Source organism: Akebia trifoliata, chromosome 16 (assembly GCF_017979445.1).
Source record: "Akebia trifoliata isolate Shusen 1 chromosome 16, ASM1797944v1, whole genome shotgun sequence".
Lineage (NCBI taxonomy): Eukaryota > Viridiplantae > Streptophyta > Magnoliopsida > Ranunculales > Lardizabalaceae > Akebia > Akebia trifoliata.
This window is the reverse complement of record NC_141390.1, coordinates 26,435,604-26,579,782: the sequence shown is the minus strand read 5'-3', so window position 1 is coordinate 26,579,782 and position 144,179 is coordinate 26,435,604. Positions and strand designations below refer to the sequence as shown.

Sequence of the window (144,179 nt, the reverse complement as noted above, 5' to 3'; positions counted from 1 at the left end):
CCTTTTTGACTCCCCAAAAAATAAATCTCCAGGACCGGATGGATTTGGGTGTGAATTTTAATCAAGTTCTGGGATATTGTTGGAGATGATGTTTGTATAGCAGTGTTGGATTTCTTCAAGAAGGGAAACTTGCTGAAAGAAATCAATGCCACATTAATTTGTTTAATCCCAAAAGAAGAGAATGCCAAGCGTCTCGAAAAGTTTAGACCAATAGCCCTTTGCAATTTTATTTATAAGGTAATCTCCAAATTATTAGCAAATAGGCTAGCTGTCTGTCTTCCTAATATCATCTTTCAAATCAGTCGACTTTTGTTAAAGGGAGAAAAATCCAAGATAATATTCTCATTGCCCATGAAATGGTCCATAATTTTCGTAGTCCAAAATCTCTAGAGTCTTTTTGTGCCAAAATTGATATTAGAAAAGCCTATGATTGTGTTAATTAGGGCTTTCTGAAATCAATTCTTATCCAACTTGAAGGCCCTACAAGTTGGATAGACAGAGTTATGGCATGTGTGTCCACTCCAAGTTTTCTATCCTTATTAATGGCATTTCTTATGGTTTTTTTAGAAGTGAACGGGGCTTGAGACAAGGAGATCCCTTATCTCCTTATTTATTTACTTTGGTTATGGAAGTTTTTTCCTGTATTTTAACTCAAATTTTTATCTCAAATAAACTGGGTATCCCTACTATTTTTGGTGTTCCAGGAAAGTCTCATCTAATTTTTGCAAATGATGTTCTAATTTTTTTCAAACAATGATACTTCCTCAGCTTCGTCTATTCGAGATGTTCTGAATCTATTCTACAATATCTCTGGTGTTCAAGTTAATGAATCTAAGAGTCAAATATTTTTTAGTGAATCGTGCAAAAATCAAAATAATATTCTTTTTATATTGGAATTTTCAAAAGGTAATCTTCCTATCAAGTATCTGGGTCTTCCGCTATTCTCGTCTAGATTAACCCACACTCTTTATCAACCTTTGATTGATAGAGTAATTAGGAGGGTTGAGGGGTGGAAAGCAAATGTGTTATCTTATGTGGGAAGACTAGAATTGATTAAATCAGTGTTATCTAGCTTCCAAGTATATTGGTCTGCTTCTTTTAACATCCCGATGAATATCTTGAAAAAAATTGAGAATATCCTTAATAAATTCTTGTGGGGAGGTCCTTCCCTTGATCGGTCTATTCATCCAACTAGTTGGGCTAGAGTTTATAAACCTTATGATAAAGGAGGTCTTGGCATTCGACGTCTAAGGGATGTAAACAAAATTGCTATGACAAAATTATTCTGAAAGTTGGTGGAGAACAAAACATTTTAGGCGTATTGGATGAGGAAGTGATATGTGGGGGAAACAGATATTTGGGGATGTCAAATTCCAAATAATGCCTCTTGGGCATGGAGAAGTATCTTAAGGGAGAGAAATTTTGTGCGGAAACATGTGCATTTTTTAGTTGGTGATGGAGAAGGAATTCATATATGGAGGGACCCTTGGTTAAATGAAGAAAGTATTATCTCTAGATTTGGTAATCGAGTTGTACACCAATTTGACAGTCATGAGAATGCAATGATTAAAGAATTTATTGTTGATAGGAGGTGGAAATTTCCAAGGCCGTACAATGAACGCATACAAGCTATTATTGAGATTATATCTTCCAAAGCGATTCCGAAGATGATTTTAAGGGACAGAATAATATGGAGCTTAACACCGAATGGTCAATTCACCACGAAATCAGCATATGTAATGTTAAATGAAGGACATGATTCTGTGGGATGGAAAAAAAATTTATGGAATAAAAATTGTACTCCGAGATTTTCTTTTATTACTTGGCTAGCAATTCATCGAAAATTATCAATAGTAGAAAATCTGAACAAGAGGGGGGTTCAAATGGGTGTCATGATGTGTATTGTGTTAGAGCTATCAAGAGACTAATGACCACCTATTCTTCCAATGTTCTTATACGTGCTGAATTTGGAAGCAATGTCTGATGAAGTTGGGAATAAGTAGAGAAGGAGTGGGGAGAATAGAGGAGGAAATGCAAGTGATCAAAAGTGTACGATATCAAGAAGAGGAGATAATGTCAATGCTCTATTCTTCCTTTTGTGCAACTGTTTATTATTGCTAGAAAAAAGAAATCAAAGAATCTTTGCTGAAAATAATACTTCTAAGGAAATGTTGCTGAAACAAGTGGAATAGATGGTTAAGAATCGGCATGATGGAGCAAATATTGAAGACGATTCAAATCAAGTTAGTGTCCAGATTTTTAATAATTGGAATTGCTGCTATAGTGTGGTCAAACCAATTACGAAACATCTAAGATGGGTTCGGCCAGCAGAGGACGTGGTGAAGATCAATACATATGGTGCGAGGTCGATGTTTGGGGCGGGATTTGGTTTCATTGGTAGAAACATGGATGGGCAAATGCTATTTGTTGGATGGAGCAAAACGAAGGCAGATGACATTATTCATATAGAGATTCAAGCAATTTCAGAAGCTTTGAAGTATGCAAGAGCAAGAGAAGTTAAAAGAATTCTAATTTCTTCAGATTCTTTATACTCTATGAAGTGCATTAAGAAGGAAATCAAGACTTCATGAAAGTATGAAGAAGTGTTGCTAGAAATTGCAGAGCAAAGCCAATGGTTTGATGAATGCTCCTTTGAATTTCAGTGGAGAGAAACAAACAGGACAGCTGATTTTCTTGCAAAGTTGGGTTCCTTTTCAAATGGTTTTTACGTTATGGAAGACACGACTAATGCTCCTCAAGAACTTGTGAGAATTGTAGAGGAAGATTTAACGTGTATTTACACTCGATATTAGTGGTTTTGGGAGGGGCCCCATCAACCCCAACTTATCAATAATAAAAAAAAAGATTATTGATAAGGATAGACATAAAAATATCATGGAGGGTGTAGACACCCCATTTTTGTATCCGCCTAAATCGACAATTCGTCACCGAGTTACCGTGAATTCCTAATCATGATCGCAAAGAACTCAAAGGCATGTAAGTACTATCCCTGTTTCCTCCCATTTCCAATCTTTTCATCTCCCATACTCGTTACGATTCGACATAGAAATTTACGCACGCAAAGGATCGATAGACCTTACACTCGATTTAGCAAACACGTACGATTTAGGTTCGATACACAGTTCGATAACTTAGAAACCTCGCTACGCTAAAAAAATATAACTTTAAAACATAGAAATAATCACGTTGAGACTGAAAGAAACCTCACGCTAAAATTCGTAAAAGTCTGTAAAAATTGACAAAATGACAAAAATACCCCTCATAAATTTCGGACTTCCGAAAGATCTCGAAAGTACCTCCATTGCACTCATAACATAATTTCTAATCTAACGGGACCCAAATCAATGAAAACGGAGAAATTTAGGAAAAATAATGATCAAAATGCCCCTCAACATCAAAATTTAACTTAGAGACCTCGGTCTTGAGGAAAACGCAATAAAAACCAAAACCCAGTCCAATCCAACAATTGAAAAATAAAACTTAAATTAAAAATTAAGAAAAAGAATCAAACAATTAAAATTCAAATTCAAATTAAAAATTAAACAATCAAAATTAAAATTAAAAACCAAACAATGAAAATAAAATCGAAATCTAATCAACAAAGTTAAAATTCAAAATCGAACCCAATCAAAAAATTTAAAAATCGATCAACCAATGGAACCAAATTTAAAATTCAAAATTGAATCCAATCAAAATCAATCGATCAAACGAAACCTAACCAATTAACCAACGAAAAGGAAATTGACCAATCAAACAATCGGAAAAAATTAAATCAACCAAAATAAAAATAATTTTTTAAATCCCATCGACAAAATCAAAATGAACCAATCAAATAAAAAATAATAACAAAAAAATTTATAATCAAACATTAAAAATCTAATTGATTATAGGAGAACCGCCGTACTACAAGTAGCGTGGAATCCCCACCTACATTCTCCTAAACAGAAATGAGCCAAAGACGAAAGTAAAGAGACGTGTAAAGAAAAAAAAAAGGAAGAGAAACAAAAAAAATTAGAAAGAGAAGAACCAAAAAGGAAACATGTTTCCTATAAAAGAGAGAAAGTTTTCTCTCTTAAAGGAAGCTGGCTGGAACGTCCTTGGGCTGGAGATCTCTTCTCTCCTTCGACTCTCTCTCTTGGTCTCTCTCTTGTCTCCTTGGACTCTCCTCTTGGGGCTGCTCCTTCAGCTGGACAGGTCTTCTTCTCTTCTTCTTCAACATCCCTCTCTCTCTTCTCTCCCTCTACTCTCTCCCTGCTACATTCTTTCTTTGCGACCCAACCCCCAGCAACTTTCCTCTCTTTCTCTACACAAAAAAAAAGGGGACCTCTCTCTGCTTGCAATGCCTCAGCCCTCCTCTCTCTGTTACGTCCTCTACACCAGCCAATCCTCTTCAACAACATCCCCACACAGCCTGACTCTCTCAATCCACCTCTCCAACAATATCCCAGCACAACCACGCCTTGCTGCCACCTATCTTTTTCAGTTTTCATCTTCAAACAGCCCCCACTTGCAACATCTCTCTTGGTCTCCATCTTCAGTAACGTCCCAGTCCTGCTGCACAAGTCCCTCCTCATCTCCTTATCCCTACACACACCCCCCTGCTATATTCACGTCCTTAATACACAGCCCCTTGCTGTCCAGCCCTACTCTTCAATTTGTTGCTGCCACAAGGTCCATTCTAGTCCCATTTGCTACCTTCATCTTCCTCGGCAGATACTCGAGAGCTATTGGGGTCGTACCCGAAGGAATTAACCACTATCACCTCTCTATAGATTTTTATCTCGGACTTATGTCGACCTCATGTTGATTCAAGTTTAGTCTCACGCACGCTCTCGAACTCTGAAGGAAATTCAACAATCATCATTGTCTAAAGGTAAGATTTTTTTTTGGTATTTGTTTGATGATACTGATTATCTTGTTATCATAGCAAGTTAAATAAAAGTGGGTGGCGGCATATATTCTGTGGAAAAAATAGGACTCGGGAAGTATACATATGATATCAAGGCATGGACATTTGAATTAAGAGATGATTTGTAATTTTTTTTAACCTTTTTTTTTTGCTAAGCAAGCAAGAAGATGTATTAGATTATAAACAAATATACAAAGATAGAACCCTAACGAGTTACATATCTAAATTGCGGAAGATCTAGCTTATCTCCCATATAAGCATTTTTTACATTTAAAGGTAAATTGCAAGCTCTTTTGAATGTCGACGACTGAAGGCTCTGGATAGCAGCAGCAGCAAGTGCATCTGCCATTGCATTAGCTTCTCTCCAAACATGGCACACTTGAGCATCTATTTTTGAAATCAATGATCTTGCCTTAAATACCCACTCATCCAATTTCCACGAGACCACATGATGTGCAAGACCCTTGACTATAATAGTTGAATCCATTTCAACGATGATATTCCTACCTTGTAAATCAAAACTCTCCAGCGCAGCTACCAACGCACGGACTTCTGCCATATTGTTTGTCGCCATTCCGAAGTTCCAATGACCTGCTTCTACCAATTCACCATGTTCATTACGTAAAATAGCACCACCACTTGATAAACTTGGATTACAGATTGCTGATCCATCAGTGTTTAACTTAAACCAACCATGGGGCGGTCTCTTCCAGCAGATTTTAAGTAGAAAACGTTGAGGGATCTGTTTTCGATGAATTCCAATATCTGATAATTTTTGGAGAGCATCATCTGCAGATGGGAGCTTGAAAAATAAATGTTCCTCCAATTCCTTTACCCATTTCAAACAATTATTAATGACCGCTTGAATTGAAGGTTTCAAGTCTTCAAAAATACATCTGTTTCTAGTTATCCATATGTTCCAACAGATTACCCACGGAACCATACCACTGACACTTCCAAATTGGAATTTTTTTGAAAAACCCCATTTAAGTAAAGACCCAGGCGTCATAACTCTGGTTGTCTCCTCAAGCAAATGACAGCTGAAGTAGTTCCACACCTCTATCGTAAACGGACATTGGAAAAAAAGGTGCTCAATAGTTTCTTCATTACCTTTACAACAAGAACATCTTGAAGCCATAGGTATACCCCATTTTTTTCGAACAATGTCCACTGGGCACGCTTTATGATAGATTTTCTACGCTAGAGTCTTCATCTTTGTCGGCACCTTTGCATTCCAAATTGCTTTGCAGATTAGAGAGACATTTCCCTTAGTTCTCAAAGATTTCCATGCCGATCGAGAAGAAAACAATCCTGAATTAGAGGCCATCCAAATTGATCTATCATGATTTCCTTGTTGAACATTTGATGCCAAAATCTCTTCCACTGCTGAATTATTCATGACCAAGGCTCTAAGTTTCGAAACGTTCCAACCCTCTTGATCCCAAACCTCCTTCAACATAATGTTTTTGTTTTCATTCGGATATAGATCTATTAATGAACTTGACCCTCTCCAATTATGTAAGAATAGAGAAGTTTCTGCTCCATCTCCAATCAAGCTCTTTGTCAGCCTAATTGTTGGTTTAATAAAACACCAGAAAGTTCTCCAAAGCTTCGAGCCCCTCGTTTTTGAAGGATTCCAAAGGAATGAACGGAGTGTCTATGCCTTGATAATAAATCAGGCTTGTGGGTTTCCCCTTGAAACCATGTGATTAATCAATTCACCTCCTATCTCTAATTCAAGATAACTCATCCATGCATGATGGTTAATTTAATTTTGATTTTAAAGAGAGATATAAGTGAATCTGGTGTTGTGATTATTCATTCCTAGAGCATTGGCAATTTAATGTTCTCACGTGGATGTGACCTACTTTGGTCAAACTCTCCACTTGAATCATTGAGTTTTATTTTTATCCTTTTACTTCGGACACCTTAGATTAATGATTGTCAAAAAGGATTTTCTTTTAAGATAAGTGGGCTGACCCATGGACTTGAGAGGAAGTGTTGGGTGGATTAAAGTAAATTTTATCCCATGAAAGTCTAATGGGTGATCCCTTAATTATTGTGCATGTGGAGAGGGCCAGGGTAACTTTTATATGAGGGTGCATATGGGTTGATTGGTTGATTTTACAAGGAGAATTGAGAACTGATTTCTTGTAGGATTCGTTAATTCTATGAATCTATGGGGATGAAAATCATGTTTTATGACATTTATTCTTGTGGATTAACTCACTGTTTTTTTGTGCACGTGGCACTAAAAGAAATCTTCATTTTCCAAAACCTTAGTGGATCGACTCACTGATTTTGGGTATTGATGGACTATCCAAATCAAATTATTTTATATACAAGATTGGTGAGTTGACTCATTGACTTTTGGTGCTACGGATTTATCAAATTATTTGTTTCAAAATTAATTCATCGATTTTGGAGTATTGGGAGATTAAAAAAAAATCAAATTTCCTTGATAAAATAAGTGAATGGACTCGCTGATTTTGATGCGAATGCGGACGTAAATTTGATTGTTCTTTTTTTTATCATTCAAGACGTCTTGAGTTCATAAATAGCTAAAGAATGGATTTGAACTAATGTGCCAATCGATTTATGGGTGCGTGTTTTGAGGACTTGCTTGGAAATATGGAAGTTACATGCACTTTTAAAAGTTTCTATGGGTGATTTTCTATTTTATAAAATTATTTTCTATAAATTTCTAATTTGGGAGTCCATCATATTTATAATTTTCTAATTTAGAAACTTTGCAAATTCCCAATTTAGAAATTTTATATTCCTAATTTTCTAATTTGGAAGATTTTCACAAATTCCCATGGTTGTTGATTTGGAGAGTGTTTGCACATATGTATGGCTAATTGATTTTGGATCATGAGACATGTTTAAGGCTTTTTCGCAAATTTTTCCTTTTTGGGCGGAATTCGAGAAATCATGTAATAATTGGGATAATTTTAGTCATAAGATTTTTTTGACAAATCCAACATAAATTGATGATGATGATGATTGGACCATAGTCTTGACCGTAGTCTTTCCTATTGACCATAAGTTCAGTTTTGGATCATAGTAGAGACTGATCATGTTGATCGGGCGGGTTTAGGGGTGTCAATGGATAGCCGAAATCCGAATTCGAATTCGAATTCGAATTCGAAAAATCGGATATTATCCGAAAATTTTGGATATCGGATATCGGATTCGGATGTTATTTTAACATTCGAATAAATTTCGGATACGAATTCGGATATTACGATATCCGATTCGATAATATCCGCTCCGATATTCATGTTACGCAACAAAAATTATTTATATACATATATGCTCTCGTGTATTCGAGTTTCACAACGAAATGGAACTGGAATATTTATCTTCTCTAATCTCTCATCCGTAAACCAGAACGTTTCTAGCAACCGTGGGTTTCCACTGTGTAAGCTTCCAGTCACCCTCTTCTCCGGCCGGCGAAGATCGAGATAGGTATTTCCTCTCTCTCTCTCTCTCTCACAGTAAATCTAAACCCCACTTTTTTTCAATCGTGCGAGCTCCGTAACGGCATAACCGCCATCGTCTCCGGTCGGCGAGCATCAAGCAGTTTCTTCATCTCTCTCTCTCTCTCTCAGTCTCAGTAAAACCCTATGTATTATTCAAAATTTTCATAAATTTTTTTTCAAAAATCAAAGTTTATTTGATTTTAAAACAATTTTTTTTTTCAGAAATCAAAGCTTATTTGATTTTAAGTCTGAAATACGTTGAAGATTAAAACTTATGAACTTGAAAAAATTAGGAAAATCGATTTTTTTACATCGAATTAGGATTTTTATCGAATCGGATATTATCGGATATCCGATATATTTTTCGAATTCGAATTCGAATTCGAATACTGGTTAAAGATATCCGATCGGATTCGGATTCGAATTCGAATTCGGATATCAATATTTTTTTTCGGATTCGAATTCGGATACAGCACTATCCGATTGGATATGTATCCGTTGACAGCCCTAGGCGGGTTCAGTGCTTAACACCTTCCGAAATCCGTAATCTGACCCTTTACCCATATCTCTGATCCGTGGACCGATCCATATTCATTGACAGCTATGTATGAGATAGCTATACATACAAATTAAATAGCAATGTACTGGTTATTCATTATTTTGTTATAGAATCAGTTTCTCTCATTTAGCTAGAGCTCTGAAAGGGGTTAGATATATCCTTGGAATTTAAATCAATGAATGGTTCAACTAATGTTCTGATCTCCTAAAAGGAGTTTCCTGGAATGTTTGTCTTGTCTTTAGAGTAGGGCACTCCGTTGCAGACGCTTTAGCTTGAATTGCAGGGGTAATAGATTATCTCGTTGTTTTCGCACGTTTGAGGAATTACCGCCATTTATTAACGGGGTTACCAGATATCTAAGTTACATGGCATAAGGGTTTCATCCCTTACATACTTTTTGAGTTTTTATTACCTCTTTTTCTGTTTCTAAAATTTTTCATAATGTTTTACTAGCAAAAACAAAGAAAATTACAGTAAAATTATTAAAAAATGCTCCAATATGTTTAAAACAACATGAATTTAATTTAACTTATACAATCTTTCCCAAACTTTTTCTTTCCATTGTCATCTTCCCATCATCACCTTTCTGGTACAATAGCATCCTTGAGTGAAAAAAGACTTGTGACATGAGGAACAGCATTGAAAACCCTTGGAACCCCACGTATTCTGAGTTCCTTAAACCTTTCGCTCTGAGGGTCATATAAGAACAACAATACCCTATTAATACACTTCATTAGAACTTTTCCATCCTTTTGTATGCCCAGGATTTGTTCCATTCTCAACATTGAATTACGCCTGAAAGGCATTTGAATACTGAACTCTTTGGTCCAAGACTCTCTCATGCCATAATCCCTCATAACCCATACTTCAACATGTTCCCTAAAACTTCTATCAACCACATAAAGATACCCTCCAAATGACTCCAAATGAATACTATATTGTTTCTTGCCGACAACAGATGGAGGCGGCTGAATCAACTGAAGCTTTTCATCTCTCAAATTCAAAGAGATTATAGAGTTAACTTCTAATGCATTATCAAAATCCCTGTAAATTTTCCTTTGCTAAAACACCAGAATATTTTAGATACTTAGCATTATTCGGCAGAACACAGATAGTTCTCCAAGAATCAGTGCCAAGGGTATGAATCTCAACCTCCAACGGTCCATTATTGGCAATAGATCTCATTCTTACCACCTTGTACTGTTTCTTGACATGATCGAAACCAAACCCAATTAAAGCACCATTAACCTTGCCAAAGGTACCATTCTCTGGTAGCTTAATGCACTCTCTTGACATAGGGTTACATATGAATATGCTTCGATAAGTATAAGAACTATCTGCTACACATATAAATCCATTACAAGAACCCATTAAATTGAATATGGGTAGCCAAGATTTAAATGGTAGATTACTTAGTTTGATGACTGCATCACAAGTCTCAAAGTCTGGTATAACATACAATTTGTTTTTCCTGGTTTGAAAGATGAGACCAGGGTTTTGGTTTAAAGAAGCTTGAGTGAGGTGCATGTAAGCAAATTGAGGTTCTTTTGTTAAATTTCGCCATGGTTGGCATACACACCTGCTTCCCAGTAGATACTTGATGGGTAGCCTTGATAGGATTTCCTGGATCACTTCAGGTGAGAAGTCTTCCATCGTCCTCACTGGATTGGTAATTAGGGTTAGGGCTTTTTCCATTTTTGTGTTTGTTGTGGTGGGGAGCGGGGTGTTGGTGGTGGAAATAAGAACAAACGAATCACTAAATGGGTGGCACTCAACCTCGATAATTTCGCCTAGCATATTGTGATTGTCCAATCATATTTCACCATTTCCATTGGTATACGTGTATTTAAGAAAAATAGAATAACTAATAAATTGTAAGGTTTTTAAATTCAATAATAAGACAATTTATGAGAATGACGTATTTGTAATTAAGGGTATCTCAATGGTTTTAATATAGGAACTAAAGGTCATTTAATAATGACCAAAAGAAAATTTTAAAAGGTAGGAGAGTGCTATAGTTGGAAAAAAAAATTAAAATCTTCTCTTTCCTTTTGTGATTCTTTTTTAAAATTCAAATTTATCTAGTTGTGTTGATATTTTTAGGTAAGTTTTGATTTCTTTTAAAATATCTTGATCTATTTTAAATAGTTTCCTTTTCTATGAACAAGAGTGGGGGAACCTTAAAAAAAATTGAAAATTAAGAGAAGCTTAGAGAAGGATACATGGAAATCTTAGATTTTTTGTTCATTTTTTTAATTAATGGAAGCTCGTCTAAAGGAGAATCATCCAATCTATCTATTCTATTCACAATTTTCTCTCATTTCTCATCTCCCTCATCATACCTTTCATTTCTCACTGTTTTCATTCAACTTTTGATTGCTAGAAGATAATTAAGAATTGATTTGGATGCATTGGGAGAAATGAGACCTAAAGGGAATCAGTTTACAAATTTTGGTAGGTTATAATTTTTTTCTCATATGACTTATTAATAATAGGAGACGAAATTGTAGCCTCAACGTAAATGAATTAACATAATAAAAGTAAGAGAGTAGGTGATGTAATTGAGTAGATTATGACACTTTTAATTATGATTGTTTAGTATAAGACACAAATAAGTAAATAAATAAATAATGCACAAATTTATAGGAAATATAAAAATGGATACAATTATTGTTCATGTAATAGTGATATATGATATAATTATTATTTTATTAAACATCAAGTGATCGACAATTGATACCATGATAAGGGATTGACTATTGCATGAGTATGAGATGAACGTGTGGCACTACTACATATGATTACGAGAAACTAATGTCATGGAGCAAGGTGGGTATTGGTCCTTGGGTGTAAAATCTATAGCCCTCTGGGAAAACCATGGAATGGGGTGGTTGAGGTTTAGCCAGATCAAGGATACAGATAATGGTTGGATAAGGTGATTGAAAATTGTGGTAAAATTTATCGCATTTCAAAATTAGATAGGTTTTTTTCTTTTTTTTGCTGAGTAAGCAAATGATTGAATTAGAGAAAAGAAAAATTAGTGTACAAGGGGACTCCCCTTAAAAGTTTACAATTTTGAGATAAGGCAAAGAAAGCCTATATCCTTCTAAGGATTTTTTAACAAGAAGCAGCAGGGAATCAACACTTTCAAACATCTTAGAAGCTTGAGTGTGGATCGCCATTGTAGCCAGGCCATCTGCTACCATATTACCTTCTCTCCAAACATGTTGTAATTCAACTCTAAAGTCCTTCAAACGAACTTTAATTTTATGAACCATTAGTTCAAGAGTCCATGAATTATTTGCTCCATTTAGAGAGTTTTTTTTTTTTTTTTTTTTTTGCTAAGCAAGCAAGGAAATATGTAAATAAAAGGAAGAAAGAAATTACAATTTTCTGGTGTTTGGGAGACGCAAGAATTCTCCAACAAACACCATTTTAACCATCAAAGGAAGTTCATTTATAGAATTAAATGTGGAAGAGGATTTTGTGCATAAGAAGCGAATGTGTCTGTTGAATTATTAGCCTCTTGATAAACATGTCTTATGCCCCATTCGATTTGGCAAAGTAGAAACAAACATTTAGCTTTCAACGGCTCAAAGTCCCGCAAACAACACCCACTTCTCATCGCCATAATCAACAAGAAGAATCACATTCAATCTGAATTTTAAGATTCCATTGAAAAAGCATTTGAAGACCGAGAAGAAGGCTTTAAAATTCTGCAAAATTGTTAGACCGACACCCCAAATAGAGGCATCCCGCCTTGATTGCATCACCTAGATTTCCAAGGCTAGAGCCATCAACATTAAGTTTCAACCATTGAATTGGAGGCTTAATCCAATAAACAGGGTTGATGCATATAGGACTAGTTGTCAGATGGTTGTGCATTGATTCTAAATCATTTAACTAACGATTTATCTTGGAAATAACATCTTTCATAGACCAATTTTTAGCCTAAAAATGGCTAAGTTCTTGGTAATCCATAGTTTTAGACCGATTCGCTCGCACCCAAATGAGGTATAAATCCGAGATTTTGCACCCCCCATGTGCACACGTTGTATGCGTGCACATGCATTAAGATTTTCAGACCGGGGCATCCAAATCCTAATTGGTACCTTCAGTTTTCCTCTTGGACTCCCGTGTGCACATATGAGCCTGCCCATTACTTCTATCAGCTTTACAGCTATTAGAAGTACAACTATTTAAGAATTGCAAATCAACTCTTCTCCTAGTCAATGTAGGATTAAAATTACACAAGGTAAAATCAATACTAACAACTAAAGCATAAAACATAAAGCAAAAAAGTTGGGATTGGTTTACCTTATGGTTTAAACCCAATTAATATTAAAGGATTTTCAAATTCAACCTTCTAAATTCCAACAATCTCCTACATGAATATATATATATAAAAAACACTTTTTAAACAACCATGTTTCAGTATAGGTGTCTTTTGGACTTAAACCTTACCTAGTATAAGTCCATCAAATTTATTAGTCGGTCAGTGGACTTTAAGCCTTGAATTACCAATCTTTAGTGCAAACTAAAACAATAGATTATACATACAAGTTACTCAATCAATTATCAAATTCTATCGATGGTGTTCATTTTGGCCTTGAACAAAACCTGGTATCATGAGCATTTTAGAGAACTTAACCTAAACTCTCACATAATCAACCCAATTATACACTCATTTAGGTATGCCTATAAGAAGTACCCTATTATACTTCACTTTTATAAGTATAAGCAATATTAAAAAATTATACTTCGACCTTTCTTCTTTATAGGTAACACCAAACACTATATAGGAATCGACTTGGATCAATATATTCCATTAGTGTTTTATTTAAATCATATTCAACTAATTTTTCCATTGAAAATAGATTTTGTGATCTCCAATCAATTAGGTTGGATTTTCATTGAAGGAATTTTTAATCGATAAGCTTTAGGCCAATTCCCGTTGAAGTCAATGCAACTAACTCTCTAGATAATCCTTTTATTAGAGGATTGGCCAAATTTTCATTATACTTTACAAAGTCAACACTACAAGAAAATTATAATTTAGAAAGGACAAACTAAAACGGTAATTAGCCGTTTCTGACTAAATACGATTTTTAGCCATTTTAATTTTAAAAACTATTTCTAAAAAGGCTTTGTACATGAAAAACTTCAAGAGGAGAGATTTAAGTCTCATGTTTTGACAGGGAGAACAAAATTGTTGATTGGAACGAAAGCTCGACAACGATGTGTTGATTTCTACAATTCCTCTCCTTTTTCTCCTCTCGCTTGAAACCCCAACTCTATTTTGACCTATTCAAAGTGTTCTCAATCGGATTTCAAACCCTACCTATTCTACTTGCAGATCAGCTGAGTCTCAACTTTCCTACAGATCGAATCTCATATACAGTAAGTTTTCCTTTTAGAATTAGAAACCTTCATTGGTTCATTTTTTTCTCTCTAATTCCCTCTAAATCAGTGTTTCTTTTGTGATTTGGCTTAGAACTTTATGGACTCTTTTGCAAATCTGTAAAATTGATGTATTATATCTTCTTTCATCTTCAATATTCTTGATTTTGAGAAAATGAAAGCAAACCTTATTCTTCATCTTGATTTCAGAAGTCATATATTGATTTTTTTCTCTCAAACTCCTCTTCTTTGTTTCGGTTTCATCACATTCAACTTAGACAGTTGTTGGAGTCAAATAGAAGTTCGAAGGAAGGCAAACCAATAAGAACCTAAACAAAATCCTATTTTTTTCAATTAATTTTTGATTTTGTTCAATTTGAACCCGAGAATTTGCCATTTTTTCCAACTTTAACATAAATTTTGTTTCATTATATATTTTGAAAGGATAAGTTAAATTTCTCTCTCTCTCTTGTTGTTTGTGTGTGTGTGTGTGTGTGCATGTGTGTGTGTTTCAATCTCGAATTAATATTTTTATCATTGGTTTCTAGGGATTTTTTTTTTTATCAGTAGAAAATTTATTGTAAAGAGTTTAGATTAGATTTTGTAGCATAGTTATGTGTTTCATGTAATTTGTCTGCAATTTTGTCGGTACCTTCATTTTAGTGGGAAATTCAATGTTTAGGGTATCATCAGAATTATTGGAACTACTTTTGGAGAAAGGTTTGTCAAATAATTTGCATAGTTTTACATGAAAAAGTTTATATAGAAGACTTGTGTAGATGGAGATCAATTGTTGATATGGCTTAGTGGCTTTTACCCACCAAGATGAAGTGCTCTACGATGGAATATATCCCTTATAAACAAATGCACTTGGTTTAATATCAAAAATTAGTTTTGCTATAGTGTAGTTCCAGGTGTTTTTTCTCCAAATGTGTTTGTAGGGGTAGGAGGGCGGGGTGGATGAGGAGTCAAAGAGGGTACACGAAATTCCATCTTTTATAACTATTCAAAGTTATTACTGTCACAATTCACTTGTTCCTTTTCCTACTTCATCCAAAGATAGATGTTTCAGTGTATTTTCTAAGAACAAATACATTGGATACTTGGGTAGGATAGTATTGCTAATTCTCATATAGACAAAAAGATCGCTTGATTCTTAATTTATCATTCAATGCCCTCAGTTAACTTGTTTAGATCACTTGACAACCCTCCTATTTTATTATATTTATGACTTCCAATTTGTACTCCCACTTGGCCCATGTGGATGTCATGTAGGATGATCCAACCACCCAATGCATCATGTTGAATGCGATGATTTTCATTAGCTTCGATGTTGGTTGAGTGCATGGCGAAATCATGGGCAATTGAACCAAGGTCTATGGTATTATAACAGGTTAGATGCATTTCTCCTTTGTCACTATGCCTCATGAGTTCCTTATGTGCATGTGTCTTCTACAAGCTTATTTGCAAATTTGGTATGTACATTGTGATTTTTGCACCTCCTCTATGGTATTATAAGAGGTTAGCTGCATTTCGTCTTGGTCACTATGCCTCGTGAGTTCCTTAAGTGTGTGTGTGTGTGTTCTACAAGCTTATTTGTATATTTGCTATGTACAGTGTGGTTTCTGCACCACTATTCTATTGGTAAATAGTTGATTGGAACCGGAAAAAACCGTAACCATTATATTTTTTCAGTTCTGCTTTCAAAATAAGTGGAACCGGAAAAAACGCAGTTGAACACCTGTTCTGGTTCGCAAGAATCAAATGAGAAAAGAAGTATTTCAAATCATTGGAAATTTGCCAAAAAAAATGGCTCTCAATAGTGGCTCAAGGTTTGTTTTTGTAATTTTGAAAAAATCCTATCTTTTCTTAAAAATAATATTTAATTTAGGTTATTTTTTAATTTTCCCTAATAGAATAACTAATAATATGCAGGGTTTTAAATTTAATCATAAGAATATTTATTAGCATGGAGTATTTGTAATTAAGGTTATCTCAATGTTTTAATATAGGACCTAAGGTCATTTAATAACTACTAAAAGAAAATTTTAGAAGGTGGGAGAAGATTATAGATGGAAAGAAATTAAAGTCACTTCTCTTTCCTTTTATGATTATTCTTTAAAATTCAAATTTGTCTAGTTGCTTTAATCTTTTTAGGTAAGTTTTGATATCTTTTTAAAAAGTCTTTATTTATTTTAAATAGTTTCCCTCTTCTAGGAGCAAGAGTGGTGGAATCTTAAAAAATTTAAATTAAAAATTAAGTGGGAGAAGCTTAGAGAAGGACACATGGTAATCTTAATTTGTTTTTTTTTTTTTTTTCCTTTTGTTCTGATTAAAAGCAGCTCATCTAAAGGAGAAACATACAATCCATCTATTCTCTTCACAATTTTCTCTCATTTCTCATCTCCCTCGCCATGATTTGTATCTCTCATTTCTCTATCTTTTTGTTCAACTTTTGATTCCTAGAGAAGATAATTAAGAATTGATATTGGTGGCATCAGGAGAAATAAGACCTAATTAATGGAACCAATGTAGAAATTACGGTAGGTTATAATTTTTGTCCCACATAATTTATTAATAATAGGAGAAAAATGAATAGCACTAATGTAAATGAATTAATGTAATAAAAGTAAGAGAGTTGGTGATGTGATTGAGTAGATTATGACACTTTTTATTATGATTATTTAAGACAAAAATAAATTAATAATGCGCAAATTGATAGGAAATATAAAAATGGATACGATTATTGTTTCAAAGTGATAATAGTGATATCTGATATAATTATTATCTTCTTAAACGTCAAATGATGGACAATTGATGCCATGATAAGGGATTGACTATTGCATGAGTCTGAGATGAATGTGTGGCGTTACTACATGTGATTATGAGAAACTAGTGTCCTGGAGCAAGGTGGGAGTAGGTCCTTGGGTCTAAAACCTAGAGCACTCTTGGAAAACCATGGAAAAGGGTGGTTGACGTCTAGCCAGATCAAGGATACATATAATGGTTGGATAAGGTGATTGAAAATTGTTGTAAACTTTTATTGCATATCGAAATAAGATAGATTTTTTTCACTAAATGAGCAGACACTCACAACATGAAAAAAGTTCAAATACGATGATAAGTTTTATGTTTTCAAAGCCGTCAAATTTTTTGTAGTTGAATTTGTGGGCTTTAAGCCAAGGAATTGGGCTGCTTTTTTGTTTTTTTTAAATAGAAAATAAAAAATAAATAAAATCAAACTTGTTATTGTGAAAGAGCTGAGAAGAGGGGAAGGTTCTCTTTCTCTTTATCTTTCTTGACCGATTTGAGATATAACAAAAAAAGAAAAGAAAACCCTAACCTACTAAACAAAGGTTTCTCTCTCGATCTCACATCTCTTTCGATTTTGCTTGATCTCTTATTTTCTCTAGTAATTCCTCTCCATCACTCTAGTATTTTCCTTCTCTCTCACTCACATCACTTTGAATCCTTCAATCAATACCTGATTCGAGTTTGAACAACTGGATTAAAGTTACAAGGCCAATGAAGGACACGAAGACCACGTTCAGGTATGAATCTAGGTATTCTTAATCTCCCAAATTTTTTCTGCAGATGTTCTATTTTTAACCCTGAAATTAAATCAATCCTTCATCATGCATGCTGATTTGATTGAGAAACGAATGGATTCTTACCACACAAAACCTAAATCTAAATTAAGAGAAACCATTCCAATTTTAAATCTCTATCTCTTTTCTTATCTTTTTGTGTGAATTATAAATCGAATCACGAGCCACCTTTTGTTTAGTGTTTAACTTGAATTTTAGGATTTTATCCCAAAAAATTGTGGATTTCACATTGTATCCAAAAGCCTACTTATTTTGACACTAAAATATGTGTTAGTTCAGATATTTATGTTGTGATTTTGAATCCCACATATTTCATGAGTGCAGGATCTAGAGCTTTATTTTCAATCAAAAATACTAAAATGGATTATTGGTATGTCAAAATAAATATTTTATAGCTCTTGATATAGTGTAGTTTAGGGTGTATGAGGTGTATTGAATCAAGTCCTTGTAGGGGAAGAATAATTAGAATAGGTGGAGTGCATAGGATCATAATCCTGTTGCAAGAGAAGTTGAGTTACGTGTAGTTCCTTGAATGCGTAAGATAGTAGGTAGTTTAGAATAATGTTATAGGGTATAATTTACGTCTTGTATTTAAAATTTATATTGCTTTTGAGCTTAAATAAATGAAATTATGCGGATAAAATACTTATTGAATCTTTTGTTAGATTTTGGAGATTGACTATCTCTAATTGGTCTATATTCTTCGTCTTTCATTATATTCTATGATCTAATCGAATTATGTATATAACACTTCTCAATTGTATTGAGAGAGAGAACTTGAGTTTAGGTAGGAACCACTCAAATATACCACATTGGTTCTAGGCAATTCTTTAACCCAAATTAGAAGACTATACATGTAAAGGAAAACACTACACAAACTATACAAGTAGGCTTGTAGTTAGAAATTCACTTGTTGGAAAAATTCTAACCATTTTGTGATGACATTCATTCCTTAATCAGGAGCATACAGGAAAAAAGTGATTCTAGATGGGTCAAAATTAACGTGGATAGTTCATCAAAGCATTGTTAGGGTCTTAATTTTGTACACTCTAAATAGTGCAATATTTTACACCATAAGGAATTCACTTTCCTTTTAAGAATGCAACACTTTTGCTTTGTTACATTAGCCCATCGATCCTTAGTTACATTGGTCCATGAATTTTGAAATTTCAAAATTGCCGAAAAATGGTGTTTCTTGTAGTCAATTTCTTATTCTAATTATGGGGAAATTGCCTTTATAACCCTAAGAAAATATATACATTTCTCAGTGTTTTGGGAAAGGGTCCTTTGCAATAACTTGCTATTGGGGTCTCTAAGCATGACTACAATAGCAGTAAGGAACTTATTGCTCAATTCTATATAAGTCTAAATAAATCCCACATGATCTAAAAGAGGAATGACACTAAATAATTTTATTTGGGTGAGATCCAATAGATTTCTATTCATGCCTTTAAGTTTAAAACTAGATAATTTAATTCCACACCATCTAAAAGAGGAAAATCATTTGCATTTAAAGGCCCTAGTCCCAAACTTATTTCTAAAGCTAACACAATGCTCCCGCTGATGAGATTCTTGCTTTCTAATTATAAAATAAGTTATGGTTTAATAAAGCTAGAATTCATAAAGATCTATATGGTTCTTGAATGTGTATTGGTGGATTTATTTGACAGAATTGTGTCAAAGATTTATATAATCATGTCGATGAAAAGGTATATTCATGTTATTTCATTTATTTTTTTATTTGCATATATGATCTTATTCTAATAAAGTTAATATTTGTTGTATAGGTCTGTGGGAAAGATGGAAAAGTAATATTTATTTTTTGGTAGTTTCTTCGTTGGGGCTACCCCTCAGCTCACCTACTGTTTGTTTCTTGAATGTCTTTTAGAAAAGTAAGTAGCTATGAACTTATTTAAAAACATACATGCCATGGTTTTGTATGATCAAGAATTTTGTTTTATATATGATTCATTTGTTCCATATGTCATCCAGATAGTGCCATTTTATTTAAATTTATAGATCACGTGATGCATGATTTTTTTTCAGATTTGTTGGTGTTTTTTGTTGCACATATAAGTGAATTTCATGGGTATCTAGATTTTCACTTTAGAAATAGAAAGCCTAAAGTTTTTAAGGGTTTTTTTTCTCTATTTGAAGAAAGAGTTGCAAAGAACAAATCTTGAGTTAGAATCATCAGTTCTAAGATGGGATTAGCTTTGTTTTCACATATTATATTCGATTTGATTACAGAATAATTGATTTTCAGTAAGTTTTAGAGGAATTATTAGTTTCGAATTGATTTTCCATAAATATTTCAATTTTTTTATTAGTTTCGGAATGGTACGAATTTTGGATTTAATATGGCATTCAGGTTGAGAGCATTGTTCCTGGATCTTCCCCATCATCTATTATAGGACCTGTTATTCTTTTGGTCAATAAGGGTGAAGGGGATGAGGAGGTTGTAATTGTTATTGATTTTGTTATTTTTCCTTATTTTCTAACTTTTAAAAGGCCTGTATGTTTATTATATAGAACTCTCAAGAGTGTAATTACAACATTTTGTAGGTAACAACTGCTAGGATTAACATTGTGAGGGTGGTGCTTCTACAAGAACTGCCTCACTTATCACATCTTGGTGTTAGGGCCCGGCTGGTAAATCTTATGCTAAAAACCAAATAATTAAAAGAATAAATAAAAACATGCATTGCAAGTGTGGATTCTTGAGGGAACAAGGAAAGATTAAGCAACCATGACCTAGTAAAACTATTGAGTGACCTTAATAGTTGTCTTAATTCATATTTATATAAGTTTCCATTCAAGCTTCACTTCAATCTTGTTGCTTTCATAATAAACATGTTTGTTCATGTGCATTGCATGTATGGATTCTTTGGCTTATTTGTAGTAAGTCATGATCTTCAAGTGTCAGATGATTAGCATCTTGACAAACACATTACAAAATACTACCAACTTGAGATTTCTATGACACATAAAGTCCTATGTCACATAAGTAGTGTTATGGTCTGCTTTGGATTTTGCCAACTTCAAAATTTCCCACTAAAAAAAGTTCTTCAAAATTTAGAGAATAAGAACATGCTACATTCATTGAAGTCATTTTATCTATCTAGTTGTAAACAAAGCCCTTAATTGGTCCTCATTGTTTCTCTAATGTGCTTAACTATCTGCATGCTTTCTACATTTTATGTACTAGTTCTATTATAGGTTGTACTTCAATCATTTTCTCTTAAGAAGATAGAGTTTCGGTGTGGAGTTTCTAACTATAAATGGTTAATGTCGATGGAGGTTTTGACTCAATTTCTCATTGTTTTAGTAGGGAGTATTGCCCCCATATTTAGAGGGTTGTTGATATTAAAAGAAATTGACCATGGAATGGAGAATGAAACGAATGTTTTCAGAGTTTTATCAGCTTTGTCAAAGTTCCACATGTTTTCTACTTGGGTTGTATCAATTTTGTTAAAGTTCCGCATTATTTCATTGTTCAAAATCACTATAATGGGTTTCACGATCCTCTTTCAAACCATTGAGAGGAATGTTCTTATGGTATTGTATATATGGCACATGATTCTGTCCATACTGACTTATCTCTTAAATTATAAGTTCTAATGCTTCTCTTACTCTATTGTCTTTGAAAACATTAGTAACATGAAACTACTTTCTGTTTGTAACAACTACCCTCACTTTGGCTCAACTTATGGCTAACATCAATAGGAATGTCTGCTAGTCGATATCCTAACAATTATATATGGAGCTTGTAGATGGCTTATGAGGAAGTAATATTTGCATTGGTTTAAGTTCTCAAGTATTTTTGGCTCCTCTTTGATAACCTTTTTTTTTAACTTTAATTAGGTCCATCTTAATTCTTGTTAATTGATGCATCTTCTATGACATAAATCTATACAAAGTCTATCACATTACAAACTTCTATCAAATAACTTGCAAAAAATGCATCTAAGTGTCTTGGCTTCCTCCTCTGACATAGTGATTGTCCCCTTTAGGCATTTAAGTTTGCTTCGATTATTTTACTTTAACTTCTAAAAGTAACACTATTCACAGGCCACAATTTATTTACAAAAGGCTTTGGATATCAATGAGAGAGGACTAGGACTCAATCATCCAAATACAATGAAGAGTTATGAGGATCTTGCAGTGTTCTATTATAGGCTTCAACACACAGAGTTGGCTCTGAAGTAAGTTCTAGTCCCTATACATATACTAATTCCTCAGTTTGCAATCGATCTTTATATCTTTTGAACTAGGCACTTGAGAAAAATTAATTATATACATATCAATATATGCCATTGTGTTACTTCTTTTCTCTAAATATTTTTCCATATTTACTATTCTTAAATTTAGTATTTTATAAAGAGGAAATTTTCCACATACCATCAATAATGTGTCTAGATGGGTGGGTCCTGGTGCTATGTTGCTTGGTTTGAGTTTGACACTTCATATTCCCATTATTACCATAAGTCTCATAATTCTGGTTTTTCATAGATTTTGATTTTATGTTTTCTAGTTTTGGTTTAGGTCTGTTTAGATGATAGAGACTAAAGAGTATATTTTTGTTTTTCTATGTTTTGTTAAGGTGGTTCAAGAGGTGGTACAAATAGGAATTCTAAAGATTGGCATTGGCACCGGATTCAAGGTTTTCATTTTCTATTGTTTATATGTTTTCTTCATCCATGTGTTAGTTTTAGTGTTTGATGGTGCTAGTTTAATTAGAGATGGAGACAGAAAGTATTGGTCTCTTCTTTACTTACCTGTTTCTCAAGGTTTAGCTTGGTTGGTATTGAGCTTTTCTGCTTTAGATTGTAAAGAAGTTAGTTTTCACTTTTCAAAATCTTCCAAGTATTCAGAATTTCATTTCTGTAGGTTATGGGGCTTATGCAACATTTGAAATTATGTTATTCTGATTACGTGTTAGAATGTTAGATGAGGAATCAAGGTCTTATGCCTCACCATCTTCAGGTCTACCATCCCTCCTTTCTACAATTTCAAAAACCATCTAATTTATGTCGTGTACTTATTCCTTGTATAAGAAAGTTACAACAAAAATTATGTAGGTTATATTCCTGATATTTGACTAAATTCATTACTGATGGCAGGAGATTGAGAGATAGTTAGTTGCAAAAGAAGCTCGTCTTCCTCAAGAACTCGTTTTAGATAACGAAAAATGTTGTAACTCTTCTTGTTCGAATGCCAGATGGCAGTCGTTGCTTTCTGAAGTCTAACAAACTCCAGGTTTATCTTATGAACAATGCATCCTTCTTTCTTTCTATATATATTTTGATCGATAAGCTGAGGCTATAAAGGGCCCCACCCTAATATATTAAAAAAACAAGCTAATGCCGGAAAAAGCAAACATTCAAATCCTCCAAGAGGATATTATACAACTCCACAGGAGCGTTCGAAGAATCAAAGAAATTTAAAATATCATGAGACACACCCCTCCTAGCTAACCAATCGGTTGCTTTGTTTGATTCTCTCCATGAAAACTCCAACTCAACGGAATTGAAGGCACGCATAGCAGCTTTGATCTCTCTGACTATATTTACAACTCTCCACGTCGTATTCCATTCTTCCGTAATCCCTTGGATTGCAATTAGCAAATCTGAATTTACAATTACATCCAAGTAACCTCTCATCCTCAAGTGATTCAATCAATGAAGAATTGCCTCCAGCACTATAGATACAATATTTGTATGCATTGAAGGCTGCTTTCTATATATATATATTTAGAAATTACTATTTACATATTTTATCGACTTAATCTCATTGTGTAGACACCTTATTTTGCATCTGCCTAATTCGATAATTCGTCACCCGGTTACCGTGAATTCCTAATGATGATCGCAAAGAACTCGAAGGCTTGTGAGTACTATCCCTGATTCCTTTCGTTTTCACTCTTTTTATCTCTCCTACTCGTTACGACTTGACATAGAAATTTACGCTCGCTTAGGATCGCTACACGTTACACCTAATTTAGCAAGCACGTACGCTTAGGTTCGCTACACAATTTGATAACCTAGAGACCTCTCTATGCTAGGAAAATACGAATTTTAAAACATAGAAATAATCACGTTGAAACTGAAAGAAACTTCACGTTAAAATTCGTAAAAATCGATAAAATGACGAAAATACCCTTCATGAATTTCGGACCTCCGAAAGATCTCGAAACTACCTCCATTTTACTCAGACTATGATTTCGAGTCTAACGGGACTCAAACCGACGAAAACAGAAAAATTTAGGAAAAATCATAAAAATGACCGAAACGCCTCTCAACCTTCAAATTCAACTTAGAGATCCCGATCCTTAGGAAAATGTAATAAAAATTAAAATTCAGTTAAAAATCCAATCTAATTAAAAATAGAATTCAAATTAAAAATTAAACAATTAAAACAATTAAAACTAAAAATTAAACAATTCAAACAATTAAAACTAAAAATTAAACAATTCAAACAATTAAAATCAAAAATAAAACTCAAATTAAAAAATTCAAACAACTAAAACTAAAAATAAAACTCAAATTAAAAGTTAAACAATAAAAAAAAATTAAAATTAAAATCAAGTAACAATTAAAATTAAAAAATTAAACATTTAAAATTAAAATCAAACAACCGATCAAACTAAAATCAAAACACAATCAAAGCAAGAATTAAACATTTAAAATTAAAATCAAACAACCGATAAAATCAAAATGCAATCAAGAAATTAAATCCAATCAAAAAATTTTAAATTAAATAAAAAATTTTAAAATCGATCAACCAAAATTCCAATTAACCAACCATTACAATTAAACTCAAAATCTAATCAACAAATTCAAAAATCAAATTCAATCGATCAACCAAATAAAATATAAATCAAATGACCGACTAAAGTTCAAAATTAAAATTAAAATTAAATTTAAACTAATAAAATTCAAAACAAAATTAATCAATCCATAAAAATCCAAAACGAAAATAATTAATCAAAACTTATAATCAACCAATCACAACTTGCTAATGAGAGATTACCAACAAAGTGAGGAGCATGGGATCGCTACTCTCATATTCTCAAAACAAGGAAAGAGAAACGTGTGCAAGGAAAATAGAAATAAGCATTTTAAAAAATAGAAACATAGTTTCTATTTAAAAGAAAAAACGTTAGAAAGAGAAGATCGGCTGCTCTCCTTCGTCTCTCCTCTTTGGGCTGACTCACAGAGCCCTCTCCACTCTTCCTTCTCCTCTCCATTCTCTCCATGTTTCTTCTCAACACAGCCCTTTCTCCTCTCATCTTCAACAACGTCTTTACAGCCCTTCTTTACTATTAACAGTCCCAAACAGCACCCCCTTGCTGTCCCATTCACGTCCTCCCTATCCTACAGCCATTACATCACCTAACAACCTCTCCTTCACCTCCCTCTTATCTCGCTGACGTCCTCTTGGACAGAAACAAAGAAAGGAAGAAGAAAGGAACAGTGAGGAAGAAGCAAAAAAAGAGGGGCTGAAAAACGTCTTCCTTTGGTCTTCTTCTCCAACGTCAAAGGGGCTGAATCATCTTCCTCTTTTTCGTTTTGAACAGACTCTCCCGGACGCGCAGCACTCTCTTCGCCCTCTTCTAGTTTTTTTCTTCTCTTCTTCTTCTTCTTTGTGGGAGAACCATCTGTTTCCCATCCATTGCAGCACCTTCAGCTGCAACACACCCATTGCCATAATCCCATTGATGTCTTCTCACCCCTTACAGTCCATTGCAACAGCCCCCATTCCCCTCATCTCTTTCACGTCCCTCTCACCTCTCTCCCATCCCTGCAACATAGACCATTGCAGCCATTGCTGCAGCTACTTTCCTTGCTGCCCAGCCCCCTCTTCGACTCATGGCCGAAATATCCAACATCTAGCAGCCTCTCTTTCTCTCTGTAGGAAAAAGGGGACGTCACTCTCTCTCTGTCCGCAACACCTCTTTGTATCTGCTTATATCTCTACAGTTACAACGCGCACAAGCCATCGAGTTATATCTGAAGGAGCCGACTCTAATGTGTTCATCCTACAGGTAATTTTTTGTTTTTTTTATTCTCTATTCTCCTCCTTTCCTCTCTCTGTTTTGCACACTAAAATTTACCTTCCTGTTGAAATTATGCCGACTTGTGCGTCATGATCATCGTGAAGTTGGTATGAGATGGATTTCTTAGGGATGCTATGTGATGAATTTTGTCACTCTTTTGATATTTTTTGTATTTTTATTTTTTGTATTTTTATTGCATATTGATAAAAAAATATGTTCTAAGGCTAGGAGAATGTTTTTGTTATGATACTTTTTTTTACTTTTGCATCGGAGTAGGATTAGAGATTTCTCTCATTTGTTTTCATATTTTTATAAATAGGATTGGGAGAATGTTTGATGTTTTATTTATATATATATATATATATTTTTTTTTTTTTTTTATGCATAATTTTTGTGTTTTATTTGTTCTTTTACGTATTGATAGGTTTTTTGCATGTCAATAGGTTAGGAAAATCTTTTATTCTTTAGTTTTTTTTATGTAGGTTTCTAGGTGTTTTATTTTATTTTTATTTTATTTTACTTTTTTATTTTATTTTCGCATATTGGTAGGATTATAGGATTTTTTTTTTATCGTGGTTAGTATGATCGAGTTGGATTTGCATGATCTATGATGATGTTCGAGTTATTTGTATTATTTTAAGATTTTTCCATGTGATCGATGTATTCCTTGACTTGACAACTATGCATGTTATTGAATTATAGCTATTTTGGCAAAAATCGAAAATCATGTATGCATGCTCGTTTGGTTATTCTAGGGATTCATGAATATGAGAATTTTCTTGTGGATTGTTCTTTCTAACTTTGAATTTTTTCGCGATAATATTTGTCAATTTCCAATTTGGTGATTTTTGGCAAATTCATAATCTTCTAATTTGGGACTTCATTGTTTATATAATTTTCCTTTTTGGAGATTATTTGTGGATCATTAGAAAACTCTATTTGAAAACTTTCTAATATAGGATTGCATAGTTTCCTATTTTGGGAGAGTATATTTATAGATTTCTGATTCAGAAATTTCATATTTTAGCAATTTTTCAATTTAGAAAATTCTGCATATTTTTATATTTAGGAGGTTCATGTTCATGGAAATTTGGGAGTTTCAAATTTAGAAACTTACATTTTTGGAATGTTCTATTTTAGAAAATGTATTTTTTTTAATTTTTAATTTGGGAATTCAGAATATATCTCATGAATTCTAATTTAGGAAATTTTACGTTCTTAATTTGAAAATATTAAGTCCCAATTTGACAGGTTTCTATTTGTAATCTTCCTATTTAGGATATTCCGATGATTTTCTATTTTGGGCAGTTTGAGGAATACTTGCAGGTGGAATTTCTTAATTGATTTCAGCTCATGGAGTTAATTAGGGCTTTTTCAAACCTTTCCATATTTTGTGGAATTCAAAGGAAGGTCATGTGATAATTGAGATGATTTTTAACCATAGGATTTGGTTGGAAAACCCAACATGAGTTGATAATGATGACTGGACTGTGACCTTGACTGTAATCTTTATATGTTGACCATAGGATAATTTTGGATCGTAGTAGAGACCGATCATATTGATTGGGCGGGTTCGGTGCCTAACACCTTCCGAAACCCGTAATCTGACCCCTTACCCATATCTTTGATCCGTGGACTGATCCATATCCATTTGGAGTTATTTATGGTTCCTAAACCTAAACTAGGTGGCGACTCCCATTTTTCAAAAGTTCTCCATTTACAAATCGGACCCCTATCCACTATTTAGTGAAAAATGGGTCGAGGCGATTTCACATTGTGCCTTGGATTACAGTCTCTTTTTGACTTCATAGATGTCGGTAGAGGAGTTAAGCCTGACACCTATAAATTGATAATTTTTCTTTTACCTACCTTGATTTGCATTTTATTTGTACCATCTTATAGAATTATACTTCTAATTTGATTGATAGTGTTTCTGTTTTTATTTTTTTGTTTCACTGACAAATGATTTTGGGCAATTTAGCTTTCTATTTCCTATTTATGGGTCCACTAAAAAATCCCATGAATTCTTTTTTCTATATATATATTGTTTCCATTCCTCTACATGTTTATCTTGTTCTACAGTAAAGCGTGTCTTGTCGATGATCTTGTGGATCCAATATTTCTGATATGACATGATGATATGATGAAACGTGAAATTTAAAACCCAGTAAAAGCAGGTCCGAGGTTGACGATATGACGAATAGACTTGGTAGGGTGCATCAACAATCGATGACTTTGCATCTTGAGTGAGAAGTGGTTTTGAATTTGGAACCTACGTTTTTGTTTTCCATTCTTAATTTTATTTGAACAATTTATTTTACTAAGTTGTTTGTGAATTAGTCGATATTGCAATGATACGTTTTGTTTTTTTTTTCTAATTAGATTTGATGTGAATTGAGTATTTTGGGTGGTCAAGATTTGATATCTATGGGTGATCTTTGTTTTATGAATTATTTTTTTTCTGATTTTTTTCCAATTACTGTTTCGTTTGTTATGATTGGTGAATTAAAAGACCATCCTATTGCTTGTTAAACCTCCATATTCAACGGCCAAGACTATGGATTTTTTTATATTATTATTTGAAGTAAATCCTCCAATAATTTGATAGTTCAGGACTATCAAAAAAAAAATTCTACAAGAAAATATTTGACAAGCTAAGACCATCAAATATGAGCCTTTTTCACATAGTGACTATGTGAAAATCCCGAATTTTAATTGGGCCTAGCCCGACGAATTTTAATGTTTTTTTTCTTTGGTTGTTTGGTTGTTTTCTCCGGATTTGTAGTTTCTGCTTTGCTTTTGTTTGGGGGCTATCTCAGTCTCCTTTTGTTTTTTTTTCCTTCTTTTTCTTTTGCAGTGAAATTTTATACTTATAAAAAAAAAAGGGTGTGACAACTTTGAATGCAAATAGTGTGACTCCAATCAATTGGATGTCCAGACCAAAGTGATACTCCATTGATTTGATTTCCATGAGATATGCAACTCAGTCCAACATTTCCTCATTTTTGTTCAGTGTCCTATAGTTCAGACTCTTAATAGCCTACTTAGCCCAATTAGCAACTAACCCTATATTTCAGGTCTTTAAAAATTATTCATCCTAGTTCCACAACTTCCAATTATATTGTGCATACTGCATACCACCTAAAACATTAAAAAATAAACAAACACAGAAAACTCAAACCATATCTTGGAAATGAAGCCTTGAAGTTCATCTAACTAGATATTGTACAACATTTGGGGCTTACTAGTAGTTGTCAATCATCTACATTATAATATCCATAGCATCAACTAACCTAAAATAAAGAAAAATATGAGAATCAACAAATTCTTTTCAATGAGAATTTGTATGTTGCCTTCCTCTCATTCAAACTCCCTAATGCTGAAATCCAACACAACTCCAAACTTTCTGACCTTTTCCATTTAACTTACCTAATCCTACAACATTGTTTGTGGTACATTGGTTGCAACTTTATTACCCCCCTAACACCATTAGACCATATTCAAGTTGGATTGAAGGGAGTCTCGGCCTACAAATGCACCCAACTAGAATTTTCAATCACAATTCTTGTCATTAAAAGTACGATCCTAAGAGCAAACTAATAAATACAATGGATTCTATCAAACAATTAGTCCCATAGAACAAAAATTGTGGTCACACATTTTTATTTTTATTTTTTATAAATCAAAAATCTTTATTAATAGTATGGTTGAGGAGACCATGAAACAAAGAGAATAATATAAAGACAAGCAAAGAACAAATAAGGAGAACAAGAAAATGCAAGAAAAGACAAACCCAACTAAAAAACAATGCTACAAATCCAATCCCACTTGGCTTTTAAGTCTTCGAAGTAGACCCCCTTTGACTCATCAAAATGCTTGTTCCACAAAAAGATAGTGATGCAGAATGATAAGGTGAGATAAGAAAATATGGGGCTTAAGGATGAAATCGCCTCGACCCTTCTTCAATAAATAGTGGATAGGGGTCCGATTTATTAAACAGGAGATTTTGAAATATGGGAGTCGCCACCTAGTTTAGGTCTAGGAACCAAAATTAACTCTAAATGGATATGGGTCAATCCATGGATCAGAGAGATGGGTAAGGGGTCAGATTACGAGTTTCGGAAGGTGTTAGGCACCAAACCCGCTCGATCAACATGATCGGTCTCTATTACGATCCAAAACCATCCAATGGTCAACACACAAAAACTACAGTCCAATCATCATCATCAATTTATGTTTGGTTTGTCAAACAAATCGCATAGCTAAAATTGTCCCAATTATTACATGATCATTCTTTGAATTCCATAACATATAGAAGGGTTTGAAAAAAGCCCTAATTAGCTCAACGATCTGAAATCAATTACGGAATTCTACATGCAAGTATTTTCCAAACCGTTTAAGTAGAAACTTCCAAATTGGGAATCTGAAGTTTCCCAAATTAGAATTCAAAAAAATGTACTGAATTCCCAAATTAGAAATTTCAAAAGATACATTTTCCAAAATAGAAAATTCCAAAAATGTAAGTTTCTAAATTTGAGACTCCCAAATTTTCATGAACATGAACCTTTTAAATATGAAAGTGCAGGATCTTATAGATTGAGAAATTGCTAAAAATATGAAATTTCTAAAATAGAAATCTATGAACATATATTCTTCCAAAATAGAAACTACGCAATCCTATATTAAAAAGTTTCCAAGTATGAATTTTCCAATAATCCACAAATAATTTCCAAATTGAAGAATTATATGAATAATGAAGTCCCAAATTAGAAGCTTATGGATTTGCCAAGAATCACCAAATTGGAAATGTACCAAATAGCAAAGAATCTAGGATATCATGCTTACCAAATTGGAGATTGACAAATATCATTATATAAAATTTTTAAATTTGAAAGGAAAATCTACAAGAAAAATTCCATGTTCATCGAATCCTTAAACTAATCAAGACGAGCATGCATACATGATTTTTGATTTTATCGAAATAGTGATCATTCAACGACATGCATGTTTATCAAGTTAAGGGGTACATTAATTCATGGACTAATTCTAAACTCATCACCAACTTATCATAGAAATATATTTTCCATCCACATTGCAAGAAAATTGAATATCATCATGAGTCATACAAATCAAATTCGGGCACAATGATCATAGCATTTTAACAATAACAATCTCCTGATACTAACATGCAAAAATAAAATAGAAAAAGTAATAAAAAAAAATATAACAATATCCCCCTAATCCTATCAATATGCAAAAACAAATAAAACCTAGAAAAATGCCTTAAAAAATTATCCTATCCTATCAATATGCAAAAAGAATAAAATAGAAAATGACACCCACGTAAAACAAACATGTAAAACAAAAAAAAAAAAAAAACGTATAAAACAAAGGCATAAAAAAAATATTCTATCAACCTTATCAATATGCAAAAAACAAATAGAAACGTAAAAAGTAAAGAAATAAAAAATAAATAAATAAATAAAAACATTCTCCTAACGCTATTGAAATGCAAACAAATAAGAACATAAAAAAAAACCTAAAAATGCTTTTCTAATCCTATGAACATGCAATAAATTATGCCATAAAAAAAATGAACCAAAATAAACTTACCTAATAGAGAAAGATGACGAGTTGATTCCTTCAAGGAGGACCCAAAGGCTGTGAATACCCGGTACTAGGATATCAATTGAAGAAAAAAACTGAAAGTGGCAACTAGGCAGAGAGGTAGATTGATGATGAAGTGTTACATGGGCGCTAAAGATGGGTGTGAGGGTAAGGATGATAATCTGAATCCGTCCAAGAAGACCTTGCAGAAGATAACGTGGAGAGAAAAAAGGGGGCAGAGAGCTGTTGTTGTTGGGGTAAATTGGAGAAGAAGGCAAACGATGTGATGGAGAGGAGGACAGAGAAGCTGTATCAGACGTTAATGGCTGCTAGGATAGAATAGAAAATGGGAGACAAGAGGACTGTTACTAGAAGGTTTAAAGAGAGGAGAGGAGCAGCTGTGGGGACGTTAAAAGGAGACTGAAACCATTAGTTAAACATATTAATGGGAGGCTAAACCGTGAGTTTTTATACTGGTTTCAATGGTGGAGAAAAAATGGAGGTATGTGGGTGGTTTTAACGGCAAAAAAACGAAGAGGAGAGGAGGTATTTGGGGCTGTTGCTAGGGCAATAGGTATGCACAAGTAGGTCCTCTTCCTTCTATTCTTCTTCTTCTTCTCTTATTCTTCTGTTTGATCTCTTATCGTTCTTCACTTATTCTGCTGTGTGGGTCGTCCCAGAAATCAGGGAGGGAGATGAAGTGGATGTGTAGCACACAGAGAGGCTGTGAGAAGAAAACGTGGAGATGAGAATATCCAAAATGTCCTCCCTAAATGGAGAAGGCTTTCTCTCTTAAATAGACACTGAGTTCCTATTTCGTTTTTTCTCTTTCACAAATTTTGTTTCTTTTTTTTTTTTACACGTCTTTCTTTCTTGATTTTTTTTTATTCCCTTTCAAAGAATGATGGTGGGGTGATCCCCCGCTACTCGTAGCACGTTAGTGGTCTTTTGTTGTCAAGTTTTGGTTGGTCGATCGATTGGTTTTGTTTCGAATTTTTATTGGTTGATTTTTAATTTTGAGTTTTATTAATTCATTAACTTTGCTTTGGGTTTGGTTAAAAATTTTAATTTGTATTTTATTTCAGATTTTAATTTGATTTGGTTGATTGAGTTCAATTTTGAATTTTAATTAGATTTACATAGAATTTGAGTTCGATAGATTTTAGTTGATGGACAGATTTTTTATTTGATCGGTTGGTCAATGTCGGTCGATTTGATTTTGACTGGTTGAATGATTTTTTATTTTTTTTATTAAGTTTGATTGCTTGATTAAATTTTGATTTTTTTATTTTAATTTTAATTGTTTAGATTTCTTAATTTTAATTGTTTAATTTTAATTGTTTTGGATTTTTTTTATTTGAATTGTTTAATTTTTTAATTTAGATTGGCTTGTTTACTGGATTTGGATTTTTATTAAATTTTCCTAAGGATCGGGACCTCTAAATTGAATTTGAATGTTGAGGGGAATTTTGATCATTTTTATGATTTTTCCTAAATTTCTCTGTTTTCATCAGTTTAGGTCTCGTTAGACTCGAAATCATGTTCTGAGTGCAATGGAGGTACTTTTGTAGTCTTTCGGAGGTCTAAAATTTATGAGGGGTATTTTCGTCATTTTTTTTATTTTTACAAATTTTTACGAATTTTAGCGTGAGGTTTCTTTCAGTCCCAACGTGATTATTTCTAATTTTTAAAGTCATATTTTCCTAATGTAGCAAGGTCTCTGGGTTATCGAACTGTGTAGCGAACTTAAGCGTACGTGCTTGTTAAATCTGGTGTAAGGACTAGGCAGAGAGGTAGATTGATGATGAAGTGCTGCATGGGTACTAGAGATGGGTATGAGGGCAAGGATGATAATCTGAATCCGTCCAAGAAAACCTTGCAGAAGATAACGTGGAGAGAAAAAAGGGGGCAGAGCTGTTGCTGTTGGGGTAAATTAGATAAGAAGGCAAACGATGTGATGGAGAGGAGGATAGAGAGGCTGTATCAGACGTTAATGGCTGCTAGGATAGAATAGAAAATGGGAGACAAGAGGACTGCTACTAGAAGGTTTAAAGAGAGGAGAGCGGCAACTGTGGGGATGTTAAAAGGAGACTGAAACCATTAGTTAAACATATTAATGGGAGGCTAAACTGTGAGTTTTTATGCTGGTTTCAATGGTGGAGAAAAAATGGAGGTATGTGGGTGGTTTTAATGGCAGAAAAACAAAGAGGAGAGGAGGTATTTGGGGCAGTTGCTGGGGCAATAGGTATGCAAAGGTAGGTCCTCTTCCTTCTATTATTCTTCTTCTTCTCTTATTCTTCTGTTTGATCTCTTATCGTTTTTCACTTATTCTACTGTGTGGATCGTCCCAGAAATTAGGGAGGGAGATGAAATGGATGTGCAGCACACAGAGAGGCTGTGAGAAGAAAACATGGAGATGAGAATAGCCAAAACGTCCTCCCTAGATGGAGAGGGCGTTCTCTCTTAAATAGATACTAAGTTTCTATTTCGTTTTTTCTCTATCACAAATTTTGTTTCTTTTTTTTTTTTTTTTTTTTTTACACGTCTTTCTTTCTTGATTTTTTTTATATTCTCTTTTTGAGAATGATGGTGGGGCGTTCCCCCGCTACTCGTAGCACGTTAGTGGTCTTTTGTTGTCGAGTTTTGGTTGGTCGATCGATTGGTTTTGTTTCGAGTTTTTATTGGTTGATTTTTTAATTTTGAGTTTTATTAATTGATTAACTTTGTTTTGGGTTTGGTTAAAAATTTTAATTTGTATTTTATTTCGGATTTTAATTTGATTTGGTTGATTGAGTTCAATTTTGAATTTTAATTAGATTTGGATAGAATTTGAGTTCGATAGATTTTAGTTGATGGAGTGATTTTTTATTTAATCGGTTGGTCAATGTTGGTCAATTTGATTTTGATTGGTTGAATGATTTTTTATTTTTTTTATTAAGTTTGATTGCTTGATTAAATTTTGATTTTTTTATTTTAATTTTAATTGTTTAGATTTCTTAATTTGAATTGTTTAATTTTAATTGTTTTGGAATTTTTTATTTGAATTGTTTAATTTTTTAATTTGAATTTTATTTTTTAGTTTAGGATTTCGATTTTTATTAGATTTTCCTAAGGATCGGGATCTCTAAATTGAATTTGGATGTTGAGAGGCATTTTGATCATTTTTATGATTTTTTATAAATTTCTCTATTTTCGTCAGTTTAGATCCACTTAGACTCGAAATCATGTTCTGAGTGCAATGGAGGTACTTTCGTAGTCTTTCGAAGATTTAAAATTTATGAGGGGTATTTTCGTCATTTTGTCGATTTTTGCAATTTTTTACGAATTTTAACGTGAAGCTTCTTTCAGTCCCAACGTGATTATTTTTAAGTTTTAAAGTCATGTTTTCCTAGCATAGCAAGGTCTATGGGTTATCGAACTGTGTAACGAACTTAAGCGTACGTGCTTGTTAAATCGGGTGTAAGATGTAGCGATCCTAAGTGTGTGTAAATTTCTATATCGAGTCGTAACGAGTAAGGGAGATAAAAAGAGTGGAAATGGAATGAATCAGGGACAGTACTCACAAGCCTTCGAGTTCTTTGCGATCATCATTAGGAATTCACGATAACTGGGTGACGAATTGTCGAATGAAGCAGATGCAAAAATGGGGTGTCTACAGAGGAATTTAGTTTAGGATTGGTTAATCCCAAAAGGTAAAATGAAAACAATGATTGTTGGTATGACCACAATCCCAATAAAAATGATTAAAGATTTGTAGGATAAGAAAATGATTAAAGGTTAAAGATTTGGAAAAGAATTAAAGGTGATGTTTGTAGGTTTTAATAATCAAAAATCAAAAATTCTAAAAAATCAAGAACAAGAAACTAAAAGAAAATCAAGAATTCTAAAAAATCAAGAACAAGAAACTAAAAGAAAATCAAGAAATACAAAAGTATAGAAAAAAAAAATTAAAGATTAGAAGAAAATAATGTTATATTGGACTTACTCCAAAATGGCCTCACACCACACCATTAATAGGAATATCAAAGCTCCAATCTCAATTTTTATCTATCATATTCCATTATTCATTAATAAATAAATAAAAACTAATACAATCTATATAAAGAAAATAAATCAAGAATCCTAGTCACACTATAATACCAACTAAATTAACCTAATTTTTGTAACTTTTTCTCTCCTAATTTTTCAGCCCTAATAAATGTAAATAAAAGATAAACTAAAGTTAATAAACTGCCTCTAAATATTATAGTAAAACCAACTAATAAAACATGAAAATAAGTCTCCAAAACATAAAATTAAAGTCCTAAAATAAAAAATTAAATAATTAATTAATCTAAAATAATTTCAAATGATAAATCTAGATCCAAATAAGTGAAAACCTAAATAATTACAAATTTTTCATTGGAACCCTTAATCGTTGACTTGATTTGTGTTCTGTATTAGATAGACCCCAATATAGAACAAATACTGCCTTCAACCGAGGATTCTTTCCCCTGAAAATTCCTAAGTTTTTTTTCCTTCCAAATTTTCCAGCAAATTGCAAAAGAAGTAATGTTCCAAAGCTTTCTCTTTAAACGCCGAGAAACCCCACCTTATGGCTAGCCATCTTTCCATTAAATTCTGAAATGACCTAGGAACCACATTACTCTAAAAAGCCTTAGAAAATATGACCAAATCTCTAAGGCCACTTGCAATAAATGAGTAGGTGATCTACGGACTCGCCATTCTCCTTGCATAGCCCACAAAAGTTAACCGAAATAACCCTTCTTTTGATAACGTTATCCACAGTCAAGATTTTGCCCAAGGATGCTACCCAAACAAAGCAAGCAATTTTAGAAGAGCAAGCATCCCATGGAAATAATGTTCTTTTCATTGAAACATCTTATCTATTTACGTATTTCCAAAAAAGTTGCTTGCATTCACACGATTGTGGTGTACTTGTAGTAATAACGAAATAGCTGAAAATTTTCTAAGACTTAATTTGCCAAAAGATTTTAATAAAAATGCCATCTTTTTTTGTAGTTGTGTGTGTGTGTGTGTTTTGCATATATATGTAGTGAAATCTACTATTGATGTCTAGCAATCAGTACTCGAGTATTTTTAACCAATTCAAAACACTAGTAAATTATGGAGGCTTCCTCATATCATGAAACAATTGAATGAGGTGGCTTAAACAGGAAACAACTTATTCTTCTAAGCCCAACCCACAGATACTCTGTAGAATAGAGAATGCTTCCCGATTTTAATTCCCCTTACTCCAAAATCGAAGGAGTCCAACAGATTTGTGGAATAGGTGATCCATGACAAGAGATTCACAACATGGCTAACGAGTTCTTTATTTTTAATCTGAATTTCACCTCATTGACTTGTACCAAACAAGTGGCATTGACGAGAAATATGTTCATGTAAGATAACACCATGCACGACCAAATAAATTTTCAAGAAAATGAAATTGAAAAGCTATGCATGTCATGTACTCTCCGATTAGAGGATTACATATAAATATACTTCGATATCTATAACATTGATCTGCTAAGCAGATAAATCCATTACAAGAACCAACTAAGTTGAATCTAGGAAGCCATGATTTAAATGGTAAATTACAGAGTTGAATTGCAACATCACGAGTCTCGCAACCTGTTGAATGGATTTAGAGGTGATCCAGTGTCACCTTCTATTCTTATACACAGTGAGAGTGAGAGTGAGAGTAAAAGCGATAGAGAGAGAGAGAGAGGTGTTGTGTAGCCGAGGGATTCATTCAACTTGTGCTAGTCAACTGATTCAGCAAAAAATAATCGAATTTAATTGACTGCCAACTTTCAACTTGGTAAGCCAAACACGTTTGCTACGTAGAACCAACCTATTTGGCACGTTCAGCGACTTCCCACAGCAAAAAACACAGTACAAAACCAGGTTCATTAGCTAAATTACGCCAGGTTGAGCATACACACCTACTTTCAAGTACAAATTTGAAGTGTAGTCTTGAGAAGATTTCTTGGATCAAACCTGGTGGTAGATCTTCTATCGTCTTCACTGGTTCGAAAATTAAGGTTAGGGTTAGGTTTTTTTCTATCTTTGCGTTGTGTTGGAAGTGTGGCAAGTGACTCTGGCCGTTTAGGAAAGTGGAAATTAATAATAAAGTTTTCATAAGGGTAATTATAAAAGTATCCCATGAATTAATAACAGCAACCCACACTATAAGGGAATTGTTTTGTCTTATATGAGTTAAAAGTTATTGAGCTGATTTTTTTTTTTTTTTTTTTTTTGTGAGGAAGATCTCGTCATCAAAATCTTCATCGCCAAATATCAGCCCATTCCAAAACTTTTAACTCCATCAAAACAAGTTCAAGAATCGTAAATCATCCATTTTTTTTTTTATAAATCAGTTTTGGTGGGGTTAGAAATTTCAAAATGAGATGATTTTTTGTGAAGATAATCTTCAGACCATAAACATCATTCTCGTCAAAAATCAGCTTAATTATTTCGAAACTTTTAACCCATATAAGACAAAATAAAAATAAAAAATTGGCTATGGTGAGGGTTGCCTTTATTAATTTTGCGGGGTGTTTTTATAATTACTCTTTTCACTAGCATATCTGTTTTCGGGTTAGCTACTATTGGCCCAATTAAAATATATATATATAAATGGTTGAGATTAAGTAAAAGTTGGGGTGCTAATAAAAGCAGGATTATATATAAGTCTAATCATAATTGTAAATAACAACTTAAATTGTTTGAATAGTGTTATAATGTTGAGACTATAATTTGAGCCAAAGGATTGTAATGTTGGAAGAGTTTATTTTAATTTATAATTATTTTTCAAAAAAAAATTATTTTAATTTACAATTAGGGTGTGATAAATAGTTGGAATTTTTCCCAAAAATGTGTGCAATTTTTTTTCAAATTCTAGTTTCAATACATTGTTCAGATTAATTCTGAAAACATGCATGAATCATTTTTCAATGAGTTTGCTGGCAGGTATTTTTAATTTAAAGTGACAAATATGAATTCGTTGGTAAAGTTAAAGTCAAAACATCCTTGATTTTAAAGTGATGAATTCGTTGGTATTAAAGAGACGAATTCATTTATAAATTTTAAGACAAAATATCCTTATTTTTTAATGGCAAATTCATTAACAATTTATCAGCGAGTTCTTCACTTTAAATTAAAAATACCTACCAACGAATTTTCTAAAAAATGATTCATGCATGTTTTCAAAATTAATATGAATAATGTATTGACTCGGAATTTTTTGCATATATCGACACACGAAATGATAATTTATCCTAAATAATTCAATAATTGAGGTGAAATAAGTGCCAATGGCAATTCTCATAAATCAAGGATAATTTTTTTTTTTTTTACTATCAAATCCTTGTTAGCAATCTCTTGTTTAATTCTTGAAAAATTCACAAATTTTTCATTTTTTTCAATGAAAGTATTATTCTCCAGATTATTGAATTGTTCTGAATAACTCACAGTGTAGACATGAGATGTTCATCTTTGAACCTTAATGCTACGTTGTTTGGAATCGCCACTATTCTTTTTTAAAAATGGATGTGAATAGGCACTCGAATCAATTTTTCAGAAAATTCATTTTTCATGGCATTTTAGTAACTCTCATTAATGAAAAAGGTATGGTCTACATAAGATCTAGGTAAGGGGATTCGGTTAGAGAATGGGGAAGGTGTTAGGTACTCTATTCTCTCCACCTAAGGTGGTTATCTTTTTAAATTTATTTATTCTTGAATAATTAGCATAACATCAAAAATGCATGAGATGCATGAAGTGGGTGTGTGCACATAATGAGTATGTTCCTCTTTGAAAGGGTTTAATATTAGTATTAACATGGGAATATACTATGGAAGAGGATATCTCATGGCATCATCACATTTTACATGAGTTGAAATGTTGGTTTAGGATTTTAAAAAAATTCATGGATGAAGTTTCCTTAGAGACATGACTTTGATGCATGCATGCTTTGCTAGAAACTTAGTGCTTTAACCTCATTAAGAGAGTTACACATTTCTTCATTATGGCCAAACATGTGTAATATGTGTGCATAGTGTACATTATAATGCATGAAAGGAAAATGTGTTAAAAAATGCTTCAACTTCCATGCTTTCAATTAAACCGCCTCAAGCCTTCCATGCTTTCAATTAAACCGCCTCAAGTATTCCATACTCATGGTTGAGCTTCAATCTACTCAAGATGAAGGAGGATTCTCCATTACATCATAAAGATTTTTAAAAAGAAAAAAAAAAAGGGGGTAAAAGAAGAATATGCAAACTTAAAAATAATTAGATCCTAACCCACCTTGTCCCTTGATGGTCTTAAATGACCTTGAGCATTGAGAGATGAAATTGAGGGTTGAGTAATGAAGTTGAGGGTAAATGGTTAAAGAAAATGAAAGTTGTTGAGTTAAAGGTTAGGATATGAAAGATGGAGTAGAGTTTTAGGTTGAGAGATGGGGGCTTAATAGCATAAATTGCTCATAGAAAGTGAGGGTATTTGTAGAGTTTTTGGAGAATTTTTGGGGATAAAGTGGTCAAACCTTAAAACTAAAAAGAATGGACATGAGATTTAGGTTATTTATTTTTAAAATTTTCATTTGTATGAAGGTAAAAGTGGAATTTATGAAGAAATCTTAAAGCATTTTTTTATTTTTGATTTTTTTTTTTTTGTAAATAGAGATAAGAAAATAAAAAGTACTTTTGAGAGAGTGAGTAGAAGAATGACATGTGTAAAGGTAAAGTAGACCTTGGTTTATTTGTAAATAACTAGTAAAGCAATAGTAGATGTATATTTTTTAAATAGACTAACGGAAATACTCTATATATGTACTTATAGATTCCCATATTTTGAATGTAAGATTGGAAGTTCTCCCAACTTTAGAAATTTTTACCAAAGACTAAAGTACATTTTTTTATCACACTTTTTAAAATGGTATTCTTAGATTTTCACAAAAGGGTGTTAACCCTCCAATTAGATTAGAGCATTGGGTATTGGGGGCTTATGAGAAATCAACATGTATCATCTTTTGAGGAGGTGTAATGGAATAGACTTGGTACTAGACTTGGGTTTGGATTTTGATTATGAACTTTGGGTATTAAGACTAGGTTTGAGAGTGGGTTTAATACGGAGTGGTTAGGAAATTGGGTTGGTCTATGATTAGGAAGGTGGGTGTGAAATTAGGGATAAGGTATGGGCATGCAAAACAATCAAGCTCAAACCCAGCCTTAAACTTGAATTAGATCCTGGTTTGATCTATAGCTTAACAGACCTAACAACACTACCCATACATGGTCCAAACAGGAGCCAATGGATGGGACGTTTTCCCTAATTTTTCCAAAAAACCACTTTCTTTTATCGACCACACATTTTCATTCAGGCCTAAAAGTGTCTTCCGAAGTACCTCATGTTGAAGAAACGCAGGCTACACAAGAAAAAAAAGATCTGGGATGGGATTGGTGCCAGTCTGGTCCAAAACCCAGCCCATTGACAATATACTTGTCAAATTTGAGTTAAGGATCCGACTCAATCAATTGATAATCCCCCATAACATCGTCATGTCCGCATAAAAAAAAATAGTCATGATTATATGACTCACCAGGTAGTATACTCAAATGACTCCATGACGGTGACAAGTTCGAGTATAGTAGATTTGTACGCTGCAGGATATATGATTGCATTTTCCCATAAAAAAGTATATCCCGAGGCATACAAATCAACGATTCCCAAACTTGTCCACTTCATGGAGTCATTTGAGTATGTCACCTAGCGAGTTATATTATTAGGACTCAAAACAATACTATGTGATCTAGATAAAACATGTAGAGGGACATACGATGGTAGATGGTGCAATCAACATAATATATCAAGTCACTCTCTCTTTCTCTCTCTCAAGTCGTAACAGTTAAAAAAGAGTGGGAGGCAACACGCAATGTGGACCTCCTGATCAACAAAAGGTCATGTTAGATGATATATGTATGCATGTATGCGCAAGGAAATGTGCCAAGTAATAATTTTTATGCAATGTGGGCCCATTGAAGGGTTTTAGACTTTTAATTGAAATCCTCTTGAAATTTTCGAAAATTTCTAATAGGTTCATACAAATTGGGGTGTCTACACACGGATTTTAAATTTGAAAAAAATAAAGTATGCTTTTTACAAATTTAGTAGAAAAAAAATACTACTATAACTTATTGTATGTTATAAAGTGTAAACTTGTAAGTTGTGACGTGTATAACACAAATCAACTTTAAAACGGCCATTCTTCAAATTTTTGGAAGAATCCACCTTTTTACATGACAAATGTCTCTTTTATCATTAAAAAAATAATGACATGACCCTCTACATGTATTTGATATTATCGTTTAATTTTTCAAATTGATGATTTGTCCCTTGACTTTGATCTTCTTTTAAAAATCAAGGGAATAATAATCTTAATATTCTCATTATCACCACCATCATTATTACCATCACTATCACATGGTTGAATATTTTGAATGAAATGGATGACACACGTAAGAAGCATATGCTGCTTATTTCCAGTTATCGAATTTTTAACTGAATTTTTGCAATTCAAAATCAAATAGAACTCAAATTTTCAACAATCAAAATTTTGCTCAAATTTTCAACAATCAAAATTTTGCCATATTCCAAACCCCCCCCCCCCCCCCCCCCCCCCCCACACACACACAATAATTAACAATGAAATTTTTTTTTTTTTTTTTTTCAAAACAACATTTTACACTGAAATTGTTAAATCAAAATTTTAGACCGAATTGCGCCAATTTTGTAGGGAGGCTTTACTAAATTACCCCATTAATTGATTCTTAGAATCATGTTAGGATTTTTTTATAATACTGGTTATAAAATACAACATATTAGATTTGCCTCCACATCAAATGACAATTTAGGTTTTTCCAGACTCCAAACTTTAAAAAATATGAAAATTTTAGCAATATCTTGTGCAAAATGGATGATATTAGGACTACTCCCATGCGAAATGCAAGATTAGGTATCTTTTGTTGATGAATTAACGTTGAAATTTTGATTTTATTCAAAATAACCCCCCAAAACTGAAATTTTAAATTTTAATTAAAAAAAAGGAAGTCCATGCCAAATAGTTCGAGGGCCTTTTGAAGAAAGAGGTGGCTCCAATTTGAAAATCGATCCATAATTTCTCATTGAAGCTTGATTGATCAAAATTCGAAGGTGAAAATCCTGAAAGATGGGTCCTTAATGCATAAAAATTTGAAGACTTTCAACACATTCTTGGTGATAAAGTGGTAGGCATAGCAACTAAGCCTTTGATTCTGTAATGTCAAACCTTAGTATAAATGAGTGAAGAAAAGAAAACCATCGGACACATGACTTGGCCTCAATTTAGGAGTAAACTATTCAAATAAACTGAGATGGATGACTCTGATATTCAAGTTACATTAAAAGCAAAATATATATACATATAAATTACAAGTCAAATATATATACAAATTGAGTTGACCTCAATTTGTATATATTTTATATTTAAATATATATACATTATAAGCCAGATTCACAATACGGAACATCTACATATAAATTTCTACATTAGTTCTTCAAAGATTTTCAATGATATTACGTTCTGCACCTGCTACAATCCTTATTCCACATCAACTGCAACCAATTCCTCTGCCATGAGTTAAAGGGTAAGCTTTGGGAAAGCCAAGCACATAATAAGATTTAACAATCAATGAGAACATGCAAAGTTAAAAGAAATCATATTATGTTGGATTTTGGTTAAAACTTGTAAAGTCAAATACAAAACTTCATATTCAAGATGGTGAAATTGAATTCGTAAACAAAAGTGTGAAAATTAGAATTTCAAAATCCAAGTTTCTAAATAGAACTCTTAATCACAATAACCATTAACATGAAGCCAAAATCACTGATAATAATGCACCAACTCCTAGTTGCAATCTGAATTGGTAAACCAACAACAGGCTCTCGGTTAGACAAGTTTGCTAAAAATTTCCAAGTCAAATCACTGATCAATAGTCCAAACGATCATAAAATCATAAGTTTCCAACCAACACTAAACTATTAAAAAGACCTTTTATCGCATCCAGTTCTAACTTTATTAACAGTAACTTCAATTCATAGACAACTATGCCAAGTTCTCAACAGCAAAAACACAATTTCTATCACGTGTAAGTTTGTTAACAATAATTTCAACTTATACATAACCCTTCAAACCTAAAAAACCATCCACAATTCAACCTAACAATACATAATACACTAAAATACATTTCACAAACAACACATCAAATAATTCACCAACTAGTTATTGAAAGATAAGCATAAACCCTAAAGATTAATCATCATTTCTTTGATTAAGTGTCTCATTCACAATTAATTAACCCAAACGAAATTTTAAAAACCTATTACTAGGAAGGATTACTTACTTAAACTCAACAGTTTCAATGACCAGCCTTGAATCAACCTTGAATTCCTCTATTTTCCTTTTTATTTTATTATTTAAGGTGATTAAGCCATATCTCCCCATTTTTTTGGGAATACCCTTGACCTTGATCTTCACTTGAAGACTTAAAAAAGGACAAAGGTGCGCCTCATCTTCAACTCCTAGCCACTAACCTTAATCTTTCTTCCCAAACTCACTAGAGTCTAGATAATCCTTTTTCTTTAAGTTCATATAATATTTTCCTCTACATCTTGTGGCATTGGATCATGTTTTCGGATGCCACAAGGTAAACTTAACAACCCTTAGTATGATTTGAAATCTTACCAAGTTAGTAAGGCTGGACTTACTCTAGAAACATTGCAGTTTTGGAAAATCTCCTTTAATTGACAAGGGACTTATAAATAATGTAATAATTTTTTAAGGTTTATTGGTAAGTATAATAATGTTTTAGAGGCGTATCTCAAGCTTATTTATGTGGCTGCCATTGATTTGACAGCTTAGCACACAAGGTCTAAACAAGAAATCCTGGTTCAATACATGCCATCACACCTCACGTTACTTTCTATTTTTGTACTTGGCTATTGTAATCAATTTTAAATGTCTCGTAATTCCATGGAAGCAGCACAACTAACATATGGCTAACAGAGTTATCATCCAATTTATACTCGAAGTCCTTTCTAAATGCATGACAATCTTAAGCAATGAGCAAGAATCTTTGTCTGATCTAATGATTATCACCAGACATCAACAGTAATTATATATTTCTTTCATGAACCATAACTCCAATTTATGCAAATTCTTTGATATATCTTCCTATTAATGTCATCTATCAATTTTATTTTTTAATATCTTTTTTGCATTTCAGATTCCTCAACATACACCAAATCACTCCTCACTTGTGTGTTCATCATTCGACATACCCAAACCATTTCAGATAGTGTTCTCTTGTTTTATTTTGAGTGATTTAGTCATGCCTCCCTACACCCCACCCCACCCCCAGCACACACATGTTGGAGAATATTATAGATACCCCCCTGTGTTTTGAAACTGAGGACATGCCTCCCTTGACCTAAGTCTTCTTGACAGAGTAATGGAAGAAGACCCAAATGCCCAAATGCACTCGTCTTCAACCTTTAGGCAAAACCCCAAATTTTTCTTCCTAGTACTTGGAAATAAAGCCCAAAAACAAACCTAGTACTCAGGAAAAAATAGATGCTCATCTATGATAATAAAGTGCACAACCAGAAAAAGCACCCAAGAAATGATATTGAAGAGCTATAATAATACAATTATGCATGCAATAGCCATGATATAATGCTCCAATGTATTTAAAACATTTACAAAAATACTATTACGACTATTTTTGCAGTAAATGATTTTGAACAAAAGGATTATTAAACATGTCTAGAAAATGATAGTTCAGTTTTTACCTTTCCAATCGTTCTTCCTTCCATTTTCATCTTCTCTTCACGGCTTCTCCGATACGAAAGCCTCCTTGAATGAAACAAGGCTTCCCACATAAGGCAATGTTACAAAAAAATTTGGAAGCCCAGGAATTCTAAGATCTTTAAGCCTTGAACTTCGAGGGTCATAAGTAAACAATCCCTTATTAGCACACTCCACTAGAATTTTTCCATCCTTTTGTATGCCCAATGTTTGTATTGATCTTCCAAATGAACCACTTTGAATAACAAACTCTTTAGTCCAAGACTCTACCATGCCATAATCCTTCATTACCCATACCTCAGCATGTCTCCTAAAAGTTTCATCAACCATACAAAGACGCCCTCCCAATGATCCAAAATGAATATTACACTGACTCTTCCCAACAATAGAGAGAGGAGGCTGAATCAACCGGATTTTTTCATCTCTCACATTGATAGAGATTATAGATTCAACTCTAAAAGAACCATGAACACTCCACCAATGTAAATGTCCATCAACTAAAACACCCGGTCGTCCCATATACCCACCTGTATTATGTTGTCCAATAGTTCTCCAAGAATCTGTGCCAAGGGTATGCACCTCAATTTCCAACGACATATGCAAGGAATTTCTCGTTCTTACCACCTTGTATTCTTTCCTTTCAGGATCGAAACCGAACCCGAAGAAAATACTATTAACATTACCAAAGCTTGGATTCTCGGGTACCTTCATGTACTCTCTGGTCACAGGATTATATATAATTATGCTTCGATAATAACGATTAACATCCGCTAAGCAAAGAAACCCATTACAAGAACCGATTAATTTGAACACGGGGAGGCAAGATTCAAACGGTAAATTACAGAGTCGGATTGCTACATCACAAGTATCACAGTCTGGTATAACGTACAATTCGGATTTCAAGGTTTGAAGGATGAGACCAGGGTTTTGGTTTTGAGAAACTTGAGAGAAGTGCATGTTAGCAAAACGAGGTTCATTAACTAAATTGCGCCAGGTTGAACATACGCACCTGCTTCCAAGTAGAGATTTGATGGGTAATCTTGAGAGGATTTCTTGGATCACTTCTGGTGAGAGGTCCTCCATCGTTATCACTGGTTTCCTCTTTAGAGTTAGGGTTTCTTCCATGTCTATGTGTTCGTTATTGTGGGGATGGCGTCGTTGGTAATGGAAATAAGAACAATTTCTTCACTAGTGGTGGTGGTGAGGAAACCCTAGTCTGATTTGCTTTCTTGCTGTTTGTCCGGTCTCCATTTCTTGGATACCGAGTTGACTCGCTCCCCATTTTAGAGAGCTACTATTGGCACCCAACGTTTATTTATTACACTCCAAATTAAAATAAAAGGAATAATTGAGAATAAGTAAAAGTTGAGCTGCCAATATATCTCTCTTTTTTTTTTTTTTTTTTTAATTAGATTTCTTTTTTCTTTTAGTTTAGGATTTTTTATGAGCCTAATAGCAATGCTAATGGACTACTGAAATTGTTTTAATGAGTGTTATAATATTTTGTAATGTTTGAATAGAAAATATTAACAAAAACATGCAAGACTTTTGGTCTAATTACCGTTTTGGTACACTGTTTATTTTATTTACGAAAACATACACATACATTTTTCACCTTTATGCATCTATGAACTCATAAGTTTAAAAGTGAGAAACTTACAAATTCTTAGATGCATAAAAAGCGGACAATGCACTCATGTGCATGTTTTGGAAATTAAAATGAACAGTATGTGAAAATCGAAATTTCGGCATATTCAATGCACAATTCGGATATTCACCCTTTGAATATTGTGTTTTAATCTATAATTGGGATGTGATAAATAATTTAAGAAATCAGGGTGTGATAAGTAAAAGTTGGGGTGCCAATAGCAACTCTCATAATTTATGAGTTTGACTCCGATAACTCATGAAGATTGTCTCATGGGAAAGCACATGATTGAAACTGTATAAACAAGAAAGAGAAATTTCCCAAATGCGTGCAACTTGTGACAAAATTTTGGTTCTGGCACACTAGTCATTTTAATTTTCAAAATATGTTTTTTCAGTGGATTTATCACTTTTATAATCAACAAATTCACTGATAAATTACCAACCAGATTGCAAGTAACAACTAGTTCCCTGATATTTTATTAGCAAATTCACTGATTATAAAAGTGACTAAGTCATTGAAAAAACATGTTTTGAAAATTAAAATGAATACTATACCGGACTCAGAATTTCGTCTATTCAACACATTGACCCAACAAGAAATCCAATTGTTGGGATTTACATGTTTCCAAATAAATAAATAAAATCTCGAGGATAATCCTCAACCATTGGATTTTATGCTTATATGGTTAGGATCATGTGTTGCAAGGGCGGGATCCACTTATCACTGTTGTTCTGATAAAAGTGATAACAGTGATGATATTGCCCGCTTTAGGTCGTATGACCTGCACAATTTTGTTTCTATGCTTTTTACACCCAAAAAACCTTGTTACAAGTTAAGTACCAACCCTCACTTATCAACCCGAGACCAAGACAATTCTTAACCAACGTGGGACTAAGTTTTACTCCCCTTCCTGCCATTCCACCCCGAAGTCATGTGCCTCAAACTCACATGCCACACACACATCTGAAGCCACATGTCCAACCAGTGGTGCAATGGCGAGGGTGTGACACTTGCACTACAAAAGTTTTGAAGCGAAGTTTTAAACTGCTGCTGATTAAAGAGAAGCATAGTGGATTCAGCTCCAATAGAGGCTTAATTTATTTTGTCAGCAGCCCATCACACTCAGACTTGAATAAAAATTACCTTCGTTGCTTTTTGTTACTCAATATTTCTTTTGTGGGGGGAGCATAATAGGGATTACATGAGGATAAAAATATGAATCCAAATCAACTAATGGATATAATCAGGTCAGATGTCTATGGAGTATTTGAGCTAATCAGTTCATGTTATCCTTTATCCTTTGCAGTAGTAATCCTTTTTAATTTCTTAATCCTCCTGCAATAGATGCTGCCCATCCAGGACTTCTGGATAAAATTGATCCAAAGTGGCTCATGTCATGTTCAAAAATAAAAGAAAATTGCTGCTATTGTTCTCCATATGGACGCTCATCTAATAAAGCTTCTTCCCTGAATTATCAATGTCAGATCAGGTAAATCGATTCAAACCTAAGACAATCAAAATCAGACAACTCCGGAAGCAAACAAGCCCTGAATTGAGAAATACATTGAAAGCACTCATCGCCATTGTTTCAAACCTATGTGACGATTGATTGTGAATAATCTTGCACGTCGTCTCGTTTGACAACCAAGATTACTCCGACAATATTTTGAAATCCATCACAAAAACAAGAGCTAAACGCAGTCAGATCTGGTAACTAGAAGATATAGCCAATGTATCGACTTCACGGGTTTGTGAATGATACGAAATAGGCTGGGTAGTAGTTGCAGAGAATTTTTTTGACCTATGCCATTGGAATGTAAATCGTGGGCGCATACGCACATATTCCTTTGGATGCACGCCAACACCCACAAATTACATGCATCGGGCCACTGAGTCACCCATGCCGGTTCATTCTTGCCATTCATGCAAGTTCTCTTTTCTTGAGAATTTTGATCTTGCCTTCCTCTCTTTCTTTCAAACACCCTAGTGAAACTCGAGTCCACGACCAGTTATATTCAACTTACTCTGATACTTCAACAGTGTTCATTACATATTGCTTGCAACTATATCAGCCCTACCAATACCTTAAACTCCAATTCAGGTTACATCAAAGGGAGTCTAAGCCTCCTAATGCTCTTGGCTAACGTTCTTAATCACAATTAGAGTTGACTCATCTTTACACCATATCAACTGCCATTTCTTCTATACATGAAAATGGAATAACATTATGACAGAAAAAGATGGGAAAATTAAATAAAATAAAAATGTTGTCACATTGAAACAATATCCTCTATATCGACATCATATCAATTGTGTCATGAAACAGAAGCTGCCTGCATCACATAATCAATGGTTTGTTCTTAGTAATAATGAAATAACTGATTAAACTTTCAAGACTTAATTAAGCTAAAGACGCTAATGTAGATACCATATTTTATGTACCTCTGACTACCATATACATGACAAGGCAATAACTGCAGTCCTATTAAAAAGGTAGTGGAATCTCCTAATGATGTCTCCAGCAATCAAAGTTGCCATTTGTAGCATTTTTCAAAGCCTAGAACAAGGTTATCCAACTGATATCAATATTTTCAAACACTAGGCATGAGGCAAGGTGTTCTACTGGCAAACACATCAAGGTATAAGCCTCACATGCATGATATTTTTAAATAAATAATGCAATATTCAAAATAATTAATTTAAAAAAAATTAAAAAGTAGAATAGCCACTATGTATTTCTTTTTCTTTCTTTGATTTGTGTTGTGTATTTCCAAATTTCAAATCCACGTATTCGAATTATTAGTGTTAATTCATTGCAATAAATAATAATATAAAATATTATTTTATATTTTAGCAAAATAACAATATTTTGTATTTGAAAAGTCAGAAGTTTCTACAATAGATAACTAATTTATATTTATTGCAAAAATACAATTAAATATTACTTTTTTAATAACTTCCTCCATTTTTTTTTATGGGTAAGTTGGACTTGAACCCACAACCTCAGAGTTTTTTAGCAACATGTCAAACCAACTGAGTTATGGGTCTAATGCTAAATAGTACAAAAAATTGTTTACAAATCAATTCTATTCAACTTAATGATTTTCTTTGCATATATTACTATTTTCTATTTGGATTCATTTCTAAGTGCTCCAATTATGTTGCATGCTAGCACAACTAAGAAATAGAAGCAAAGAAGATACATATAAATTTTTACTTAGTTAGCAAAAAATAATGAAAGAAGTAAATCAAGTAAAGAAGAAAAAAATAATAAGAAGAATAGAGAAAGAAACATGTTACTAATAAACAAATTAACATCAGGCGTACACCTTGGTTTGAGGCATAAAACCTTAGCTGCTTTTCTATTTCAACCTTAGGCACGCCTCAAGCATTGTGAATGAGCTTCATCCTGAGGTGTGCCTCAAGGCGTTGTCCTCACATGCTTCTAAAAGCATTGACTGAAGTATCATGGCCAATGGGACCTCTTCTAATCAAATCAAGCACTCCAACACCAGCCTAGCCTTTCAATTGAAAGAAAAAGAAAAAAAAATGGACTCTTAAACATGAAGCAACTAATTTTTCTGGCCCCAACCCACAGATACTCTGCATGATGGAGGCAGCTTCCTCATTTCATATCTAACTCCAAAACCAAAGGGAGTCCAACAGATTTGAGGATTTGGTGATCCATAACAAGGATTCACAACATGGCTAACAAATTCTCTGTTTTCAATCTGAATTTCACCTCACTCACTCATCCCAAACAAGTGGCAATGACAAGAAATATGATAATCTATGATAATGCAGTGCACAACTGGAAAAATCACCAAGAAATGAAATTGAACAGCTATGTAACATACAAGTATGCATGCAAATAGACATGTTAAGGGCCTTTTAGTATAAATAGAATTATTAAGGAAAGATATAATGCTCCAAGGTATTTAAAACATCTATGAAAATACTATAACGGGTTTTGACAGAAAGATAATTTAACCATACCTAGATTTCGTTAGTTCATTTTTTACCTTATCCAATCTTTCGTCCTTTCTTTATATTTCCATCTTAATCTCCTCGTCAATGCCTCTCCGGCACACAAGCATCCTTGAGCGAAACAAGGGTTGGCACATAAGGAAATACTTTGAAAAAATTTGGAAGCCCAGGAATTATAAGATCCTTAATCTCGGTGCTTTGAGGGTCATAAGAAAACAATGCCATATTAGCACATGCGAATAGAATTTTGCCATCTTTTTGCACGCCCACAATTTTAATTACTCTCTCAGTTTTATCGAGTGCAATATGCCTTCTGATGTTGAAAACTTTGTTCCAAGACTCCGTCACACCATAATCCTTCATTACCCATATCTCGAAATGTTCCCAAAAACGATCATCAACCAAAGAAAGACAACCTCCCAATGATCCCAAATGTATATTACCTTTGTTCATTCCAACAACAAAGGGAGGAGGCTGAATCAATCGGAGCTTTTCATCTCTCAAGTTGACGGACACTATAGAACCAACTTTTAATAAACCACGAAAACCCAACCAATGTAAATTTGCTTCAACTAAAACACCATAATATTCTAGATACATACTTGTATTTGACAAAACACCAATACTTCTCCAAGAATCAGTGCCAAGGGTATGTACCTCAACCTCTAACGTTCCACCATTGCCAACAAATCTAACTCCATTGCCAACAAATCTCACTCTTACCACCTTGTGTTGTTTATTTTCAGGATCGAAACCGAATCCGAACAAAACACCATTAACCTTACCAAATGTGGCATTATCGGGTAACTTGATGTACTCTCCAGTTACAGGATTACATATAAATATGCTTCGATATTCACGATTAACATCTACCAAGCAAATAAATCCATTAAAAGAACCAATTAACTTGAAATTGGGGAGCCAAGATTTAAAAGGTAAATTACTGAGTTTAAGGGCTATATCGCAAGTCTCACAGTCTTGTATAGCGTACAATTCGGATTTGAAGGATTGAAGAATGAGACCAGAGTTTTGGTTTTGAGAAGATTGGGCGAAGTGCATGTTAGCAAAAAGAGGTTCATTAGATACATTTCGCCAGGTTGAGCATACGCACCTGCTTTCAAATAGAGAGTTGATGGGTAGTCTTGAGAGGATTTCTTGGATCACTTCTGATGAGAGGTCTTCCATTTTCCTCTCTGGTTTTTTCTTTATGGTTAGGGTTTCTTCCATCTCTCTCTCTCTCTCTCTGTCTCTCTGTATCTACTATCTAGTCGTGTTGAAATAAGAACAAGCTCTAATATATACCCTGAGTTAACTCGCTTGATCCTGAGTCCTGACCTATTTTTAATATAAAATAAAGAGTAATTAGTAGATTATCAGTCAAATATTTCTATTAAAATAAGAGAGCTTCTATTGTCACACTAACTTTTGCTAATGCCACCCAAGATATGTTCTAATTTTTCATGATTTAACAGCAAAATTTGGTGCGGCAATAGTAACCCTCTAAAATAATTTAATCCGATTGACTCAGCAGACATTTATTAACTCGGCCCATTTTGAGATCCAATAAAAAAAAAAACCCATTTCACAGGGTTCTGATCTTATCCTGACAAGATTGGTCAGGCGACATATAAACCAATAAACCAAGGGTAGTGTTAAAGGCACCCAATTATTATCAAGGGCACCCACATCATAAACTTTTTTTATTTTTATTTTTTTTCCGTCTAATTTGTTAAGAATAAGCTGACTTTTGTGTGAGGAAGATCTATATAGTGAGGAGATCATTCTCATCAAAAATCAGTTCATTCCTAAACTTCTAATCCCATCAAATGTAGTTTTTAAAAAAAATGAACGACTTATTATTCAATAATCTTATTTTGATGGGCTAAAAGATTCGAAATAGGTTGATTTTTGGTGAAGTTGATCTCACCAAAAATCAGTTCATTTCGAAATTATTATAACTCATATAAGGCAAAATAATTTGACTATAATGTGGGTTACCCTTGGTAATAATTGGGGTGATTTTAATACTACTCATAAATCAATCCCCTAACAACGTCATTTAGAGATTTTTTTTTTTTTTTTTTTTTTTTAATGATTTAGAAATTTTTATTAAGAAAATGTTGAAATGACATTGATTCACACATTATTGATGTGAAGTTGTATGGAGAATCCTAGAAGCTTTCTCTGCGCACCTCCACATCAACAATGTGTGCATCAAAGTCACTCAAGCACGACTCTTTTTATTAAAGCGTGAGTTAATGATTATAAATGTCTGAATTGTCCATTTTTGTAACCATTCATGTATTTATGACTGTTAATGTCTTTTAAAAAATCCAACTATAATTTCATTCCTCCATTCAAGTTGGTATGTTCCTCCTCACTCACAATAGGTCCAAAAGGGGAGGATATTTTCTTTACCTCAAAGGATAGAATATTTTTAATCTGGATACCAAAACCAAAGCTTTTCGTTGTAGATTTATTTTTATTTATTTATTGAAATGGAATAATATTATTTCATCATTAAATTATTTTTTAATATATATTATGCATAATTCATTATTAAATATAGTATGTTTAGTCCTAACCAACATATTCTTTTTGACAAAAAATGCTAACATAACATTAAAACATATTCTTGTCACATAAGGAAATTCTTGGAAATTTTTAAGAGAAGAGCCCAAGAATTATATCCTTAGAACCTATTACTTTGAGGGCATGGTTTTAAAATTCGTCCGAGATTAAAACATATTGTCTGAGTTAACTCGATATCAGAGCTTAATGAGACTAACTCACAAGTCACTTTTTTGTTCGAGATTTAATACCTCATCTTCAGATTTTTTTTTTTTTTTTTTTTTTTGAACAAGATGTCTCAAACGTATCAGGAAACTCGTCCGAGACGACTTAGTATCAAGCCTAGACAAGACGAGACACGAAACCAAGTTTTAAAACCATGTTTGAGGGTCATCATAGGAAGATAATGCCCTACCAGCGCACTCGATTAAAATTTTTCCATCCTTTTGAATGCCCAATATTTTTATTTCGCTATCCATTGAATTGTTTGTGATATGCCTTTTAGTAGAATTACCCATACCCCGGAATATTTCAAACAATAATCATTAACCAGAGAAAGACATCCTCCCAACAAATACAATATTGATTCTTGCAACAACAATGGGAGGAGGCCGAACCAATCGGAGCTTTTCATCTCTCAAATTGATAGAGATTATAGAATCAATTTCTAATGAATTATGAAAACCCCACCAATGTAAATTTTCCTAAGCCAAATAACCAGGACATCTTACATGCTCACTTATATTCAACAAAACAACAATAAGAATCAGTGCCAAAGGATATGCATCTCAACCTCCATCGATCCATTGCACAAACCGCTCCCTCTCACTTGTGCTATTATCGATCATCATTTTATATGGTCAGGCCATCTTAAAAGACGTCCTCTTATTATATTTTTGTTTCAAATATTCCTTTTTTTTTAGCCATATACTCATTTTATGAATATGTTGCTTACTAAAAAAATTATGCATTGTTGGCCATATTGTTGTCTTATAATTTTTTTTTTTTTACTAGATCCACATTCCCCAAGTACTTATCTATACTATCAACAAGGTAGGGCTGTCAATGGATCAGGTTCTGGTCCAACTTGATAAGGATTGGATTGGGAATTAATCCGATAAGCATCGGATCAGACTTTTAATGGATCGGATTTTTATTGGATTTCAGTATTAAGATCCAAACCCAATCCAATAACAATTGGATCGGGTCTTAATCACTCCAAATCCGATTTAATGTATAAAATCCAAATAAACTTCATATATTTAAACAAATATATAATATAATTTATATGATTTTCTAACATTCTATGGGATCAGATCCTTATCGATCAAGACATAGTCAATCAGGATCCAATCCAATATGATATCAGATTGGACCCTTATCAGAATGTATTTTTCGATCCATTGACAACCCTACAACAAAGCTTTAATTCTATACATAGGTCATATTCTCTCTGATTTCTTCACTTTTCATGCTTGATTAAACCAAAATGGTAGAAATGATCTCTTTAGGAATGTTTGTTTGATAAACATTAATTATTTAGTTCTTCTCTTTAGCATTAATCCATCCACTTTTTAATTGACAAAGCTACAAACTTAATATAGATCCTTGGTACAAACCCATTGGAACAATCGACTCTCTCTGACCTTAAACAATTAATCTAAATCCAAAATAGATCTCCTCAATTATATAAATATACTCATCACATCGTCAACAATTCAAACCTGAGACATTTGAAGTCAGGCAAACCCTAGCATCAGTCACCAAGCATACAAAGTTTCAATTGCATGTCGAGGTAGTGAACAAGTCCTGAATTATTAAGTAATACATTGCTAAACTGCAAATCCTATTACACTAAAGAAAGCCAGTCTTCGATGTACTTCTAGAGGCTTATTAACTCTCCACAGTGCTTGAGACCTCGACACCTCGTTTCTCCTCTTCACTGACCACTAAGGGATTCTCTGCAGGGGGGTCAATTGCAAGTTCAGATTCTCTTTTCAGCTCCGACTCAAACTCCTTGGCTGCCTGTAACATTTGAGATAAAGGAGTCAAATGACTCATGTTTCAGGTAAATTAAAAATAATTATTTAAATATGTAGGATTTGGAATAGAATTAGACCACAACTGTGCCACAAAAAATTAGATCACAGTAACACCTGTAGGGAGCTGAAAATTAAATCACGTCGGGCTATTTGACAAGACAGGAAAACGAGCATGGTTGAGCATTATGGCCAATTTAAATATCTAAGCTTTTTAGAACATTATTTCTAAAATTTAAGGTACCACTTGTCAATTTCTATCTTAAATCGATATCAAACACTTCCCATGACCAAGATTTATTTCCACAATTTGATACTAGAGGCTTTTTCACAAGAAGAACCCTACCTTGCAAACATTTTCTGATTTATATGAAGGCAGTCGGGCAGCGATTAACATTGACTTGCTGCCCACCATTAAGGGCTTTGCCCAGCCACAGTAACAAAGTTTGGATTTAGCAATTATTCGTAGTTCGGTTAATTCGGATAAGTTCCAAGAAATTTCGGGTAGAAATGAATTTTTGGGTCTCTTCCAAAATCCATAATCTTCAACTTCCCTAAGAACCCTATCTTGTTCTTTAAATTTGAAGGTTGACCAAGATAAAATTTTAAGGTTGGAAGGTAAAATTGTTACTCTAGACGACGACAACTCAATAAATCTTCCCTTAATTCATCGCCTACTTAATCAGCTTGTCCCATATCAGATAATTTTACAAATTTTTGGAAAAAGTCAGTTTCTTCCCAAAATCCATAATTTTCAACTTCCCAAAAAATCATATATTGTTCTTGAGATTTGAAGGTCGACCAAGGTAAAATTTTGAGGTTGAAGGGTAAAATTGTTCATCTAGGCAATGATGAATCGATAAATCGTCCATTAATTGCTTGCCAAGTTAATCAGCTGGACCAATATTTACAGAAATTTACAATTTTTTGGAAAATGTCGGAGAACTTTGCAACTATGCTGCTGACATCGTAGATATATCATAGAAATAGGAACAATAAACTCCAAACCCCTAAAACTCAAAAAATCCTAATTTCCTAGTTAATCGTCTGGTCCAATATTTAGAGAAATTTACAATTTTTTGGAAAAATTTATAAAATTTTGTGACTATGCTGCTAACATCATCGATCCATCATAGAAATACAAACAATAAACTATAAACTCCAAACCCCTAAAACTCAAAAAACCCTAATTTCCTAGTTAATCTGCTGGTCAAATATTTAGAGAAATGTACAATGTTTTGGAAAAATTCGCAGAGTTTTGTGACTATGCTGCTAACATTAATAATCCATCATAGAAATACGAACAATGAACTCTAAACTCCAAACCCCTAAACCTCAAAAACCCTAAATAAAAAATTAAAAAAAAAAGGATCCAAAAAAGAATAAACGAAGAACATCAACAACTATCGAACCTTTTGAAAGCTCTTGACAGTTTGTCCAATAGTTCGACCAAATTCGGGTAACTTCTTCGGGCCGAAAAGAAGAGTTGCAACTCCAGCAATGACGGCGATCTCTGGCACGCCTAGACCGAACATGGATCGACAATTCAAACCCCTTTGATCTCTGTTTCTGCACAAGATCAAGCGATTGCTCTTCTTGGACAGATCGGTTCCGCCATTGTTGAAGAAAATAGAGTTGCAGGAAGCCAAAGGTACTGAAGCTGATGCTTTAGGGATCAAAGGTAGAGAAAGAGTTGCAGAGATCTCCATTTTCGACGCCTTTGGTCTCTCTGTCTCTTTGGGTTTGAGAACTGAATTATAGATTTAAATGTTTGACTAAATTAGGTTCTTTTGGGAAGAAAAAGAAAATTTGAAGCAGCCAGCTTCATCAAAATTTTGAAGAACCCTCTCCATTGGATTACACGTGGAATTTCCGAGGAGGTGTTTCAAATTTTGCGGAAATGTAGCCATGAAATAAATTCAAAACGCCACCCGTCTTATAACAAAGAGGGTTGCTTCAAAGTCGGAGAAGGAGAGAGAAGGTCAACAACGGCAAAAAGCGAGGAAAACGTGGGTTCGAAAAAAACAATTATCAAGTTCTCTATTTGCACCTATTATTTCTCTAACCCCAATTTTCAATAGCGGACCAACCTCTACAAAGAGTACAACTCACATTTTTCTTTCTTTCATTGATTCCAATAATCTAAAACTTTCTGAGACCCATATTTTTCCAACTTACATTAACGAAAATTTCAATTTTTTTTTATATTTATAAATTCACCATTAAACTAAATGACCTCCTTACAAAATAAACTCAATGAAATAATGAGATAAATGAATAGAAGACAAGAAAATGATGGAATGAAAATAATTTTTTTTGGGGATTTTTCGTTTGTGCAGCGTCGACATGAAAATAGCTTCAACTTTTTTATGTGTGCCGATTGTATAATGTTGATATTAAGAAAAAAAAAAACTATATCAATAACTTCTTGTGGACATGGTTTGATCCATATTAACATTAAATTATTAGTATGGAACAAATCAAAAATCATTTTGTAAATGTAGAGGGTAAACTCAGTATTAGACACGTGGTGTAAATAAGAATAATATTGATCACATGACAAATTCGATGTGTATCTCGATGCTTGATGATATATTTTAAATTAGATTTTATTTATAATCTTATCCAGAAATAGAAAGTTTTATAATTGACTAAGGAATATCTATTTCTAGATAAAGATATATTTAGTAAAGAATCTTGAATTGTTTATCTTTCCTTTTTTCGATTTGGCTTTTGTATTTATATAAAGAAAGCTAATATGTAAAAGAGAGAGGCTCTTGGAAGGAGGAAAAAAGTAGATGAGACTAGATTTTGTAGATATTGTAATGGGTTCAAGACTAGTGAAACGACTTTTCGAAGCCTATGATGTAGTCTGGATTTAGGATAAATTCCGTGAACATATCTTGTTTTTGTCTTCTCTCCCTTTTCTCCTTTTTTTTTTAAAAAAATTATTTTTCTATGTATTTTTTATCGTTCTATGAAGATTGATTGTTAGGGCTAAATTTCGAAGAATCGACGTCATCCGAGATTTTACCTTTACAACAAACTAATATTGTCACTAAATGATTTGGATTTCTAGGAATGCTTCATTTTTATGATTTTTTACCTATTTCTAACAATCAACTAATCTGCATTGCTTTTGTCTCAATTAAACCCTAAATTTTATTATTTTGCCATTTTTCATAATTTACTATTATAATAGAAAGTTAAAAAAAAAAAAAAAAAAATACAAAAGAAGAGAAAATGAAGAAGATCTAGCATTATCTTGGTCCCTTTGTTATTGATAACAGGGAACTTTTCCTTATTCTTTATTGAAGAATGAATTTGAAAAGTTACAACTAAACTTTCTATGTATAAGAATGTAAAGTTACCATACATAGGTTCTTGCTAATATCTAAGTTTTCAAATAGGTGAGACAAATCTCTACCAAAAGGAAAGTTTTTGTACCAATCACTTGATTGGATGAAGATTGCAATATCCTAAAACACCCCCTCAAGTTGGTGTGTGAAGATCAGAACACCTAACTTACCGATGAGATTGCAATATCCTAAAACTTTTATCATGATTTTGCTTCAGATTTGAATTGCATAAGGTAAGTCCATGTGGCGCGAGTAAAATCATCAACTATTGTTATAAAAAAAAATTAATGAGTCCTAAAGAGGGGGGGTGTAGAATATGGTCCCCAAACATCACAATGGATTAATTCAAATGCTAAATTAGTGCTAATAGTGCTAGAATTAAAAGGTAATCTTGCTTGTTTGGCTTGAGGGCATATATCACAATGATAATCTTTAAAAGGAAAAATTTCAGGGACTAATTGAGCTACTTGCTGAAGGCGATGCGACGAAAGGTGTCCAAGACGTTTGTGCCAGAGGTCATGTGAAGATGATAGTGAGGTAAAAGTGTAAGATATGGTTGTGGGGCAAAAAAGATGTACAGGCCGCCATGCTCTTTACCCAGTTCAATTGTCGTCTTCGAAGCCAAGTCCTGAAATATGCAAAAATCAAGAAAGAATGTGATGGAACAATTTAAGGTAACGGAAAGAACATTGAAGTGAAAAGAAGGTACACACAAGTCTCTTTCGTGTATCTGATCCATCCACAATTGTTACAAGTTGGGCTGGTGCGGGTGCACCAAGGTTTGTTCCGACTATCATGACTATTATGAGAATCAGACTTCGTGTGCAGGAACAAAATCTCTTCCATCTCAAGACCGGATAATGTTTTTAGCAAGTAAAACAGAAGCTTCAGAGGAGTTGTTGCTAGTAGCAGAAACTTCATGTTGTTTCTCTTCTTGAACAAGGAGAGAATAAGCCTTGTCTATTGTGGGAAGAGGATTGTACCCTGATAGAAGAAGAGCTTTCATTCAAACCCATAAGAAATTGCATGAGTTCTTGTTGTTGCCCAGATGATAAAAGGGCTTTAGATGCATCACAAGTGCAAGATGCTAGAAAAGAACAAGAAGAAAGTTCATCATGATATGTGTTTAGTTTGGTGAAATAGGCATCTAGAGTGGACTGTTCTTAGGAACGAGAACAAATGACACGTTGAATTTGAAAGAGCTGAGGTTATTCAACAACCACGACAATGAGAAGAAGATGAAGTCGTAAAAGACGTATGAAAATGGGTGCACTTAATAAAGAGGTTATTTTATTAAAGTGTTATAATCTTTGAGGTATTTTTATCATCGACAACCAATTTTTTTAAGATCATAAAGGCATCACAAATGTTGATCCCACAACCTAAGTTTAAATCTCATTGAATCCACTTTTGCCCTGACAAGTAATCACCTCGCTTGCCTAACAAAATAATAATATGAATAACACTATCCAAAGACTTTACCAATTAAGTTAGCTAGTGTCTGCAAATTTATCAATTACCAGACATCTTAGTAAACCCAAAATGCATTCGGCGTGGGAAATTTAATATCTATACATAGTGTTTGTACGTGCTAACTTTGCATAATTTCTATGTGAGGAGTTTGGTTGGATTTGGATTCTTAAAAATTCATTTTGACATATTTGTGGCCCATTGATCCCATGGACATCTACCAATCTCTTGTTGACTCGCACACCAAAATTAGCTTGTTGGTGTTGGGAACCATAATCCTAGCATTTTTCATGTATAACTTAGTCATCTTTACTATTATAACGAGAGAAGGTAGAGTAGTAGGGGTTGGACACCAAAATTTGGATTCTATAAATGCCCTAATTTTAACATTTAAACTTAGAGTCGTACTGGAATGTCTCAAGCTGGAACCTCATATCGCACTTCTTGATGTGAAAGTGAATCTTTTTCACTCATATATCAATGAAAGCATCTATGGTTCCCATACACTTTCACGTCAAGAAGTTCGATATGAGGTTCTAGCTTGAAGTCACTTCAGCATTATTCTTAAACTTAATATGATCAGGGCTATTTTTGTTCAAAAACTTAGGAAATTACAATCGGACGTCCCTGAAATCAGGGTGGTTAGTTTTCGAAACCATTATTTAATTAATTTTTAAATTACAAATTAGCCCTTTTCAAATGTATGTGCATACATGCCACCTTCTAGTTGAATTTAAACATTTTTTCGGTGCTAAGATACGAAGGATTATAATTAGCCCATTAAACAAATTTTGGAGTGTTGACCCACCAAGACATGAGTCAAATGTTTATGGGACAGCGGGTCTACAAATGGCCCCAAGTCATTTTTAATGGCTGATTAGTGTCTAACAAAGGACATCAAATTCACAATTTGGACTATGGTTCAAAATTGAAAACACTTGCCTTGATTCATGATTGAGGCTCTCCATTAAACAAATAGTGGAAAAATACATATTTTCTAGGGATGTATTCTATATCTTAGTAATCCCTTTTATTTTGAAATTTTTAAGAAATATTCTCCCATCTAAACCATTTATTTGATGGATGGTTTCAAACGTCATTTGATATTAGTATTTTCCTTTAAAGAGTAGTGATGCTTTGTTAAAATTGATAAAACATTATTTTCAAAGATTCGTGATGTTTTGACGTTCTTTTTTTAAATATATCATGTACGCTCCCATCATAGAACCATAGATGCTTTGCTTCGAGATACTCAAGAAAAAGATTTATGATTCTATAATTGCTCGGTCAAGGACTGTATGAGGGGGCGTATGAAAAAAAGAACGTAAGATTATCATTAGATAGTTTCAAAACATTAAAAATATTATGAGTTTTGTTTTATTTTAATAAATACTTAAATAAATCAATTGTATTTGACCAAACATTTCCATTTGTATGAGCCTAGATTTGATTTCTCCTATCCAAAGAAGATACACTATCTAATATATTTCCTAATTTGCACCCAAAACCAACCTCCAATCACCCAAGGCCAATGCATGTGCATTGAGTGGGTGTATCTTACTGAGCCAATAATTTAAAATCATATCTTTTTTCAGATCATAAGCACGTGATGAATGAGATTGAGTTCCAATGGTGATTGGGAGGTTCTCTAATTGATCTGAACCGTCTATTTAAACGGGTGATCTTGACCATCGATTAGTCTCATGTGTTTCCATTATTATTTTTTTATTTTTTTTGGGTCATGCTGGAGTGATCTCAGCGGGGACAGACTTGGTAGTGCAAACATGTTCGTAGATGCATTTTACTCATATCTCGGAAAAAATACATCTATGGGGTCATACGCATGCCACCACGTCATGATGTCCTCCGTGTGTCGCCCACATAGGTCACTCTAGCATTAGTCTTTTTTTTTTTTTTTTCTTTTGGTCGATTATTTAATGATACAATGGTTGAGTTACATCAGCAACCAATCTAAGAAACACCAAATTGGAAGATCACTCCGTAGTATTTTAAGTATACTACAGTGAAAGTACTGAATCATTACTCCTTGTTTATAATATCCTCATTTTTAAACCTCTGGGTTCCCACTTTTCCCAGATACACACCAAGCTTTCTCTTTGGACAACAATGGCGATTGCTCTAAAATCAACCTTCTTTCTTCAGTCCAAGAAATCTCAGAACAATTTTGTTCGTCTCCCTACTCAGAAATCCATTGTTTCCACCAAATATGTCAAACCCATGGCTTCACTCAATGTTACCCCTGCCGTTGGACTCTCTGAAACTTTCACCAAACTCAAACAACAAGGCAAAGTAAGCTCTCTAATATCTCAATTTTTCTTCCATTTTGGATCTTTTCTGTATTTAAATTTCAATATTTTTATTCTATTTCAAATATGGAATAATGGATACTTTGGATTTTGGCAATTTGGGTTCGTTTTACCTATCGAATTCAGTTTGATTTTCATCAAAATTTGAAATGGGTTGTATAGATTTTTTTAATTATCGGTTTGTCTGTTTTTAATGAGATCAGTGACTCGATGCTGTGGGGAATCGAACTCAGGTCTATAGTGTCATCACCAATGTTGAAAGTAAATTTGGACTTTTTGTTTATGCTGATTCTGATTTGCATGTCTTCAATGAATTTTTGTATTTTTGCAATTTGGGTTCGTTTTGTTGATCGAATTCGATTGGGTTTCCATGAAGGTTTGAAGGTGGTAATGATTTAGTGGTTGCCATGTTTATACTTAAATGGTGAAAATAAGCATTCTACCATCTGAATGTTTTTTGAGAAATTTCCCAAAATGTGATCAACTTTTGATGGAATTCCCATTCCGGATCACTATTCATTTTAATTCCCAAAACGCGAAGAGCGATATTGCAGGTTTTTCAAGTGACAATCTCGTTGATATTTATTTGAAAATTGACAATCTCACAGGTTCGCTACTTTTTTGAGAGATCATCAATAAACCAGCAAGATTGTCTCTTTGAAAAAAAAATCAGCACTTTTGCTTCTTTATATCAGCAAGATCGGCACTTTGAAAAACCTATGATCTCAATCTTCATGTTTTGTGAATTAAAACGAACAGTTAGCCAAAATCGGAATTTCGTCATGTTCAGCTCACGAAATGGTAATTTACTGCCCCCCCCTCTTTATTTTTTTCTCATTTGTATCTTTTCTTTATTAAAATTTCAATCGTTTTATTATATTGCAATCGATATCGAATACTGGGTTCTTTTGTATGTTTGCAATTTGGGCTCGTTTTACTAATCGAATTCAGTTGTATTTTCATGAAGATTTGAAATGGGTAGATTGATTTAGTTGGTTGTGTGGTGAAAATAAATCTGGGTTTTTGTTTATGCTGGTACTGATTTTCATGTCTCCAATGGAAAAGGTTGCGTTGATCCCTTACATAACGGCTGGAGATCCTGATCTATCAACAACAGCAGAAGCACTGAAGGTGCTTGATTCTTGTGGGTCGGACATAATTGAATTGGGTTTACCATACTCTGATCCTTTGGCGGATGGCCCAGTTATCCAGGTTTAATTAAATAGTCATCTTCTTCGTCTTATTATATATAGGGTCAGGTTCAACAACCAACATTGGTAGCGAACGTTTTGTCCTATATGGGTTAGAAGTTTCGGAATGGGCTGATTTTTTGTGAGGATGATCTCCTCACCATAGAAATCATCCTCACAAAAAATCAGCCCATTCCGAATCCTCTAACCCATATTGGACAAAATGTATATATATATATATATATATATATATATATATATATCTCTTTTTTTCTTTTTTTCCTTTTATACTTCTCCATCTTAAGGATTCTTTATTTTTTATGTCATTTTCTAGGCTGCATCTACGCGTTCTTTAGCAAGAGGGGCCAACTTTGACGCAATCATTTCCATGTTAAAGGGGGTATACTGCTATACTTATTTCTCTATTTCTCCCAACCCTCCTCTATACAAGGAGAAGCGCATGTTACCTGGTTTATCATTTGCTCTGTTTGAATTCAGGTTCATGTTTCGCAACTCTTGAATGATATAACCAGTTCCTTGGGGTAGGAGGAGATGATTCGTTTCTCAGATTGCTTTGGTTCCCTTATTTGGTTCACTTATATATGATTTAAGTGATTAAGCAAATTACAAGTACAACCAAAATCTTAAAAGATTTTACGCTGTAAACAAACAAATTCGATAGTGATCAAAATTCTAAATATAAAATAGATAAACAATCATTAAAAAAAATATAATGCGAAATAACAAAATGAAACTAAGACATGATATATTCTAAAATCCATTTTCTTATCAAGTTTAAGTGCCATATTAATCAATCTATATCCATCAAGTATTTGTATTCCAAAATGTATGCAAAAGAAGTTAAATGTTCATTTGATGATGGCTAGAAGATGATGAAAAAAAAATCAAGTTGAATTTTCATCGATCACAATTTTAGCACTGAAAGAGAAGCTAAAGTTTATAGGGAGATTGAAGGAGTCTTTGAGAATAAAGGCACAAAGGCATAATAGAAAGTCTTTCAAATAGCTTCTTTGATATATATATATTAAATCAGATTTCTCAAACAAAAATGTTGTATCTTCTCTGGTTTGTCCAATTGTTTCATTGAGTTTGCTTGATCCAATGAAAAAATTCAGTGAATCGCAATGATTGGGTTAGCAAATTTGTTGGTGCATGTTCACTATATTCCACTAATCTAAGATGAACCGTATTGCAAACTGGTTTGTGTTTCAGTATAAGAGGTGTGAATTCAGTAATTAGGGAGATGCACTATCTTCCCATGCTGATAACTCTTTGTATCAAGTACACTAGTTTAGGACAGTAACAGATCCTTTGTTATATGAATAGAGTACTTCTATATGTCAATATGTTACACACATAGATAGACTCACTTCATTTGCTTTAGTTTTTTTTTCTTCCAACTTCGTAATTTTTTTGTTAAAGTTCTTGTTGTACTAAGTTGGAATGGTGTGCCATATAAGTCTAATATCAGGCTTTCATCATGGTCTGAGCAGGTGGTCCCACAACTGTCTTGCCCGATTGCACTATTTACATATTACAACCCAATACTTAGACGTGGCATTGGAAAGTTCATGAATACCGTAAAAGATGTTGGCGTACAAGGTAATGTACAATTCTGATAGATGTAATTATGCTTGGTTGAATGTTAGTTGTAACAGTGATACTTTTTCAACTATATATGCTAATTTCTTCATTGAAACATTAAACTTTTTTTTTTGACTTTGGTGGCATGTAACCAAATGTCTTGAGTTAGTATCTTGAGGACTTTGGTGACAACATAATATGTCCTGTAATTGATAGAAGATGTGAATGAGGCCTCTGGTAGATTATTGTTTTGAGTACGGCATGATTTCAAAGTATTCATGTAACAGTGGTATAATCAGATTAACCAACCCCCACGAAGCAATGAATTCCTGACCCTCGACTCAACCAATTGCATGTAGGAATTTCTGAGGGGGTGGTGCTTGTGACCATGGGATTAGTCTCACCCAAAGGGTGGGGATACCCACGATAAGCAAAAAAATAAATAATAATAATGAGATTAACCAACAGAAAGAGACCACAAGTCCAAGATGTGACTCATACTTAAGCCCAAAATTATGTTGCTTGTATGTTTCTAAGTTGATAACCGTGTCAAATTCCAACAATCCACTGACTCTTGTCGGGCACTTCAAGATATATAGTATTTTCTAACCATACATTATGTGTTCTACCTTTTCTGATTGAAGTGTTTTCTGTAGCTATGGCATTTTATGCATGCATTCTTTTATATTAAGATCAGCCTGATATGATTCTGTGTGAAGCCCTGATTGTTCTATTGCTTAAAATGGCTGGCAAACAAGACAAAAGAAAATTAAATATCTGGCCTTGTATTATAAAGATAGTGTGAGCAGACTATGATTGTTCTATATAATATATCACTTAATTCGTGAACATATATCAACTAGAAAAAATGTGAAATGTGCTTAGCAGTTCAAAACTTATTTTTCTTTCATTTCCTCAGTTCCACGAGTTTGCTATATAACCTTGTTATAGACTTCTATGTTATATCCTATCTTCCTTTCAGGTCTTGTGGTTCCAGATGTTCCTCTAGAGGAGACTGAGATTTTGAGAGACGAAGCTGTTAAGAATAAACTTGAATTAGTAGGTTCTCCCATTTATCTTCTCTTTCCCTTGCTTTGTTTAATTTCTTGTTTTTGATTCAAAGTACAATTTGAAAACTTAATTTTTGGTTAATGAAGAGAGAAGGACAGCTCATCACTTAAATGGATCTCATTCTTTGCTGAATGAATAGCAATTTCTCTCAATATTACTAATGAAAACTGGTGAATTATCTCAAAAGACTAATCATCTGATTCATGATGGGTCAGTATAAATATAGATGCATAGTTCCTTGAATCCACACATCTCGATCTGACAGAATCGATTAAAAAAGAAATAATCTCCGTCAATCATTTCTCAAAAAAGAAGAAGGAAGCCTCCCTTGAATCCAAAGCCTACTTTATTTGAGCTTCACGATATTTGAGGAGTTTCTGATGTTTCTTATCCCATTGCCATACACTATTGGTAGACCTAAAATATCATCTGAAATAACTTTAAATTTGACTATAACATTGTTAATCACCCTATTTTCATCTTTTAGCCTAGCTTTATGAACTCAAACTAGGAATTCAAACATTTAGAGAACCCTTTGCTAGGAACCTTAGCTTTTAGAATCACTTGGACTTTAGAAATTAGGATTTTAAGACTTAGCCTTCTCATTCAGAAGTTATAAGAACATACCTTTCAAAAGGTATTGTTCCCATCAAATTTGAACTTAAAAATGAATTTGCAATGCAAAAAGCATAGTTACTCTAGCTTTGAAATAAGATGATCAGGGCGTTATCCACCTATATTTCACTTGCTTAGCAAAAAGAGAGAAAGAAAAAAAAAAAAACAGAAGGCGTTATCCAGCTAAGGAATGCTTAAATATGAAACTCTATTCACGATATATTTCAGAGACATAACGTCACCAGTTACTTTACATAGAATAAACATATTTTCTTGAAAAAGTCATTTTCCTATTGGGTCGATCTATTTCTGAAACTCTACTTAAGAAAATCCACTGAAACTGGGTAGGGGTAAAAGCCTCGCTGTACCTCCATTGTAGTCTCTGATACATAGGTGGTCTTAGATGATTTACGTACAAAAAGATATCTTCATATAGGTCACAAGTCTTGCATAAAGAAGTTCAAAACATGTGCCGACAAAACAGGAAACTTGACATATTTATTGCTTCTGGTTACTCTTATTTTACTTTCTTGTAATATAATTCTTTATTTGGTCACTTGTTTTCATCTTTATTTATTTATAGGAGTAGATGATGCAATATATATTGAGTATAATATGATAAATTTGAATTATAAACTATTGAATTATTGTGTTGCATGAATGGAGGTGCTGCTCACAACACCCACTACTCCAACAGATCGAATGAAACCCATTGTTGAAGCTTCAGAAGGATTTGTGTACCTTGTAAGTTAGTTTGCTGCAGTAAATCAATATTCCATGTTTCTATGCTTAATGTGTGGGTTCCAACAGTCTAATAGGTAGTTTTGAGCTTTACTTCAACACATTTATTAGTGTTTATTAGAGAGTCCTCACAAGTTACACTTGGAGTTGATAAAAAAAATAAAATACTTCAGATCTTTCTCATGATATCTCCAACACATTGGCTTTGTAGTTTGTGTAGGAGAGTTAGGGATGCTATGATAATTTCTATTTTCTGAATTGCACGTATATCAAGAGAGTCCTAAAATGACTTAGCATAGCGGATAAAACTACTTTAATATCTCTAGGACAGGAAAAAGTATTTAAATCCTTCACTCCTCTCTCTCTCTCTACATTTTTTTTTTTTTTTTTGCGTCAGTCAGCTTGATTTTTCCATGCAATTTCTGCCTCACGTTTTTGTATTTCTTTTCTACTTTATGGCTGTCTTCTCAACTCCTGACTTAGTTTTCTCAGCAGAAGCTATATAATGACTAACTGGTATATCAGCAAATCATCATGAAGAAAACTTGTGATATTAGAAATTTGATTGATATTTACAATTTAGTAAAAATTCAAAAGCACGGTATTTATCAACATATTGGATGGGATACACTTAAATTTTTCCTATATTTTGGGAAATGTAGACTTGTAACCACTTTCCAATCCAATTTCTGTATTTATACCTGTGTTTGGGCATCTTATGTCAGTATTCATTGCCACCCCAGCAAGACAAATTCCTGAAAAGATAAAATGAAGAAGTAAATGGAAGAATAATAGATGCATAAACTGGTCGAAAACCAATGGAATACAATTTGGGAACAAATATCTCTTAGATTGTTGTTAGTTCGGTTGTTCTTATTCAGATTACACTCACTATCTTATGAACATAATTTCCTTTTTTTCAAATTTGGGGTTTATTTTTGTCTAGGTGAATTTATTACTTCAACAGGGTCCTAATCATAGATTCTCTTGAATAGGTGAGCTCAATTGGTGTTACTGGTGCTCGTTCTTCTATAAGCTTACAAGTTCAATCTCTTCTACAAGAAATTAAGGAGGTTTGTATCTCACAATATGTCATAAAATTTCATTTGTTTTATGTGGTAAAGCCATAGAATGAACCCAAACATCCAATTAGTTGCTTTATTTTTGGATGGTCACTGAAGCAAAGGTCCACAAAGAATATGATATGGTCACCAACTTTTTGAATTTTTCGATAGTAATCAACGTGGTGGCTCATTGACCAGATGGTCGAGGTTGGTCGTGTGTGCATCCATTTGAAGACTAATTGTCGAACATTTCCTTTACCAATTGATATAGAAATTGTTGTGTGCTTCCCCAACGCCCTCAGTGCCTAAAGACTGTCTCTACTTCTGTGACAGGCATCAAGTAAACCAGTGGCTGTTGGCTTTGGCATATCGACCCCAGAACATGTGCGACAGGTTAGTTATACAACTTATTACATATATGCTGTGTGTATTGATGGCCAGGCTTCTTGTTTGGGCAGTTAAGATTTCAACCATGGTTCTAGAAGCATTTTCTTATTGATAATGATAAAGCCTTGAATCCTTCCGTGTGTTTTTTTGGAAAGTAAAGATGTTCTGTTATTGGGTCTATTTAGTTTTCACGAAGACTTTTTACAACACTCAATTTACCATTATTTTGTGGGAAAAAAAGGTTTTTGAACTTAAATACCACCCGATATTTTATTTCAAACAAATGCCACTTTGAAATACTTATTATCATTTTTTTCTCAAACTTTTTTTAATACTACCCACCGTTATGTAACGTTGTTCAATAATGGTAACTGAAATTTCTCAATAAATGAAATTTTCCATTCACTTTAGGTATTATTTTTTACACAGATGGCAGGTTGGGGAGCTGATGGAGTGATTGTTGGTAGTGCCATGGTGAAGATTCTAGGAGAAGCAAAATCCCCAGAGGAAGGTTTGAAGGAACTTGAAACCTTCACCAAGTCCCTAAAGGCCGCCCTCCCTTGAAAACATTGTGTTAAACCAGCTGAGCAATGGGTCTAAGCCCATAAGGTTATTGAAAAAACAATACTCAATTATATATTTGTGATACTTATAAATAGTTAAGAGTGCAGAAACTTTTAATTATTCAAATATAAAATGTGTTTCGTATTGGAACATAAACTAGTAATGTATTGCATTATTATTAATAAAAGAAACCAAAATTTGGAATTCCATTGTGAAATTTGAGTCATGTGTCTTATGCCTCGAGACACACACCTCGAGTGTGTCCTTGAGCATATGAAAACATTGCGTTTGTCCTTGAGCCGTTCTATATTGACTTCCTACGACGCTGTGTTCGACACTGAGCCGATGTGGACATGTGCAAAGAACCATAGATGATGATTTTCACTTGTAAACAACTCTAGTTCTTTGCACATTTCCACGTCAGCATAGTGTCGAATACAGTGTTGTAGGAAGTCAGTTTACCCATTTTCTTTGTTCTTTTATAACCACCTCATCTATTGGAATTTTCAAGTTACATTTGCATAGCATCCTAGAAGTGATCTCGGACATCCCAATCAAGAATTTGTGGGTTCAACCATTTTTTTTTTTGAAAGGTCAACAGGGTTAAGGTAGACCTAGACCAACTACAACCGAAGAAATGGGACATCATTGCCATTCTGAAATAAAACAGAGACAAGGTTGTTAGAGAGCAACTCACAATCTAACTCATTACAACTCAGACTAATCTAGTAGGAAGCAAGCAAGTCGGCAGCCCTCTTGGCCTCTCTAAAGACACGGGAGAAGGAAACTTCGATGAGCCTGTCAAGCAAATTCCTTATGGAAAGGACCACGTGAAGGACACTCCAAAGGGTGCTCCAACTGTCCTTCAAGACTTGTTAGTTTTTCTAGTAAATGTGGGTCAGTTAGGGTCCAATTTGATGGGGCTATGTGATCTTATTTTGTGAAGTTTCGTTGGTCCCATTTAGTTTCGATTGGTGACTTGAGATTCATGAAGAGATATTAAGCATATAACTTCTTGTTGAATAAACTAAATCAGCGCAAAGTTACATACTTAAATATATTAGCTCATGTTAATAGAGGCCAAGTGATCCGTTAGGAGTGTGGCTCGGCGTTAAGACAAAGCGACAAGAGTTTGCTCCTCCTGGTTGTGTCTTTGTGAGTATGAAACTGAGTGCAGTCTCTAGAACTCACACAGGCTGCTACATCACATCACGCTAGGCCACAGGTGAGTCTATATGCGACTACTTCAGGTGTGAGTCAATGGTCCACACATATTACTTCTCCTACATTCGTCTTTCCATTATGCATTTCCTCTTTTTAGTGACATAAATTTTGGCTTTGATTAATGATTATCTAGTTTGTTTTAAAAAAGGGCAATTATTTACATAATCCTACACTGTCCATTGAGAGTATGGTTTTAAATCTCGTCCAAGTAAGGCTTAAACACAGGTCGGACATGAGTATATCCATATCCAATTTTTTTTATTCGGATTCAGATCTGAATACTACTCGAATCCTACAAGATAAAACTATATCCGAACTATTTTGCTTTCACTAAACCTGTATCTGAATTTGACCTTATCGAAATAATTGATTCGAGTTGGATAATTTTAAATCCTTCAATGTTATTTCAAGAAAAATTGTTAAAAATATAGACAAAAGGTGATTTAAACTCAACTTTCCTTTTTAGAAGAAGACTGTGGCCACTACGCTCAACCCTTATTAGTTGAAGAAAGATACTTTGAAAAATATAAAAATATAGCTTATAAAATAATATATCATTCGGATCTAGATGGATGTAAGAATGGATCCGTATCCAAACCATTTTTTTTTTAATTCGGATATACTTGAAAGAACCAAAGCCACTAAATTTCGATCACTCGAATTTCAAATAAAATCTGACCCATTTTAAACCCTACATCCAAGATTGAAATGACTCATCCAAATCATCTAGGTATCTTCTATGAACAAGATGGATAGACAAGATATCTTACACGTACAAAATCTTGCGAGACAAATGAGATGAGTTGGACAATATTTTTGAAGATCTTAGCTGAGTCGGTAAAACTTTTCTAAGTCCATCGGGATTTTGTATATTTTAATTAAAATAATTAATTTATAAAATGCAAATGTTTATTATATGATTTAACCTATTTTAATCTAATTATTTTATTAAAAAAATTTATAATTATTTTCAAAATACAAAATATGTGAATAAATAATTGTAAACCGAGTTAAATGATCTATCTCATTCGAGACAACTCAGTCTTCTCCATAAACGAGATGAGACACAAACCGAGTTTTCCATGATTGAGAATGTCTTTTCAATTTTCAACATAATAATTTAAGAGGATGTGGAGTTGGTGTGGCAATAGTAACTCTCTAGTTTATTTTAAACAGAGAACTTCTAGTACGTACAATAGATTTTACTTGTAACACACCAACTAATTTCGAAATTACATATCACATTAGATTTTGCAGTTTGAATCAAAACTAACCGAAAGTCCAGAAATCATATCCTAGCAGTATCAGCACCCTTTATCAAAGAGCCGTGGTAGTGCTTATGGTAACACTTCCAAGATTAAGATGTCTCTCACTCTTACAACAAGGAGGATTACTTCTAAATCAATTGAAACAAATTCATGCCCAAATGATCACTAATGGCCTTAACTGCCATCGATCTGTTTCTATAGTGGGCAAGTTAGTTGAGCACTATTGTGCCATTTCGACTCCAACCGGCACGAAACATGCCCGTCTCATCCTTAACCATGCCGATGAACCAAATGTGTTCATATGGAATGTTATGATCCGATGCATGCCTTCTGATGAGGCAATTCAACTCTTCGCCGATGGAATTGTATTGGGTAATATAGTTTTTGACAATTTTACCTATGTATTCGTCCTTGGTGCTTGTGCTCGTTCATCGTCCTCGAAGGCATTATATGAAGGCAAACAGATACATACAAGGATCGTCAAGATTGGGTTCGTGTCCGATATCACCGTACACACAACCACCATCCATTTTTATGCGAATCGAAACGACATCATCTCATCTAGAAAAGTGTTTGATGAAATGTCTGACAGAAGCAGTGCTACTTGGAATGCCATGATATCAGGCTACCTTTCACAGAGGATAAGAACTAATAACAATTCCCATGAGGCATTGACATTGTTCCGCAAAATGTTACTTGACAGTTATGAAGTTAAACCCACTGACACGACCATGGTTTGTGTGCTCTCGGCTTGTTCTCGTTTAGGCAACTTAACAACGGGTAGCTGTGTTCATGGGTATATACACAAGACAATTTATGCACCCGAAGACGATGTTTTCATCGGTACTAGTCTAATCAACATGTACTCCAAATGTGGGTGCCTTAGTACTGCACTAATTGTGTTTAAGAGAATGAAGGCAAAGAATGTATTAACTTGGACTTCAATGATGGCGGGGCTAGCCCTCCATGGAAAGGGTAAAGAGGCCTTGAAGCTGTTGAGTTCAATGGAGGCCTCTAACATAAGACCCAATGCGGTCACCTTCACTAACCTATTATTCGCGTGTTGTCACGCAGGACTTGTCGAAGAAGGCCTACATTTGTTCCACAATATGAGTTGTAAATTTTCCATTACACCTCAAATTCAACATTATGGATGCATTGTTGATCTTCTTGGTCGTGTGGGACGGTTACAAGAAGCCTATGAGTTCATAATTGAAATGCCATTCAAGCCTGATGTGATCTTGTGGAGGAGTTTGTTAGGTGCATGTAAGATTCATGGAGACGTTGTGATGGGAGAGAGGGTAGGGAAGATTCTCTTCCGGTTGCAGCATGGAAGGGAATCATTAGAGTCCGAGTCTACGTGCGAAGATTATATAGCTTTATCAAATGTGTATGCTTCCGTGGAAAGGTGGGGTGATGTAGAGGTGGTAAGAGAGATGATGAAAGTTAAGGGAATACAAATTAAACCTGGTGCTAGTTTAGTTCAATAAGTGAGCAATCTCTTGAATGCAATGTAGTTCACATCATCAATTATTTTAATTTTTCAAAATCTTTAACAATTTTTTTTTTTAATGAAAAATCAGGATTATATTCAAAACTTTTCTAACTCCCAAACATTAGTTGTATATCTGATTTATCAATTATGAGAAAACCATACGAAAAATTGAAATGAGAAATGATGCAAAAAATTTAATTGATTAGGAATTGAAACCATTTGAGGAAAAAATGGAATATTTGGGTTCGAGCCATACTACATTGGCTTCCTTCAACACGGTTATACAGAACAATCAATTTTCCTTCGGTGTACAATACTGTTGTATATTTTCAAAATAAAATAAGGTTTTTTATAGTTTTTTGGTTTGTTTTTCTTAAGTTAGATTTTGAGGTTTTTTATGTGTATAAGGTTTAGTCCCACATCGCTTACAAGTAAGAAAGTAGTGTACCTTATAAGTAATAGCCAACATAGTTAGTTGTATTTGTGTCACACCTTTAGGTTTTGATCCAGTGCTTCGAGGTGGTGCGAAGCACCACCCCCGCACCCGCACGCAACGTGCGTAAGGGCGCTTTGAGGTGCACTTTGCACTTAAAGTTTTCGGGATACGAAATCATCCAACGGTGGTGGTTGATCCGTCACGTGTGATGGATCGGGTGCGATCAGCACCGCACGATTAAGTTACCGATCGGATACGATGGATCGAAATAATACCGAATCGAGAACGATCCGATGCGTTGAATTAATGTAGTACCTGATCAGAATGATCAGGTGCGATGGATCGATATAGTACCTAATTAGAAACGATCGGATCCGTTAGATCAAATGGCAACTGATCGCGCGATCAAGTTACCGATCAGATACGATGGATCGAAATAATATCGAATCGAGAACGATCCGATACGTTGGATTAATGTAGTACCCGATCAGAATGATCAGGTGCGATGGATCGATATAGTACCTAATCAGAAACGATCAGATCCGTTAGATCAAATGGCAACTGATCGGACACGATCAGAGCCACTAGATCAAACAGATTCAACAAAAAGGTATTAGTTAAAGGACATGAGACACATACCTTTGATAGGGTGCAATCTAGATCGTTAAATCTCAGATAAGGCACAATCTAACGGCTATTAGACTAAGAGGCATTAAATCATGACTCTTGGTCAACATACACAGAAATGGCTATAAAAAGCCAACCAGAATTCAGATTTCTTCACCGAAAAATTCTGTATTCTCCTCTCTCTAAACATAAGATATAGGCATCATCAGTTTGTTATTTTTCCGAGTGTTCTAGGCTAAATCAGATCGTATATAATCTGATTTAGTATATTGAGTGTAAGACTTCTTTGTATCCTGAAGGCATTTGTTCGTCGATCCCTTGTGTACTTTGGTTCAACCAATAGGAGAGAATATTTGTCTAAAAGAGATTGAATCTTTTCGAGCCTAGAAGTTAATTTTCTTCCTCCATCGTCAATCAATTTTCCTTCGGTGTACAATACTCATATCTCGAGAAAAATTCTATGGTTTGGTGCACTCCACCATGTCAGTGCAGTGTTGTAGGCACTCGTCACTTTAGCATTTTTCAAAAAGTTCTTGGTATACGGATTTCAATATCAGAATCAAAATCATTTATAACATAATATCCAGATTGTTCTCTCCTGGTAATAGAGTTGGAAACCCAACTCATTCCAACATATTAATTCTCACTATGATACTAGACTATAAGTTTGCACGGCTAATGTGCTTGAAGGAGCTGGATTTTCTACTCTTAACTAGGTTGTGATCTTGTTCGTGTCGATTGAATTAGAGCTACGGTTGTGATTCTAGTCAGCTTGTATTTCATTCTCAAAGCTCTTATTACTGTTACTTGTTAGTACAAGAGAATGTGCCTACGGCACAGGAATCCTCTTTGGGATTAAAAGGGTAAAAGAGAAAAGATAGTAAAGGTAGACAGGTATTATTGAAAAATGAGAGAAAAAAAAATAGAATTATTAGGATGGAGGAGAGAAAAGACAATAAAGTGGGATTGCGTGGACCATTTATAACAATTCGAGTTTTATTTATTTTCTTTTTTGAAAAAATTCAATTAAGAAAAAGGGTCAAATATTCGTTCAATGTGAAAAATGCGGCACATACTTTATTCTTGGTTAATAGATCCCATATAAAAAAATTAGAAATAAATAATTTGATATATTTCAAAAGGGAGTCAACCTATATAATAACATAATCATCATAATCTAATGGTTTTCAAATTAGGGTGAACAATGACTCTAGAATCTAGAATACATGGCATACATGTAATATATTAGAATCCAAAAAATAATTAACTCCTCCTCTACTTAGGCAATTGAGCGAACAATTAGGACACTTAATTATCAATCTAAAAGTTCAATAAAAGATTTACAATATTCTAATAAAATTCTTAATCGTATAATTCATTAAAAAGATTTGGACAGTTAGAAACATCTATATCTTCTAAAAATGAGCTATATGCAATAATCATCATTCTTATTGAAGTAGAATGGAAAAATAAGATTCAAGTTGTTGATCCAAACATTTAGGTTTGGAATAAGGTTTGCTAAGTTCCTAACCATCCAATTTTTGACATCTTTGGTTAAATTGCTGATCCAAGACTAGTCGATTCTACGAAACGATGAAGCATTTTGTGGTCACTTGGATGTGTAAACGAGGTCTTGAAGCACGTATACTGTTTGAAGAAATGCTTAAGAGAAGGATTTTTCGTCGATAAGATAATGTAAATGGATAGCTTTATATGATCATCATAATCATTTGATATTCATAATGCCACTCCCAAATTTAACTTCTTGTTACAAATCCTATCATGTAGAATCTCATGCTTGAAGCATTGTTTTATTAGGTGAAATGGCTATTCGATGAAGATGCCAAAATCTTCTTTCTTGAATTGTTGAAGAGAGGTAACTTTTGACTCTCTTGATTACTTTCTCCTCATTTTTTATTTTTTGGGTTATGTGCATTTGAGTGTTCTGTGTTTTGATGGATTTTGGATTCTTGTTGGATGAGTGAAGGTTCTTCAAGTATTGAGTAATTGAATTTAGTCTCCATTCATTAAAGGGAAGTTCGTAGATTTTATTGCCATGAAATTCTCTCAACGTCGACCTCTTTCCCAATCTCCCTGTTTTAGTTCTTGTTGTTGGTGGTGGTGGTGTGTGTTGGCTTTAAGTGACTATGTCAAAATTCTCTATCTTTGTTGCTTCGCCTCCCAGTTCATCTCTTCATGGCCATGGGTTTTGTTTGTTCTCTCTTTTTTTTTTTAAATGGTATTTTATTTATGTTGGTTTCTATGATTGAATTTTAATGTTTACATTTATTTATTTATTGTTGTATGATTGAGGACATGTTTACTCGTTACACAAATCTTCTTTATTATGATAAAAGAGTGTGTAAACTTAATTTTCTTTGTTTATTTGGATTGATGAATTATTTTTCTGGTCAAGTCTTTAGTTAGTAACTTCTTCCATGTTTTGTTATTTTTTATTGAAGAAACTCCAACAAGAAATCACTACCTTTCAACAACAGTATCAGATGACAGAGGAACAACTAAGGTCTATATGTTAACACCGTGCCACTTGTTGAAGAGAAAAGTTTGATGTACACCCCAAAAAGACATGAATATTTGACCAAAATCGGTGTGTAGCTCGAAAATCACAAACCATATCAACAAAGTTTAAACATCATGTTTTAGAAGCAACTTTTTGGGAGCAAGGAGGTTTGTGTATGATTAACACATTGAATGGCTACAAGTATCTCATCAGTCTCAACCATCTTTGTAGAATGCCCTCATATAGTCAAATGATTTAGAGTCAATGACAGCATAAGAGCCGCTTCGTCTGCATTGGTTGAGTTTTCCCCTTCAAGCAGGTTCTTGTTGGTGAGAAGCTCTTTTGTAGGAATACACAAAACCTCACCAAACTCAATTGTCCATGAGTTGTCACTATTATATTTAACCCGATGTAGTGTCTCAAGGGGTTAATCCAATCTTGAAGGAAGCAATTCTTCCATAAATTGTAGAAAATCTTATATTATAAACACTACGTCATAAGGCGCAAAAAGCGACAGTAGTTTTGCAGAAAAAACGACTGCTTCAAGCCGTCGTTTTAAGCGACGGAATCCAGCAGTCGCAAAATCACTGTTTTTCCGCGACTCAAAGCTACTTAACGCGACTCAATGTGATTCAACGCGACTCAATGTGATTCAACACGACTCAACTCTTGACTCTCACTGTTTCACGCACAAGCAGATTGTTCGACTGTCTCTCTCTCTTACTCTCACTCTCAGATCGATTATGAACGAAGAATCGAAATCAATCGACTCTCTCGACTCTATGTTTCTCTATCGATCGATTTTGAACGAAGAATCGAAATTAGTCGAATCTCTCTCTCTCTCGATCGGATTTTGAACAAAAATCTTCGATCCTTCGCTCAACTCTCACTCTCAGATCTCGGATTTTGGCTCTTTCTCTCCATCTCAATCGGATTTTTAACAAAAACCTTCGATTTTTTGCTCGATCTCTCACTCACAAATCTCAGATTTTGACTCTTTCTCTCCATCTCGATCGGATTTTGAAGAAAAATCGTCGATTCTTCGCTCGATCTCTCACTTATAAATCTCGGATTTTAAAGAAAGATACTAGGGTTTTGAATCTGTGGTCAGACGCAATCAGATTTCAATTTGTGATTTTTAAGGTTGTTTCGATTTGGTCTGAACTCGAGAAGAAGATTAAAGTGATTTCGATTTGGTTTGAACTCAATGAATTTTGATTTTGATTTCGTTTGAACTCGATTTGGTCTGGACTGGAGAAGAAGATTAAAGTGATTTCCTTTTGGTCCAATTTCGATTTGGTCCGAACTGGAGAAGAAGATTAAAGTGATTTCGTGTTGCGAGTTTTAGGGCTTTGTTCGATCTCCCCCTTTCAAATCATCTTAACTTACCTTCGATCTTTTGAATTTGAAGCGAGTTTCTGCTGGGTTTGTGATTGAATATTCAGGTATGTTAAAGCTTTTGATCGAATCTCAGATTTTCCTTAATAATTTTAGAGTTTCATAGATTTTCTTTATTTCAGATAAAAAGAAATTGTTGTGGTGTAATTAAGTGCTACTTTGATTCCAAATTCATGAAATTGTTTTTGAATTTAATTTACGAAACATTCTTTCAACCTCCAATATATAATTGACGTATAATGAAGAAAGAACTCTGATAAGGATGATCAATATAATTAAGTGTAATAAACAGTGATGATTGTTTGTCAGTATGATTTTTAGAAGATAAGGCTGATCAACATTATTGAGTGTAATCATACAGAGACTTGTCTGCTGCAACCCTGTGAAACACTCCACGTATGAACATATCTCCCAGGATATAAGATTACAAAAAAAGACTACACAGATGAGCTTTTTTTTTTTTTACTTTGCATGAAAGAAAAGCAACAAAGAAGAGTGATGGATGACAAGAGAAGAGCTATACCGTACTTTATTCTAACCATCACAGTTAATAAAGATACTCCATTATCCTAGGATTATGGTTGTAGTAGGGTTCATGCTATGATTTCCTTTAATTGCAAAAATAAATTTATTGCTAGATTTTGAGGACATCTTTTACTTGCATAGGGCATGATTTGGCAAGTAGCATGTATTGGAGAAATCCCTAGAATGTTGTGTAGCCCTTTAAGTGTTCTTAAGAAACATCACAATGAGTTTTCCCTTCCTAATTCTTTCATTTTGAGTAGAAGTAAATACCATTCTATCAGAGTTATGTGCTTGAAATTGATATTTTCTTCATATTTGAGGCGTGCATTCATTATAGACTGTAAATGAATGTTTCATGTTTATGATAAAAGATATATGTTCTTGTTTAGGTCCCCAAGGGCCACAACTACAGAAGGTGCTGGAAAGGTTGACTGGACTACATACTGCACCAAACGTTATTATTGGTGAGCTAATTCTTTATACTTTCACCTTGCCATCACATATTATGAATAACCTTCACTTTTGAACATGGATCATATTGATTCCAGTTAAGCTTTTTATTTTCGTTTCTAAACAAACAGAAACATGCATCAACCACGTAGATGTCATATTTTCCAATTCCAAAAAGTCTAAAAATTTCTGATCATGCATATCTGATAAAGGAACTTTGCCTAACTTTCTGTTTTTGGAAGGCTGTGAAACTAAGGGACCATAAAGCTTAGTTTTATTCCATGATACACATTGAACTTCCTCAGTCATAGTTAAGATATAGTTGTCAGTTTGTTTGTCTTAAAAAAAACTTTATTAAGTTGTTTTCTTCACTCAAAGGGCAATATAGTAATGATTGCAATTTTCTATTATTGAATAAAATAGAGGAAAGTGGGATTTATTTGTTAATCCCTTCCCTAATTTCACTAGTCTTCCTCTCTTATCATTTTTTCTCAAATCATTTCCTTTGAAGTGGTGCCATGGCAGTTATCCTAGTTGAAGAGGTTAGGGCTTCATGGCTCCCAACTCATTAACTTTACGTGCAATAATCCCCAAGAAGACTTAGGTGCCAACTTTTAAGTTGGTTAAGTTTGCAAGTGTTTATATCATAGACTGGCTGGTGAGTGATTCTGTAATTACTAGTCTTGTGAGTGAAATAAAGCCTGAGGTAGAATCACCCTATGTTCCTTTGACCTGTTTGGTCATTCCTGCACATTGAGTCTTGGGAAAAAACCTATTCAAGCCCTTGTCTCAGATATTGGTAGTCCGGGGCAACCTCTCTATGCTCCTATTGAAGCTTCAATGGTCTGAGGTGAAACTCTGTAGTCCAGTGACTCTGTTCTATCTTCTGAATGCTGGTCTTAGGTAAAACTCTTAAATAACTTGTGCTCAAGTTAAGAGTATGGCATGCAACTCTTTTAGGCTTTGGGAAGGTTGAATTTTGGGCATATGTGCACTTGCTCAAAATGAGCAAATGAATTGGCTCGAGGAGGAAGTAAGTGTCCATTGTGTCTTGCGCCGATCGTATTTGTCTATTTGATTAGAGGTAACTGTCACAACAGGCTGTGGCGTAGGGTGCACCTTATCTAACCAAATAGGTGGCTCAACCTCGTCCGGGCTTGTTAGCCAAGAATCGATATTGTTAGCAACTACTATAAAAGGGAACATCGGGTTTGGTAAGGAGAATGCAACAGATGCCAAAATCAGGACTGCTATTGAGCTTGCCAATGCTGCAAAGTTCATCGACAAGTTACCAAAGGTGACATGAAACCATTTTTATTTGTGAATTAAAGCTTTGTGCGAGGCTGACATGGTTGCATCTTTTAGTTCTGACTTGGATGAGTGCTAAAGACATTAAAGCTCCAGCCTATTACATGACCAAATAACATTTAAAATCTTGATTAAGCACGATGTTTAGTCAAAAAGATAAAATGATTTCCCTATACAATCAGTTTCTTTTTTTTCACAACTTTGACTTTACGGATAAGATCCTATAGCATTATCATTTTCACCATCAAAATCTTATCTTAAGGGAATTTCATCGCATGATATCAGACTGCACATGTAATGTACACAGTTTCTTTTGCATAAGCAAATAAATGTGTCCCTACACAATATAGAATGTCTGCGACATCATAATTATCAACACCAATATCACCAATCAAGCATAGCCAGGAATCCCATATAAGCCCCTAGAAATGATTCAAAAATTAGATAAAGAGATAAACCTAGACCTACTAAGACTCACCAAAATTCAACCCATTCCAAAACTTCGAACCCCATCAAAACAAGTTCAGAAACGTAAAACATCCAATTTTTTTGTAAACCAATTTTGATGGAGTTTGAAGTTTTGGAATAGGCTGAATTTTGGTGAGATGATCTCCTTGTCACAATGACCATCCTCACCAAAAATCAGCTCATTTAGGTGAGTTTTGGTTTTTGTTATGTTATTGATCAAATTCAAACTTTATTTTTATTTTTATTCATTTATTGCTAGGTTCACTTGGAATATCTTGAGGCTGATGCCGATATATTAGTAACTTCATCATATCAGGTACGTACTTAATCTCAAAATATACATTTACTCATTTGAATGCTCATTGTTCTATAGCAATGATATTTGAAAGTACAATTATAATGTATTGGTTAGGTTCTTATCAGGGTCCAATAGAGGCCATAGACAAGGGTTTTGAGTCTACATGGTCTATTGTTCTACAACTAGACCAAATTGAATAGAGAAACAAGACTTGTTCAGCTCACCCCAAATTTTTGTGATAGTCCTTTGATTATGATCTATGTTCTACAAATTTTCTGGATACTTCTGTCAGTCTTTGAATCATTCAAGTTGTGTTTACTTGATTTTGTTTGAGGGTCTTTACCAATGGAATACTAATGTTTTTTTTTTTTTTGGTAAATTCTTGATAAATGTATTTTTTGGCATGTAATAGTTTTACTGGGAATTTCACATTGCCAAACCTTTTGTTCTGATTTCACAGGCAACGATTCCAGGATTTTTATCCAGGGGCCTATCTATTAAAGAAGGGGAAACATTACTACAAAAAAGCGTCAAATTGGCTCTTGAAGCCCGTGATGGGTTCTGGGATGAGATGGAAAAGATTCTTGAACATAGGTATAACCGTGCTTTAGTTGCAGCATCTATTGGAAGCTATGGAGCTTATCTTGCAGATGGTTCTGAATACAGGTCTGTGTTGATCCCTTCTTCAAACTTGTGGGTTCATAAACACTATTTATGTTATTCATATCTTACAGCAACTTCAAACAACCTGTTTACTAAAATCAACTTTCTTCAAGAACTGCTATTGGCTCCCCAACTTTTAGTTACTACACTCCAATTAAAAATAAAGAAAATAAGTCATTGGTTGGGAATGAGTAATAGTTGGGGTGCCAATAGAAGTTCCCTCCCTTCTTTTTTTTTTTTTAAGGCTAGGTTTCTATTTTTTGGGTTTAGGATTTTGTATGAGCCCAAATCATAGTTGTAAACAACTATTGAAATTGTTTGAATGAGTGTTATAATGTTGAGATTATAATTTGAGCCAAACCTCTGTAATGTTTTGTGCTTTAATCTTTAATTGCTGTGTGAGACATAATTTAGGAATTTGGGGTGTGATAGGTAAAAGTTGGGGTGCAATTTTTTTTTCTTTTTCTTTTTTTCAAACTGCATCTAAGCTTATGCAACATGCTCGTCTCTTATGCTTCTAGTGGATGTTATGGACCGGATGTGAACTTGGATAAGCTGAAGGATTTCCATAGACGACGATTGCAAGTCCTTGTGGAAGCAGGTCCAGATTTGCTAGCCTTTGAGACCATACCCAATAAACTTGAAGCTCAGGTTTGCTCTTCCAACAGCTATCGTTTGTATATTTCTTTGGTCTCCAGTAGATACAAAATGATTATTTTCTTAAATTATTTGCTCCATATATGTTTCAAAGTTGAAAAAACTACTTTAGACAGATTCTTTTTTATCCTTTATCTTCTTAATTAATTAAACCTTTTATCTTGTCATCATTGCAAGTGTCCTCATATATCATTATCCCTTTTAGCTTGATGTGATACACACTTATCAGAGTGACTTGTTTTTCTCAACCATCTTGCACTATGTTTATGTTTTGAACCAATCAATATTCTGTTACTTTTGGCCCTCTATTTTCCTTCCTCTTTTATTTTGAGATTATCTATTCATAGTTTCTTATAAGAAGTGGAGCTCTTATTTGAGTGAATGTAAGAAAATATGTTTTATTGTCTCAACTAAAAAGATCAACTCACATCTAGGATCAGCTAGAACTCCCTTATGAGAAACTCTGATGAAATAATTGAGGCTCTGCATTGTCGCAACTTAAGCTTTAAGCAATATTAATGCATTCCTGGCGTGCTTTGTGCAAGACTACACATAATACTTGTGACTCTCTACTAATAATGATTATAAATGGGATGTGGAAATTTCTTGTCCTTCATTTGCTTTATTTTTGTATGAGAAATGAAATCCCTTAACCTTTAACCAAATAAAATTCTGCACATTCCTATGCTCCACAGTAATGAGTCAGGACGGTTCCAAATTTTGCTTAGTTTCCTTAATCAATTCCTATGTTCTTGAAAAAAATATTAGGAGTATTATAAAAAGTGTGCGAAACCTAGCCCCGCATGGGGTGCTGCATTTGTAATTGTCTTAGCTTTAAATCAATATTTTGGCAACAGTATGGTTTTTTCGAACTTCATTTGTTATTATTTTGATTTCGGGAGAGCTACCACAGGCCTGCATTGAACTGCTTGATGAAGAAAACATTCAAATTCCATCTTGGATTTGCTTCAGCTCTGTGGATGGTAAGAATGCTGCCTCAGGAGAGAGCTTCAAGGAATGCCTTGATGTAATAAACAAAAGTGACAAAGTGAATATAGTTGGAGTAAATTGCACACCTCCTCATTTCATAGAAGGCATCTGCAAATTTAGATAGGTTACTGAATTTAAATTAACTATTTATCGTTTGGAAGTAATTGAAATCAGATCAACGTGTTTATTTGTAGTCTTTTTTTTTTTTTAACAAGAGTTCTGTTGTAAGAAACCATATGTTTCAAGTCTTGTGAGAACCAAATTCTGTATTAATGCAAGATCAATCAATATTGAAGGTTTTATTGGAGAACCAAATGGAGCAGAGTCGTAAAGCAGAGAGGGAGATGATTAGTATCTCACAAGAAACAGGGCTGATTATAGATATGAACACTGATCTTGGAGAATAACCATCTACTTCGGTTGGACCAGTTGATCTTGATTGTATTTGGAATTATTGAAAAATTCTATAAAAGTAGAAGAAGAAAATAAGAGCTTCAGTTACTATTAATGTCTAAAATATATGGTGTGTATAATTTTTATGGATTGAAATAAGATCAAATTAAATATTTAATCTTACATCTCGATGAAAAAATCTTTGGCCCACTGCCAAGTCAGCATAGAATTGTGAGCAGTGTGGAACGAAGTCAGTTTAGAACAACTTTATTTTCAAATTATGAAATCACAATTTATTAATTATAAATTGATAAAAACGACTGCCATTAACAGTCGTTTTTTCCAATGGACTAAAGCCGTTGTTTTTTTCGACGGTCATTTTAACGGACTAAAGCCGTTGTTTTAGTCGACGGTCATTTTAACGGACGAAAGCCGTTGTTTTTTTCGACGGTCATTTTGACGGACAAAAGCCGTCGTTGTTTCCGACTTTCTTTGACAGTCGCTTTCTAATCGCGACTGCTTTTTAAACGACTGCGCAAACGACTGTAAGGGCAGTCGTTTTTGTCCAAAACGACTGTTCAAGACAGTCGTTTATCTCTCAGTATGACGTAGTGAAAGTTTTTTCCAATTTAGTGTTGTAACATTTTCAAGCAAATGTAACTTCTATATTATTTGATATATTAAAAATCTTAAGACCTATTATGTTGGATTTGGGCAACAAATAAACCTAAAGACCTATTTCGTTTTTTGTTTCTTAGATCTTGTAGATCATTTTGTATCTTTTCTATAACTAACAACTGTCTGAGGCATTGGAAGTGAGGAATTTCATCCAACTAGGGACTCATTCACAAAATTAAACTGGAAGGAGCCAAGGGAAAATCTGTCTGAACAAAGAAAATTGACAAAGTCCCCAGGTATGATAATGAAGAGTTACTTCACTAAGCACATGTTTTAGTCCCATAAACCAGCTAATTGATTGTTAGAATATTATTTATTATGAAAACATGGTAGAGTAAACCTTGACCAATAGGAAGAAATTCTAGGATTTACTTAATGTTCTCAAGTTAATTAACTGACACCTTCTTGGTAAGTGAATAAAAAGTGAAAAAAAAAAACAGACACTAAGGGGCTGACTGTATACCCTTATTTTCAGCGCTTTTGTATTGTTAGTGTCTTTGTTTCACTAAAATTAAGATGAGTCAGATGATCGGAGGTTTGCCTTTAGTTAGAAGTTCATTTAGTTATTAAATCATGTTTGGCAATGCTTGAATTCTTTCTTTTTATAGAAATTGTGGAGGATATTTTTTGCTAGGTACCAAAAGAGGACACGTGACACCTAGGGATTCAAGTCAAGTACAGAGATACAAGGGTAAGCTCGGTGACTCGGTTACAAACCAACCATGGGTTTGGATCTTGGTTGGAGAAAAGTAGGGAATAGATCAAAATGAATTAAATCGTCCCTCATTCGGATCATCCATTTGCAATATCAACACATATTCCGAGGTAAACACGTGGCATCATTTGAAGAGGGTTCTTTTCCTTTTTAATGTAATAACTAATTTAGGTAAGGGTAATCTCAATTGTATCCTAGTAAGGGTTAGAACTCTTTTAAGGCTTTTCTATAAATAGGCCTTGAGGTCATTGAAAAGGAAAAAAGGAAGGTAGAGACAAAAAGGATGGAAATAGGCCATGTAACTGCGAGTTTGATAGTGGAACGGCTCCTCGAGCCCGTGGACGTAGGCACGTTTGTCGAATCACGTAAACAATTTATTTTCTATTTCCTTTTTTATGTTTTTATTACTATTTTGCGAATAAAATGTGAAAATCGTGATGGAGGTTGATTTATCCCATAATCGGCCTCCACAGAAATATTACATGTTTGACCTAATTTTTAACGCTTGTGCTCACCTCGTTCAGAATGTTACCCGATACTTGTGGGTCTGCCATATCTTTTAGGTGTATCTATGTTCTTACTTGATCTCATCTCGTAATATTGGTACAATACCTAGTCCGATGTAGAGTAATGATTTGGACAGCTTAGTTTTCATCTTCCAAGTTGTTGGCTGTTTTATCTGATTCAGTGGTCAAATTTCTTTCTAATATAAGGCTACATAACCTAATGTATGAATTAGTTTATGTAGATTTTTTTCTTGGTTCAAAGAAGCATGGAATATTTGGTGGATGAAAATTGGGTAGGCTAAGGTTATACTTGTTTCTTAAACCATTTTTATTGAGATGTGGTTGGACACTTCCATTATATATATATTAAGGGTCGGGTTCGACTGACTCAAGAAATTTGGCTCAAATTTTGACATAAAATCTCGTCCAGTCGTGTGTAAATATCTTATGATAAAAATAATGATAATGTGGCAAATTTTATGAGAAAGATTTGTTGGCTCGGCTCAAGCTATCCAAGCCGTCAATAAAATATATTTTATTTAGCTATTTTGGCAACTTCTTCTCCACTGTTCTCTATCTCCTCTCTCTCCGTACTCTACTTTTTTTTTTGTCGATTAATGGGGGGTTAAGCAGACCCCCAACCAGAAAAAGCAAGATTACAACCTATCATAGGCATGCCCAGAAGCATCTTTACATATAATGTCTAACAACCTCAGAGGGAGGTCCCTATGCTCAAGAATAACTCTACCTGAAGAATGAAGGAGTGAAGCAAGAAAGTCGGTAGCTTTGTTGCATTCTCTGGAGCAGAAGGTGAAACCAATTTTTTGGAAGTGACTCCCTTTCGTCTTAATGGCTTTAACAAGCCTTTCCTCTCTCCAAGGGATTGTTCTCTCCCCCTTAATGCATTCGATAGCCACTTTAGAGTCGGTTCTGATCTCTAGCACTTTGATGTTTTCCTCTTCCGCCATTGTCATCCCCTTCAGGATTGCTTGAAGCTCATGGTATAAGACTGTCTCTCCTTGGTTTTGCTCCACTAAAGCTTTCACCTTCTTGCCATTGCTGTCTCTGATAATAGCCCCTTCTCCTCCCCTGTCACCTTTTAGAGACCCATCGGTGTTAAGTACAAACCCGTGCTCCGGAGGCTTGGTCCATATGCATTTCAGAGGCACTCTCTCTCTCTCTCTCTCTCTCTCTCTCTCTCTCTCTCTCATTTACAACGTTCTCTTTATGTCTTCCTACCCCCTTCGTCTTTTACAAACGTTGATCTCACTCCTATTTCCGTTGTCTACAAAGCTCTACCCCCTTTATCAATTTTCTTTCTCTCTCCATATTATATTCTCCACCTCTCTCCCTCTATGAATTATAGCTAATTGCTTTTAAGTTATACTTCTTTCTTTGAATTTACATGATCTATGTTCATGATGTTATGGTTAGATTTTCTTCCATCAAATACTAAGAACAACAAATTGGGTATAATTTTTGGATACCTTTAATTTCATATGTTATTTGAAAATTTTTTTTTCTATAAAATATTTAAAGTAATTTGATCCCTGTTTGATCAATTAAGTAATTTTTCTTTAAGAAGGACCACTTAGCTAAGTGGTAAGACTTTGTGGAGGTTGTTCCCAAGGTCTTAGGTTCAAACCCTTTGAACCCCTTCTTATGTTGGTTTGGGTCTACCTTAACCCTTCTGACCTTTCAAAATAATAATAATAATTTTTCTATTCAGATTACTATTTGCTAGATTAAGCATTTGGGCTTGATTACTGACTTTACTAGTTATTTGTGTAAGATTTAGGATAATTCTATTAATGGCTAATCTTCGTATCTTGCTTCGCAAATTTTCTTATTTTTATTAAGGAATTGCGTTGAAGTAAATGCTTGAAGGGCATTCCTAGGTTTGCATTTGGGAATCAAGTAAGATGGTTCCTTTTTTTTTTCTTCTATAAGTAACACTCAAATATATTTTCTCATTAGTGTTGGTCTATATAGTTCTAACTAAATCCTTTGACCACTTCTTTATTATTGACTCTTACTTATATGTTTTGTCTTGAAAATGTCCATAAAATATTTTAGTAACTAAATTAAGATGGTCTCTAGTGATTGAAGACTAGACAAATGAAGCCAAAATGGGCGTTCAAGTACACATTTTGTGTAAGATATATAGTTAAGCAAGTTTGTACAAATTTGAGAACCTCAAATGAATTTTTCTTACATGTTCTATAACCATGTGTTCTATTTTATTTTATTTTAATACAGTTCTAAGTGTGGATATCCAAATTTCATTTGATATGATATTTAGCTTTGTTGCAATTCAAAATGTTAACATGTTGGGTTGATGAATTTGTATTATTCCACTGTTCTATCTTACTTGTTAAGAAAGTTTAGTAGATGTTTTAATATGAAGTGAACAGAAAAGTAACTTTATCTCTCTTATAGGTTTCTTTCTATTATTCACATAGAAAAATGAATAATGATGGGATTTCAGAACAAACAAAGAGAAGTTGTAGGAATGAAAAGTCTTAGTTTTAAATGAGAAGAATGGCTTAGGTGATGATTCTACTATTAATAAGAATGTTCAGAAAATAGATGTACCATATGTGGGAAAGTTTTTCAATTTGATAGAGGAAGCAAAACAATGCTATGAAGAGTATGGTCGACAACAAGGTTATACAATCCGAGTTCGATCTTCAAATAAAATCTGACATAATATAAATGATGTGACAGAAGTTAAATTTGTATGCTCATGTGAAGGGCATCATAAGATAAAGATTGAAAAAGATGTGGGAGAAACAAGAAGTTGTTCAACACACATAAATGGGTGTATAGTGTGTATGAGGATTACAATCACCAATAAGTGGAGAGTAGCAATTTTTTTCGAATGATTACAATCACAAACTAGTTTCTCCCAATAAGAGGATGCACATGAAGTTCAATAGACAAATGCCTAATACAGATAAGGATTTGACGGAAGCTTTTAATAGAGATAATTTACAAGTGGGGAAAGTTTCTTCTATATTTGGTGGGAGTAACATAGGATTTGATAATAGAGATTGTTAGAATCATTTGCGTTTAGTTAGACATAGAGACTTAGAAGTGAGATGCACAGTCATAACTAAATTATTTTCAGAAGAGGCAAATAGAGAATCCTCAATTTTTTATGCCATCCAATTTGATGAAGATGGAAGAGTAGTAAATTTTTTCTAGGTAGATGCACGATCACATATGGCATATCACCAATTTGGTGATGTTATCACCTTTGATACTACATATAAGACCAGTAAATAAGGAATGCCATTTGCTACTTTTGCGGGGGTGAATCATCATTATCAAACTATACAATATGGCTGTGCACTTTTACAAGATGAAGCAAAGGTTATGTTTTTTTGGTTGTTTAATATATGGTTCGAGGCCATGGGAGGAAGACATCCAGTATCTATCATAACTGACCATGACATAGCCATGGGAGCAACTATAAAGAAGGTTTTTCCCACCACACGTCATTGTTTATGCCTTTGGCATATAGAAAAGAAAATTGGGGAGAAATTGTCACACATATAAGTTTGACTTTAAGATTGACATGAGTCAACGCATTCATAATACATATAAAATTGAAGATTTTGAAAATAAATGGAATGTTATGATAGTGATGTATGACTTGAAACAAAATGACTGGTTTGAACATCTTTATGAGATTCATGACTCTTGGGTATCGGTATATTATCGTAGTGCTTTTTTTTCCGGGATGAATACAATGGGCCATAGTGAGGGTGTAAATGCCTTTTTTAATAGCTTTGTCTCTTCTAGAACAAACTTGAAGGAATTTGTGATGAAGTATGAACAAGCCTTAAAAAAGACAATTGATAAAGAAAATGAGCAGGATTATATATCAGAACATAAAGAACAAATTATTAGGGGGAATAATTTTTTTTGAAGCATGCGGCTAAAATTCATACAAAAAAGATTTTTGAAAAGTTTCGTTGTAAATGAGAAAAAGTAGTTTGATACAGAGTCGAAGAACAAGAAAGCAAGGATGGATATTGTACTTATCTAATTACGACTAAGGTTGGTATTTTAGAAAAGTTCATTGTGAAGATAAAGTTAAAACCATATGAAGGCTATTGTGAATGTCATTAGTTTGAATTTACAAGAATGCTTTGTAAACTTTTAGTAAAGATTTTTTCACGTCTTGATGTGGATGATATTCCAAATCACTTTATTCTGAAAAAGTGGATGAAGGAAGCAAATAAGTTTAAAGTAATGGATACAAGTGATGAGTTAGTTACACAAGATAATCATGAATGTCAAGAAACATTGAGACTCTCTCATATTTGTCGAAGAAGAATCCAACTGGCATGTATCGCTTCAACATCAGAACATTTATATAAAATTGCAATAGAAGGCATTAAAGGGTTATTTACAAAGATTTTGGAAGAGTAAAGTAAAATGATTACATATCATGATATCAATGATGTTCTAGTAGTTGGTTCAAGAAATGAAGAATAGATTGGTACCCGTACATCATGTGAAGTGTTACTTCAAGATCCATATATGTCACAAACAAAGGGAAGGCCAAAAGATGATAAAAGAAAATAGAAGTGTAATGGAAATACTAGTAGTACAAGTAGGTTGAGGAGTTTCATTGAGATGGCATCGAACAAGAAAAAAAAACAAAGATGTGCTTTATGCAAAATTCATGGTCATGACAAATGAAATTATTCACAAAACCTGAAGAGACAAAAGATAGATTTGAGTGAATTATGTAAAAAAACAAACTTTTTGTATTTATTGTGTTTCAAAATTTTATTATATTTTATTCGATCAAGGAAAATATTTCTTAATAACATATACTATTTTTCATAGCTTTTGACAATGAGACAACAAACTTAGAATGTGATGAGTTTGATGAGTACGAAGGACGAGGATGAGGGAATGCTTAACATTAATTTGGTAAGAAAATTATTGAATTTGTCAACTATGACTTTTTATTCGACTTTTACATAAAAGATAAAATATGTCAACATACTTAATCCGTACAAAAGCTCGTGTTATTATTGAATATGTCCATATTTATATTACTGATTTGTTAATATTGTAACTATAACATACTTTGTTGTTATACTTTGTAGATGATGCTAATGATGGAGAGCATTGTGATGAAGGTGTGCGAGGAGAAATCTTTGCTTAGAGGGCTCAATTTTCTTGAGGGTGAAAGATATCATCATAATTGATTGAGAGTTTGAGTGCGCGAAAACAATAGGAGATCCACGCTTTTGATCATCATTGATCAATAAAGAAAATTTATTTTATTATTATTTATATTTAATTTATGACATTTAATTTCAAGTATGGTATTTTCTATGTAGTTTAGGACATTGATTTAAGAGGACGTGGATGGTTGATGTGAATTTAGAATTATCTCAAAGATCAATTGAATCTCAAGCTCAACACTTATTAGACGCAATATGTTATTTTTATGTATTTGATTCGAGAATATAAAGACAATTTTCTTATGGAGAAAAATGCGTAGTTTCATCTACTAGTTTGATTTAAATAGTTTAACTGACAAATTATTTTTATTATTTTTTAGCTAAGTGACTGACACAGTATAACTTCAATGTTAGCAAGGTTAAATGTTTCAAAAATCATTCAAAATAATTAAACTTGAGAATTTTTAATTATTACCATATATTTTTGTTTAAATAATTATCATTTTTGATACAAGAAGGTAGATTAAAAGATGCTATGTTACAAGATCAATTTTTATTAAGATAATATAAAATTATTAAAAATTATTTTTTATTGAACAAATAAAAAATCTATTAAAATTTGGTGATTTTATTAGAGAGCATTTTGTTTTTTTTGTGTGTGTGTGTGTGCGCGCGCGCGCTAAATTTCTAATTTTTTGATTTAGGATTTTATGAGCGTATTCATGATTATAAACAAATAGTGATATTGTGTTGATCGAGTGTTAGAATGTTTTGTTATGTAGAAATTATAATTTAAGTCTATGTAACATTTGGGGGGTACGTTTTAATCTTTAATTGGGTGTGATAAATAATTTAAGTAATTAGGATGTAATAAGAAAAAAATTGAAGTGCCAATAACAGCTCTCTTTCATTAATTGTGATAATCCATTAAATGTAGGAGTGGCATTTTCTAAGAAACAAATACATGTCATCAACCACGAACTAGTCAAACTAGCATTAAAAGTCAAGTGACTGTGAGTGAGAGAGAGAGCATGAAAGATACAAAAAATGAGAAAAAGAAATTATTTAAAATGGGCAGTCTGCTTCAAAATATTGGTACAACCATCTTCTTTCGGATTACACGTGAAATCTCTAGGGAGGTCTCCTAAATATTAATAAAATATAGAATGCAAAATAAATATATAAGACATGTGTCGTGTTCGAAAGAGGATTATATCAAACTTTTCAAGAGACCTAACCGCATCAAAATTGTACTCAAAATTAGAAGAGATAAGGTAACAATTTTTTTGAAGCACCATCATCCTAAGTATTTATATAAAACCCGTTTTGAAAAAAATTAGATGATGGCTTTTGAAAAGGTTTCATTACAAGATTACGGTTTATTATTATGGTCATCTTTTGTACATAATAATGGCGATTTTTTTTAAATCCATCATATTTTATATATTTGATAATGGCTTTTGAAAAGGTGTCATAAGCAGATGACGGTTTACTGAAAAAAACTGTCATCTTTCGTGCATAACAATGACGATTTTTTGAAAATCCATCATCGTTTGTGTAAAGTATAAACAAAAATCATGATTTTAAATATGGGAGCGGTTCGACAGCCCTAAAGTTTGCCAAACATTTTTTGTAAATCACTTTTGATGGGGTCAGAAGTTTTGGAATAGACTGATTTTTTGTAAAGATGATCTCTATGGTGAAGAGATTATCCTCACCAAAAATCAGCTCATTTTGAAACTTCTGACCCCAGTTTACAAGTTGAAGAATCGTGGACCGTCCAATTTTTGTAAATCACTTTTGATAGGGTTAGAAGTTTTAGAATAAGCTGATTTTTGGTGAGGATGATCTCCTCATCATATAGATCATCCCTACAAAAAATCAGCTCACTCCAAAGCTTCTAACCCATGTTTTGAAAAGTGTTTGGCAAACTTTAGGGTTGCTAAACCGCCCCCTCTAAATATAGATGGCAATTTTTAAAAAGCTGTCATTATTAGGTGACGCTTTTTTTTTTTTTTTGCGTGTGTGTTAAAACTGACATTTTTTATAAAATGGGTCATGGTTTATTTAAAAAACTGTCATTTTTTGTATTTTCTAAAAAATCTTATCATCATATGTGTTTAAATCAACAACGGTGTAATGAAAATCTGTCTTCTTTTGCATATAACGATGACTGTTTCGAAGAAAATCCATCTTTTATATTAAGCTATGATGATGGTTTTTCATCTTATCTTTAGAAAATCTGACATCTTTTATATGAAGCTATTAAGCTTTTTTTTTTTTTCGCTCCGAAAAACCTTCATTAAGGACAAAAGATGCTTATTAACAGTCATCATATAATGTACTTGTAGTAGTTCTCAAATAATTCAGCATCTCCAACTTCAATAATAACATTACTTTCAATTTCATTTCCATTGGATCTTCATGATAAGAATATGTAAGAAATACTATTTTTTGAATACCACAAGAATACATAATCAATAGTTTTAGAGCCTATTTGTCTATTTTTGATTTCTAGGAGTCTTACCTTACAAAGACACTCTCACACCTTAAGATAACTTAAGTTTGGTGTGTAACCTTTCCTTAATTCATATGGAGTTTTGCCTAATTTTCTATGGGGTATTATATTAGCCATATGAAAGTTGGGATAGAATTGCTTTTCCCACATGTTGTTGGGCAAACTAGAACTTAAAAGTAAAACATTCAACATCTCCTCAAAGGACCTATTTTTTCTTTATGCTCTTCTATTTAATTCGGGTGAATGTGAAGGAGTCACTTCATGAATTATATCATTTTGTTTACAATACTCATTAAGGAGATTTGAGTCGTATTTTCCCCCTCTATCAAATCTTTGTCTCTTAATTTTTATATCTTACCGATTCTCTACCTCATTCTAATACTTAATGAACATGTTTTCTACTTCATTTTTACTTATAAAGAGAGAGACATAAACTCTTGTGTTCCTAGAGTAATTATCCACAAAAATAACGTATTATTGTTTATGTCCTCTAGATTCTAAACTCTTAGTCTCCAAGTTCACTATGAATAAGATCTAGAAGATCTTAAGTTTTTGAAACACTATGAAGTGGTTTATGAGTGAATTTTACTTCCAGACAAGTCTTGCATCTTTCTAGATCTTTCCTTTCTAAATTGGGTTAAATTCCCAAAATTTTCAGTTGTCCTACGTTAATGTGTCCTAGCCTATTATGTCATGAAGAAATTGGCTCAACAAGATAAGTAGAAGACAATGCATTTTAATTCATAACATTGAGTACAAACAAACTATCGTTTCAATACCCTTTTCCTAGAAATACCCCATTCTCAGTCAAAACATGTTTATTGGATTCAAATACAAGATTGACACCAACTTTGTTCAAGAGAGAACCACACACAATATTTCTTCTAACGACGGGAACATGTAGGACATCAATAAGTGCTAGCGTCTTCCCAGAAGTCAGATTGATGATAACTTTGCATTTTCCAATAACTTGAGATGTCCTTGAGTCTCCTGATTAGACCTCTTTGTCCCCTGCAAGATTGTTGGAGGTAAACATCTCCTTATTTTCACACACCAAATTCACCTATCTCCTATTTCATCTTCCATCATCGTACTATATCATTTTACTACCATTAAACTTGGTTGACAAAAGCTGTACTACAATATAGGTAATGCTGCATTTCAAACATTATATTACTGCACGAGAGATGTTGAGGCTCTTGAATAGCGGTCTATCTGTGTCAAGACTCTATTAGCCTTGCTTTCAATTTGGCCATTCTCATGATTGTTCCTTCTGATGAGAGTGAGAAGACGAGGCCTAGCTTGTGATCCATAAGACTGTGCTAGTTCTCTAGTTTCAAACACCTTCTCCAAGAGATCCAAAGCCACTTCCTTTAAAGACGGTGTTCCCCAATCCAGAATCTCCAGTACTGGAGAGATGGCTTTATCTTCATGCAACACCTTGGCTCCTTCATGAGAATTATCTCCGCAAACCAACGTGGAGAGTGCTTGAAGTACTTCATAGGCAGTTTCATTGACATGTTCATGCAAAAGTCTCACCAGCTCAGGCAATGCGTTTGCCTGCAAAAGACAAAATGTATCTTTCACACTGCAAATGCCTCTGTGTGCTTTACATATGGATGTGGGCGGCCCACGAGATTTCCAGAAAAGGTTCTTACTGGGCTTAGACATTTTGGAGAGTTCAGGAGTGCTCAATGACAAGTTACCTATGAGCGCCGCTGCATTTGCTTTGGCTGTTACTGAACCACGCTTAAGAAAGTTCACAAGCAAGGGGTAGGCTTCTAATCCAACCACTTTCTTCTGTGCCTCACGATTCATTGGGTCCGTGAACCTGAAAAGCACAACAAGTGCATTCTCCGTCGCTTCCGTATTTTCCTGACTCAAGATGTTCAGTACTGCTTGCAGCCCATCTGATTCAATTAGCTTCTTCGTGAGTGCCGTTTCAGATTTTGGAAGATTGGCCAATAACCCGGCTGCTGCCATCTGTGCATTGCTCCTACTATTGTCCTTGAGAAATCCCACCAATGCCTGAAGCCCCCTCTGCACAAGAAGGAACTCGACAATCCCTTGCGGCTCATGCTGGGAAAAGAGGAATAAAAGATTTATAGCGATTTCTCGTATTTCCTGTTCAGAGTCATATAGCAAAGGAAGGATAGCGGGAACACCATTGGCGCTCACGTTTGGCTTCTCGACAAGCTTCGGTTCAGACTTAAAAATGCTGAGCAATGCACGCAAAGAAGGATTTTGTTCGATATTGGATGAGCGTGCATTCCGTTGAAATGCTAACAAGCTAATCACAATATTCTCTAAGTCAAGGCTGTTCCCATTTGCGTCAACAAAGAATTTGACACCATCATCATTGGAAGTCAATCTCTCCAGGACCTCAGAACACATTTTGATGATAATGGTGGGGGGACGAGGAGCAAACATCTGATCTAGAACAATAGAAACCCCTCCAGCATCTGCGATTATCCTTTTGTTTTCGTGGCAATTTGAGAGTTTAACAAGAGCAGATAATGCTAACTTTTTAGATTCAAAATCTTGAGATACCATTTTGACCAAGTGAGGTATTACTCCTTCCTCGCCCAGACACTTTAAATTCTGATCATCTAATTCCATATTAACAAGGGCTTTTACCATTGATATCCTTGAAGGCTCTGGTCCTGAAAAAAAACATCAAAATCATATTAATGGAGAAGCACGGGGCACCTGTTGTGTTATACTTTATGCCACTATTGAATGTGGTAGTACTAGAGGTATTTGGACAAATTTTCAAAAAATTTATGAGAAAAATCTTTGAATGAGTAAACTACTCTGCAAGTAATGAATTCTTTTTAATTCAATAGAAACTTGAATCTGAAATTTTCGGTTCATGATTAACAACTATGAAATCGACACATTTTAACTCCAAATTTCATGGGAAAGGAGCTTCTAACCTTGATCAAGCCGATTGACAAGTGGTTTAAACCAGTTGGCTTTAGCAGAATGAATAATGTTGTCTTCATTATCATCGCAGAGCTTCAGCAAAATTGATTCCGCTTTCCATTTTGAATCCGTATTCAGAAGCCTAACAAGGGAATTAATTGCCTTGATTTGTTCTGAGAGTTTCCTGGATGCAGATATGTTCCAATCAGAACCATCGTGCAAGAGCTCAAATAGAAGCTCAATTGCAAACTTCGATATATTTGAATCTCCTAGACACGGAACAATATATTGGATTCCTTGAGATGACTCCGTCATTCTTTCCTGAAAATTTGATTTGAAAATGTTTTAATTCAGACCATTAGTGATCATAATGAAAGATCCAATAACATTCTTAAGTTATAGGAAGCATTCGAGAGCAACAATCCACAAAACAACTCAAATTTTATTTTAGATGTTTTGAGGAGTCAGTTATAAACTCAAATCCATATATATCACACAGAAATGAACACAGAAAGGTTTCAGAATGGAACACTAAAGCTACTGACCTTGTTTCCAGCATGCCCTTCTATAGTGGCATGTAACGTAATCAAAACCCTTCTCTTGATATCCTTGTTGTTTGAGCGTCCAAGAATCGAAATACAAGTATCAATTATAAGCCCTTCAATAGAAATCCAATCTTTGTTAATCGGGTTCTCTTTGATAATCTCCTGAATTTGACTGAGAGCCTCTTCAATAGTTGAGTCCACTCCCGATTGAAGCTTTCTCTTGAAAGATTTAATCTTCAGACAGTAGTTAAGTTCTTGCCATTCTTCAATTGACTGTCTCACCTGATGGTTTGGCGTCAGAGACAAATTATCAAGAGACACACCTGTCAAAGGGTCGGTTATCTCCCCACGTTTAAAGAAGGCTTCAATAGCGTCTCGCTCGCACGTGGTGCCAGTACAAAGGCTTACTGGATCAACCATTACATGATCAATTCCCTTAATTGGACAAATAAAAGATTGAAATGGTGGAATGTATTCCGAAGATAATCTCTCTATAGTCTGTGTTCGACGAAGATATTGCTTTTTGATTTCTTCTTTATCCTTAGCGGCATCAGCTTGTGCCTCCATGAAAAACTTCAAACTCAAATCATGAATTGAAGTAAGTGAACCATAAGTTCTGTTTGGACCTGGAAATTCACATTATTTTTTTTTTGCACTAAAGCAATTTCTTCCGATTCTCTTCGTCAATTAGAAATTAGAATAAAATGTTTCGAGTTTTGGGTCTTACCAATTCCCATATTTAAATCTAAGAAGTGAAACAAAGAAGAACAACATGAGCTATAAGAAGCAAGCAACGTGAGGGCAAGGAAGAGAAATGGAGACCAAACTCAAAAATGGCTTCTTGTTGATCCACTACCGACGAGCTAGTAATTTCAACCAAACTAATTCTTCAAGAAAATTGAAGCTACAAAAACTCATACATCACATAAAAGAATTAAATACCGGGAGCGGTTCGGCAGCCCCAAAGTTTACCAAGTTTGGTGCCAAACATTTTTTGTAAATCACTTTTGATGGGGTTAGAAGTTTTGGAATAGGCTGATTTTTTGTGAGGATGATCTCTACGGTGAAGAGATCATCCTCACAAAAAATCAGCTCATTTTGAAACTTCTAACCCTAGTTTACAAGTTGAAGAATTGTGGACCGTCCAATTTTTGTAAATCACTTTTGATGGGGTTAGAAGTTTTGGAATAGGCTGATTTTTGGTGAGGATGATTTCCTCATTATAGAGATCATCCTCACAAAAAATCAGCTCATTCCAAAGCTTCTAGCCCATATTTTGAAAAATGTTTGGCACCAAACTTGGCAAACTTTAGGGCTGCTGAACCGTCCCCTTAAATACCACCACATATAAGCTGTTTTCTTTCTTTCATAAATGAATCTACACAATTAGTTCATTCATATATGATCATGGTTTATTAAAAATATATGATCATGGTTTTAAATCTCGTCCAAGACTGAGATGACTCTCCCGAGTCGTCTCAGTGTCCTACAGTGACGATACAAATATACACGGTGTCTCAACATTCACATCATCTTGCGAGATAAACAGGATGTCTCAGACGATGTTTTGAAAATATCAGCCTAGTCAGTAAAACTCGAATGAGTCAACTGGGATTTTGATTAAAATAATTAATTCTTTTAGAATCAAAATTTTTACTACATAAATAAAGAGCCGTGCTAGAGTGACCTCAAGCTGGAACCTCATATTGCATTTCTTGATGTGAAAGTAGCTAGGAACCAGAGATGTAATTTAAATATATGTAAATCAATCAATATAAACCGAGTTAAATGAATTGTCTCATCGAAGATAAGTTGACTCGTTCGAGACAACTCGGCCTTGTCTGCGGACGAGATGAGACGTTAAATCGAGTTTTGAAACCATGTATATGATGTACACCAAGGTTTTTAAACTCGGTATTTCGTCTCGTCTTGTCCAGGCCCGATACCGAGTCGTCTCAGCCTAGTTTTCTGATATGTTTGAGACATTTCATGAGTCCAATAAAAAAAATGAACGTGAGTCATAAATCTCGGTCAAAAAATGACTTTGTGAGTTGGTCTCGTTCAGCTCTGATACCGAGTTAACTTGGGCGATACGTCTCGGTCTCTGATGAGTTTAAAAACCATGACACCAACAGACATAATTCAAGAGCAAAACTGTCTCAACCACATGATTTGACATACAAATACTGAAATTATGCAAAATTCAAAGAAAAACAATCTATCAAGAAAAACCCATCACCCCAAAACACATTTTCTTTCCTTAGTGACTTCCAAAATTATACAAATATCATCTTAAACCATCACAAATTAACCATCTCAACCATATAATTTGACATACAAAAACTGATAAAAACCTAAAATTATGCAAAATTCAAAAGAGAACAAAAGAGAAACAATCAATCAAGAAAAAACTATCAACCGAAAACACATTTTCCTTCCCTATAAAGCAGTAAAAAGGAAAAATTAACGAAAATCCAAAGAAGGGTCTCTCTACTTCAACTCAATTCAACCCCAAGAAGGAAATCAAAAGCAAACTAAACTGAAAACAGAAAAAAGAGCTAAAACCCAGAGATTAAAGTCACCTCTTAAAGAAGAAAAACACGTCTGCAAAAAATTTCGTTCCTCTGTTTCTCTTAGTTTTTCGACCTCATCACGATCTAGCTGTAAGAAATGGCCATTATTTAGGAGGGGAATAAGAACTCTTTGAAGTTGAAGTCCATGTGTTAGAAAGGAAGTCTACGTGAAACACTTTTTTAACTTTTTAGTGATATACATACTACCCTTAGGTTTTGATGAAATCTATTCTTAATGCCCCTCACAAACAATCTTCGAGATTAATGATTCAAATCATTGAGATCGACTATTTAAATAGTTGATCCTGGTGATTTGGATCATCAATCTTAACAATTCATGTTCAAACATCAAGATAGCTGACTTTTAAACATTGACAAGAGGTCGATCTTGACAGTTGTTTCAAAGATTGATCTCAACTATTTGAATATTTGATCTTTATGCAAGTAAATGTCGTCCAAGAGTGACTGTGCAGGACATTGAGCTAACATGGAAGTGTCCACAAAACCGTGGATGCTTTTCACTTGGATCACGAGGGAAAACATCTATGATACCATGGACACCCCACATCAGTTCAATGTCTAACAATGTGTCTTGGGCTGCTACTTTAACATCCCCCAAAAAATATAAAATAAAATAAATAAAAAATCCCTTTAGGTTTATTAAGTAATTTTCTCTTCTTTTAGTAATAATTTAAGGGGGCATTCAAGGGCCAAACATTCCGCCTTATAGCAGTTAGTAGTTTTTGAATGGTGAAAAGTTCACCTCATAAAAAATCAATCCATTTTAAAACTTCTAACATTTCTATTTATTTGATAAGAACATCCATCTCATTAGTTTAGAATCATGGTTTTAAAATTAGGTTCTGTGTCTCATCTCATCCATGTCAGATGTCAAGTCATCTCGAACGAATTTTCCAATACGTCTGAGATGTCTTGTTAAAAAAATTGAAAATGAACGCAGGATATTAAATCTTGTCCATGTTTGATATCGAGACAACTCGGGAGATATTTCTTGATCTCGAATGAGTTTGGAAACCATGTTTAGAATATGAATTAGTGGAGAAATCAAGTAATTAAGTGGTCAAGTTGTCCCAAAAACTGTATTTTGAAAAAATATAAATAAGAAAAAGACTATTGTCAAGTTCATGATTGCATTACAAATAACTAGATGGTGAAAAATTAAAGAGTGAGGTTGAAGACAAGGGCATCTCGATCATTCTCTGTTATTCTCACAAAGAAGACTATTGTCCAGCACATGATTGCATCACAAGTGTCTGGCCCACTTTGTACAGCTAAAAACAATTTTGCCGGATCACCTTTAAATAAATAAATAAAAAGGTATCCTGAATAATTGATAAAGATAGAGAGAAAGAGAGAATATTACATGTAATAATATGTGGTGGATGTCAATTGTGGAGCCCGACAAGCCACTGACATCTAACAGAGCTTTTTATTTTGGGGGGGGGGGGGGGGGGATAAAAGTGAAGCCGACAAGCCACTGGCAAAAAAAGTTACTATTGGCACACTAACTTTTACAAATGCCGCACCAATGATCAATTCGTTGAAGATTTACAAAGGAGTTAGCCTGGCAATAGTAAAATTTAGTGTGGCAATAGCCACTATCTTTAATAAATCAAAGACCAAGGAATCTTGGTCGACAAGTATGTTTTGGTGAGATTAAAGATGGATTTTTGGGAAGAAGTTGAACTTGCATGGTGTCAAATAGTTTAAAAAAAAAAAAAAAAAAAAAACTGACATGTTGAAGAGATTGTTGACGAGGAAAACACTTGGCTCCAATGATGTTTGAGATTCTCCACAAAAAATAAATGCTTAGATGAGAGAATGTTTCTTTGAGATTCTCAAAACAAATGGATCCCTAATAGAAGTGGGATTGAAAGGTATGAGAGTGGGAGCGCAACCCCTGATAGAATGGTTCTATCACAAAGGTGGGGATCTATTACAAAGGCTTTTCCATCTAGCTCCGTCATTTGAATAGACTAACGTGTTACTTCGATTGAAACGAATTCTATTAACACCATTGAGATGTTGTGGACTCTGAATTTGATGCGTTAAACAACTACATTAAGTGAGGATGTATCTGGGGGATTTGGAAGAGATATGGTGCTTTAAGAGACCAGTTACCTTGCCCCTGCTAGTTAGGTCAAGATATCCTTGTCACACAAAACAAAAAAATAAATAAACATACATGAAATTTGTAGAAAATTAAAAGTTTGATGTCATTATTTACCATGTTGCATGGGAACCCTTTTTTTCCCTACTAATATGATATCATTGGACCTATATGTTGTGGTTTGCGGAGCCTGATAGCACTTGTCTACAAGAAGGTACTGTAAGAAAATTTTCCAATGGTATTTTCATAATTTCACTAATATTATATAAAATCTTAGTTAGATTTCTTATGGTATTTATATTATTCGTTTTGGTAAAAGGTTATAATCTGTAATTGTGAGTTTTCTTTTCATAGTGGAATCAATGTAAAATCTTTGTGTTTCTTTGTGTGATTGCATCAAGATTTTAGTAGTTTTCATGAATGATTCCTCATATTTGTTTATTTGTTTATTTGTTTATTTTTTTATTTTTTTTAAACTTCCATCAAAAGAGATATATAGTTTAAATGTTCATGAGGTTGGTGAATGCATATGAGAGCACTACAAGGCATTTGTAGGAGGCATCACAATTTTTTCTTGTCAGTGAGAACAAAAAAAATATTCTATTTGCGGCTGTGGTATTTGCGCTATTGATTTATGGGCTTGGAATCAAAGTCATTCTCTTGGAATTGCTAATTATAGGTAAATGGGTCGAATTGGATTAGATCAATTTTGAATTGATCCAACGAAAGCTTTTTGGTGGAATGATTCAAATCTTATGAACAATATGAATGCATATATTTCATATTTAAATAAGTATATAATACAATTCATATAGTTTTTCACATATTATTGAATTGGATTTCTATTATGATTAGTGTTGAAGTGACCTCAAGATTGGACCTCACATCGCACACCTTGACGTGAAAATATAGGAACCATAGATACTTTCCTCAAGATATGAATGAAAAGTATCTATGATTCCGATCCACTTTCATATCTAGATGTGTGATATGAGGTCCAATCTTGAGGTCTCTCCAGCACGACTCTTCTATTATATCAAACCAATAGTGTAGGGAGCTATTATATCAAACCAATTGCGTAGGGAGCTATTTACGTAAGGCTTTAAAATGTACCAAATTGGGCTGTAAAGTTGGTTCAAATCATAGGGATCGCTACCCCCACTACGTCATATTACGTTATTGGCGACGCTACAATTGCTCTAAAAACGACTACTAAAGGCTGTTGTTCATTGCGACAGTTTTTAATTGTCGTTAAAACGTCGTTTGATGATAATAAGTAAAAGTTGGGGTGCCAATATCCACTCTAAAAGAAAATTACTTTCAAACCTTTGTTTACAGAAGCTCGAACTTCATCTCTTCTCTCACTCGACTCTGTCTCTCCTCTCTCTCTCTCTCTCGCTCGACTGCTCTCGATTATCTCTCTCTCTACTTCATGATCGGTGGGATTTCTTCTCTTCTCTCGCTCGACTGTCTGTCTTCTCGCTTTCTCTTGAATCCGATCGATTCTCTCTCTCTCTCTCGAATCTATCTGTCTGTCTCTCTCTCTCTCTCATCTATCTCTCTCTTACTCGACTCTGTCTTGATTTTAAGAAGAAGATTAAATCTTTAAGTTTCAATTGGAATTTTTTTTGGAAAGAAATCGATCGGCGTTTGATTGAAATATCTTCGCTCGATCTCTCACTCACAGAATCTGTGATTTTGAAGACACAATCAAATTTCGATTTGCAAGTTTTAGGGCAAAATCGATCAGCGTTTGATCAAAAATTTTAGGGCTTTGTTCGATCTCCCTCTCTTTGCTTGATTTGTGATCGAATCTTGTGGTATGTTAAAGTTTTTTATTGAATCTCTGATTTTCCTTAATTAATTTAGGATTTCAAAATGCTATATATTCTCGGATGTTAGTTGTTTAATTGATATAATTATAAAATCATCATCTAATTTAGTTTTGTGAAGAAATCTTAATCTGAAGCTTTTTTCCTGTTGATTGAACCTTCTTCAAGACCATGTTTGCCTTAACATACCCAACTACTGTCACCTTCTGTTGTTTCCTGTTTATGTCTACAGGTTTAACTCCTAAACAAAAAATAAAAATATTGGAGAAAAAAAATCCGGATTTCATTAGCAAAGGATAATGGCAAGAATAAATAGGTTGTTGATTCTTTGTTCCTTTTTAAGCAAATTGGACACCTTGACGACCTTTGAAAGCTCTTCTAGTTTCTGACTTCATCTACCTACAAACATATATAATGAAACATTTTCCAGATGGAGGATATGTATTCAAAGTCCATGTCCATGAAGACAAAAACTTGCATTTAAAGTGCTATTAAAATCACCAAATTACCCTTATCTTCAACCTTAAGGTAAAGCCCTTCATTTTATTTGGCATGCAGTCCATAATTTTTTTTTGTGGAAGCTTTACATGATGCAAAGTCATCCCAAAATGGCTTTGGTGTAAGAGTTATGAGTATGTCATTTATTGTTCTCCAGTTTCAGCATGTAAAGATGATCACTTCTAATTAATCAACTAACCTTGTGAACACGATAATAAGTAGAATAAACCTTCAGTTATGATGTATTTTGCAAAATGAGTCCTAATCATTGTCATCAATTGGAGATGTATATCAACTTCCATTTCATTAAGTTTGGGTAATATATTTACATATCTTTAATCCTCTTTTTCACATTTTAGCACTATAAAAGAACAACCTGATTAATAGATTATTATCTTTTATTTTAGTACTATTTTCATTATATTCTTAGCCACACATATTTTATGCTCATTGTTCTTTAGGATTTTTTTTATTAGTATCTAATTGGATTTTTCAATAAGGCTTTGTTGTTATTATTGTTCAAGTTGGTATCTCATTATGAGTTTTCTTTCTTGCTATCTGACATTAACAGCAACTGGATATTATAACTTATTTTGAAAAGATTTGGGTTGAGAAACCTATCATTTTCAACTGCATTGAACTGCTGCACATTATTCATAATTAAAAGAAAACCTTGAGTGCTGGCCCTTTCACTTTAACACTTCATATTGATTTTTTTTAATCTGGTCAGAAAATGAGTAACGAGGCAAATGGAAATGAAGCTCCTGAGAAACGTCCAGTTGCACAGTTGAATGCTAGGATCCTTCCATCCTTGTCAAGGAGATCTGTAGCTGCGCATCCTTGGCATGATATTGAGATTGGTACCTAGATATTGATTGTCTTCATGATTCATAGATTGAGATCTGAATTTAAACAACATATCAATATTGATTATCTTTTCAAATTTCATGTGCACGCTCTGGAGCCCCTTCTGTTGTTAACTGTATATGTGTTTGCTCAGTGATCTTTATCAAGTGCATAAGTTTTTTTTTTAAGTGCAGTAATGTACTATAAGGATCTAAGTAAGAAACCATTAAGTGAGACCATGGGTTTCAACTAATTAATTTTCTTACATAAAGCATAATACAAACTACCACATTTCTTCTCTTTGGAATGAGAAAAGAGCATTTTAATTTTACCCCACAATACCTGTAACCAAGGACAATGGACTTTCTCAAGCTGCCCAAACAGGTTTTAGTTTCTTGATAGCCATTTTTCCCGTCTAAAGAAGTATATGAAACAATTTCAGTACACTATAATTTTTCTACTTAAGTTTTACCCTTTATGAGGTTGGTTAACTGGTTCATAACCCTTTTATTCATCTGGAATAGGTTGTTGAGATAATAAAAGGAAGTAAGCTAAAATATGAGCTTGACAAGAAGACAGGGCCAATAAAGGTACATAAGGCCAAATCCCTATTTTGACCTGGTTAGCATTCATCCGTCACTTGTATGCATTTGTTCTTAATTGTTACAGTTGAAATGTATGTCCAAGTCTACCTGATGAATGCATAATGTTCAAAATCTAGTTGACTTCTTAGATAGGCCAAAGAGGTCGTAACCTAAATTTCATCCTACATTCTTAGAAGAAGCTTACATTCTTAGAAGAAGCTTACAAACATTGATTGTTGTATTTGTAACAATTTGTGTATCCTTGATGTATCAGTTTTATAGTACAATATTTTTGGTTTAGAAGCTACTTGATGCATCATAACCCAAGTTACATATACAACCATTCGTATTCTATTAAAACGTAGCACTTGGAGTAAAATAGAAATCCTATTGTCATTGGGGAAGGGAAGAATGGGTGAAAAGTTAATAAATTTTAAAGTTCATTTTTGTAGTTATGTATGAAATTTGGTTATGCATTAACACATAAAAAAGATTTTGTAATCTATGGAAATTGACATCTCATAAATTAGACTTCTGGAGAAGTACTTTGAAAGTTGATAGAGCTCAAGTAGAGCTATGTTTGTATTACTATATTTGAATTCTATTTCAATCTACGAGATACAGCTCAAGTAGAGCAATTGATGCATTATTTGTGGAAGAGGCTCCGAAGGATGCTGAAAGCAAAAGAACCTTCAAGTAAATTACCGTCCTTTGATGGAAAATCAGTTTTGTTTTGATTATATATTTGTCTTAGTTTTATTATTTGATATTGTACATGTTCAAAAATAGAATTTGAGTTTTCTATGCGTTTTTTTTCTTCTTTCTATAATGGCCAGGCTTCAACAAGGGATGACCAACATGCAGAGGATGTGGCTCATCATGAATCTATTTTGGCAGCATGATTTGTATTTTGGAATTTAACTATATCATGAATTAAATCCTTGTAAAAGGATTTCCTTAGTTTGATTGTTAAATATATTTTCCTTGCAATTTCTCCATCTTTATGTATAATTGGGCCTAGATAACTGAGATGGTTTCTTTTGGGTATTATTCATCCGTCAATCTTAACTACTAGTTCATTTCTAAATGTGTCCTAACCTAAATTACTTGGTTCGTTGGTTCAAATTTGGATTCAGGTTCTCAGTTTGCCACTCTAGAACGAACCCAGTTGGTAGGGGTAGGCAGAGATAATTTGTTTCTTGGTTCGCTAAGGTTCATTAACTCGATTTGTTTGCGCATATAGATAATTCAAGCATGCAAGTTACAAATGTGAATGATGGTTTACGGAACCCATTGTAATTCTGAATCCAACCCATTTCAGAATTTGGTTTCAAGGTCAGTTTTTGTGGTAATTATGGGATACCCAGATCTAAAAAATTACAGAATCTGTAGTAGGGGAACTCGGTTTTACGTAGAAATGGATAGCAAGAATAAGAACAAGAAGCAAAGATTCAACATGATTGAAAAATATTAGGAAATAACAGATGGAATAGGAATTTGATTTGAAAGAGTGGTGATGCAAGTTTAAAATTCTTGGATGATGGAAGCTTGGAGTTTAAATAGTTTTGTTGAAGTATGTATAGGCCTGCCTGTTCAGTTGCTAGAAAGAGATGAAACTTTAACCACATAGATTATTAAGATTGATTCTTTCTTTCTTTTTTATCTTTTTAGTTTTTGGAAAAAGATAAGGTCAGGTAATTATAATATTTCTCTCTCTCTCTCTCTCTCTTTTGTTTTTTTTTCTTTTTGCTATGTTTTTGGAGGGAGGGGGGAGAGGGGGAAAGGGGTATTTTAGTCTTTTTTGGTAACTTGTGATATGGGGAAGTATATGGAGGTAAGATAGTGAGTTGGGTACTGCTGAAAGGAGGACAAAAGTAGGGGAGCCCCACTAGCACCAAGCAGATAAAACTCAAGAATGGGTCTCTCTCTAGAGTTCTACTTGGTTAGGCTTTGGATTGGTCTCTCTCTTCTCTCTACAATTGTTTGTGTTTTTAACTTTTTAGTTTGTGTGTTTCTTTTTCTCTCCATTTTCAGATCAATTTGACTAACAGAAGAACAAATGAATTTCGACCAATTGGGTATAAAACCATTAGTTCAGTAAAGGAGCACTAAGCAGTATAAGACATACATCCCATACCATAAACTTGCCTCTCTCTTTAGTTTGTGTGCCATGCATGGTCAATGATAAAAAAAAAAAAAAAAAACAATCACATTTGTGTATCTTATTAAAATACATATGTGAAATGTATATATGGAAGTACATATGTATGTATTTATGTATGCATGAAGAAAAGTTCTCCAACCCTCTAATTCATATAGAAATGATTATACAAAAATCACTTTGGATAATTTCTACTTCTCTTATTTACTATGATGACACTTATATGTTCTCTCCTTGATGACAAACTATTTACTTGTTCCCTTCATTGCCCATCTGGTCTACTCTTGCCCAGGTCATTTGATGGAAAAGGTAGAAGCTGAAAATTTGCTGCACAGAGCGTTTAGTGTTTTTCTGGTCAACTCCAAATACAAGTTGCTTCTTCAGGTATGTTAGTACTTATATATCTTGAAAATGGGAAGTGTACTAGATGTCTTATTTTTTAAGTATAATAAAATACCATATTGTTATTTTCAACTTAGTCCATTTGATGTTATTTTCCTCATGGTAAGGTGTTACTAGATTATATAATGCTCATTATCATCGAAGTTTTATTCTAAAGACTTAGTAAAACAGATTGCATACCTGCAACACCATCTGCATCAATTGAAAGAGTATGTCAAGTTGGATTGTATTATTTGTTTTATGCCATAAATAGGGGTTTTCATTTCTTTATGTTATTGCAGGCTCTATGGTATAAATGTATGTGGTGAAGGAGGAGAATATGAAACACTAACACTTGACTGCCCTATTTTTAAAGTAAGTTTATCGTTCTCATCTCTTCTAAACACTAATACTTTGTTTTCCAACATATGAATCATTGTGTGAATGTGTACTTTTTAAAGGTCATCTATAAAATCCAAGCATATGAGTTACTTTCAATACTGTATTTAGAACTTTTATATTGAAGGTTTACTGATTACTTAAACTTCAGGCTTCGATTCATAGCTCAGTTTTTTGACATATTGCAATGCAACTGAATGATTTTTAGAATTATTCTTTGTGATTTTCAGTTTGAACTGAATGTGGGTGTTGATTTGACGCAGGAGTGGGAGTTCATTAATGATTTGAGGGCAGACATGGCCAGGCTTCAACAAGGGATGAGCCACATGCAGAGGATGTTGGAAGTCTGCATGGACATGCAATTGGAGTTACATCGTTCAGTTAGACTGGAAATCTCGACAGCTTTAAATCGTTCAGCTGGTGGATCGGGTCTGTATAATTTGAATTAGTTATCCAAGATTATTTGAGGAGTCTATTACACAAGATTATTTATTTTCCATGTTTAACTTAGGATGGATTTGTTGCTCTGCAAATAATAATAAAAAATAGAAGAAAAGAAAAAAATAAAAAACAAAAAACCTAGGATGGATCTAAATGGGATCATGTTAGATTTGTATAATTGTTTGATTTTACCTTCTAAAAATAGATAATTTACAGTAGGTAGTTTCGAAAATAGTTAGATTTATGAAAGTTGAAGACGAGGGGCATTTGGATCTTTTCATGCTGTTAGTTAGGGTCTAGGACATCAACGTCAAAACATAGGGGTATCTCCAATATTTAGCAACATGTGAGGTGGGGGGGGGGGGGGGGGGGGGGCAGGTGTAAAATAATTTTTTTTTTTAATACCTTATAGCGACGGTAAGCGACCGTCGCTATATCCCTATTTTACAGTTTGAACAGTCATTTTTTCCGACTGTTTTGGTCTATCGCTTTTAAAAAACCACTCATTTTAAAACGACTCTTTTTCCGACTCTAGGGGCAGTCGTTTTTAGCGCATTATGACGTAGTGCCCCTTCCTTGTCTTTATTGCCTCGAAAGGAATATCTATTAGTTCCTCTTAAATTTAGAAAGCTGCTATTGTTACACCAACTTTTATTAACGCCACAACAATTCCCATATAGAACTTTACCCCCTCGAGAGGAGTATGTATTTGTTGGTTCCTCTTAAATTTTGAAAGCTGCTATTGCCACACCAACTTTTATTAACACCACTGCAATTCCCATGTAAATAACCAAAGAACTACACATAGTTGGTATGGCAATAGTAACTCTCTAAATTTATGTCCCGACACACAAAAGTAATGAGCTACCATTGACTCACATGGATATCTTTGAAGCTGGGGTGTATACGTAAGGTTATCAATGAGCAGGTTTCGGCCAGGCTTGGGTTAGTATTCGGGTTGTATAAAAGAATTAGACTAATGCATTTTTCGAAACCATTTGAAATTATTTGATAATAGTTTTCACCAAAATAGGGCTCCAATCTAGATCATAGTTCAAAATTTGGTATTTTACAACATGCTTTAGTTATTAGAGAATTGATCAATCCAAAGTCTAATTCCCAACATAGAATTAATGATATTTTTGTTTCTAAACTCTCGAAGAGTTTAATTTCCCAATTATACCCTTAACTTGTGTAGACACCCCATTTTTGCACTCACCTGATTAATCAACTCGTCAACCCGATTGCAACGGTTCCCAATGATGGATGATTATTCCAATGTTTTATTTTATTATCAGATATGTTTCAGAAATCCGGATGAAGTATCTCAAATTAACAAAACTGTAGAAACCACGCTACGCTAGGAAAATATAACCCCAAAAGCTTAGAAATCATTATTTTTCAGATAAAAAGAAGCGTCACGATAAAAATCACTAAAAAATGACTAAATTACCAAAATACCGCTAATCTTAAAATATCCCTAGAGCCTACGTTACGCTTAGGAAAATCCATTCAAACACATAAAACAACAAATCGAAATCAAATAAATCATTTCACCAATTTTCATAGAATTTGATAAAATTATGAAAATATCCCTCATAAAGTTCACGACCATTCCACACAAAAAATTTCATAAATGATAAAAACCAACATTTTCATTGAATTCCTTACAAAAAATAGATTCCAAAACATCCTGGAACGTTGAAAAACGACTTAAAATGTAAAAAGTCATCTCCGAGGGCAAAACAATAATTTTACAATTTTTATAATTAAAATTTTTGAAATTAATAAATAAAACATTAAAAATTAAAGTGAAATATTAAAAAAATTAATTTAAAATTAAAAAAAAAAAATCGATCAATCAGGCTCTCAGGCAAAATTGTTGAGGGTTGCCAAGATATTTATTCAAGGACCCCTCTATTTGGGGGTCCAAAGAATTAAAGATATAATAAAGAGAGATTCTCCAAAAAAATTAAAGTCAACCAAGTAAGATTAAAGCCAAGATATTAAACTCAATTAAGTAAGACTAAAGTTAAAATTAAAGTCAATCAAGTAAGACTAAAGTTAAGATATTAAAGTCAATCAAGTAAAACTAAAGTCAAAATCTTAAATTTAATCAAATAAGACCAAAACTCAAAACCTTAATAGAGTTTTAATTAAATAATAATTTTATTTAACAATCCTAATTAAATAATAACTCTATTTAATAGAATTCTAACTAAAATATAACTCTACCTAAAATAATTCTAATTAAAATATAACTCTAACTAAAATAATTATAGTTAAATACTAATTCTATCTAAACAAACACTTAAAAAATCTATAAATAGGGGTCCCTACACCTTATTTTCGTATCCAAGAATAAACCCTAAGAGAAGTAGGTCAAAAAGTTTTTCTAGTCTCCCATAAACCCTAATTTTGAAGTCCTAACTCCTTATTTAACACCCATACCTCAACTTTAGCTCGAAAAATACCTAGAAGCCCTTCAAAAACACCTGGAAATCTATAAACAAATCTGAAGAATCTAGATCTAAGAAAGAGATACCTTGCCTTGGAGATTTGAAGCGAATCCAACGATAGAACGAAGCGAAAAGTACTGTACAAAGAACTATTCTATTAGATCTGAGGGAACAAGACCGTTGTCTTCGGAAAGATATCCATATTTTCCTATTTATTTTTTTATTACTTAGGTCTTTTAGCAATGTAGTTTATTTGGGAATTAGTAGAGACCGGCGTTTGCTGGGCGAGGTTGGTGCCTAACACCTTCCAACCCCGGAATTTGATCCCCGAACTCAGTTATTTTTTAAGTAGATTAGTTATTTTTATCCGTTTAGAGTCAATGTTCGATTCCTAGACCGTAATAACTAGGTTGCGACTCCCAAACCTCAAAAGTAAAAAGCGGATCCGCGCACCCCGCGGATCGAGGGCGCTTTCAACTTGTTACTTGATGGGATTGAAATTATGATAGTTTTAATGTCTTTAAATTGATCAACTCATCTCATATGGCCAAGTTATTTTATTTTTTTAAACTCCAAGGGTTGGTGAGATGGCCAAGATTTGGAGTTGGGGACTTAGGAAGTGGAGGTCTTGAGTTTGAATTCTCCTTTAGGAGCCATTCTTAGAGATTTGTCTCATAAATTAATAACTTGATGCTTGTGAGAAGAGACTGCTCGTGCCCTTAGGATTAGTCGGGCTCTCTTAGAGACTCGAATACCTCAATTTTAAAAAGAAAAAGTTATTTGATTTTTGGATCAACCTATTTTATTTATTTATTTTAAAATTTTGTAATCCGATCATGACTAAATCCTTCTCATTGGATGTATGAACTCATACTATGGATCACTTGAACATATTTGAACAGCATATTTTTCAAAAAAAACCCAGATTTGTTCTGATGACTTCTAGAGATTTTAAATAAGAATAATGATTTTCTAATGCCCCCCTCTAATACAAACCCCCATACACCCCTTGGCGTGGTGATAAGGTCCCAATTATGTGATTTTGGGACCGTAATTTCTCGGATTCTATCACATTTTAAATGTTAGTTCCTATAACTAATTGCAAAATTAAATTATTTATTAAAATCAATAGAGCTAATGAGATATTATTGCTAATTGCAGATAAATAAAGTACACGTGGAAGTTACCAAACAACTAACTAAGTCGGTTACAATGTGCGAGCAAAAAGGAGAAAAGTACCGAAGATGAGCAACAAAACTTGCCATGTCACCGTGCCGAGGCTAGGCCTTGGTGCTCCGCGGTGATCTTGAGAAATTTTTCCTCGAGATTTGTACACAAGTTTCCAAATGCTTCGGCCATTGTAACTACCTGGTTCTCTCGAATCAAATCATCCTCCAAATCAACCCGATAACCCGAATACGAATGTTATAAATTGGAGGGTTGATTTCAAAGAGGAGGTCTCTCTCTTGTTCTGCAATTTTCTCATTTTCTCTGTAGTTTTCTTTGTTCTTTGAGAGAACTCTTGATTGTAGTGAGAACATCAAGAGTGATTTCATCCATTAGTTCTTTTGTAACTCTTTTGGAGAATCATTCAAGAAGGAATCAAGTTGCATCTCTTTTTTCTTTTACTTCATCTTCTTCATCTGTCATTTTCTTTATTACTGCAACTATGAACCCTGGAATGAGTGGTTAGACTCTCCTTAGAGAAGTCAAGAATGCCAGAGCAAATTCATCTCTCTAATGTAGTGTTAATTTCTTACTTTGCTTACATGTTAATTATTCTGAAAACTCTCCTCTAATTAATGTAATCTAGCTTATATTTCTGATTCAACTTTGATAGTCATTACTTAGATAAGTTCAAGAACGGCTATACTCTGTGAAGAATCGGAATATAAGTTAGGCAATCTCAATCAGATTAGGATTTTTATGAATAACTTTTGGTTACTTTTGATGATTTAATTGCTCCACCTTCCGATCCATGAGCAATGACTTGCTCCATGGATTGAGTTATTTTTAGAATTAATCTATATTATGGATGATTTGCAAAGGTTTGATTGACTTCTCTAAGTCCTCTTTCTTATATTTTCAATCTCTACTTTTTGTTTTTATTTCAATTGCAAGTTAATTTTCATCTTATTTGTACACCAAATCTGTTTTGTTTTTAAATTAATCTTTATTGTTTTTTAAACAATGAAATAGTGATATACTAGTATATTCAGTTATTGAAGGAAAGTATACTAGAGTTTAAGAACCTAGGGATATGTCTTAAGGTTGAAATAGGTTGAAAATATTACGAGGGTATAGGATTGGACACGATTTGAAGAAAATACTAGACGCAGAGAGAAGAATAACTCAGGATAGATGTCTGTGAGTCCGCATTTAAGGATTTGAGGAAAGCTTCTTTAGGAATCAAAACATAAGGGATACCTCCTTTCGATTTTTTGGATTCGGCACCAAATAGAGAGGAATTGGTACACAAATTTGTAGCCCAAACCCCAAAACTGTATTATTAGAGTAGAGTAATAGCATGGCCTTAGATATATATGTTGCATTTTACCTCGTAGATATTTTCTAAACCTTGAAGTACTGATATGCTGAAACATTAAAATAAATTCTCTCTCTCTCAAATTTTTTCAACTCCAAAGAAACAATAGCAAATTGGCAATGAACCTTACTTGTATTTGTCTAACTCAAATAATGTCTGAATTGTGTTCTCTTGGGCTTGTCAGCTTTGGCAATTGAAGTAGATAGCCAACAGTTCTAGGGCTGAGGCATTCAGGATTTTTTGACAAATATTTTTGTGTAGTTGGTCTCTTAGGTTGAAATCATTAAATGGCGGGCCTTATTGTCCATTGCATCCTGAATGTGCCATGCATAAAGCTATGCTATTAGTAGACTGTCTTTGGATTATATGTGAAGAGTGTCTTAGATTTTTTCCTTCTAAATTTATGGAGATTATATTGTTGCAAAACATGATTCCACACATGCGGCCTTCATTGATTTGCTAGAAAAGCAATGTCCGCCCAATAGTCTATATATAATTGTGATTTCATCGTGGGTCAAACTGTATAAACATCAAACGTGAAGTTTGCTAACATTTAAATTGTAATCATGGTGCAATTAGATCACGTTGTACTAGTTTGTGGAGCCTATCCAATAAGTTATTTATTTGATGCAGGACACTATAACTGGATTCTTGTTAGCTGGAGTCAGTGATGTTGATTTGCGCAGAAAGACAAACTACCTTATTGTTGACTTGAGAATGCTTATGAGCCTTTATGAATCTTTTCTATGTATTATCCATTGTGTAACCATGAGACTTATTAGCCTCTTAGCACTAGCTGTAGTCTGTATATCTAGTTCTGTATGAAGTTTTCATCCAACTCACATAGTATTCCTTTATGTAGTTGTTGTTTAAATTATTCATGCAGTTGACATCTGCATTTAGTTGTCATTCCTTCAGATCAACATTTTTTTACAGGTATAGGGTTAATGGTTTTAGCAAATATCTGGACACATTAAATTGTTCTTAATAGCTTACAATGGATTTATTTTAAAAAATTCTTAAAAATAGGAAATTCTACGCTGTGTATGCCAACTTCCATGGCAAATCCACAAGAAAAAAGTTAAAGAAGAGAAAAAAAAAAAAAAAGGTCAAGTTTAATTGCAAATTATTATTTAAGAGGCCATCCCTTTTGTGGATATACAATTGAAGGAATCATTGTAGAAGAATGTAATGAAACTCATTGTGGAACAAATATCCCATAAGGATTTTTCTTTTTATCTTAAAAGATGCCTTCATCATAAGATGTCGTAAGTAGAATCAAATTTCTAAATCCAAATGGCTTTTGGTATCTTCATGTTTAGTGATAACCAAAATGTAGACATTGTTGTCACATTGCCCTTTGCTGTAGTCCATCACAAACTGGGTATGAATATACCATATAATTGGAATTGAGGTTCTATATATACCATGAAACTGCATGCTTTTCCATTTTATTTACTCGAAGTTCTGATATTTCCTGTAAGCAAAAGTTTGACCTTAGAATCACTTGTCAAACCCGAGCGCCATTAGTAATATTTTTTCTTATTAAAAATATTTCATGGACATCTCCTCTGCCTTTAGGCTGATGCATTCTCTATTGTATGGTAAACATTAAAAGCCAAAAGTCTTTCTTCACGTTTAGTTCAGATTCTTTTCTTCACGTTTAGTTTAGGCTGGTGGCAAATGCATGCGACCAGCATTTCGAATTCTACAATATGGATTTTCTTTCCATTTAAATATGTTTTGACATCTATTCCCACCCCACATTGCATGTGTTTCATTCATTATGCTTTATATATTCTGATTTTTGAACTATGGATCTTCCTCACCGTGGCTGTATTTTTTTTTTTTTTTTGTGGGGGGAAGGGGAATTCACTACAAGAAAAGTGGGCTATAACAAAGATTTTATTGACTGAAACTCGAGCTCTCTTCCTCAAACACTCGAACACTCTCCGCCTCTCTCATCTCCGATCCGTTGAAACTCGAAAACTCTATCTCTTTCATCTCCGTCTCTCTCGCATCTCCGCTCGAAGTCTCTCTCTCATCTTTGCTGAAACTCTAACACTCTAGCTCTCATCTCCATCTCTCTCTCATCTCCGCTGAAACTCAAACACTCTCTCTCTCTCATCTCTGTCTCTCTCTCATCTCCGCTGAAACTCGAACAATCTCTCTCTCTCTCTCATCTCTGCTAAAACTCGAAGCCTCTGTCTCATACTTGAAGATCTCGTTTGAAACAGATCTCAAGCTCGAAGATCACAAGCTCGAAGATCTCAAGCCGCTGAAACTCGAACACTCTTTCTCCGTTGATCTTCAAATTAAGGATTTATTCGACATAGAACTTCTCTGCCTCGCTGTCGATCTCTCTCTATCTTGATCTCTCAAACGCGTGAGGGTTCAATCTAATCAGATCCGATCTGATCTCGGCCTCCCGAAAATTAAGGTATGTTTTGCTACATATTTTTGTTAATTTTTATGTCCAATCGATCCCTAAACCCCGGATTTTTGTTGATATTTTGTTGATTTTGCTGTATAATCCTAATTTCTACAGCTTTGATTCAATTTTGGTTCGATTTCAATCCTAAATCCCAATTTCAAAAATTTGGTTCGATTTAAATTCAGAAAATTTGGTTCGATTTGTAATTACTCTTTTATACATATTCTGCATGTGGAATAATAAGTTGGATTTGAAAAGATTCTATTCGTAAGAGTCAATTACTCATGATTTCTGAATTTTTTTTTTGAATTCTTACACCAATTTCATGAAAATAGATTAGAAAACATTCAAAACTATTGAAGATCTTTATGTTCTTCATCAGCAATAATAAAGCTCCTAGTTATCATTCATTGATCGTACTTCTCTCAACAATATGTTTGAGGTAGACCCTACCCAATGTTTTATGTAGGTTTCGATTTACACGTGAAATCGAATCTGAATTGAACCATGGATTTGATTCTTAAGTCTTCTATTTTTGTAATATTACCCTTTAATGAAATTTAAGGAAGATAATTGTAGGAAAAAAGTATAAATATTTTTAATTTTTAAGTACAGTAAATCTGTTTAACAAAATTGAACCACGGTTTTCCTGTGAACTAATCAATTTGATAATCTTTTGGTCCAATGTTCGGTTCTGTTTTTAAAACACATTCGGTCTGACTTTCAACTTTGATAAGTTGAAAAAAGAAACTCATATTAAGTATGGTTATTTTATATGGTTATTTTAGACATTACATGTGAATCATTTGTAATTCTGATATTAAGTGAGGTTATTTTAGATGGTTCATTCGGTCTCTTTATAGAAATTTTTAAATCTTTTTTTCCTTTGATAGATTGTTTGAAGAAATTTAGACAAAAAGAAACTCAGCCAGGTAGAATTACGTTGGTCAAGGTTAGGCCAAATCTTGTATTTATTGCAGGCAGAATTACGTTGGTCAAGACAAGTAGTTCGTTGTAAAATGAAGTAGTGCCATATGTGAGCCATTATCATTATTAAAATGATATTAATAGTTTTGCATTGTCTATTTCTATAGGTGGTTGAGTTGAATGTTCAAGTTGAAGAACCAGGGAACAATAATGTTCACAGTAATGCATTCTATGCAGAAGAGGAACTGCTCAAATCTGAAATGCAAGCAATGCGTGATTGTATGCTCTTTCACTTGACATGGTTTATCTTATTTTGAATGTTGTAGCTAGGAATTTCTTTTCAGAAGTTATAATACTATGGGATAGATCATGTTTGCCTCAAGGAATTTCTTATTGTCTTTATTGCTTTCTGCCAATTTTCAAAGATTTCAAAAGAATTTTCCAATTAAGGTTTAAAATCTTGGATCTAATCAACATCTTGGCAAAGCTTGAGATGGAATGTAGAATTGGTTCTAATTTTATAATTGTATGCTGAACTAGTTGTTGGATAGCATGTGTCCTGTGATATAATATAAAGATGTATTATATATATCTTGGCATTTAAATTGCATAGGCATTTAGATAACATGTGTCCTATGATATAATTTTTCAGGAGTTGTAGGAACCGATGTCGTTGCCATTGGGGCTGATGCCAAATGCTACTGGGAATCTCACCAAATGCAATGCCGGATTAAGCTTCACCTACAATGACCTTATTGCTGCCTTGACTCTGTGAGTAGTTTTCTTTCATAAAAAAGCCTTTTTTTATTATACATTCCTATACTACTGTACACCTCTCAATTATATAGGCTTGCACACTATCTGTGAGTATTTATTTCTGGTTGTCACAGGCTGTCCAACCCTGAAGGCTGTGTGTGGTAAGAATAATTCATAATTCCACTTGCATTTTGTAGCATAAATACATTTGTCAATTATCAGTTTTACATTTTTCTTGCTTTTCCTGTTAGCCCACTCTTTCATTTGTATTCTAAACACATCTATTATGGCTTTTTTCATTCACACAAGTGAATTCAATGGTTGAAAGGTTTTTATGGAATGGAGACTGGAACAAAATATTGACATCTTTTGGCTTGTCTTGAAATAGTTGACATTTTCCTACTGATGAATCTATTTAGAATTGTGTTAACAGAGTGGAGTGATTTTTATTTTTATTTTCAATTGCACTTGGTTGTTTTCCTCTGCTATCTCAGAAAATTGTTTGGGGAAAACTGAGATGTTCAGACTAAACGTCTGTTGCAACATTACCTTTGCAGGAACCAAAATATTACAATGGAGGTTCATAAGGATCTCATTTCAAATTGCAGTGCTCTTGTTATACAATCAGAGGGATTCATATATCAATTACTTGCACAGACCAGACCATCTTCTTTCACCTTTTTGGAGTTAGCGCTGCTGATTTCTAATAAATTATTTTTTAGAGCTTTTTATCATCTACCTATACTTCTGGACACTACTCTGCAACATCCATTAGCCTAAGGTGTAAGTTTCAACATCTCTTGGAATAAGGCATTAGCCTTTTAAGGGGGCAAAACCCTTTCCTTAAAACCTAGAGTTGGACCCAAAGGTGAAAGAAGATGAATATGGATTAGTTGAAAATATAGAAGTGTCTCAAAGTTCTATAATTAGTTGAAAATATAGAAATGTCTCAAAGTTCTGTGGGGGCAATTGCCCCCACCAGCTCCTTACTAGCTTCATCCCTGGGAGAGTCGATTGAGATGGCTTGACACTTGGTCATGTTACGAAGATAAAGGACAACACTAGTGATGAGGAACATACAAGTCGGGGATTCTAAAAGCAAGAGGAAGATCAAAGTGATTGAAAGAAAATATGGAGACACAAGACTTAACATCCGATGTGGGATTTTACCTATTCAACCCCCAAAAAAAGAAGAAGTAGCAAAGGTCTCATTAGGTGGTATTTCTCTTACAAACATTGCTGAACCTACCCCCCCCCCCCCGGCCAATCTTTCTTAAATTTGTCGATTTCTCATCTTTTTTAAATCGATTTCTATCATATCTAATATGGGTTGGATTTGTTGTCTTTGGTTCGTTATGCCTTTGAAGCAAAATGTTCGAGAAGTCAAAAGTGGTCTTCTTTGACTGTGTAATAGAACTGTGTATTTGGATTGTTCTTTCTGGGTAGTTGTTGTTTGGTTGCCTTTCCTTGTTTCTGTTTTTGATGCACATAACGTTATATCAATCTCTTGTTTTTTTTTTCCCTAATTCAGTTCAATTTGTAAGCATTTTTCTCACCTTCTTTAGTATAAATTTATCAAGTCAGATAATCAATTGTAAAATGAAAGGTTGATGTTGACAAAGGTCTTTGCTATGTATAATGCAAGTTTACAATTATGATAAAAGAGAACACTTTCAAAGAACTATCTGGCTTTGAACCAGTATTTGTGAGCATTAAAAACACTATGGTTGACATGGTCATATCCCATTTTGTTTTTCTGTTTGAAATTTTAGTAAGGTGATGTTGTTTTTCAGATGGAACAATTAAGCTTTATCACAATGGGGGAAGACCTGCTTCCAAAAAAGGCTTGGTAAGGTGTCCAATGTATTAAAACTTCTACCAAAACAGGCCACGTAGACACTGTTCTTATGCTATAGGAACAGGATGCCGTTCTAGATCTTGTCTCTAAAAGGAGAGTGTTGATAATCTGACTTAGGCACGTGGCAACTCAATCAACTTATTTGACGTGACAGGCTCAATCAGAATCAGTATTTCAGATCTTTGTTTCAATCAGAATCTTGAAATCTTGCTTTTGATTAATTTGTATATCGCTTTAATTAGATCTGATTAATCTATGTGATTTTCACTTTTTTCTTTCCCAAATCTGTTCAAGTTCTAATTAATGTGCTTTGGAACCTAATTTGGGGACTTTGTATCTAATTAGTTTCGATTCTTGCAGGTTTATCTCATCTTATGTTGTACTCTGATAGCTTCGGCTGCTGGTTACTCACAACAGTAGGATGCATTGGAAGTATGATTTGGTTACTCTCAACTCCTCCACATGAGGAGGTAAGCTTGTTATCTCAATTTTTTGTCACAATTTTTAGTGTTATGAGCTTAATATGTAAATTTATGAGAAGATCAACTAGTTTAGCCTTGTAAATTTATGGTTCCTCCATTAAATTTTCACTATCAAAATGGGTTGTTGTAAAGGAGCAATGCAAATTTGAACACTACCAAACACTTTCTTTTATACCATTTCCAATGTATGTTGTGTCTGCGGGCTTAGACCCATTGCTCAGTTGGTTTGACGCATTGCAAAAAAACTTTGAGGTCATGGGTTCAAGTCCAGCTTACCCATAAAAAAAAATGCGTTGTGTGTAATTGTATTTTTTCATGACGGGTGAATTCCTTTTGTTATAAACAGATCTGGAGAATATGCTTGCATTGCTTATGTAACATTCAAAGAGGCTCATGCCCTTGAAACTGTTGTCTTACTCATTGTAAGTTTCCAATCTAAACTCTTGATTATGAAACAATGAAATTGATGTGTATTGGGGAGAAATTGAATTACTTTGGTGGGAAAGGTGGATGTCTACTGAATTGATGGAGCATACATATACCTACTAACTTGTCCAGTTACATTGCAAGCTTTTAACATTACTTTATATTGATCTTTAATGTGCCCATATCTTCGTGAATTTGCAGTCCTATCTCAATATCTATGTTTGTTCATTGCATTTGAATTACAACTTTGCAAGGAGCTACAATTGTGGATCATCCATATAAATATTGCTATAAATTGTGAATCCGAAACCTTTGGTATAAACTGATTTAATGTGCTTTAGTATAAACCTTGAATTTAATTTATATGCATGAATCAACTTGACTATGATCACAGGGCGTATTCACGGGAGATTGTGGCAAAGAACTAGATCATGGGGTGGCGATCGTGGGCTATGGAGCAACTCTAGATGGGACCAAGTATTGGATAGTAAAGAACTCATGGGGACCATAATGGGGTGAGAAAGGTTACATAAGAATGCAGTGCGACATAGCCGATGAAGAGGGAATATGTGGTATAAGTACGGATGCTTCATATCCTATCAAGACCTCAGCAAAGGCAACTAATTAGTTATAATTTTTGTAATGTAAAAGTAAAACTAGTAGCTCATCTTGTATCATAATCTGGTAATAGTAACACAATGAACTCTAGTAGAGTGGGGCATTTGGGTCTTTTCATATTGGTAATTGGGGTCATGGTCATCAATTTCAAAACATTAGGGGTATTTCCAATATTCTGCAATACATGAGGGGGTTGGTGTAAAATAAATTTTTTTTTTCTTCAAAAACCTTTACAGCGACGGCCAAAAGCCAAAAGCGTAGCTAAAGAGTAAACCATTTTTTTTTAAAACGATACCCTATAGCGACGGCCAACATCGGCTGTCACTATAAGTCCTGCACTAGCGCAACAACTACCGGGCCGTCGGTACATGTTTTTGCTACGGTATTTTTCACTATAACGACGGTCACGACCGTCGCTATAGCCCTATTTTACTGTAGTGATTTGTGTTCTTCTGAAATACAAATATACTTGGTTATCAAAAAAAAGAAATACAAATATACTTTAAAGAAATATTTTATATTTGTTTAATTGTAGCTCACTTGAGTAGATTTTTCCTGCTTGTTTCCAAGGATCAAATTATCACTTTTGGCATTTGACTTGGCTAAGACTGAAATGATCACAAGTTAGTGCCAGGCATGCTGAGTCACCAGATTTTTTTTATGATGAGGAAAATTATATTGGAAAACCCTGAAGGGAGGACGGTCGCGAAGACCAACCCAAATACAAGATACCAAACAAGAACAAGTAACACTACACCAGGGAAAAAACTATAAACCCACTCCCATCTAATCAAAAAAATCTTCAAAGAACACCCCCTTATGAATTCTTTTAATATGTCTCCCCGGAAATGCAATAAACTAGTGTTTAATTTTTAATACTAAGAAAAATAGAATTAGAAATGAATACATTTGAGAAAATGTAGGAATACCTTATCGAAGGCTAATTACAGTACCAGTTAGAATGAATATCTAAAAGAGCGAGAGGCAGACTTAACAAAATGTAGGTTGAGATAGGGAAAGCAAATATGAGTTCTCTTTCGATAACATAAGATGGGGCTTTGGGAAAATTTTAATGGAGAAAAGCCATTTGTTTGGCTGACCCCAAATTTTTAGGATAAGACGTCAATGATGGTGATGATTTTTATGTGAATCCATAGTTCACCTATAACACCTTTGATAACTAATGATTCTTCACTTTCCATTTGGAGATTACCGTTAAGGCAATTGAAGATGCATTCAAAGAGTTCACCACCAAGGAGGACATTGCTATTGTGTTGATTAACCAATATGTAAGCTTCTCTTTTTTCATTTTTATTTTGAGAATTATACTTTTATTTATTTATATCTTTTTTCCATTCAGTGCGAGCATGCATTTAAGAATTTAGCTATCGTTTAACTAATTAGGAATGTTACCCAAAGTTTTCCTTCAAATCGATGTTCTAACGATGGCTTTAATGTGCATAACATATAAAACTCATCTGAAGGTGTGTACTTAGGTTGGCAAGGTGTGTGGAGTGTTGATCCCACCACAACCTAGGTTGGCAAGGTGAGTAGTTGTTGTTTGAGGTTTTCTGTTGGTATTTCTTTCTTTCTCTGTTGTTTTGGGTTGGTCCCTCGAACCCCTTTATTTTCTTTTCCTTATCAATAAAATTATCTTTAACAATAAAAATAAAAAATAAAAAGGAATTGTTGTACCATGTTAACTACTAACCAACCCTTGCTTGCCTTGCCGAGAAAAAAAAAAAAAAACCACATATGATACTTAATTGCTTTTTTACTTTTTCATCTTAATGTGCCTCTACAAAAGGTAGCGCTTAGTATCTTCATTTGTTTCTCTTTGTTCGAGTCTTTTGATCAAATTGAAGGTATTGTTTCATAAAGATAAGTTTCACATTTTCAGGTGGCGAACATGGTAAGGTTCCTAGTTGATAGCTACAACAAGCCAGTTCCTGCAATTTTGGAGATTCCTTCAAAGGACCATCCTTATGATCCCACACATGATCTGGTTCTTTCACGAGTGAAGTACCTCTTCTCTTCTGAATCAGTCGCATCGGGAAGGTGTTAAGTACATGGATATATGCTTCCTTTGTGCACACCGTACTATTACGCTTCTGTTTTTTTCCTTTCAAAACGACTGTATCCTCTCTACTTTTTTCCTTTGTGTATTGTGCGATTATAATTTCAATTTGGACTAGCTGTGATGATAATCAGAACAAGACCATTTGGAGTTGAGTGTTAGTTGGAATTAATGAGAAGATTTTAACCATATCAAGAAATATACTTCTTATGAGATGATATTGGCACACCAACTTATTCTTGTAATACCCCAATTCATGTAATTATATTCTAGCACACAAAATAAGGATATAGAGCCAATAAAATGGGAGAAAAGTTGGATTTGGTCTCAAGAGGGATCTTCTTCCTCATCCAGAGACCTTTTTCGGAGACGAAAAATGAAAAGGGTACATTTATTAAACTCATTTGTGCGCAAACAGACACATCCTATCACTAACACTTACTCTTACAAACACTTACTGGAATTGTGCCTGAAGACGATCGACTATGGTCTTATCCACTTGGAAGGCCATGGTGAGAACTTCACTGGCAATGGGCTCCTTGGATCCGAACACTGTGTTAGCGATACCAATAGCACCCGGGTTCTGACTGCTCAAGGCCACAATGGCTACTGCCGTTCCATTTCCAACGTTTTGTTCAAAATGAACGAGACCTATTGGGAAGACAAATACATCTCCTTTCTGAAGGACTTTGGAGATTAGACGGTTGTCAGGGTTGGAGGTGACGAAGCCAACGTGAAGCGAGCCTTCAAGTACTGTCAAGATCTCAGTGGCTCGAGGATGGGTGTGTGGAGGGTTGAGACCCGATGGTGCATAGTCTAAGCGAACCATAGAGATGCCTAATGTGTTGAGTCCAGGTAACTGACCCACAGTAACAGGTGTGGCCTTAGATCCCAAAGGGTTCGATGTGTTTCCAGGTATATGGAGCCCAGTAAAGAAGAAATCGTTGGCTTGAACGATCTTTGGATCCTTGCAGACTAGACCATTTACAAGTGCTGCAAGTAAGAAACACATAATAAAACGTTAAACCCATTGAAAAAACATACCATTTAGCATTATATGTGCAATGCCAACAACGACAATGAGAGAGGTACGAACAAGAATATATAGTATACCTGAGCTAGTAAGGTCTGCGACACAGAAATCTTGCAAGGGACTTGGCTCAAAGGCAGAAGCAAGAGTGGAAGTGAAAGCTAGTAGACCCAATAAGAGAATTTTGCTTGCCATCTTCAAATTCCTTCAGTTTACTCCTACAAAACAATAAGAAGTGATACCCAACAACCAAAGAAACTAAAGAGCCAAAGAGCTGAAGTTATGAAACAAGTATGGTTTGAAGCTCTCTCTATATAGAGTGGAAGTTGCCGTCCTGGAAAATTGACAATGTCTTAGTTTCTTGAATCAAAATTCTACAGAAAAAACTATTGGATTTTCTAGTAAATATTTTAAGATAGTTTTTAGGGACGACTCGGTCACGCTGGTTGTTTGTTCTTTTACTCATCATAAGTTTGTAGAGAGCCGGCTTTATCTTTTATCCTCTTCCTCCGTTTTGCCGTTTAAATCTGAGGGTCTGATGATTGCACTAGAAAATTGGTGGGAAAATAATTTTTCTTGAGAAAAATGTAATTTGCCGTTCACTTAATTCCTAATTTTGAGAACAATTTCCCTTACGGAAAACTCGTCCCCCTAGAAAAATGATTCCCGAGAGAGGGAGAAAATCCAAACTTTTTTTTTTTATTTTTAGATTCAAGGTTTCCTCCCACCCCAAAACTAAAACTAGCTCTTTTCTAATATCTTCTCATGGGATGCTTTTCATTTGAAATATTTTACCGGAAAATTTATTTTCAAATTGGACTATTTTCTTGACAAATTGAATGTGACTTGAAAACATATTTTCCCGACATCATATGCACCCTAGAGTAAAATAGAATGGGAATTGATCCTGACTTGATGTGAATTGGAAATGAAACTGGTCTTCTCCATGTCCTATCCTTAGTGTGGACAGTAGAGTGGCGAGTTCTTCAAAGTGATATTAAACCATTTGTGTCCTGATGTGTGTTTCTATTGGCATGTGGAAACTTGGGATGCTACTATAGTACTATTATAGTCCTCACTGTGACTGGGTCGGGTTGTCAATGGATCGGAATAGAACCGAAATTCGATCCATTCCAATAACTTAGGGTTTGGATCAAGGATTAGATTCTGATGAAGATCCAATTTGATATTTTTATGATATTGGTTTGTCACCAATCATGACCTGATCTGATAGAGATCAGTTTCAATAATAAGTGAAGATATAGAAAATATATTCAATTTATTTTAAAACATATGATGTATATCTATACTTTCGATATCAAATCAAATCTGATTTATCCGATATGGATCCTAAAGATTGGATTTGTCCAAATACTAAGATGCCATAAGAATTCGATACAAGAACTGACCCAATGAATATTGGATAGGATTTGAATCCGATCCAATTCTTATCAGATTGCCTCCAGATGACTTTGACCTGATAAGAAACCAATCCTCGGCAACTAACATTGGAAGTCAACGTTTTGTCCTATACGAGTTAGAAGTTTTGGAATGAGCTGATTTTCATGAGGATGATCATTATGGTAGGAGATCGTTCACACAAAAAATCAGCCCATTTCGAAACTTTTATCTCCATCAAAAGTAATTTACAAATTAACAGTAAAAATTGACCGTCCACGATTCTTCATCTCGTAAATCACTTTTGATGGGCAGATTTTTTATGAGGATGATCTCCCTCACAAAAAATCAGCCCATTCTAAGACTTCTAAAGAATATAGGACAAAATGTTGGCTGTTGAATGAGACCTATAAAGTAATTATGCAATTGTGTCATTATGTCAAAAACCGCTTTGGAAAAAAAAAATAATATATATATATATATAAGAAAATGCTGAAGTAACATTAAAACTGACATCGATTCTCACATCACTGACGTGGATGTATATAAGGAATCATAAATGCTTTTCATCGAGATATGAGTGAAAAGAATCTATGGCTACTTGTGCAAGTACACATCAGCAATGTGAGAATCGATGTCAATTTTAATTTTACTCCAGCACGATGCTATATATAATTTCTAAATCAGCTATGTGGAAATTTTCATAATTGTCTTAAATAATTAAAAAAAAAATCTGGTGCCACAATTTTTGCAAAATACATAGCCATTTTCATAAAATACAAAGTTTCAAGGACCAACTAAATCTTTATACTTAAAGGATACACACCAACTTTACTTGGGTGTGAATAGAGCTTGATCGTGGGCTAACCCTGCCTGGCCCATCTAAACAAAAATGTGTTTGTGCCTTGAGCTGGAGCCTGCAAAGGCAAGGCCGGGCTAGAAAATTCGTCAACCCGTTAAATCTGGGCTAAGCTAAGGCTTTACAAAGCCCAATCAGGCCCATCCGACCTGCTAGTTTATTTTATGTTTCAATAGGTGTATGATTTTATAACAAAAGATAACAAAAATAAAATAAAATAATGATAATAAATATATTTTTATCTCTAACCATTTCTCAATTAGGATGGATATTAGACCCTTATTTTGATAAAAATAATTGATACTTTGTGTTTTAGAAGTACATTTTATGTGTAGTTGGCTCCAAACATTTTGAAGAATATATGAATTAGTTTTTTTATAGAACCCAAAAATTAACCTGAGCAGTGCCCAATTCACGCCCGTCAGGGCTGGGCCGATAGCCAACTTAAGCTCAAGAGGAGTATAGGAGTGGCCTAAGTATAGCCTACCATTTTAGGGTTCGGTAAGGGTTCAACCAAGCTCAACCTGAACCCACCCACCAACAGCCCTACATATAGCACACGTTTTGTGCTGTGGTGATGTCCAATGCCAAACAAACCACCATGTACTCACGAAACAAAAATCAACTTGTTTGGTGATTTTGCATGATAATGTTTTTTACTATCTATGTTGGGCTTTATGAACAGGTTTTGGGTAGGGATTTTATGGATAGAAATATTATTGAATCTTTTGCTCAGAAATCACCAATAAATTTAATTTTTTGTACAATAAATGTTATATAAAATATAAAAGGATGGGACTTTAAAACTTATTGAATTAAAGAACATAAAGAATTTAGAATAAAAAATAATAATAACAACAAATGCTGTGGAACAACAACTTTTGTTGAGAAACAAACTTGGTAAAGTAAGGTTTCCTTGGGAGTTTTTATTTTTTGAAAAGTATAATATATTGATAAAAAGGAACAACAAAGTATAAGAAGGCCGAGAAAGTCTCACAAAGAGCAGTAGAGCGAAAAACTAAAACTTCAATAATTACAAATAGAGTTCCATCTAAAAACAAAGTCATCGAAGGTAAATCCCGCAAACTCTATGCAATGTTTTAACTACAGATACAAAAAGCCTAAGATTTCCAAGAAACTTGCATGAGAGCTTCTAATCTTACTATTGAACACCTTGTTATTTCTCTCGTTCCAAACCCCCCAAACAATAACCAAAGGAAGCATAGCCCACAAGAGTATTTTTCTTGAATGGAAAGCATTCTTGGCCCATTCAACTAACAACGAGGAAAACTTACGATGAAGAACCCAATTTATACGGAATAGACCAAGGAAATTTGACTAAATATTATGAGAAAATGAGAAATGAATTAAAATATTATCCACGGATTCCTCATCCCTCAAGCAAAGGGGACAACAATTGAGAGTGATCCAACCTTGAACAATTAAATTATCCATCGTGAGTATTTTATCAAAGGAGGCCAATCAAATTGTTCGAACTTCAATGGAATTTTTGTAATAAAAATGTAACAGATAGGTATGCCCGGTAAATCTCTCTAAATACAATACTACAATAGATGGACCTAAGCAAAGAATTCATCCATAGTGATTTTTAAGCTTTTTGATTTTAACATTTTGTTTTTCCAATCATTAAAATTATGTCCTCCTAAAAGTGCATAATTGAGTTCATTGGGCCCATTAATCACGTAAGGGGATTTTTGCTGGACTCCTACCCAAACAAAACGATTGTATTCATCGGTAATTTCAAGTAATTAAAATTGATAATTTTCCATAGTTCTTGATTTGGTCTTATTTTTATTTTTTATTTTTCATCTGTAACTTATCATCAACCTAAAGTTTTTGACTTAGACATTTTCTATATACGTTCTTATTTTCTAATAGTCAATGTTGATTTCTTTTTTTGTTTTGGTTTTGATTTTTTTTTTTTTTTTTCCTTTATATGAACACGTCCTCGACTTCCGCTATTTCCATGCCCTCCAAATAAATCAAGATTAAAAATGGCTCATGAGCCTTTTGGGAGAATTGGATTGGTTTACTAGACCTTTTTTTTAAGAAAAAAGAAAATTTTGGTATAATGATTATAAGAAATCAATCATAGAATCTTCAATGGACACACCCAAACAAATATTATCACTCATCATGCTTGTTGAAATTTGTATGTCACGCAAACACTTTCTAGAATTGTGCCTGAATACGATCCACTATGGTCTTATCAACTTGGAAGGCCTTGGTGAGAACTTCACTCGAAATGGGCAGTTTGGATCCGAACACAGCATTAGCTATGCCAATAGCACCCGGATTCTGACTGCTCAAGGCCACAATTGCTACCGCATTTTGATTTCCAACATTGCGTTCGAAGTGAATGAGACCAATTGGAAAGACAAATACATCTCCCTTCTGAAGGACCTTGGCGATTAGACGGTTCTCAGGGTTGGAGGTGACGAATCCAACATGAAGTGTGCCTTCAAGGACTGTCAAGATCTCAGTGGCTCGAGGGTGTGTGTGTGGAGGATTGAGACCCCACGGTGCGTAGTCTAATCGAACCATAGAGATGCCTAAAGTGTTGAGTCCAGGTACTTGGGCTACAGTGACGGGCGTGGCCTTGGATCCCAAGGAGTTTGATGTGTTTCCGGGCATATGGAGCCCGGTAAAGAAGAAATCATTTGCTTGAGTGAGCTTTGGGTCTTTGCATACTAGACCATTCACAAGTGCTGCCAAGAAACCAATAATAAAAAATGTTAAGACCATCGAATTTAAGATCGAAAAAATTAAATTAAACTTCGTTGAAACCATTATTTGAGAAAATGATACCTGAGCTAGTGCGGTCCGCGACACAGAAATCTTGCAAGGGACTAGACTCAAAGGCAAACGCAAGAGTGAAGGTGAAAGCTAGCACAACCAGTAAGAGAATTTTGTTAGCCATCTTCAAAGTACCTATGTTTACTCTTATAAAACAGAAGGAAAATATGCCTAATAATTAAAGAGCCAAAGAGGTGGAGTTATGAAACAAACATGGTTTTGCGCTCTATATATTGAGGGGAGTACCTTGATATTGAGGTGTGGAAGTGAAGAAGAAATACAAAGTTATTTCATGAAGTTGCCGTCCTAGCACATTGACAATGTCTCGGTTTCTTGAATCAAAATTTACAAAAGAAATAATTGAATTCTCTACTCAAATTTTAAGAAGATAGATTGAGATTCAATTAAGAACATGGTTTTAAAATTTATTTGAGACCCAGATGAACCGGCCGAGTCGTCCAATGATTAATTTTTATTGATCTAAATATAGATTTTGTGACTGATCTACTAATCTTTCTTATAATAAAAATAAAATATAATATAATCATTTAAATATGTTAGACTTGTCTGATACAAGATGACTCGGATGAGTCAAATCGGTATTGGAGGGGATGGAACGGGACAAGAAGAGTTACCTGGTTTTAAGATCATGATCGAGGACTTAGTCACTGCCGTAATTGTAATACCATAACACCCATCATAAGTTTTTTAAAGAGCCGGCTTTATTAAATCTACTCTTCTTCCTTTATCTTATGATTGAGCAAGAAAATTGATTTAAAAATAATAATTTTCCTGCGAAAAAAGTGATGTTCCCTACTTTTAATTATTGTTAATTAAGGCTTAGAACATATTCCCGTCTCGACCCACTAAGAAAATGATTTTCTAGGTTGGGTGGGAAAATTGAAAACATATTTCCCCAAGATCACCCCCCACCCAAAATAAAACCAACTCTCTTGTGACATCTTCTTATGTGATGTTTCAAATTGAGAACCACTTTTTCGGAAAAGTCATATTCATTTTCATAGGACCATCTTCTCAAGAGTTTGATTTTCTCTAGAAAATATTTTTTCTTCTCAACATCATACACACTCCAATTGGCAAGATAAAATGGTGAATTGATGCTAATTAGATTTGTCAGATGGAAATGATACTAGTTCTTCTCCATGTCTTTATCTTCCCATTTTTAGTGTGGAGTGAGGACCTCTTCAAAGTGATATTAGATTATATCTGTGTTTTTATTTAAAAGTTGAAACTTGGGATATATAGTCTGGTGCTTGTTGGATCAAATTGTTCTCCAAATATTCAATCTCATTCTTTGGATACAAATCCAATTAATCTTATAATAGTTAGATTGGATAAAATTTGATTTCATGTATACGTCATATGTTTAAATAATATATATCATACAATTTATATATTTTTACAAATTATCGGAACTGATCTCTACTAGACCAGACATAATTGGTCAAAACCCAATGGCATAGTATATCAAATCAGATCTTTATTGGAACCAAATCCTTGATCCAGACCCTAAGTTATAGTTTTGGAACGGATCAGATTTTTGGTCTAATGGGATCCATTGAAAATCCAATCCAAAAAAGACTATATATAATAGTACTAGGTCTATCCCAAAGTTTCCATTTGTCACTAGAAACACATTTCAGGACACAAATGATTTAATATCACTTTGAAGAGGTCCTCACTCCACACTAAGATGGCAAGGAAAGGACATGAAGAAGAACCAATATCATTTCCAACTCACTTGAGCTAGTTAGCATCAATTCCCATTCTATCTTACCACATAGAGGGGATATGATGTTGAGAAAAACAAATGTTTTCCACCGAAAATTTATTTTCAAAGAAAATATTTCTCAATGAGAAACATCACCTATGTCAAAAGAGAGCTAATTTTAGTTTTGAGGGTATGGGTAATCTTGATGAAATAAATATTTAGATTTCTCCACCCTGCCGAGAAAATCATTTTCCTAGGGTCAAGTTTTCTGCCTTAAAAGGAAAAAAACAAATGCTTGATAAATGATTTTCCTAAGAAAATAGAAATTAAATGCACTTCAAATTACTTTTTCCCAGGAAAAAAATATTTCCCTCCAATTTTCTTACACAAACATTGGACCCTTACAATAACAGGGGTGACTAAGTCATTTTCAATTGAATCCTATGGTTTCTTCTATAGAGTTTTGATTCAAAAAACAGAGATATTTCAATATGTTTAGACGGCAACATATTAGAATAACTATGAATTTCTTCTTTATTTCAACATCTCTACATCAATCTCCACTCTATATATAGACTGCTTAATAACATTCTTGTTTCATAACTCCAACTCCTTTGGCTCTTTGGTTATTGGGTACTCTTTCCTTTTTCTTTCTTTTTTTGTAAGAGAAAATAGAGGGACTTTGAAGATGACAAACCAAATTCTCTTAATGGGTCTGCTAGCTTTCACCTTCACTATTTCCTTTGCCTTTGAGCCTAGTCCCTTACAAGATTTCTGTGTCGCAGACCGCACTAGTTCAGGTATGCTTCACTTGTTGTCGTTGCGGGCATTGCCCATATAATGCTAGTATCATAGCTCAAATAATAGTTTCATCATTAATTTAAAGGTGCTTTACAAAATCATGAGCGAAAGATAAATTATTTAGTTGAACGTGTTTTCAAAGTATTTCTCAAAATGATAAATTGATTGGTTTCCGACAATTTTAATGTTTTTATATGTGTTTCTTGGCAGCACTTGTGAATGGTCATGTTTGCAAGGACCCAAAGCTCGCCGAAGCCAGCGATTTCTTCTTTACGGGGCTCCATATGCCCGGAAACACATCGAACCCCTTGGGATCCAAGGCCACGCCTGTTACTGTGGCTCAAGTATCTGGACTCAACACTTTAGGCATCTCCATGGTTCGCTTAGACTATGGACCATGGGGTCTAAATCCTCCACACACACACCCTCGAGCCACTGAAATCCTGACAGTCTTGGAAGGCACGCTTCATGTCGGATTCGTCACCTCTAACCCCGAAAACCGTCTAATCACCAAGTCCTTCAAAAGGGTGATGTATTTGTCTTCCCAATTGGTCTCGTTCACTTCGAACGTAATGTTGGAAATGCAAACGCAGTAGCAATTGTGGCCTTGAGCAGTCAGAATCCAGGTGCCATCGGTATAGCAAATTCTTTGTTTGGATCCAAACTGCCCATTCCTGGTGAAGTTCTCACCAAGGCCCTTCAAGTGGATAAGACAATAGTCGATCGTCTTCAGGCACAATTCTAGAAAGTATTTATTGTGTGACAGAGAGAAAAATATGACAGAATTCGAGCAATTAAGTGTGTGAGTGGTAATGTATGTGTGTTTTTCATTGAAGATTCTATAAATTGATTTCTTTATAATCAGTGTACCCTTTAAAGGTCTGTGGATGAGGAAGAAGATCCCACTTGAGACCAAGTCCAGCCTCTTTTTTTTCCACACATAATCTTGTATCTGTATTGTTAATTGGTTTGTTATATATAATATCAAGAATTGGTGAGTTAAAAAAAAAAATTGGTGTGGCAACTAAAGAATTTTATTCCCAATCTCATACACTAATTTACTACTATGCAGCATGACCCATTAGTGAAGCTTTCTTTGGCTTCTTTGGTGTTGGATCATGACCCTTTTTTCCAAGGGGTTTCGAGGAGAGTAAAGACGACGATGGATTGTATTAGAATCGACTTGAAAGTAACCGATAAGAAAAGTGGAGGTAAAAATATGCACTGCACCTCAGAGCATGCTTATTCCAATAGTGATTCTGGCTTTCCCTTAGATGTCTGAAAACATCATCATCAAAGCCTTATCCCAAAAATTTGAGGTCAGTTTAGTGAACTCAGTTCCTCCATTCAATTATGTCTAGGTATGTTCATATCCGCTCTTGTTATCTAAATCCATGTTCTTTTGGCCCTTCCTCTCACTCTTGTGAACTGTGGTACCCCAAGTAATCTCTACGTATGTGGAGAAATTGACAATATCTCTAAAAAGCAAATCAATTTTTTCCTTGAAAATGACAACTAAGACGTCATCCATACACATAGCTTGGTTTCCTTTCCATTTGACTTGTACTTACGGCCTCGTCTACATTTCAAGAGAAGCTCTTTTAGAACATAAATATGTAATTATTTGAGTGACCTCATGAAATTCTTTGAACTATATATCAAAGATGATCTTCACACTTGTTGGAGACTCGACATCTCTTCTTCTTATGTTTACTCTGTCTCAACGCCAGTGTTTCCCGAGGCATTTTGACAACCTTCTTCCTCATCTACTTGTTCATTGGGGGGAAGTATTTGTGCTTTCTTAAGCAATAGATGTTTCATGAGGCCTAATATATGTATTCTATGCTGACACAAGATCTCAGAGCTAGAATACCCATCCGTGAAGGAAAATTATAAGAAGCATGTCTAGGTGTCTCTCCTTCAACTTTGTTAAGCTAAACTTTATGAATCAGAACATGAATCTACATGAAGGTTATGAATCGATTGATAAATCCAATCTCAGTCATCTTGATTTATAAGGGCAATGCATCGTGACCCCAATTATAGTTTCATTAAACCAACTTCGTCACATATGCTAAATTTAACCCCTTTTTCAAAAAAAATAAATAAATAAAAATTATATATGTTGATATAATTACCATATTCACGGGGGACATTGGAAGCAATTATAGTAGGAGAGGCAAGACATGTCACGATCCTCAAACAGAGTTATTCATCGTGCTAGAGCTTAAAATTATTGTACTTAATAGGGTGTTTGGAAATTCTTGCATAATTTCAAGAAAACATAACCTTTATTTTATTTTATTTTGTTTAATAGGTGATGGGTGTCCTTGTTTCTAGGCTCTCTTGAATAGGTGATGGATCAATAACTCTAGCTTCAAAATGATTCATAGCAGTTTTACTTCGGGGATCAATGGATATTTTGTGAAGCAGAGGCATTGAATTTCAAAATGAGAGCTCAGTGAGGACAGCTTGAGTATAATGGAGTAAGAACTCCCCCCACTTTAAACATGAGGTAACTTTGTTATTTTTTTAATGAAAATGGGGTGAGCAACGCTGCGTTTTTAATAAGTAATGAATTGTTTGCCTTTTTTGGACTTCAAACTAAACTGAACAATTATGAAATTACGCAAAAAACTATTAAAATAGACCCAAAATACAAAAAATATCAGTGTTTATGATTCTTTCTTTCCATAAGCTCAGACATCATTTTCTTGTTTCTTCATCCTAATTCTAATTGTAAGGTAATAAAAATTGTTTATTCAATGCCAGCCCACATTGTCAAGAGATAAGCTAAGCATAACCCGAGATCCCGATTTAGTAAAATGAGTTAACCATAAATCGACATCCCATGATTCGATCCATTACATATTAGAGTCTAACAATTGTAATGCTTCTAAAATAAAATTGGGAGATTTGATAAGAAAATTGATTAAAACAAACTACAACTCTTTCTCTTTTTCTTTTTTTTAAACATTAACCCATGTTTCAACAGGATCAACTCAATACATGCATGTTCCCTAAAAGCTCAAGCCTACCAAATTTACAACTTCTCAGAGCACCAATTCCTCATTAAACCCCATCGTTTTGCCAAGCGAAAACTATGTCCTCAAGCCCAGCTTTCAGATCTCGCCAATAACGTTCCCCCAATTCTACATCTTCTCCACCAACAACCTTCACACCTACAAGAAAGAGTGATGCTGCTACCTTCAACACTTCAACCAACATTACTAGCTTGCCCTTCACCAACCCCATTGCCCCTTCTTTCTTTCTCTTGACACTGTATCCTAATCTTCCCCCAATCTCTTCCACTCTTTCGAGAATTTTTTCGGGGGATGCCATCGATGTAAACTTCTTCTCCATATTCTTCCCATCATCAAAAAGTGTTGACAAATCTAATCCCGAAGACATCGAAATAATATCAAATGCATTCAAAACTTGAGTTGTTGAAACTGAATCACCATTCCCATCTTTGGGTAGCATTATGTCCAAATCAAATGTACCAATGTCACACTGAAATGACTTCTTCAACCAGGAAACTTCCATGAGCTCTTCAATGCTCAGTCTTTTCTCAGGATTAGGATCTAGAAGTCGAGAAATCACCTTTCGTACTGGCTTTGAAAACCAAGTAGGGAACTCAAACTCCCTACGATGAATCTTACGGTACATGACTATAAGATTGGAATCATCAAAAGGGATGAATCCGGCAAGAAACTCAAAAAGAATTATACCGCAAGACCAAGCATCAGCCTTTGGCCCAACGTACCCTTTCCACCCCAGCACTTCTGGGGCGGTGTACGCTGGGGTACCACAGGCCGTTTGGAGAAGCCCATCTTTTAAAGACTCTTCCAAAGCTGAAAGCCCGAAGTCCGAGACCTTGAGGTTCCCCTCATGGTCTAGGAGTAGGTTTTGTGGCTTAATGTCACGGTGTACTACACCTTTGGCATGACAAAAGTGAAGAGCTGACACTAACTGTTGGAAATATTGGCGCGCAATAGGTTCCGTTAACCTACCACGTCGTGCGATTTTTGAGAACAAATCTCCGCCTTTAGCATATTCCATGACCAAGTAGATCTTGGTCTTGCTAGCCATGACTTCATGGATTCTTACAATGTTGGGGTGTTGGAGTCTTCGCATTGCCGATACTTCGCGGATTATTCTTGGCTCCATGTTAGTGTTTGCAACAGAAGATTTGTCGATAATTTTGATAGCTACATCATTGCCATCGGTAAGAGATCGAGCATAGTACACCTTAGCGAAACTTCCTCGACCAAGAAGGCGGCCGAGCTGGTACTTGCCGAGCAAGACCTCTGGAGTGGGTGATTTGGGCGAGATGAGCCCGACCTTTGGCTCCATGGGTCTTGGTTTCGGTTGCACTAAGGGCATGGGAGGCTGCCCATCAACGGAACCTGGGGTGCCCATAGGAGTGCTTTCTTTCTTTCTCGTTTCTCTCCTTAGTATAAGAGGGAGGCGTTTGAGTTAGTAGGTGGTGTTATATAGGGGTTCGTCTGTTGTTTTCTAGCTAGGAAATTTCCCTTAAGCATGACTAGGTGACTCACCTCTTTCTATTGCCAAAATTACCCTTAAGTTTTTTTTTAATTTATTTCTCTTTTCATGCTAGGTTTGGATCGTGCGGAATTATACTCCCTAATTTTTGAAAATTTTGTTGTTACTATGCCAACCTTTGCTTATAACACAATAATTCATCAAATTACACATTATACAGAAAGAAAAATAAATAAAAATATATATTAAAAAGGTAACAAATACTTCTTTTAAATTCTAAAAAAAAAAAAAAATTTAATAAAATTCTTTAGATAATAATTTCTAAAATAAGAAAAAAACAATGGGTGAGAATCAAATCTTAATCTTTTAGAAGAAGAAACAGAGTGCAATCGTCTAATGAATGATTAACTACATTATCTACGATGGACTTTAGCCTAAAAGATTGGTGTGTTATAAGTAAAAAAAAATTAGAATAATAATTATTATTATTTTTGCCTATTTGAATAAACGTGACTTAAGTCCACAACCTAAAAGATGAGTTGCAATACGTCAACCAATTGAGCTACGAGTGCAAGTCCGAATGATCTGGAAACTATAATGAGTGGACTGACAAAGGAATAAATTGAAAGGAATCAATGAGTCAAGATAAGAATATTACATGGAATATTAACGTGGATTGATCAGACTTTGCTCTTTTTTATCAGTTCAAAACAAAAGCGTTGACGTACAATAAAGTCTTTCTGATACGTCATTTATTATTTTAAATATAAATTTAGTTTCCAGATCATCCAAATACTCTGAGTCAATGCAACGCAAAAGAAATTCAAAAAAAAATTCAAATAATTTAATTGTACAATTACTTTGACCAATTTAATTTTAATTTAATAAATTCCTGAATTATTCATTTTCTAAATGAAAAAAATGGGACTATTCCTGTTCTAATATGAGAAGGGACATTTTCGTAATTTTATGAATCAGCCCAAATATATGTTGAGGGGGTAATTAAGTAACAAAAAATATTTTTTCATAATTAGGATATCGTGATGACCGAGGGACATTGGTTGTCCAATTGGCGACGGTTTCACTAACTCTGTGGACGCCAGGACAGAGCCAGGTTTCCTCAAACGCACGTTTTAATGGCCGTTAGTGGGACCCACTGAAATGCAAAGCTGTCATGACAAGGCCCACAACACCCATGACCCCACCCACCTCCCTGTAATATGCCACGTGTATACACTCTTTCCCACTAAGATTCTCATGGAATCATGCATATATTTATGATTAGTACACCCTTCCACATCACGAAAGTACAATCTTATATAGTCACGTCAGCATTATTCTTCTTTTTCTAACTTCAATCTCCTTGATTTAAGCTTATCAAGAAGCTCAATTGGTGATATTTAGCTTTAGTAATTATGTAATTTTAGTCCAAAGATCAAGTTAATGAAAATTTTGGTATAATATTTATATTTATTGTCTTTATATATATTTTGTCGGTAATCATGATCGTATCACTTATAGCCCTTATAAATGTTCGCACGGGTCATTTTCAAAGTTTTATTTGTATAAGATTTGTTCAACAAATTTTTTTTTTTTTTTTTTCATTTGGTTAGAAAAGTAAGATTAGCGGTTAGTAATTAGTAAGTGAAGATGGGGATCGTCACATCAATACTGACATATTTTAACCAGCTCAGAAAGTTGACACCTTCTAGAGTTCGTTATATATGGCATACCTGTGATGTTATAGTTTGTCTACTCGTCAAGCCATGTGGTTAATTGGAATATGCATATGCCGCCAATTTACACTCTGGATACCAAGTCATGAGTTGTTAAGGTAATCTTGTTAGCACTCTCAGACACACATTGCTAAATTTTAAATCAAATACCTTTTCTACGGAATGTGTAATAGATGAGCTCCAATCTTTTCGAGAATTACCTAGTCAACTTAGCAATCAAACTTATGTCACTTTTTCTATGCTTCCGCACAATGGAATATATCCTAAGGTCGAACAACTTTGCCATTGTTTCACACCCATTTGGCGCACACACCAACAATCAAACTGATTGTTGACTTCTAATAGTTAGATTTGGAAAATTTTCATTGTAGACTTGAAACATAATATTATTACCAATTAAATAGCATTATAAATCACAATAATGGATTGAAATAGATAGTTAAACTATCTATTTGTTTACTCATTGGTCCTAATGGAAAATTTATGGCATTATTTATGGGATCAAATGAGGAATTTTTAGTGTTTTAGGTTCCTAACTTGTAGAAGTTAGGAGTTTAGGTCTCATTTCTTTTGAATTAAGATTTTACCCTCAAAAGTTATCCCATTAGCAAAAAATATATTTTCATATCCAAAATGCCCTTTTATCCTCCTGTCATTTGTAGGTGTAATTATTACACTTTTTCATAACATAATATATTTTTCTTACCTCACCGTCATTTTTGCTAAAGCTTTCATTGAAATAGTTGAATTTTGGACTGGAAAAAAAAAAAAAACACAAATACCATCTAAGCCCGAGGTTTTTGTCAAAAAAACGAGACGGGATCTAAAAAAGCTACACAATAACCATTATCGTATTTCTGAGATTTGAACTGAGACCAATAAAAGAAGAAGTTGTAAATTCAAAGAAAAAATTGAAAATAATGAAGAAGAAGATTTTTGACGAAAAAATGGTTTCAGAAAAATATTGAAAACGCAGATACGAAGAAGTAGAAGAAGATGTAATTTAAAAAAAATGGGAAAACGCCTTTGTAATGAAGTGTATTTCCTTTGTAATGTTAACATAATTTATTTCTAACACAACGCATTACCTAATGATATCAAACTTTATAACAGTGTCATGTGTATATCGTCGTGTCATATTGAGTCGTCACATGGATATGTGAAACATGTCTCTAATATGTCACACTAATTTTATATTAATAAAAAAATAGTGGATTTGTTGTAACAAAAAATTTAAAATTAAAAGAAATATTCTTAAATATTACAGAAGTTTTATTAGGGATATTTAATACTATGTAAAGAATCTTAACTCTTTGATACTACAACAAAGCGTTTTTATGAGGAAATGTGATGTTAACTGTATATTATTTATTACAACTGTAGGCAATACTTGATACATATCAAACTTCAATGAAAATAAACAAAAGTGATGGTATAAAATATTTTCCTTTTTTATCTAAGTAATAAAAAAATTCTTACTGAAGCGTAATTTCTTTTCACAAAAGCCTGGTGCATCATTAAGGTAATGTTGTTATTTTAAATAATAGAATTATCAATTTTATTTACTTTGTTTTTCTTACTATAAGGAAGATGTGACAAATGGATGTAAAGTATGGAGGTTAGAGCTAATACCAGAAACTTCGTTACTTAAAAATGGAGTTTTGTTGTTGTTAATCTTATACAAATGGAGGGATGGCCAATATATCAATTGATTATAGGTGTAAAAAAGGTGGAAATGAAAGAGAGAGCAAATACCCAAATCCAAAGTTTCATGGAAAAAGAAGATGCGTGTAAAAATGATGAAGTAAGCTTGTAAGCTTCAATGAGAAGTTGTGTAAAACTGCTCGTACCAAGACAAATCTGACAAGGTTGAGGGGTATTTAATGTCAATTTAAAAGAGTTGGGCTTGAAGTCCTAACTTGTGAAATTCCGTAAAATGCTCGTACCAAGACAAATCTGACAAGGTTGAGGGGTATTTAATGTCAATTTAAAAGAGTTGGGCCTGAAGTCCTAACTTGTGAAAGTTAGGAGCTCCCTCCCCCCAACCAAATGAATGTGTTACATGCAATTTTAGAGATATGGGTAAGGCAGCAACCTCGACGGGTTAGAGGGTAAACCCATGCTCAACCTAGGTGGCAAAACCCTCAATCCGAGCTCATGACTCAGGTTAACTCGAGTCAAGTAATTTTGGGCAGGTTGGGCTCGTTGAAAAACAAACCCTAATTTCCTTTTAATCAGTAAATATATTTTATATCTTATAAAAGAAATATAACATAAAAAATAAAATTTCATACAACCTTCAAATCAATCATTAAAACAATATTTAGACAAATCATATTAAATCAAAGCCTGTGAATAACATTCAATTGTCCACAAGTTATTACAATAAGATGCAGTCGAAGAGCTAAATAAAAGAAAATCTTGACGATGCTTCACTTCAAATATATGTAAGAAGAAATAATTACAAAAATATTTTTAAAATATATAATTGATATAAAATTTTCAATATATTAGAGTACAACATCGGGCTCGAGTTGAATTGGGTTGCCCAAACCCTCAATCCGAATTGAGGTTTAGTTGAGCCCAAGTTGAGTTCGAGCCAGCCTGCCCAAGTTGCAGTCCTAAATATGGGTTGTGTCGCAGGCCTTCCCTTCAAACTATAATATTGTTGGTTTCAAGTAAAAAGAAGAGAATTGTATCAAGTTGGCAACTAGTTCAAAACTCTATGCCCTAACTAGAGTGAAGGTGATTAAGAGTTCTAACGACGGGGAAGTTCCGCTGATTTTATTTTGGATGGAATGCGTGGAGACTTAGGTATAGGATCATGTATTTCAAGTAATTTTTTAACATAAAAACTATTTTGATTATTTGATATAATAATCTTAATAATAATTTATTGTGGCATTTGTCTTTGTAGTTTTATTTTAAAAAAAATAAGATTTGATGTTGTTGCCTACTAGACATCAAATAGGGACTAGCAAGAGAGTGTCGGATTTCTTGCAATAAAATTAGTTTAGGTAACCAAGCTTGACCACAAAATGGAGAATGGCCCACATTTACCAAGAATTACTTAAATCTTATTCAATTATTTTAATATTGATGTGAATCACTTAACCATAGTGCCCGGGCTTGGGATCGGTTAGTTGCAAATATTGTAGATATTAAAATTGTGAAACTCTAGAAAGGATCTTATATTCTAGGTAAATTATTTAAAATCTCTAGAAGTCATCTATGGCTCAAATTCGGGTTTTTGTAGAAAAATATATCATTCAACTATTTTCAAGTGATCCATCATCGGCTTAGAAGATTCATAAAATATGGGTTGATCCAAAAATTAGATAATTTTTTTTATTTTATTTTATAGAATTGAGGTATTCGAATCTCTTAGAATCTAATTAATCCTTGAGGCACTTGCAGTCCTCTCCTCCCACTCGCATTAAGTAATTTCTCAAAGAGTGACTCTTAAGGGGGCCTCCTAAGGCCTGATCTTGGCCATCTCACCAACTCTTGGGGTTTAAACTAGGGGTGCAACTTAATTCGGTTCAAACCGAGAATCGAACCAAACCGTGAAATTTGGATTGGTTTGGTTCGATTTAAATTAATATCAGTTCGATTTCGGATTTAGAAAATAAAAAATCGATGAATTCGGTTCGGTTCTCGGTTCAGGTAATATAAAAATCCGAACCAAACCAAAAATCGAATTCCTATTAATTTTAAATAAAATATTTAATTTATATTTAATTTTTAAATTTTAATTTTTATAAAAACTAACCTAACCCTCTCTCGTCTCTCTCGCGTCTCTGCAACTTGTTGCCAGCGGCTGCCAGCCTGCCACCGACCTATGAATCAATCAATTAATCTCTCTCTCTCTCTCTCTCTCTCTCCTCTCTCGTTACTCTCGCTGGTCTCTGCGACCTGTTGCCAGCGGTTGCCAGCTTGCACCGACTGATCGCTTGTCTCTCACTCTCGATTGTCTCTACGACCTGCCACCAGTGGTTGCCAGCGGCTGCCACCGACCGATCAATCTCTCTCTCTCTCGTCTCTGCGACCGACTGCCAGCCTGCCACCAGCTAATTTCTCTCCCTCTACGGCTGTGATTCACGACCAAACCGTAAGTCTCTTCGCAACCCATGGAACCGAACCAAACCAAATAAAGGTCGGTTTGGATTAGTTCGATTTTAGAACAATTCGGTTCGATTCTGGTTCTCATATGATGGAACCGATCTTGATCGGTTCGGTTCTGATTTTGCTCTAATCCAAACCAACCCGAACCAAGTTGCACCCCTAATTTAAACAAATCGAATTACTAGATCGTTGACCCAATGAGATGAGTAGATTAATCAAAAGTCATTAAAATTAGAGAGTTACTATTGTCACACCAACTTTTACTAATCCAACACCAATTCCGCATCGTGTGCAATTCTTTGGTGATTTACATAAGAATTGGAGTGGCATTAGTAAAATTTGGTGCGGCAATAGCATCTCTATAAAATTATCATAGTTTCAATCCCATCAAGTTAGGGGTATAATTGAAAAGTTAACCTCATTCAGAGTCTAGAAACAAAAAATAATTTCAAGATCATTAAAGACGACCCCATCATTAATTCTCTATTCGGACGTAGACTCTAGACCCTCGATCAAGTTCTCTAACAGTTTCTCTAGACTGGCTATCGTTCCTATCAGAAGACTTGGAAACCCATATTACCCCAGCACCATAGAAGATCAATATCACAAATCTTTTATCCATATTTTGGATCAATTATGAAAGGATCAACGAATACCCAATTACTTTAGCTTACGTCTATTCCATAATCATCCCTTGACCCTCAATGCGAACTTGTGCAAGTTTGAAT

At 34.1% G+C, this 144,179-nt stretch overlaps 11 protein-coding genes, 2 long non-coding RNA genes and 2 pseudogenes across 44 annotated transcripts; 7 read left to right on the top strand and 8 right to left on the bottom strand.

Moving 5' to 3' along the window:
- Nucleotides 1–9,550: 9,550 nt before the first annotated feature.
- On the bottom strand, nt 9,551–10,751 carry LOC147383113 (F-box protein At3g07870-like; annotated as a pseudogene).
- A 6,337-nt stretch (nt 10,752–17,088) lies between these two features.
- LOC147383112 (phosphoglucan, water dikinase, chloroplastic-like) lies at nt 17,089–30,038 on the top strand. 25 transcript variants are annotated; one of them, XR_015173722.1, is made up of 8 exons: nt 17,099–17,925; nt 19,770–19,874; nt 20,354–20,440; nt 20,548–20,634; nt 22,054–22,187; nt 22,586–22,645; nt 22,925–22,968; nt 23,106–23,278. XR_015173722.1 is itself a non-coding variant. In XM_086428710.1 (7 exons), the coding sequence occupies exons 2-6, from the start codon at nt 19,860–19,862 to the stop codon at nt 22,934–22,936; spliced, it is 261 nt and encodes an 86-aa protein (XP_086284836.1). In that variant the 5' UTR covers nt 17,094–17,925; nt 19,770–19,859; the 3' UTR covers nt 22,937–22,968; nt 23,106–23,278. The 25 variants fall into 25 exon arrangements, 13 of the variants coding, with proteins under 13 accessions (XP_086284832.1, XP_086284836.1, XP_086284833.1 ...); XR_015173723.1 differs by lacking the exons at nt 22,054–22,187; nt 22,925–22,968 and adding an exon at nt 28,124–30,038 and having other exon boundaries at nt 17,094–17,925; nt 23,106–23,241; XM_086428710.1 differs by lacking the exon at nt 22,054–22,187 and having other exon boundaries at nt 17,094–17,925.
- A 13,035-nt stretch (nt 30,039–43,073) lies between these two features.
- LOC147383111 (F-box protein At3g07870-like) lies at nt 43,074–46,826 on the bottom strand. 2 transcript variants are annotated; one of them, XM_086428008.1, is made up of 3 exons: nt 46,570–46,826; nt 45,545–46,278; nt 43,074–43,324 (listed from the first exon to the last, which is right to left on the bottom strand). In XM_086428008.1, the coding sequence occupies exons 1-2, from the start codon at nt 46,683–46,685 to the stop codon at nt 45,582–45,584; spliced, it is 813 nt and encodes a 270-aa protein (XP_086284134.1). In that variant the 5' UTR covers nt 46,686–46,826; the 3' UTR covers nt 43,074–43,324; nt 45,545–45,581. The 2 variants fall into 2 exon arrangements, with proteins under 2 accessions (XP_086284134.1, XP_086284133.1); XM_086428007.1 differs by having other exon boundaries at nt 45,545–46,824.
- Nucleotides 46,827–49,198: 2,372 nt separating this feature from the next.
- LOC147383110 (F-box protein At3g07870-like) lies at nt 49,199–52,473 on the bottom strand. Of its 6 annotated transcripts, none has more exons than XR_015173474.1 (3): nt 51,208–52,473; nt 49,654–49,768; nt 49,199–49,544 (listed from the first exon to the last, which is right to left on the bottom strand). XR_015173474.1 is itself a non-coding variant. In XM_086428004.1 (2 exons), exon 1 carries the CDS (start codon nt 52,423–52,425, stop codon nt 51,283–51,285), a length of 1,143 nt encoding a protein of 380 aa, XP_086284130.1. In that variant the 5' UTR covers nt 52,426–52,472; the 3' UTR covers nt 49,199–49,544; nt 51,234–51,282. The 6 variants fall into 6 exon arrangements, 2 of the variants coding, with proteins under 2 accessions (XP_086284130.1, XP_086284132.1); XR_015173472.1 differs by having other exon boundaries at nt 51,234–52,473; XR_015173473.1 differs by lacking the exon at nt 49,654–49,768.
- A 2,957-nt stretch (nt 52,474–55,430) lies between these two features.
- On the bottom strand, nt 55,431–57,565 carry LOC147383109 (sec-independent protein translocase protein TATA, chloroplastic-like). The gene is made up of 2 exons (XM_086429184.1): nt 57,221–57,565; nt 55,431–55,794 (listed from the first exon to the last, which is right to left on the bottom strand). The coding sequence occupies exons 1-2, from the start codon at nt 57,515–57,517 to the stop codon at nt 55,663–55,665; spliced, it is 429 nt and encodes a 142-aa protein (XP_086285310.1). The 5' UTR covers nt 57,518–57,565; the 3' UTR covers nt 55,431–55,662.
- A 5,146-nt stretch (nt 57,566–62,711) lies between these two features.
- LOC147383108 (tryptophan synthase alpha chain-like) lies at nt 62,712–70,410 on the top strand. The gene is made up of 9 exons (XM_086428808.1): nt 62,712–62,947; nt 64,030–64,176; nt 64,489–64,554; nt 65,669–65,777; nt 66,742–66,818; nt 68,112–68,189; nt 69,182–69,259; nt 69,584–69,643; nt 70,067–70,410. Exons 1-9 carry the CDS (start codon nt 62,765–62,767, stop codon nt 70,199–70,201), a joined length of 933 nt encoding a protein of 310 aa, XP_086284934.1. The 5' UTR covers nt 62,712–62,764; the 3' UTR covers nt 70,202–70,410.
- Nucleotides 70,411–72,663: 2,253 nt separating this feature from the next.
- MEF20 (mitochondrial editing factor 20) lies at nt 72,664–74,333 on the top strand. Its single transcript, XM_086428433.1, has one exon. The coding sequence runs from the start codon at nt 72,765–72,767 to the stop codon at nt 74,181–74,183; it is 1,419 nt and encodes a 472-aa protein (XP_086284559.1). The 5' UTR covers nt 72,664–72,764; the 3' UTR covers nt 74,184–74,333.
- Nucleotides 74,334–76,454: 2,121 nt separating this feature from the next.
- Nucleotides 76,455–92,263, top strand: LOC147383105 (uncharacterized). The gene is made up of 3 exons (XR_015173806.1): nt 76,455–76,946; nt 77,070–77,127; nt 91,951–92,263. It is a non-coding gene; the product is annotated as an uncharacterized LOC147383105 (long non-coding RNA).
- On the top strand, nt 79,981–85,046 carry LOC147383106 (homocysteine S-methyltransferase 1-like). Its single transcript, XM_086428384.1, has 8 exons — nt 79,981–80,035; nt 80,085–80,159; nt 81,228–81,442; nt 82,181–82,237; nt 82,680–82,885; nt 83,404–83,533; nt 84,453–84,653; nt 84,826–85,046. The coding sequence occupies exons 1-7, from the start codon at nt 79,981–79,983 to the stop codon at nt 84,651–84,653; spliced, it is 939 nt and encodes a 312-aa protein (XP_086284510.1). The 3' UTR covers nt 84,826–85,046.
- Nucleotides 92,264–95,265: 3,002 nt separating the features above from the next.
- Nucleotides 95,266–100,737, bottom strand: LOC147383104 (U-box domain-containing protein 43-like). Its single transcript, XM_086428503.1, has 4 exons — nt 100,602–100,737; nt 98,020–98,645; nt 97,486–97,795; nt 95,266–97,212 (listed from the first exon to the last, which is right to left on the bottom strand). Exons 2-4 carry the CDS (start codon nt 98,584–98,586, stop codon nt 95,723–95,725), a joined length of 2,367 nt encoding a protein of 788 aa, XP_086284629.1. The 5' UTR covers nt 98,587–98,645; nt 100,602–100,737; the 3' UTR covers nt 95,266–95,722.
- Nucleotides 100,738–116,710: 15,973 nt separating this feature from the next.
- Nucleotides 116,711–122,624, top strand: LOC147383103 (uncharacterized). 2 transcript variants are annotated; one of them, XR_015174053.1, is made up of 6 exons: nt 116,711–117,309; nt 118,398–118,509; nt 118,883–119,001; nt 121,205–121,314; nt 121,673–121,748; nt 122,147–122,624. It is a non-coding gene; the product is annotated as an uncharacterized LOC147383103 (long non-coding RNA). The 2 variants fall into 2 exon arrangements; XR_015174052.1 differs by having other exon boundaries at nt 118,883–119,147.
- Nucleotides 122,625–124,772: 2,148 nt separating this feature from the next.
- LOC147383102 (putative germin-like protein 2-1) lies at nt 124,773–125,738 on the bottom strand. Its single transcript, XM_086428130.1, has 2 exons — nt 125,561–125,738; nt 124,773–125,440 (listed from the first exon to the last, which is right to left on the bottom strand). The coding sequence occupies exons 1-2, from the start codon at nt 125,670–125,672 to the stop codon at nt 124,902–124,904; spliced, it is 651 nt and encodes a 216-aa protein (XP_086284256.1). The 5' UTR covers nt 125,673–125,738; the 3' UTR covers nt 124,773–124,901.
- A 4,189-nt stretch (nt 125,739–129,927) lies between these two features.
- Nucleotides 129,928–130,675, bottom strand: LOC147383101 (putative germin-like protein 2-1). The gene is made up of 2 exons (XM_086428252.1): nt 130,543–130,675; nt 129,928–130,463 (listed from the first exon to the last, which is right to left on the bottom strand). Exons 1-2 carry the CDS (start codon nt 130,673–130,675, stop codon nt 129,928–129,930), a joined length of 669 nt encoding a protein of 222 aa, XP_086284378.1.
- A 2,245-nt stretch (nt 130,676–132,920) lies between these two features.
- On the top strand, nt 132,921–134,002 carry LOC147383100 (putative germin-like protein 2-1; annotated as a pseudogene).
- A 1,739-nt stretch (nt 134,003–135,741) lies between these two features.
- Nucleotides 135,742–137,582, bottom strand: LOC147383099 (CBL-interacting serine/threonine-protein kinase 4-like). Its single transcript, XM_086429430.1, has one exon. It carries the CDS (start codon nt 137,504–137,506, stop codon nt 136,157–136,159), a length of 1,350 nt encoding a protein of 449 aa, XP_086285556.1. The 5' UTR covers nt 137,507–137,582; the 3' UTR covers nt 135,742–136,156.
- Nucleotides 137,583–144,179: the final 6,597 nt, after the last annotated feature.

Coding starts and splice junctions, on each gene's coding strand:
- LOC147383110 (XM_086428006.1), bottom strand. CDS start 52,425: ATGGAAGAAACCCTAACCATAAAGAAAAAACCAGAGAGGAAAATGGAA.
- LOC147383111 (XM_086428007.1), bottom strand. CDS start 46,685: ATGGAAGAAACCCTAACTCTAAAGAGGAAACCAGTGATAACGATGGAG.
- LOC147383104 (XM_086428503.1), bottom strand. CDS start 98,586: ATGGAGGCACAAGCTGATGCCGCTAAGGATAAAGAAGAAATCAAAAAG. Junction 97,796..98,019: donor AAGGGCATGCTGGAAACAAG/GTCAGTAGCTTT, acceptor TCAAATTTTCAG/GAAAGAATGACGGAGTCATC. Junction 97,213..97,485: donor TGTCAATCGGCTTGATCAAG/GTTAGAAGCTCC, acceptor GTTTTTTTTCAG/GACCAGAGCCTTCAAGGATA.
- LOC147383108 (XM_086428808.1), top strand. CDS start 62,765: ATGGCGATTGCTCTAAAATCAACCTTCTTTCTTCAGTCCAAGAAATCT. Junction 62,948..64,029: donor AACTCAAACAACAAGGCAAA/GTAAGCTCTCTA, acceptor CCAATGGAAAAG/GTTGCGTTGATCCCTTACAT. Junction 68,190..69,181: donor CAGAAGGATTTGTGTACCTT/GTAAGTTAGTTT, acceptor TCTCTTGAATAG/GTGAGCTCAATTGGTGTTAC.
- LOC147383101 (XM_086428252.1), bottom strand. CDS start 130,675: ATGGCTAACAAAATTCTCTTACTGGTTGTGCTAGCTTTCACCTTCACT. Junction 130,464..130,542: donor TATCATTTTCTCAAATAATG/GTTTCAACGAAG, acceptor GTTTCTTGGCAG/CACTTGTGAATGGTCTAGTA.
- LOC147383099 (XM_086429430.1), bottom strand. CDS start 137,506: ATGGGCACCCCAGGTTCCGTTGATGGGCAGCCTCCCATGCCCTTAGTG.
- LOC147383112 (XM_086428698.1), top strand. Junction 20,441..20,547: donor AGGGTGAAGGGGATGAGGAG/GTTGTAATTGTT, acceptor AACATTTTGTAG/GTAACAACTGCTAGGATTAA. Junction 20,635..22,585: donor TTGGTGTTAGGGCCCGGCTG/GTAAATCTTATG, acceptor TGTTTTGTTAAG/GTGGTTCAAGAGGTGGTACA.
- LOC147383109 (XM_086429184.1), bottom strand. CDS start 57,517: ATGGAGATCTCTGCAACTCTTTCTCTACCTTTGATCCCTAAAGCATCA. Junction 55,795..57,220: donor CTGTCAAGAGCTTTCAAAAG/GTTCGATAGTTG, acceptor CAAATGTTACAG/GCAGCCAAGGAGTTTGAGTC.
- LOC147383106 (XM_086428384.1), top strand. CDS start 79,981: ATGTGCTTGAAATTGATATTTTCTTCATATTTGAGGCGTGCATTCATT. Junction 82,886..83,403: donor GCAGATGGTTCTGAATACAG/GTCTGTGTTGAT, acceptor TTATGCTTCTAG/TGGATGTTATGGACCGGATG. Junction 83,534..84,452: donor CCAATAAACTTGAAGCTCAG/GTTTGCTCTTCC, acceptor GAGCTACCACAG/GCCTGCATTGAACTGCTTGA.
- MEF20 (XM_086428433.1), top strand. CDS start 72,765: ATGGTAACACTTCCAAGATTAAGATGTCTCTCACTCTTACAACAAGGA.
- LOC147383102 (XM_086428130.1), bottom strand. CDS start 125,672: ATGGCAAGCAAAATTCTCTTATTGGGTCTACTAGCTTTCACTTCCACT. Junction 125,441..125,560: donor CGCAGACCTTACTAGCTCAG/GTATACTATATA, acceptor TCTTACTTGCAG/CACTTGTAAATGGTCTAGTC.